This window comes from Phytophthora infestans, genomic scaffold (assembly GCF_000142945.1).
Source record: "Phytophthora infestans T30-4 supercont1.26 genomic scaffold, whole genome shotgun sequence".
Classification (NCBI taxonomy): domain Eukaryota; phylum Oomycota; class Peronosporomycetes; order Peronosporales; family Peronosporaceae; genus Phytophthora; species Phytophthora infestans.
The window spans coordinates 1,436,988-1,559,909 of record NW_003303733.1 but is presented as its reverse complement, the minus strand read 5'-3'; the positions used below and the strand labels follow the sequence as shown (position 1 = coordinate 1,559,909).

The window sequence follows — 122,922 nt, the reverse complement described above, 5'->3', positions numbered from 1 at the left end:
TCCCAGGGGTAATAGGGATGATGGATGCCACATGGATCTCGGAACTTTCGTCGCGGCAGAAGCAGATCCAAGAAAGTATGCAAGGATGATGTTGGAATGATCTGGAGAGCTTCGGATCCACGGCGAGTGGTACAATTACAGTGAGGTGGATCCCAAGCGACCCTGGGATCCGGATGAGTGTACTCATAATTAGGGTGACCATAATGATTACGTCATGGATCCGGTGGATCTGAAGATAACACAGCTGGGATGATGGGTCAAGGGAAGAAGGGACATGCAGCCGAGCCTGGTAAAGGATTTAGCAGATGAAAGACATAGAAGGTAGAAATCCAGGCAGGTATAGGCTTAAATATCAATACAGAACTCAATTTGCACAGTATCACGCAAGTGCCTTCCTGCCCTCAAGAACCGGAGCTACATTGGCCGTACGAGCTCGGAGCAGGTTGGGAATTGCCAAATTAGTGTTGGTAGTGATAACTGGATAATACATTGGCCAGATCCTACAACCTAGTGAGCTTTTCCTTTACTTGTGCAGATCCGACAGGTTAACCGAATTTACTACTTGGTCGGTTACACCCTAGAGGCTCTCAACTTTCAAGATCCCGTCACAGGAGGCGGCAAGTACGACGCAAAGGAACTACAAAGGCAAGGGAACACACCTGTAAGGCAACCCTACGGCCAGATCCACGATCTAGGCCCCGGATCCATAAGCTCGAATATTCGCTTAGGATTCGGAACAATCCACGGACGCAGAGTGAAGATTTTCCACTGCTGCTCCACCCCATCCCCACGTCTCGCCAAGACACTCAAGCTTCACCACTTGAACTCTTCGGAAGTTACCGAGAGAGCAAGATCCCGCCCTACCGACGGGCACACAAGGTGAGGAAAGTTCAGCAGAACACGGATAATCGGGGGGCCCCCTCCGTTAGTCGGTGTCTGGGCGCAGTTGGTAAGTTGGATCTGGCAATCTCGCAGATTTTGCTGATCCCGCTACACCACAACAAGCTGAAAGATACACCCGATTCATCCTCGCACAGCGACTTTACTCAATGCTCAGCAACACACAAAGCAACACACGGCGCTGAAGCAAAAAAGGAGTCTCTTGAAGCAGCACAAGTTGAGCAAGAGTCTCAAGTTTGGGAGCAGGAGAACCAGTCCCGCTGGAGAAAAAACCTCGACACTTCTCGCCTGTCAAAATGCGTGATTTACGTAAAAATGCGGCGTCGTGAGCGTGCGAATGTTGTCGTTCTGTCTTCTGAAGAAAAATACTGCTACGCCAAAGCTGTATTTGACCCTGTGCTGGATTATCTATCTCAACTATCTAGCCCAAAATTCTGCATGGCACTACAGTCATGGCGGGATATAGTACGCAGGGGTATGCGAGAAAGGGACACCACGTCATCGCAGAAAATGGCGGATTCCGATTCAGAGTCGGGCGACGACAGCGACGATTCAGAGAGTGAAAGTGCATCTGAAAGTGCATCTGAAATTACACCCGCCGATCTAATGGAGTCAATGAAGTTGATTCGACAGCTTGAAGAAGAAAAGAACGGAGAGTTTTCTTTTGCACCTGCGGCTGTACACACACCATCGTCTAGAGTTACAGCAGAATGTATGCTGAATCACAATGAAAGACCTAATTCGGGTCTTACAACGACGGCGCAGACACTGACACAGGCTTGGCGGCAAACAATGGAGTCGCCTCCAGCCAAATGTGAGCCATCTAAAACTGAGGAGCTCCGAACAAAGCGAGGGGTCCATACAAGAGACGCCAAGCTCTCAAAGCAAAAGGCGCGGGAGCCAGACCAGATAGACGTGCTAAGGTTTCCCCAATCTAAGCCTCGACACAACGAGAGAAAAAAAAAGCAAGTTCGCTTGGCGGCATCCTCGAAGCCACAGAAACTGGCAGCCATTGAACTTCCCGACAAGCGCGTGTTATGTCTATCTCGACTACTGGAGCGGGCTCCAAATACTAAGGACAGATATCACGTTAGCGAGCTGATGGCAAACTATCCAGTCATCATGGACGACGACTTCATGGGAGCGCGTTCTGCGCGCTGTCAGCGTTCGTATGTATGCGCCGATGACTACGACTACAACTTCGTCATTCCTAAGCACCTAGTGAATAAGCTGGACGCAGTGGTCGAAGCGGAGAAGATGAAACGAAAGAAATCCAGCTATTTCGGTAACGATTCGGAAGCCGATCACCCCGAAGGTACCACGAACGAGATCATCGCGTTCTTTCCTGGAGGCACTCCAAAGATCACCAGGTTTGTTGTCTGTACTGCTGTGTTGCTCATTGTGTTGCTTACTATGTTGCTTATAATGTTGCTTGTATTGGATACATGATGCAAATTAAAATGTGAACTAGTGGCGCTGTCTACCGCATTAAGGCGTTCTACGAGATCCGTCGGAAGTGCGAAGCTTGGCTGGCAGATATGGATTGGGTTCTCTCGACAAAGTGGTATAAAACCCTGTCAACCCCAGAACTGTTTGATGAAGAGACGGACACGGACGGGATGCTACCTAGTGAGTCTGGTGAAAAACACAAAGAATTTGCAGAAGATGTCGCGAGAATTCTTGGCAAAAGCATGCCTTGGGTCCATGTTTCGGTTGTCGGGTGGCGATGCCACTGTCAAGGTGGACCATTTGGTCGGCATGTTGGCAAGAGACCGGATGCTGAGTGATATTATTATCGACTTCAGCCTCCGCTGTATCTGCAACTCAGTTGGTGAATGTTTTGCTATTGACCCCTACGCTCCGACGATGGGTTGCCCAATAACTCCAGTAGGGCGCATTTCGATGTACCATTACGCTGTTATGCCCGTTCACTTGAACAGCAACCACTGGGGAATAATCATGGTGCGCATGAACTACCGTCAAGATCCACCCACCTTCACCCCCTACTGCTATGAGCCTTTGTGCAACGGCTCGTATCGAGCGGCGATGGAAGATACTTACGAAGTGACTGTGGCACCGTTTCTGCGAAACTGGCATAATTCCTCTATGCGGCTCACCGAGTCACCGCTAGAATCAAGCGCAGTATGGCTTGACGCTCCAAAACAACCAGACGGAACGTCGTGTGGTGTGTTGTGCATTGCTCAGGCGTATGCGATGCTGAGAGATGGCTTCAGCTTTTCCAGAACTGCTGTCACACGCGATGATGTTGCTGCCATGAGACTCAGAATACTTTGGATGATTCTTTCGCAGCCTGAAGTGACAACTCGATCCAACAAGCTCGATCGAATAGTGAATGCTACGGATAAAGCTCTGCTTGCAACACTAATGGAATAGAATAAAGCTGTTTGGTTTTGCATCACAACGAATAGATTAACGTGCTTCACTTTTAACACTGACTCACTAGTGCCTATCAAGCATTATATTGCAGCACTCCTCCAGCATCAAACTGTATGACATCACGTAGCCTCTGTTCAAAGCGACGGCCCCAACTGCAACTGCTAGGCGTGTTGCATCACCTTTCTCTTCGGCGAGCATTGAGGCGAGCTCATCCCGAGCTTGTATTAGCTTCTCCGAGTGTTGAGTCAGCATCTGCAACTTCTCTTCCATGCGTTGAATTTGCCGGAGTTTAGAGCGTAATAGCTCTTTGCACAACCTTGAATTGTGAGCTCGAGAGTAGCTATGGCGTGTGGCAGGAGGGGATGGAGGCGCTAGGGGCGTTAGATCTTCACTAGCGGTGCTGGTACGAGCGCCTGCATCTGTGTTGTCTTGATTCATTTATCTCTCAAGTCTCTTCGCAGAATGTGCCTTCTCCTATCACAAATTTTGTCAAAGTGGAATCGTAAGTTTCGAGGTTTCTGAAATATATCACGAATAGATTACGATCGACTTGCTTCTTGTGGCACTCATTGTGGTGCTATAAGCCCATTGCAAGAGCTGTCGTGACGTTGTACTTGTGTTGTAGGAACGCCATTCGACCGCAACAGTCACTAACTTTGTGCATACCGGTATCGTCTCACAATTCAAGTTATCGCGTCACGTAGACGAGGATTGAACGATGGACGACTGTTGCAGTGCCTGTTGGAGCGCGGTCTGCGCTGGATGCTGTATCACATGCTTCGAAGCGACGTGCCACCCGGTGTGCAGCGCCTGCTCGAGGTGTTGCTGTGGAGACCGAGGCTTCTCGTGGTGCACAAAAGAAGACACAGCGTACAGACGGCAGAGCTCCAGCTCGTGTGGTCGAGCCGACTCCCCTCCAGAGATCGTAGCGGTACCTGTCAAGATGCGGCCGGCGACGCCTGGCGTAGCCGACAGCTCCGATCCAGAACGGCACGTGTAGGAAAAATAATAATTCAACTACACCAGATTCATTGTTCTTGTATGGCATTGGAGTCTTTACATCTAAAGTTTCTTGTCCTCTTAGCCGTTAGCTTCACAAGTTGAGGCGGTTGGCTGGAAAGAGATACGCTCACGCTGCCACGCTGTCCAGCTGTCCGTACTCGCCGATGGAGTTGGACACCTCCTACAACCACACCATACAGCCCACGTCAATAGCCTGCAGCACCAAATACGAACTAGCCCATATAACCCTTACCAGGAGCGTCGGCCACCGCCCGGTCTTCAATTTGGAGAAGATCAAGTCGTCTACAGCCACGCAGTCAGCAGACGGCCAGAACGCCAGCACATACATAATCTAACCCTCCGTCACGTACCGTTAAAGTAGATCTCGAACGCCCCTGATGACGTCAAACTACTAGCGGCAGAACCCATGAGCACCACGACGAAAAAGGCAGCGATGCGGTTGTCCCTCGCCCAACGCAGCATCGTCATTTCCACACCTAGAGCAGGCAATATCTGGCACTCCATGTTAGAATCCCCAAGATAACACAACCTCCACAGCTTCCAAGCACACTCACGTATTCCCCAAACAGCAGCAGAATCATCGCTGTCGCTTGCGCGTAGCCCAAGAACTGAGCCAGCATCTACAGTAGAGTGCATCAAGACGTCAGTACTCGGCGGCGTCGTGTCCTCCTAACAGCAACAATGCCACCAACCATCTTGTATGGGTCCACCTCGTAGTTGGCGCCATACACTCTGTCCACCAAATGCGGGAAAGTGTCCTCCAGGTACGTCTTGATCTGGTTGAAGTTCTGCTGGTAGCCGCACGCCGTGCAGTACAAAATGCGAACCTGGTCGTCCGCGATGCTGCGCTGTAGGTTTCTCTCTTTAGCGGCAGCCGCTGCCTCTGCTTTTGCGGCAACATCGAACACCGAATCAGCGAGGGCATCATGTGATGCCGTAAGCGGACCCAGCACCGCCAGACTCAGAGCCACCACTAGCAGAATTCGCAGCCCGAACGTCATCGTCCTCAAAACCGCAGTGTGAGTGTTCGAAGCATCGGTTATTAACAGTAATTTTCGAAAATTTACTGGCTAAAAGAAAAAACGGAAGATTACATTGTGGACAGATTTGTAGTTGAATTGACCAGATTGGCTATTAAATAAGAGTGCACTTCAAGCGGCTCACTTTTCATTTAATGTGTGACTGTGAGTGCGGAGACGAGGGCGTGTCACCCACGCGGCGCGAGAGCGCGTACGACATGATCCGCGTAGACGCCGCTGTAGATGTCGTGCTACAGCAAACTCAGCCGCTCGAAGCGGCGACAGTCCAAGCGCACGAGGCGGACGGATTCGTGCTGGCAGAGCCGGTGCTCAGCGTCGTAAGTTGGCGGCAGCTATCAGCACAGTATATTGCAATTCCGACACTAACAGATTACTGATGCTGTAGGAGCCGCTGCCGCCGTTCCGGGCGAGCATCATGGACGGTTACGCGGTCGTCGCGGTGGACGGAGTGGGCACAGTACGTTGGGGGGGAGGGGGGGGGTCGTTTGTTGCTCGGCAACTAGCAGAGCTAACCTTATTTTTATCGTATGCAGTTCCCTGTAGTGGAGCGCATTGCAGCGGGGGACATGCCGTCAAAAGCATTGAAACCCGGTCAGGTGTCGTACATCACAACGGGATCTCCCGTTCCGGACGGGGCCGACGCGGTAGTGAAGATCGAGGACACGAGCAGTGTCGAGGGCAGTGTGAGACATGAGCGAGAAGTAGCAGTCAACATCCTGAAGGCGGTGAACGCAGGGCAGAATATCCGTCCCATCGGATCCGACATCAGTCCAGGGGAAGTGCTGGTGGACGCACACGAAGTGGTGTCGGCTGCTGAGATTGGGCTCTTGGCGACGGTAAGCTCAGAAAGCTCATCAGCTTATTAAACGATAGTATTAACGGTGGATGGTTAATACAGGCGGGTATCACAGAGGTGGTGGCGCATCGCAAACCCGTGGCTGGTGTTCTCTCGACAGGTAGTGAACTCGTTGAGGCTTTCGAGGGGACGACTACGCCCGGGAAGATTCGAGACAGCAACCGTCCAATGCTGTTAGCGTTGCTTAGTGGATGGGGGGCGAAGACTCTTAATCTGGGCGTGTGTAGTGATAAGAAACAAGCGTTGAAGGATACGATACTGAAGGCACTCGAGGAGGTTGACGTGCTGATCACAAGTGGTGGCGTTAGTATGGGGGAACATGATCTCATCAAGCCTCTGCTGGAAGAAATGGGTACCGTTCATTTCGGGAGACTGCTCATGAAGCCCGGGAAGCCAACTACATTTGCTACACTGGACATTCACGGCAAGAAGAAACTGGTATTTGCTCTTCCGGGAAATCCCGTGAGTTCTTTTACGACGTGCCATCTGCTGGTTCACCCGGCGTTGAAACGACTTCGTGGACTTCCAGGTCCAAGATGCCATCAGACAAAGGTCTACGCTTCACTCACGCACCCAATCAAGTTGGATGTAGAACGGCCTGAATTCCATCGCGCTAACGTGGTATGGGACGCCAAGCAGCACAAATTCCTAGCCACCAGTACTGGTCGGCAAATCAGCTCCCGCTTGCTCAGGTACAGCCAGACTAGCCTTGCCACTCGTTGATCGATGTCACTACTGCACTTAACTAATTGCACTTGGCTCAATTCGTTTAGCTGTCGAAACGCGAACGCTCTGCTTCGCTTACCAACGGGGACTGAAGTGCGGGATGGCGACGCTGTTGTGGCCCTCATTCTGGACTGCACATTTGGAAATACCACGGGTGGCGTCACTGCAACGCCAGTTCTTAGCCACAGTACTGCATCTTCAACCCACGCACCTGGCACCATGGCCAAGCTTAATGCCGTCAAGAAGATTTTTCGCGCTGGACTGCTAACGGTACGGACTCGTGCACTCACTATTTGTTAGTACCACTGATAAGCTAAAGCGTCAGTTTGTTTTTGTGTGTGTGTGTGCAGATTAGCGACCGTGTATCTGCCGGCACCTCAACGGACATGAGTGGGCCAGCGATGGTTGATGTGCTTCAACGAGTTGACAAGGTGCAAATGGATGTGGTGGCCATCAAGGTTGTGCCTGATGAGGAGGACCAGATTCAAGCGGTGGTGAAGGATTGGGCAGATTCGGACGCCGTGGATCTAATTCTCACGTCAGGCGGTACAGGATTTAGTCCCCGCGACGTCACCCCGGAGGCAATCAAGGCTGTGTTGGACAAGGAGATCCCCGGGTTCCCCATCGCGATGCTCGAAAGCTCACTCAAGATCACGGCCAAGGCTGTGCTGTCGCGGCCTGTGGCGGGAATTCGAAAGAACACGCTCATCGTAACTCTACCGGGGAAACCGAAAGCAGTCGTAGAAAACTTTTCTGCGATCGCTGAAGTCTTACCACATGCGCTGCACCTTGTCCGCGACGTACCACACGAGCACCATCGTTCAAACCCGAGCTCTCTCTACACGTGATATCAAGTGGATTGGCAATGCAGTAAGTTCGAAGCACTCCAAGTTCAAAAGGATTGTTTATCCAGTGAAGATTTTTTTTACTTTTAGTAGTCAGTTTTAGCGGAATTGCGGCTGAAGTCACCACTTTTTTGTTTAACAACTCAAGAAAAGTTGCTGAGGATGGCTGGTTTTTTTTCATCGATCTCCAAACACTGTGTCTCCATTACATTGAGTAGGAATGGACAATTCGGTACTGGTGCAGTTCGTAAGAGTTACCCTCGGGGCATGAGAGATTTACGTGCGGTGCTTCTTGTGCTGGTGGAGTCGAAGCGCCTTCGTCAAAGTCAATAAGGAACCATTCGTCTTGGTACTTCAACACGTTACGCCATCGCAGATCCCGATGCATCAAACCGATCTTGTGCTAAGCAATCAACGCCATTGAGGGTGTTACATGTACGCAATGCTGTCAATTCTAACACTGGGGGGGGGACAATACAAAACTCCGGGAAGCCATCGGATGGATCAACGTAGCCGTGGCTGAAACAAAGCCAACACATTCATCAACAAAAAATCAACAAGGCAATCAACAGCAAAAGTCGACCATTGACCACACTCAACTAAAATCGCTTGATCTCTTTAGCTTGCCGTGCACTTTGATAGCTGCTAAACAAACGCGGTGGTCGACAACACAGATTATCAAACGGGACTTCCATCCACCCTCTTCTCACGAAACACGCACTTGCTTTCCAAAAATTAAGACGACATACCCAGCTCAAGTATTGCTGCGACCAACAACATCTTCCAAGCTATTACGATTGGTTTTGTCTTAAAGACAAAGTTTTCGGTGGAGACGATTGGGTGATATAGTGGACTACAGTATTGGGTTTTATTTTTTACACTAAAGCTTCAGGTTTAGCACGCCCCGTTTTACAATCCTCCGTGCACCGCGCTAATCACCCCCGACAGCGAATAGCTGTCAGTGACTAAGTGGCGTCCGGCTCAGCGTTGAAGATCCTCTGGATTACCTGTAAAATACAGTACCCAAAAGGGAAAACGTCAGAACGTGTATCATCCTGAAACGTTTTGTCAGTATGTGTGAAACGTGTGTCAATAAGTGTATGGGCTGCCATCGGTATTGACAGTATGTGACAGTCTCAAAACAAACGCCAACAGGTGTATGAAAGTGAGGTTTGTGTGTCAAAATGTGTAGTTGGCAACCGTTTGGACGTGTACACACACTTTCAGCCGTGTTATAAAGTGTCGGTGTATGCCAATGCATTTCACGCTAAAGCTGTCTTTATACCGATAGAATCAGACATCACTCAGAGTTCCGAATGGCTACCTGCAGTTTTCACAAAGAAACCGGGACGCCCCAAGACGAAGCGCATAAGAAGTGTTGAAGAGGACGGGAATAGATCTTCACAGAGTTGCTCAAGTTGCCATCGGAAAGGCCACAACAAGCGTTCATGCACGCAATCGGATGGCACATATCACATTCAAAAAGAGTGTCCCTCAGTCGCTATAGAGCAACAAAGAAGTCAATTTCGTGTTTTTTTGTTTTGTTTGAACATTTAGAAGGTCACTCAACTCCGGGTTTTTTTATTAGTGTCCCTCATTCGCGATCGAGCAATAATGAAGTCACTTTCATGTTTTTTGTTTTGTTTGTGCATTTAGAAAGTTACTCAATTCCGGGTTTTTGCGTTATAGTAACCCTTAAGAAAAATCGTCACTGCTAACGATAGAGTCGCCACAGCATCCATCCGCACCACACTGGCATTTAAACCATAATTCATCGCCATAATCAACAGTGACCTCGCTTCCAGCTCGAATATCCTCCATCGTAACGACAACCACCGTGACGAAGCGGCGGTTTTGAACCTCGTAAAAACGGCAATTTGCCGCACAGGAATGATTCATGAACCGCGTAATGTTTCCCTTGAATTTCGCCTCGATCCACAAGTTCTCCTTGCGCGACGACCGCGCGGCCAAACCGATGGTGTAGCTGCTGGTTCTTTTCTTGTCCTTACGGTAGTCGTGTGTTGTCAACACACCAGCGTACTCAGCAACAATACTTCCACTTTCAATATCCTCAGACGTGAAAACAGAGTATCCAATATTTCCACGCGCTAGGTGCAGGCCACTCACAGTTCTCAGTCGATTGCCACAGTCAGATCCGTTGAGGCAGTTATTCCGAGCACAAAATATGCTACCCAGTGCATTTGGGCAACCATCCGGTCGGCAAATTGTGTCGCAGCCACACCAATCCATCGGCCCTAAATCGGGTACCAAAATGTTGTTTGGGTTCTCGGTATTGGTTATCTCCACTACATCAGAAGGCCATGGAACTACGTTATTATCTTTATGTAGGAGCAAAATGTTCGCTTTCTCATTTTCGCCCGTCTCAGAAGCTCCGTGAGAACGTTCGCTAGACCTGCTGTCGTTTTCGTCGCTGGACTCGTCCAAATAAATTATATCTGGTATGACAGTCCAGTACACATTGTCGATTTCATCGTGCCATCCGGTGTCAACGTCGTTGCATTCAGTCTTGTCATGGCTGCTTTCGTCACCACTCTCCATTAAACTGATAATCTCACGAGGCGAAATAGGCGGAGCGCAATACTCTTCGCGATATTCATTTGGCTGATGTGCTGTATTAGAGCCGCAATCACTAGCTTCATCACTCACTCTCTCTGTATCTTCATTGTCGCTAGTATCATACAAAACAATCACTTCCGGAAGGTTAGCAATATCTTTGCCAACAGAGCCTACTTCACCATGCTCTGGGGGTAAAATACCCTCTCCTGCCTCCTTGGTTAAATCGACCAGGTCCGTAATAAAAGAAAGTGCTTCGACGTCACGCCGGCTCTCCGCCCCAGTCTTCCCTACACGCGAAATACACGGGCCTCTGTAGCATGGCCCCCTCCAGAAGGAGGCAAACTCGCCTAGCGGCGCCGTTTTCATCACTCCACAGCGGTAAGCCCGCTTAGAATCTCGGACTGGGGCTTGCCTCTTCATGTACCGCTGTTTCCTGCTCTTCGCCTTGAAATACCCGACTTTAGATGAATGCGCAACGCGTGAGATGCGCTCTTGCTCTGCGTACAACGGCGCAGTTCTCTTCGACAGCGCCGCAGCTCGCGCCATCTCGGCGTCCCTCACTTGCTGGAATGTGATTGTCTCGTAAATGGGCCGAGTCTTCTGTGCTGAACAATGGGTTTCGCCCTATTTATCCCCAAAACTTGTGACAGTACGTGTGCTCGGTTCAAACCTGCCGGTGACCATCACTCTGACTGGTTCTGTAACCGCTTTTGACAAACGTTTGCCCAATTGATACACGTTCTGACGTTTTTTTACCCAAAAGCCGCAAGCATCCCATAAACGTTTGACTCTGTAAGAAATACATGTACCCAAAAGTGCCGCAAGCATCATAAACGTATGCCTCAAAGACTTGCACCCAGAACCAAAATTTATTCCACCTAACGGATGCACCCGATTAAAACCCCTCCCCCGAATACTTCGCCCTGGGGGGGGTATTAAACCCGTCACAAAAAATATAGGCCCACCCAAATAAAGCGACGCACTATGCCAAATGCGCTTCTGTCCAGTCGTTCGTGTCTTCCTCCTTCTCCCACTGATATGCTTATCATTTTTAAATGAAAGCAACGCAGCAAGCAGTGAGCATTGGGCGTAAGCAGGATGTGACCCCGTCACATCCTGTAAAGTGACCCGTCACAACCATGCAGGCTGAACAGAGAAAATGCTTAAGGGTATTCACTACCAAATGAACGTTAGTCCTCGTGTTACAGGCCTCAGTGGGAACGGTTTGCTCAAGCCCTGAACAAACGAAACCTGCGTCCTTTCGAACCAAACCAAAATTACGAGCAAAACTGGTTTGTCGTGGTTACGTTTCGTTTAAGAGCTTTAAACCAAGATTACGTTTTCTTCAAACCACCACTTAGTTTGAGCCAAGAAGGGATGATCGCATAGTGTGCGGCTTTTACAGGGGGCTATTGAGATCGGCTTGTACACGCTCGGAGCGGCACGTACTGTTAATGGAGCTGGTTAAAAATGACGGCCGTTGTCGTATATGGCGAAGGAGAAGGAGAGGGTGTGTCGAAGAGGACAAACGATGTTATTCGCGGCCAGCATGACCTTATCCAGGACCACGGCTTCTAACCAAGCCACTTTTACGGATCGCATCAGATTGTGCTTAAAGAGGACGTCGTACTCAGCAGACCAAACTTTATAGCAGAATTCGGAAGGGTGTTTCCGGACTCACAAGTAAGAAACGAGGAAAAATTGCAAGAGATCGTCAGATACACTCATGACCATGTGTTTCAACACTACCGCGGACACAGAGAATCGTCTCGGTTGCCACATCCGTGACTATCTGGATGATGTTCACACGCATTATTAGGCAACCGTGAAAGACCAAACCGAGTTGCTCGCTACTGAAATCGACAGGCGCTTTTGTGGCCTCAACCAAGAGATTCCTGGCTATTCGCAAACTTCTGCTGCTGCTGCGGCTAAGTCTTTTGCTAATGAGCTAGAGGATAAAGTCAACGGTGCGTTAACAACGATGGAGCAGCAATTAATTTGCACAACACAACACACACGAGGACGTGCGAGGTAAAATTTATGGTAACACTTCATAGGGAAAACCTATATTTAAAAAGGTTCAATATGATTTTGAAGCTGCAGTTACCCTTCAGTCTGATTGGATTGAGAAGCGTTTCAATGCAAAGCTTGATACTGCTAAACAAGTAGCGGACAACGAGCGACAATCAAACCTACGCACCCTGGTGGACTTATGGAAAAACAGGACAAAACCATTAGCTCTCAAACAGCTTATTTCGCGGGGGCCAATGCTGATAATATGAAGCTGAAGAAAAGGACAGCGCAATAATGTCTTTCCAGGTGCAGACACAGCTTAAGATGGATGAAAACTTTAGAAGTACTCGACAGACTTAAAACGCGCTCAAGAAGCAAGCCACAATCAACTCTCAGCTGCTACCACATCGAATACTTCCTCACTAAAAACCCATTTTCAATCCCGTATTCACGCACCACAAGCAGCTACAACGGTCCAAATTTATCGACTTGAACAAGACATTCAAGACCTCAAGGAAGTGGACGAAGAAATTATGAGTAGACTAAGCACGAGAATTTTACAGGAGAAGCTTCCCACAAAACTTCAACAAGACCCCATTGCACTGCAGCACACTGTGCACTCATCGAACGTTTCACGTGTCCTCGATCGTGCTGATCCTCCAATTGCCTCCACAACTATGACCTCAGAGATTTCTGCGCATATGATGGAGATATCGAAACCACGTTGCATCGGGGAATTCATGATCAACGAGTCCAAACTTTCTCAACCAAGCAAATATCTTGACAAATCAAGAGGAGAGATCAACGGGGTTGGCGACCTTTGAACAGCTTAACAGCAGCATCGCACAGCTTCTCGCGAATGTCAACCCAATCACAATAATCCAAATGAAGTTTTCACAAAGCCACCATATATCAAGTTAACACCTGCGCGTCGCCAAACACGAGCTTGAACACGTGTCAAGAAATTAAATACACAGAGGGGAGAGCATTAATTGTAGAGGGTTGATTCATGATCTAGAAGCCGCCACTAAACTTATCGAACAGCGCGTTCGGCAACGAGTGCGCGAGTTGCGTCACATCGGCGAGAAGTTAATGCATCCAAGCATCAAGTGATATTGAGTTCCAGGAGAACCAATCCGAATAAATCAATAGTTTCATATCTGCCATTGTCTCGTTGTCTCTTGTTTTACTTCAACGATTTTGATGACGGGGTCGAGATTTCAGCTAGATCAGAAAAGAAAGTGAACATCAAATCAATGTATTGTAAAAAAAGCTGACCGTTCAGTCACTATCAAATATGCATGATGCTATCTCGCGTTCACACTCAGCAGAGAATGGCGTGTCGATCTGTTGCGTTTTGAGGGCAACTAGTACATTTACTGGAACGGATTCTTTCACCTCTGTGTCTGAACGTTTCTTACAGCTAGCCACATCGACAATTCTGCGGTTCCTGTTGAGGAAAAAACACATGTCAATACTGTGTTTGGTGATACTCGTTCGATGAGTTGTAGCTAGCATCCCAGTGATTCCAAAGTCTCTTTCAATCTGAGCTGCCTATGCTGGGATCGCAAAAAGTGCACGTGCTGCAATTGGTTAAATGCGGTAGTTGCTCTCGTCATGCTGTCGCTTCCAGTATGCGAGAATGGACTCAAGTTCAACAGCGAAAAAAATCGAAGTCTGACTGGGTCTGTTAGTCACCTTTCAAGCTCTTCATTAACCCGAACTTCGTGCACGTCGTGCAACACGACGTGCACGACCTCCTCTTCTGTGAATTCCATAAGGTCTTCCGAAAACACGGTCTGCAGCTGCAGACTTGGTAATTGCAGCATTGCTACCATCGAAGCATCTAGCTGTGACTGAGATTGGGTCATAATTTGGTAGGTAGCGGAAGTACTTGTCGAAATCTTAATCATCAGCGACCGTAAACGTCTCATTACAGCTTCTTTCACAGAGGCCACATTACGTGCTACACTTTGTTCATCAAGTCGAAGATGAGGTTGTTCGGGATCAATAATAAGCTGCTCGTTGCAAAGTTTGACGATCTTGGACAGATTCTGTCTTGAATTTTGGACGAAGGATGTAGTAGCACTTGCATCTCTGGTTGTAGGACGTCTGTCAAAAACGCGATTGGTCTGTGTATCAAACGAAAACGTTCTTGTGGAACGCCATTGCTAGCAATACACGGGTTGGTTTCGTTAGACGAGTGAGGTGGTACACTTGGAATTACAACGGCGGGTCGAAAGGCGCTTGAATTCTGTCTTTGACAGGCTTCGTCTCGTCCAAAAATTGTTGTTTTGAGTCGAAACACTGACAGAAGCACTTCAACTTAATTTGTGTCTTCCTTTTGGCTCTTGGTACTGAGACTAGCAATAGACTTGGGTAATACATACAACTGTAGGAGGGCTTCTTTGTCATCAACAATAGGCAACCGCTTCGGTACTGCTTTTCGATCACGAATAGCTTTGTCGGTGCGCTCCTGATCCCAGTCTTCGAGTTGGACCCATTTACACAGCAAACGCTTGATCACCTTTCCAATCCCAAAAAACGGTGGTCTTTGTGTTCTACAAGCTGTCGCGAAGCACCGTTGTTTGCCATATCGATAAGCTATGCGAAAAGACTTCCCATATTCGCATTAGAGCGAATGGCAAATGTGGTACGTGCAATACGGGAAAGCAAATCCGTTCCCTCAAGTTGTTTTTGGTTTTTGGCGTTGCGGGACAATACCAAATGCCATTTGGCTGCGGTATTCGTGACATGAGGCATGCACCACTCCCATTTTATCATCCACTTGACGTCTGGACCGCCATCGCTGGTGGAACCATACAGATCTTTAACCGCCAGTTGAAGATCCTTCAGAAGCTCGAGAATCCACCGCTTGAAAGGTTCACGATTCTCTCACTCCTCTCACCATACATAGGTTCGTAATGGCGGGTTTCCAGTAGAATTGACTGAAATTTTCACTTGCTGTCAACAAAGTACAGTCGAAGACCAAGATATATGGTAGATTTCTGGGGTTTTAATGACAATACATCGCAAACCACTGTGAACTTCGATACACCAACGACCCTGCTGCGGTCGATGTAATCACACGCGGATGTTCTGGCGCTGGAATACAGCTCGGCAATCGGCTTCGTAACAGTATGGTTGCTGATAGTGACACGAAACGCGTCCCCGAGCGTGAGATCCGCAAGAAGCTCTGATTCCTCGTACTCTTCGATTCAAAACGGGAGGTTGTTGTTTACGACACGCATAGTCTCGAGGGGTAAATTAATGCGTCTACTGTTATCTCCGGTCACAATAACACTTCGAAGTTGCTCCGCACGGCCTCTTTTTCTTTCGTTCTCGACTGTCACTTTCGTAGCAGTGAGCAAATGTTCTTCACTCAAATGCTTTGTAGCCTTTGAAGCGCTGCCATACAGCTGGATAATTCTGTTCTGAAGGCGACATTCATGACTCCCTAGGCAGATCCAGCCAGCGTACTCCTTACCATCCAGTTGAGCTGAAACACGAACACCCCAGTCAAGAATAATGAAGCCCCCCCTACTCCCCTGCGCTTTGGAACCACAGTAAAGCCGTCGAGGGACGTAGTCGCGAATAGCTTGAGTCACATATGTAGGCACTGAAATAGTAGCACCGGAGCTCATATTATTGTTGACATTGGTCCAGCTGCACGCTCACCTCCACACGCCTCAGCAGCGTTTTAGTGGGTTGTCAGACCTGCTGCTGGTGGAATTGCTGGGAGTGACAAGGAAATTTCTGGAATGATCGATACCACATAACTCTTACCCGTCACGGCTTTGAGGAAAATAGCTAGGTATCTTGAAAGAGTGCGGCTTTTTCAGGGAGGGTGCGATCTTCTGACGCATTCACTTGTAGCATAAAATTTTCAAATCTGTAGCCGTGCGTAACTCCAAACAGCCTCTATGGTTTGAAAATCGGAGATATGTTACCTCAAACCAGTGCAGCCAGTAATTTTGGTTTGGAATTTATTTATATTACGAACAAACCAATTTCTCGCACGTTTCGTGGTTTAGTTTGTCCAAGGTGTGCAAATCTTTGCTACTTGGAAGAGTAGATGTATTAATAAGACTGAAGCTCTAACACAGATTATAGGTCACATGTAGTGGAGCTATGTAGTTATACCCTGACTGGCTTCTAGAGCACCTGGTACCGTGTACCAGGTGTCCACAAGAATGACGGGTCACTCTTTATGTAACCGGAGGGTACACTGAATTGTACCCCGCTACATCCTCTCCCACTTAGCTGAGAATCACCTGATTCTTTAATCACAACTGATTATCTAATAAGAAGGGAGAAAATGAAAAACACAAATGCGAATTTCACACTGAGCAGTCACAAGACTGTCGAGGCTCTCAGTCACACTCACAGTGACTTGTGCTCTCAAAGCACGCTGGGCTTTGCATCCCTATCCTCATAGCTGTGTTGACCGCAAATCCTCCACTCAGAGCTGCCTTAGCTCCTGCGCTAGCCTGTGTGCTTGCTTTGGCACAGGATGCAATAACATCCGAACGTGAGGCATTCACCCACAGCTTGCACCAAAGGACACGAAAGACCTGGCGAACGCGTCCGGAGCATGGTGTCTCCCGCGAGGGACGACAACGACAAGGGCAACACCTTCCCCAGCACAGGAGGGGGCTCTCAGCTCACCTCAGGCCATGCATTTGGCCCCAGCAAGGATCCATAATTGCGGGGGGGGGGGAGATTTGCTGCCACGCTTCTCTTCGCGTCTTGGTCGTCATAACAACGGCGCGTAGGTGTCCTTCATCGACACCATGTACCGTCGGGTACTAACCTTTGATGCGACACGCTCACCACAAGGCTGCCATGTTTGGCGGCAACAGCTTCAGCTGTGCTGTTGCCTGAGCTGATCCATGACCAGTGCTCAAACCATGCACGACGCATGTGCAAGCACAGTGTACAGGTCCACGGGCCCGTACACCAGGTACGCTGGCGTACGACACGTACCACATCTACCATAAGTGCTCCATGACTTCATATGTGTCATGCACGACGAGTTCACTTTGCAGAGCTCCCGGCAGGCTGCTTGACAGCAGCCAGTGCCGATGCACGGTACGTGCATTGACTCACAGCGTATACGCCCAGAGCAGCATCGGGTCGTGGTATGTCGCATATCCTTTGCACCCATACCAGTGTCTGTCATAGACACAATGTACCTTGATGGTACTCGACCGTGGTGGGGCATATTGCCGCTATACCACTAGCGTGGTGGTGCCTGATACCAAGGGGGTAAACGTCATATCCCTGGAATCGACCGATGCTAAGTGCAGCGTGACGACCTCATATTCGACCTGTCGAGTGCTATCGAAACCCGTCCAGGAGCGCTCAAAACGCTTGCGATTGGCTTCAACACAGAGGAGCACACCTATCCGCGCACTGACGGATTACCGCAGTTTCTAGCTGCGATTGGCTCGACACTGAAGGATTTAACACTCCATGGGCCTCGGCAGGAAATTGACGAGAACTTGATTGTTCGGAACTGCACAAACCCTCATACGCTGTCGCTATGCGGTGGGATTGTAGACGTCCAACTGAACTTGAGCGACTACCGCTACAAGAACTTACCAATTCCCGAGATCAAATGCCACTGGTACGATGTTTGAGCTCTGGCCGCAGACTTTAGTAACGCTTCCAACCCTCTCACCAAGGTTGTTCGGCGACTACGATTGCGTCTAAATGATCGATGCAAGCACTGGAAACGCGTTGCGGGTGGCTATGACTTCAATCGGTTGCCAGAGGATATGAAGGCGATGGCTCGTATGCTGACAGTGAACCGGCACCTCGCGTACCTTGATGTCCTGATGCTAACAGGTCATCGCAAGCACGGGAATCTGTTGAAGAAACATCATCTCAAGCCTATCGATCGTCCAGCGAAACTTGATCGAGGTGTCAAGCTGGCGTTTCTAAGTGCCATCTCGGCTAGAATGATGCCAGCTGAAGCTGCTACGAGCAAGAGAGCGCGTCAGACACCAGGAATCGAATCTGTGGCCGGGGGTCTGGACCAACGGGTGATATCCCAGACCTTTTCATTTGCGGGGCCCCCATTGCTTCGTCGAGTGTATCTCCGCATAACCAAATACTACTGTGAACCGTACGACGACTTTTATGGCGACTACGACGAAGAAGACGATGGCGATGGAGAGGAAAAAGATGGCGCTTAGGATGCATCCAAGTTGGAGCCTTGTACTTCGAAGTACATGTAGTTATAGATTTAGTTACTTTTTTTAATGAAGTCTGTACTTTTTTAAAAATTACTAAGGTCAATTATTTCCTAACGAATTATTTTGGCACAAGTATGTGCTTTGCAGATGGAATGTCCATCCGTTTTATAGCCTAGATCGAGCACGGTCGGAGGATAAAACCACGCGTAAAAATGAGATGGGAAGAGGCAGGCATCGATTTGTTTTATCTGTGATCGAGTTACCATTTCAAAACGGCAAAAAGGGTCGATTTACTGGATATTGATGTGGATTTGATGGTTGATCGATGCCGAGCGGTCGATTTGACTGTTGTAGCTCCATTTATCAGCCAGTCGAGCTTGATCAATTTGCTCTTTTTATAGACCTCGATGTAATAAAACGACCTCTATTTATTATAAATTGAGCATCAGGCTAAGTGAAAAGGACAAAAGCATTGAAATGCACAATACGCTTAGCGCTGTTAATTGACAGGGGCGGTGCTGCGTATAAAACACCTTAAGGTGGTAAATCTCTACAGCTAGAAGTCCAACAAGAGGTAACTGCTGCTAAAATCCCGTCTAGCATTGTCCGCTGGCTTCAGACGAAGCCAACAAATTGCAGACTTCGAATAATAGTATACTACTGAGTCTGTAGCACCTCATTCGTTCATATTACGAACTTAATGATGGAAGAGTAAGTACATACTGCGGAGTAGTCACTCCTATATACAGCTTACGCTAAGCGTCAGAGCATGTTAAATACAATTTGACGCTTTATTTCAGACAATCAGAAACAATAGTGTGCTTTTTAATGCTTTACTCTTTTTCACTTATCATCAATAATTAATAAAACGAGGTCGTTTTGTAAATCGAGGTCCATAAAAGGCATACCGATCGGCCAATAAATCGAGCTAAGAGCCTTGTCCAAATAGAAAATCGATTTGTTGTTTCTTACGTTTTTTTCTCTGAAGTAGCCCTAGGAAAATCGAGATGCCGAGAATACCTCTTTTCAATGAAATAGGTGTGGCGCCTATTTCTTTTGGGCAGCGACGGTTTAATTGAGAAAGGATGCTGAGAAGGAGGAAGTTGCTGCGGGCATGTATGGCGTCTACGACGACGATCTGCGGTCGGAAACACCACAGTGTCGCTAATACAAGGACCAACAAGTATAGTGCCAGCAGTCGGCATGTGATAGCAGGATTCGTCGTAGCTGTAAATTACAGCTAGCCTGTAATGCTAGATCGACGCTGCACTTTAGCGTCGATCTTCACAAGCACTACACTGCAGCGAAATTTTCAGCAAACACACATGCTCGCAAGAAGATGCTAACAATCATCTGTAATCATCCAATGCAAGTCCTGCATTGTCTACATCAAGTGTCACCGCTATAGATACATGAATTCTGAAAGATGAAGCCGAAAGCGCAGCTGAGGAGAGTGTCGGCGATTTTCGACTTGGACACCTTCCACGCTTTTAAATGCAATTTGTGAATTACTATGATAGATTTACCAAGATACGAGCGCAGCACTGACAACACGCGACAAAGTATTCAAATTACAACACTTCAGAACATTGCAAATACTCTGGACAGGGCTCCTGGTAATGGCACTAATCGCATGTCATTTTTTTTAAACGTCCAAACATTATGCATTAGGCAAACACAAGAAGGTATCCGTATATTATGGCCATTAATGCAATTAATGGGCGCATTGTAGGTTCTAATCGATGCACTTGTGAACTGTTTCAGCATCCCAGTAGCTCTCGTTGACCCTAAGAAACAAAATCATTGCCAATGAAATGGGTAGCAAGGAGTGCCTATCAATACCATAGGTCGCCCGAGCCACGCTGAGCACTTGTTCTGCAAGATTGGATGTCGAAGGTATGGTATGGATAAGTCTGTACGAGCACTCCACGGACGCCAGGCGGGCCTTCTTCAGCACGGACTCAGCAAAACTCTCTTTCTGCGAACCTTGCGGGATAACTTCGCTCACAGGCTCTTGGAGGAAAGGTTGGACAGCCTTCATCTCTTGACGGCTCATGAAAAGCTGCTTGTAACGCTGGATTCTGACACAAGTCGACTCGAAATCTTGGCTACTCACGATAGATCCGCTTCCACCTACGCAATTATCCTAGTTAGTAGAAATACTTGGTGGACAATTTAAAGCAAAGCGTACCCATGTATCGCTTCAAGGCAGGCATTTCTTTGAGTAATGCGTCGAACAAGACGCGAACCTCCCATATCATCACATCGTCAGACTGCAGCCTCATAGCCACCGACTGGCAACGCTCCAGCGTTGCCAGCAGCACCTTCAGCTATTTGTTTTCGGCAGCTGAGGGGACAAATTCAGCCAGGCTCTCATCTTCACGGTCGACGAATTCGAGTAGCTCGAAATAGCGGTGCAACGTTTTAAAGGTAGACTCCCATCTGGTGTCTTGGCGGAGTACTGGGCGAAAGGTTTGTCTTGAATCAATGACAAAACCATTTTTTTAATAATAAATAAAAAATGTTTTGAAAACGGTTTACCGTAGCTTGGCCGATTGATTCAGAGTACGAAGCATGACCATCAGTTTTGGATGTTGGCTAGCACACTTTCCGATCTTGCTGTCACAAGTGACACCACAAGGTTCAGCCGGTGATTTGCACATCCGATCAGCGGCACGTCCAGTAAATAGGTAAGGCGTTTATTCAGAGGGAAATTGTAACTAACCAGAAAAAACACCTGCTTAGTGCTCTTACAAAAGACGCCTTGTATGAGGACCACGGCTTCCCGGTGTGCTTCAGCATTGTGCTGTAAATCACGGCTTATCGCCGTCCTCTAGCGGCTCCAGGACGGATGTCATGGCAAGTAGCGGCTAAAAGGGTACTCCGTCAACATCGTAGCACGCAAAGACGGCTAAAAAATGCTCAGAATCGTGCGTCCATCCGTCGAATATGATGCCAAAGAACTTTGGCATCTCCGCCGCTATGTTCCCTTCAACGGCAATGGTCACTTTGAGCATGTCACTCGTTAGCGTTTCAGAGCAAATGTCTGATAGATTTGTGTATCTACATACAAAAAATACAGCAGCGTACCAAAATTTGGCACCAACTTGCAATATATTTCAGTTGCATTGATTAACTTACCGACTTGTCCTCTTTTGCTCGCAGAAAGCGAATGGCAGGTTGCCGAAAATGGTCCACTCAAGCCATCCAAATCGGTTTTGCGCTTCTTGCTGATCCACGGCAAGAGTGACTCCGTCCTTCCTGGCCCAGCTGCCAGTATTTTTACCTCAAAGTTGGGGCTCTTTAGTCGTATGTGCTGATTCAGGAATGTTGTGCATCTTCCACTTGGTCATTTGTCGAGTGTATCACACACTTTGCACTTGAAGTAGTCAGTTGCCTTCCCATTGCTGTCCAGACACGGCGAAAAGTAGAAAAAAGCAATTTGCTTGAGCGAAAAGTGAGGTCCGGGGGGGGGCTGTAAGGGCGACGTCTGCTTTGGCTGGCAAATTCGAAACTGGGACTTCGGATTGAAGGCAAAACGGCTGGTCGAGGGAAGAAGGAGACTTGTAGCTATTCGTGTGCCGATTTGGTAATTGCAACCCTTATTTTTACGCATTAATATTGCTTTTGTAAAACGTTTTGCCATACATTATGCATGTCGAAATCACAGTAGCTCCATACATAATGGCCTAATTAATGTACATTAATGTATGTCATTATTTATTATTCGGGAGCCCTGTCTCTGGGTCAGCAGCATGGAATGCTTCTAAAAAAATGGTACATTATTTCGCAGATGCTCTTCTAGTTCGCGGAAAGAACTAAGCGTGCTGTAGAATCGCGCTCGCAAAACACCGAGCGGAGTAGGCGTGAATACGACAGTAATAAGTAGCCTTTTAATCTATAAGTCATGTAGGCGTAGAAGGTTTCAGTCTATCGGTGAAGCACGGATTATTTAGCCGAGATAAATTAAATGCTAAACAAGTTTTTTTATGCCAAGGCAAAAAGTATATACTACAATTATTTTCGGAATTATATGGACGGGTAGATGAAATATTTATATAACTGCATAACGAAATCTAAGCGGGGGGTCTTACAAACAGCAAGAAAAAAAATACAAGAAGGATTGAGTTTTACTAGATATTGCTTTTTATAATGATATTGAGCAATTAAACTATGTAATCGTTACATGTATTATTTTGCTTTGCAGATGGAAGTTCGCTCCGTTTTATGGCTTAGATTGAGCATGATCGGGGCGTAAAACCATGCATTAAAATGAGATGGGAAAAGGTGGAATTACTTATATGCGCTCGAATTGCGTTTTCAAACACGCAAAAGGATCGACTTGCTGGAGATCGATGTGATTTGCTTGGAATTTCATCTCGTGCGCTCGATTTAGTCTGTCTTAGAGCGCTGCCCAAATACACTGCGTTTACCGAGGAAAGTGATGTGCGCAGGGTCTGCTGTGTCTACCACTTCCTTCGAATCCTTGCGCGCAACGTGCATGATTTCACCATCGAACGCCACTTGAAACTTGCCCCTCTTGATAATCTGCAGCATTTATAGCAAGTTATTTTTCATCTTCGGCGCGTAAGCGCGTTGTTGATCTCGATTTCGCGCTCATCGCCGTTGGGCAGAACCGCGCGCTCGATGATAGTTCCCACACCCTTGATAGCAACGCTAGTGCCATCAGCAACTTTCATCTCGCCTTCATCTCGTTCGTCCAGCTTGACGAACTTAATCTTGTCATTGCAGATATGGTGCGTCGCACCGTTGTCGGCTGCCCACAGTCCGAATATACTCTTGCCCGTCGAAACTCCACCAATGAAAAAGCAAAGGCCACGCGATCGTAGCCGTAGTCGTAGCTGTCGTTTCAGCACTGGACATTGTTGGCCCGGCGTTCACGACTGTTGCCGCCGCGTTGACCTCCTCAATTCTTATCCTTCTGCTTGGTCCAGCACTTCTTAATCGCGTGCCTGAAAATTCACAATAAGTACACTGGTGAGACTCCCTCTCGGTACTGAACGCCTTCACCGCAGAAGTTTTCTCGCCCTGTCACTTGATATGTTCATTCGTGAGCACCTTCACAGCGTCTTGCGTCTTCAGCTCAGCAGTACGCATCTCCAAGTATAGCACGATGTTCTCGTAACTCTTGGGGAGACTGTGCCACAAGCAGATCGCCACGTCCTCGTCCTCCATCTTGGTGCCGATGCTACTCAGCTTGGCGCTGATGATGAGAACTTCATTGCAATGATGCAACACATTCATGACTTCAGACCTCTCCATGCTGAAGAGCTGTCGCTTCAGATAGATACGACCAGCCCTCTTCGACCCACCGTACAACGCGCCCACGCGGTCCACGCTTCCTCGCAGTTGTCGACCACGTGATGGTAGTCCGCGTCCATGTGGAGAAGCATCAAATCAAATGCGATGCTGCTCAACTTGACATACTCGTCCTTCGCACGAGGGTCCGAGAAGCTTGGCGTCTTCTCTTGATTTACGACATGCCATACCGACTTGGTTAGGAACACACTACACATGTAGCGGCCCCACGTCGCGTAGTTATCGCCGTTGAACTTGTCGATAGAGACTTTGATTGAAACGTCTTGCGCAGAGGGCATGGTACTTGGGCTCATAACCTGATAGGGGTCACGAAGCTTGGGCAACGTTAAGCTTGGACGGAGCGAAGGAATAAGTCACCACTCGGGGAGAAGACCGAAGCGAATACGCTTGAGAGAAATAAGGAAGATTCTGAAGTGTTTGATTTATCGGAGCTTACACTGTCCCCACTACATAAGTCATCCAATGATGTTTTTCATCCAATCACCAACACTCTGCATTCAGTCATCCTACTCGTCTAATCATCAATAGCGTAATCAACCTACCATAATCATCGCGGGATCGTGTTGGACCGGTTTGGGCTACCGGTTCATGGGTACTGACCGTCTGAAATCGGTACCCCTCGATAGATATACCACCCGACAATGATAAAGCGCTTTTACGCTGTGCTGAAATACACCATCGGAAAGTATTGTCCATTTGGATTCGAATAACCGAATGCAAGCATTATACCCATCGATAATCATGTTCTGGGTACTATCTATAAGAATAATATAGAGGTGCAATTGGGGATACTGCACACGTCGATGTTAATTTTTGTGTCATGCCTGAGCAGGTCGCAGCGGATACGATTTGGACCATCTTCCAGATGTGACACTCGGCATATTCAAGGGTGGGATTGGGCTTGGGAAACGCAAAATCGCCATTTCTGTGTCCGGGAGTGTATTTGGATTTTACCGGCTTTAGAGTCGACAATGTAATCAATGGTCTCATCGTCGAATCCATGGGGCTATTTCGTCTCTGACATCTCACCAAATTACAAATAATAGTACCGTATGGAGGAAGGACCGGTCATCGTATTGCTGCCCACCAACGTGCAGAGCAATGTCAATAACCTCACAGCTACAGCCCTGTCTTCAGCGCTAAGACTATAAACCATACACTCTCCGTTCGTTGAGTTTATCTGTGCTCCACAGAGGATATGGGTTGTGTATGTTCATCACGTGTACGTCTGCTGGAATGCCTCACACAAATTGGGCGAGTTACACCATTTGAATTTATACCACGTGACCAGGGTGGTGACCCAGTGTTTTATTTTCAAAATGTTTGAGATGCGTTTTGCAGTGGTTTGAGCGATACGGTACCAGCTTCGACCGCTTAAAGAGTCCGCAGCGATGTTTATCATAATCATTGTAGAATAAATGGTCGATTGGATATCCACATTGCTATTATCGATAGCTTCTACGCAAGATACAGTACTCTGCTAAGGTATCTGGCTTCGTAGAGCGCCATATTTGCGTCCATGGCCGTCGTACGCTGGACTCACGGTCGTTGGCTGGACTCACTGAGGTTGTCGGCACCAGGATCACAATATTCTAGCGCACATCGCCTTCAGAATTGCTGCTGGGTCCTATTTATCGTGTTTAGTTACTAATAGGTACAATGGCTGTGCAGTGGCCGTTTATGTTTTTTTTTTGCACAAGCTGCTTATGCTGCCATTTTAAGATAATATAGAAGCTAAATCTTTTTTGGTGGTCCAGTTAGTTTCCATCGCGGCTCAAACAGTAAGAAATTAGAAGTTTCCCTATCTTCCTTCGGCATATTTCTAAACAAAAATCCCATAAAAAGCATTTTTAATTAAGCAAACTCGACGGAAAAAAATAGCATGAAAGCAGCTAACAAATAGAATCGTTTTCCAAAGATCAGTAAGGATACTGTACCTAAAACAAATTTATTTCGTGTTTTAAGCAAAAACAGAAAGACGCTGAAGGTAATAATCAAAGCGTTTTTTTAGAAAGTCTTTTTTGTGTGGCTAACACTTTAAATGTTTTAAACATTACAAAACAATGAGCATTTCTAATGTCAAAAAGGATTTTGCAAAGTTGAAGAAAACGCTTGATTTTGACAAAATCAGTATTCTTGCACGAAATTCGAATCCATTTATAGGATCCATTGCGAACATTCAATCAACCCCTTGTAAAAGATATGGCGGACGCGGATTGGCAAGTGCTCAAGTTTCAGCCGTGGAACAGTGCGCCAGACGTGTCCTTCTGGCAGACGCTCACGTTGCTCAAGCTCGACAAGTTCCAGCTGGATGACCAGGCACAAGTAAGCGCGCGACAACGGATGCAAGAATTCTCCAGGTATCTTTAATTTTATTTGTTCTTTTGTAGGGCATTATTGGCTACTTCACGCCTGGGAGATCGGTGAATGTCCCCGCGCGCTTCACTATCGACGAGAGTGCGTTTCCCAGCGCGCAAGGGGGGGCGGAGAACAGGTAACGTCGATGGTTTTTGGCGATGATCTGGATTCTCATGTCATAAATGTGCTGACAGGGACATGGATCGTGCTCGGTACGAGTGGCAAGCCCCCGGTCAACTATACAACACAAATACCCTAGAGGTTGGTGCTCTTATAAAGAAACATAATAAGTCTCTTACAATTAATACTTTATGTGTTGCAGGCTTTCAAGAAGCTGGACAAATCCAAGCTGCTCCGAGATGCCGGAGACAGGATCTTAGATCTGATACTTGGGAACGAGGACACCTCAATCGACCACCTGAACAGCTTTGTGCTTATCACTTTTGCCGACCTGAAGAAACACTCGTTCCTCTACTGGTTCGGCTTCCCGGCGTTGTCTCCTCCAGCCCCATTCCAGTACCGAGTTCCTCCTGCGTCGGTATCCTCCATATTGTCGTCCAAAGAGCAGGTTCAGGCACTGCGAGGTCTGCTTAAGTTGCGTCAAGTGAACAGCGAGACTGGCGCAGTGGAGAGCAACTTTGCGGCATTTTTCGTGGTCGAGCGTCTATCGCAAGACACAACCAGCGACCAGATCGTGCGAGTGTTGGATGTCAAGACGTGGAAAGCAGCCGATCACACCGCAGCTGACGTGGTGGAGACGCTCTTCGGCTTCGTTGACCCTTGTCCCTTGCAGACGAACCCAGGGTGGCCTCTGCGTAACTTTCTGGCGCTGCTGACAGCGCTACCGAGTGAGAAAGTGGATTGCTCCCAGCCAGTGAGGATCATTTCGTTCCGAGAGCATGTGCATCAGTTCACTGAGGTGCCTGAAGACTTTGAGTGGAAGAGTTCCGTCATCTTTGAGGTCAAAAGCGACCAGCCGTTCATGGCAGACGGTCGATCTCGACAGGACGTGCGTGTTATGGGCTGGGAAGCGAACGATCGAGGCAAAATGGGGCCACGAGTGATGGAACTTGGAGGCATTTTGGACCCTATTCGACTCGCAGAGACGTCGGTGGATTTGAATCTCAAGCTGATGAGATGGCGCCAGCTGCCGACTCTGGACTTGGAGCTGCTAGCTCAGACCAAGTGCTTGCTGCTGGGCGCTGGGACGCTCGGCTGTTATACTGCGCGCAGTCTTCTCTCGTGGGGCTTCCGGAACATCACATTTGTCGACAACTCCACGGTGAGTCACTCGAATCCTGTTCGTCAGCCGCTTTTTGAGTTTCAAGACGTCGGAAAACCCAAAGGCGAGTGCGCCGCCAACGCTTTGAAGCGCATTTTCCCACTAGTGAACTCCCAGGCAGTGAACTTGACAATTCCGATGGCTGGGCATGCACTGAGCAGCCCCCAGTTGATGGAGGAAGCTACCAAGGGTTTGGAGACACTGGCGCAGCTGATCGAGTCGCACGACGTCATCTTCCTCGGCACAGATTCCCGCGAGAGTCGTTGGCTCCCGACTGTCATTGCTGCGTCCAAGAAGAAGCTGCTTTTGAATGCTGCTCTAGGCTTCGACAGCTACCTGGTGATGCGTCATGGCGTTCACGCTGAGGACAGCACAAGTAAGCCATCGCTGGGCTGTTATTTCTGTAATGACATTGTGAGTCCTCGCGACTCACTGAAGGACCGAACACTGGACCAAATGTGTACAGTCACTCGCCCAGGTCTGGCTCCCATTGCAGCAGCGACGGCTGTGGAGCTTCTCGTCGCTGTCTTGCACTCTCCTCAAGGTAAACACGTCGGTGCGGAGAAACCAAGTGACGGCTCTGTCCCCATGGGCTACATCCCGCACCAGCTGCGTGGGTTCCTGAATGCGTTCCAGAATATGGTGATTACAGGCGAGGCATTCGACAAGTGCATCGCGTGCAGTCGGAAGGTTTTAGCTGCTTACTCTGCTGATGCTTTGGGTCTGTTGGAGATGGCGTGCAACTCGAGTGCGTACTTGGAGGAACTCACAGGCTTAAACCAGTTGACAAAGGAGGCGGACGCACTCGTGATTGATCTGGAAGACAGCGACGAAGACGGAGAGATGATCTAGGACGTGTATTTTAGTGGACGCTTCCTTGTGTGGTAGTCATACTCCACTTTCTAGCAGAGTGTCGAGGAACTCGGTAGACGAACGATGGAGTCGAGTTGTCCATGTCGAGATGTGCGAGCTCATGTAGTCGAAAGGCAGCTTCGTGAGAGAATTCGTGTCGAGTCAGTAGTGCAGTGTACCTACCTGAGTCTGGGTCTTCATCGCTTGGATTCTTGGTGTGAGTTGTGCCGAGGATGGCCCCCGCGTCAGCTCCGACGGGCGAAGGAAGACTCAGATACGTGTCTGCAATTGAATCCCAGCTCAGCATCTGTGGCCCTTGCTCTCGGTTGGGTTTGTGGACACGTCCATCTCTCGCGGCTAGTAGGTCGAACGTCTTGAATCCATCGCTAGCAGCTCGAGCTCGAGCGTGTTTCTCTCTTTGTGGTTTCTTGCGTTGTTTCTTTAGTCGCTTCTTCATCCGTCGCTCGAATATGTTTCCTATGGTCTCTGCAGACGGTGGACTTTTCTTGCGTCGTAACCAACGAGGAATCAAGAAGGAGAAAACACTAACGTTGTCGTTTGACATGGTCCTTGCGGCTTGAGCTTGTGACGACCAAAACGCAAATGGACACGAATAAGACGCCAGCACAGACGCATCTCCCGGTACGGCACATGTACCATGTGCACGAAGATGTGTAGATGGCCAGTCCAAACTCGCCACACTGAGTTGAGACTCTGAACTTCCGACTGCCTAAGTCACTCTGGCTAAGTGTGCTGGATGAGTTTTTTGTTTTTGTTTTTTTTTTATCTGTTTCGCACTCGTTGCACAGGTGTGATTGGCGCCACTTCGAGCGGCGATTGAAGCTTCTCCTTGATGCTGATGAGCTCGATACTGAACACAAGGGCAGCATTAGGCGGAATTCGAGGTGGTCGGCCTTTCACACCATAGGCCAGCGCAGGAGCAAGGGTAACTCGAGCAGTCTCTCCGACACTCATGCGTTGCAAGGCCAAGTCAAAGCCCTGGATTGTATGCCCGGCACCCACACAGAACTCGAGTGCACTGCCACATCGGACGCGAGTAGACTCAAAGATTTCCCCCGTATTTTCGAAGCTAGCGACGTAGTGAACTCGAGCGAATTGTCCTGCGAGTGGGAAGTTTTGACTGTCACCTTCGAACTCCACTTCGATCGCTAGGCCGTCGATTTGGGCATGACGAGCTCGCTCGATAGCAGCGAGCTGAGCCTGGTGCTTGGCGTACAGCTCTTGATCTTTAGCTAGTTGGTGCTGTCGCTCTTCTTCTTGACGTCGTCGACGCTCGCGCTTCGCTTGAAGTCGCTTTTGCTCTGCCACGAGGTCCGAGTTGAGCCATTCGTAGAGTTTCTGGCGTGAAGCCTGCACCACCTCGTCCAGTCCGTTGAGAAGTCCCTGAGCGATGCCCATATCCAGTAAAGTAGCAAAGGCAGACTTGGGGCCGCCACTACCATCGCCCTTTGTCATATTTGCCACGATCTGTAGGAACTCGTTGAAGCCAATTGAGCCGCTTCCGTCGCCGTCAACCTCACGCAGCATGGCTGGCAAGTCAAACTCCTCAGCGTGACGTCCCAGCTTCTTGACTAGTTGCTGCAGTTCGTGCTCATCGATGGCTCCACTTCCGTCCAAGTCTAAGATCATAAACTGCTGCTTAAGTTTAGCCAATTCCTTGGGCCCGAAGAGCAACGCCATTGTCAATGACGCAGAGTACTGATTCTTGTCCTGTTGCTTGCGAAGCAAGTGGAGAAACTCGTCGAGCTCCACCTTTCCATTGCCATCCGTGTCGACCCCTTTGATGAGTTCACGTACGTTGTTCAACGTAAGCTGTTCACCGAGATTAGTGAATAGTTTGTGGAGCTTCGTAGCGTTGATTGACCCACTCGAGTCCGTGTCGTAGTGTGCGAATTGCTCCCGAGCCAGAGCCAACTCTTGCGTCGAGTAACCTAAATATTTCTGCTCACTTTGGCCTTGTTCTTTGTCCGGATCAACCGCTAGCAAACTGTTCTGCTCTTCTGTCGGCTCAGCTGCAGATGCGTCGTCCTCTTTCCCATCGTACACTGCCGTCAACTCGATGTCGTCCTCGCCTCGAAGTACACGAGGTTTCTCCCACGTCGTCTCGCCTGTGCGTTTGTCCAAATAATAACACAGTCCCGACTCGGCGTCGTAGAACTTCTCAAACACAGATGCCAGCATCTGACGCAGCCTCAACCTCGCCCTCCGACAACGAAACATCCGCTGTAAACACGCCGCAGCCTCCTGTTCCCGCTTCTCCGCATCGCCTTCCCTACTCTCTACTACAAGAACCTCCCTCGCTTCGTCCATAACTGGCACGTCTCTTCGTGTTATCGAAGCTCCTCACTACATGTACACATGTAACAACAACGGCCATGGAATATCTGTCGTGTATTATTCCTCGTCTCTTAAGAGTTTACAGCTCGTTCCCTAGCAGCCAGCCTCCTTCCCTTCCCTGCTAAAAAAAATCTATCGAGCCTGCTGTGGGGACGGCTGGAATCCCCTGAAAGTGCAGTCTCCTTTGTCAATTTTTGCGCATGTTCCTTCCGCCGCGCCACGGTGCGTGACGCTTTTTCCCTAAAACTAAAGCGCAAAAAGCGTCACGCAATAATTATTTCTACATGAACGCGTCTTCGTCAAAGTCCGAGTCGTCGTCGTCGAACTCGTCATAGTCCATCTCCATGAAGTCCACCTTCCATCGGAGAATGCCGCCAATGCCACCGAAGCCCTGGCAGAATTGCGAGCCTTCCTGCGAACGCGCCGTCACGAACTCGAGCGTCGTACCGTACTGCTTGTAGTTGTTGGCGAACCATTCCACCAGCGGCACACGGTCCACCGTCTCGAGCTTAGCACCAGTCTCCGAGTCGATGAAGTTCGAGTCCACGGACTCCTCCGACGGCGACAGAATCTTGAACGACTCGGCGCCCGTCGACTCGTTCCGCAGCACGTAGCGATGATGCGGCAGATCTTCCCACAGGATGAGCGTCTCCACGGCGCCCAAGTCCAGCGCCTTCATCGTGTCGCTCACACCGAAGCAGTACTTGCCAGAGTCCTGGGCGATCTCCTCCATGTAGCTCACAATGAGCTTCTTTTCCTGCACGAATTTAACGTTAGCGAGTGTCTCCGCAGCCAGTTCAATCGCCTGATTGAAGCCGTTCTCGCCACCGTAGGAAACGTCCACGACCTTGACCACAACCGCAGCCAGACGCTTGTCGAACAGGTCCGAGCCGTTAAGTTCGTTCTTGAAGTCAGCCGAACCCGCCAGCACTAAGTTCGAAATGTTGGGCTGGTCGTTCGTGATGAACATCTGCGTGGCCGTCTCCGCCACTTTACGCACGTAGTTGTGGCGTTTCTCCAAACGCAGACGTGCGAAACGCAGCGCGGACTGACCACCACGTCCGTGCTTCTTGGGCAGATCCACCGAGAACTTGTGCAGGATCTCGCGGTTGCTGCCAGACACCGCGCCGTAGAGAGCGCCGTTACCGTCCATGATGATGAAGCCGAAGCGGTCCTGGTCCTGCATCAGCTCGCCCAGAGCCTCCGTGTGGAACTTGTTGTCGCACATGTAAAGCGACGTGTTGATGGGGCGGAAAGGCTCAAAGTCGATGTTGACGCGCTTCTCCTTGCCCTCGTCCGTGATGATGGTACCGCAGTAGATGATGAGGCCGTTGGGGGGACACTTGTTGTACAGCTTCAGACGCTGCTGCGTCGACGTGATGGCGCCCAGCACCGACAGGCGGTTTACTCGAGACTTAATGTTGGAGGCTGTACCCATTTCATCCGACAGCATCTTCGCTACGAGCGGGATCTGCTGCTTGGGCGGGATAATCAGCGAGATCATACTCGTGCCGTTGCCGCGTGCGGCTTGAAGAGACTTGATCAGCTTCTTCACCTTGAAGAGCTCCACCTGATCGTCGGCAGCGTTGGGGGCAGACATGTCGGCGTGAATAAGGGGGAGTTAAAGGACAAGGGGGGAGAGGGACCACGCGAAGAGAGTCGGGGACTTGCTGCGTCTCGGCGCTTGTTGGTTCTGACGCTGGCCAGTGCGGGGGGGAAACGTTTACGTCGCTGTCCAATCAGCAAGACCAGATAATTTACAAATATAGACATGGAGCAGGATTTGCAACCGGTAATGGACCGATATTTGACTTGATTTTGTCCAGTGAAAGAGCATAGCTAATTTAATTACAGAAATAGCTGCAACTTTTGCACTCGAACTTGGATACATTAAATGTATTTTATGATGGATACGTCGCTGTCTTTCAAACATCACGTTGTCGCAGTTGAAATTTCGGCGTAAGATCCTCGAGTGAAGTTTGGCATTTTGCCATTTTTAAGCATGGAGCTCACATCGTTCGCGAAACCTCGTAGTGTGCACGACCAACCAGACTTCGTCCATGTCGTTTCGATCGAAAAGGCTCAAGAGTTGATATCCAGCGTTAAGCAAACGCCGGACCCGACCCAACTGCTGCAGTTGGTGGAACAGGCTCATGAATGGCATATTCAGCTGTTCCACTTCGCTGCAGCTATCGGGGACCGTGAGTTCTACGGAGTGATGATGGCTTTCCTTCCACTGGGGGCTTTTATGAAAGAACTCCTTCTTCCAAACCAAAACGGAATGACTGCGATCCAGTGTGCCAAGACGATGAACCCATTATTGGCTACCGACATCGAGACATGTCTACTTTCTCGCGGTGTTATCGTGACCCAAAGCTCACGAGGTTACGTCGTTGCATCTGCGATCTCATCAAGTGTAGGGGCTCCGTATTTAAAGAGAGTCGATGTTCGACCGAATCGCTTCGTTGCGTGTTCAAGCACTGCGTCGACCGTTGGACTCACGCTGCGCGCAAACGGCATTCACTACGCTGCAGCGAGGGCAGTGTACGTGCAGCAAGTGCGTTCTCAGGCTCTGGACGAGTTGGCATTCTACGGTGACAAACTGCTGGCCTTCGCGGCATCTGGCACTGTCGGATGCGATGAATGCCGGAGCGTCACCACTCGGTCTGTCGCGTGGAGTGGATCCAAAATTGCTGATCTCGCTAAGGAAGCAACCTTCCGTGCAAAGTTCGACATCTTTGCCCCATGTAAGAACGCAAGCCAGCAATTAGTACCGGGGACGTCGGTGCTGTTGGACTTCGCGGTAGGCTTGCTGCACTGTACCGGTACTATGAGCTCTTACATACTGTGGTCTGACCAGTCGTTTTGTGGGCTACGTGCAACAGAATTTATCTCCTCCACCATCAGAAGAAGAGCGCTTAATGATACTACGCCTTAATCCTTCGCAGGGTAAACCTGAACCAAAAATCGCCATCAGTTATTTTGGTGTGCGCGTGCCCGATGCAGGTTATTATGACGACGATTTTCTAAGGGGATTTCGTCGTGGATGGTAGGTATTCAATACGTTTGGTAGGCAGACAATGGAGCTATATTCTTAAAATCTTTCTTCACTTTCAACGTAGGTACAACGATTCTCTGTACTTCCGATGCGTGGGAGATCGTCCTGATCGCTTTCTTTCTGGGGGTGACGCAAGCAAGGCGAAAAGGTTCAATATTCGTGAGAATCACGACTTCGGCTATGACGACATGAGGGTTATGATCGAGCTGCCCGACGAAGGAATTGTTTTCTGCCGGGGTGTCGGTGACAATCCTAATAATCCAGAGATGGCGTGCGTGTTGTTTGACAGTGCTGGCAACGTTCGCGATCGATATGGCTATTTGGGAAAGCTGGGTCGATGGAGTGATATCGTGCAGTAAGTGGCGAGAACAGGCAGCTAACACAAAACAACATGAATGCTTTTCAGTTTACGTAAGCTACTAATAATCGGGGGGGGGGGGTATTTTATCGATTTAACATGGCTATATTTATGCCTAGTTTTTGTAAGGGAGGGGTGAGCGAGAACCTTCGTACAAAGAATTAATACTCAGGTTAAAAACACTACGAAGTCCATTTTTAAGTGAATTGACTTTTGTAAAAATCCTTATTTCGGAGAACTAAAACGGTTCTACTATTTGGTCGATGATACGCAATAATGAAATCAAGTCAAAGGGTTAGTCTTATTTGAAGCCCACATTGCCAAAGTAGACCCCCGTGAGGTTACAGTGTGGCTTCCAAACGCATTGCGAGCATAAAGAAAACATTTTTTTTTGAGGGGGGGCAGAAAGAAGTGGATCAGCTTCCCGGTGCCGAAACAGCGAATGTCGCTCTGCTCGGCGGACCCGATCTCCATGGGAACTGGTCCGATGGGGTTGGCTCGGTCAGGATTCGACACATAATTTCCCGGTCACACTGAGACCGGCGTACGCGCCTGGCGATGGCTGTATACTTTCCGAAGAGCCACTTGAATCATCTCTTTGAGGGTGCTTGACTGTAACCTGAATCAATCGCCACTGCCCCAGAGGCTAAGGTCCCGTGGTATGCGCCACCGGCATACCTCTCATGAAGACTTAGTTCTCCCCCCCCCCACCACCACCACGAAGAGACTCCGCAGAATGGACTTTCCCCAAGCCCGTTCTCAAGGGTCGCTGGCAGAAGCCATGATCCCGGGGACAGGGGAACGCCGGAAACCAGTAGGGGTGGGGCGCCTTATTGGGGAAGAACTAAGTCTTCGTGAAGGTGCGCAGGTGGTGCATACCGCAAGGGCTTAGCCTCTGAGAGTCTTCGCACTCTCGAATCGGCGAAGAGCATTGGCAGGTTGTTCATAGCACACGGAAGTGTACGGGGATACGATCACCCCTTTAGAAGCTTGATCGATTCGGGGGCGGCGAAGCATTTCGCACGCAGCCAGACGGCTGCTCGTGATAGCAACAAGTTGTCCGATGCTTTAGGAGAAAGCAAGGGCAACGGGACGGTGTCAGTGCATCTGGCCGACGGGAAGGTCGTCACTGTCCCTAATGTCCAAGTGGATCTGGCCGTCAAGGTTGAAGACTTTGACAGCCCAGAAAAGTTTAATGTTCTTGACATGGATCTCTTCGATTTGATCCTGGGCATGTCCTGGCTCGAGAAGCACGAACCCTGGATCGACTGGCGAGCAAGAGTATCGGTGCCAGCCGCCCTGCGAAGTCCGACAGAGCATTGGTGAGTCATGTTCCCACCTCTGTCAGGACCCGGGGCGCCCGCAAGGGCTGCCAGGGTACCGAAGCATCCAGCAGACTATTGGGAGTCATCGACGTACATGAAGACTCCGAGGATGCTTCGATGTTGGCAGTGCTAGGAGGCGCTGGCCAAGTGGGTAGCTTAGGTCCACAAGCGGGTAACATAATTCCGCAGACAGCTGCAGCTGTCACGAACGCTGGTAATAGCGTGGTCAAGGTGGTTAACAGAGTTCCACACACGGCCGCTCAGACCCTAACTGAAGAGGGAGGCGTCGGAAACGCTTCCTGTGTGGGTAACACAGTGCCACACGCGGTCGCCCAGACCTTAACTGAAGAGGAAGACGTCGTATACGCTTCCGGTGTGGGTAGCACAGAACCACACGAGGCCACGAGTGCCTTGGATGTCGGTGCTTCGACATCCCCAGACGTGGGTAACAAAGTTCCACGTCGCAATCGTCGTCGACGATGTCGCTTCAAGTGACTCGAAGTCCAGGGCCCGGGCTCCTCCGACGCGGCCGGTGGAAGTGTGTTATCACATCTTCGATAGTAGGACCAGTTTACCCGTCATATCATCTGGTGTCCACTTAAAAACGTTGCCAGAAGTTGCAGAGATACCGAACCTCGAGGAAATGATGGCCGAGTCTTTCCTGGCCAACCTTAAGTCTGAGGAGATTGCCGAGATTGTGCTTATAGGACCAGAGGCCACTCGGAAAGAGCTGAGCTCCTCCTCTGTCTTGGACGAGGATGTCCTAGAAGAGATGAGCAAGCAGCGTCAAACACGCTTAGGCTCTGAAATCATTAAAACCCCTTAGATCCAGTGTATCAGAGTATGCAACCGTGGTGAATAAGCATCCACCGACCCAGCTCCCATTGCAAACTAGAACTGTAAGCGGTAAACGAAGCAATTTGGCGGGCAATTGTAACGGGTACGTAGCCCTAAGTGTACCCCTAGTTACATGAAGTGTGACACGTCATACTTCGGGATATTTGATACACGATACCAGGGTCGTCCGAGGCCAACCATTGGCTGATGACATTACTTTTCTAAGACTTATAGTTTGTATATTTAACTCAAACTTTATCTACCTATAAATATACTAAGTTTACTGCCTACCTTAATTTGGTCACTTCGCTTCCTTTAGACAAAGGGGACTGTGAGCTGCCGTTCACTGAGAGTTTGTAAATTCTCGGAAGTCAACTTCCTCTAGCGCAAGGTGCTGTGTGACCCCGTCACACTTGGTAGCACTTGCAGTCAATTCACGCCAACGCGGGTAGCCTACCTGAATCTCTCTGAAGCTCGTTGCCATGGATAGGAACGACTTCCCCCATCTGAACGACGGACAGTTTGAGCCGGTTTGGCTTCGGGTGTGGCGGATTTGTTTTCGCCGCCGGAGCCTGCAGGCTCTCTCGCACGTGTGCGATGAGCCCCTGGTCGTAAGCGTCAAACACATTGACACGCTCGAGCTGCTCGGCCGGTGTTGACGCCACCAGGATCTGCAGGGCCTCCATCCCGAAGATGCCAGCCATCTTCCAATACAGCTGAAGGTTAAGCCGTACGAAGGGAAGGAAGGTGAGAACCTTCACTTATGGGTCCGAGAGGTAGATCTCGCGATGGACGCGGCTCTGATCTCAACCGAGCAACTTCGTGTTGCTTTTGCACTCTCCAACCTTAGTGGTCGTGGTTAGAGATGGGTGTACAGAGGCAGCATCCCCTCGATGTTTCACATCCTGGGCTTAGCTGTGTGAACAGCTCCGAGCCGCGTTCCTCCCGGCGAACTACGAGTACTGCCAGCGCTCGCGCTTCCTCTCGTACAAACAATGGAGGCGTGAGCTGCACGAGTACGTCCAAGAGATACGGGAGACCACGGCGTTTCTAGTGGGAAACCCACGTCAAGATGACTGTGTTCATGGACGGCCTTCGAGTGGGCCCAGCGAGCCCTCAGCTGTTCCGTGTGCAGTCAAGCACCCTTGAAGAGGTGATTCAAGTGGCTCTTCCGGGAAGAATACAGCCATCGTCATGCACGTACGCCGGCCTCAGCATGGACTGGGAATTCTTTGTCGAATCCCGGTCGAGCAAACCCCAACGCACCAGTTCCCATGGAGCGCGGGTCCGCCGAGCTGCGAAACATCCGCTGCTTCGGCTGCGGGAAGCTGGGCTACTTCAAGCGCGACTGCCTCGCGGAGAGACTCCGCAGAATGGACTTTCCCCAAGCCCGTTCTCAAGGGTCGCTGGCAGAAACCATGATCCCGGGGACAGGGGAACGCCGGAAGCCAGTAGGGGTGGGGCGCCTTATTGGGGAAGAACTAAGTCTTCGTGAAGGTGCGCGGGTGGCGCGTACCACGAAGACTTAGCTTCTGAGAGTCTTCGCACTCTCGAATCGGCGAAGAGCCGCGGCGGGTTGCTCATAGTACACGGAAGTGTACGGGGATACGATCACACCTTTAGAAGCTTGATCGATTCGGGGGCGGAGAAGCATTTCGCACGCCGCCAGACGGCTGCTCGTAATAGCAACAAGTTGTCCGATGCTTTAGGAGAAAGCTAGGTCACCGGGACGGTGTCAGTGCGACTGGCCGACGGGAAGATCGTTACTGTCCCCAATGTCCAAGTGGATCTGGCCGTGAAGTTTAAAGACCTTTACAGCCCAGAATAGCTAGCTGTTCTTGACATGGATTGGACTCCTCTACTACCGGGTGGAGCCCAATGAGCCTCCACGGATGGTCGTACCCAACGACGAGAATCGGAAGCTCGACATTCTCGCAGAGGCGCACGACGCGCCCTCCAACAGCCACTTGGGCCGCGAGAAGACCTTCCTGTCGGTCTCTCAGGCCTTCTGGTGGACCCATGGGTCGCCCAATACGTGAAGACATGTGAAACATGTCAGCGGGTCAAACCCGCAGGGCACTCTTCGGCTCCACTACAGAGCCTGCCCGTTCCAGCTGACAGTTGGAAGTCGATGAGTCTTGACTTCATCTTTGGGCTTCCCGCCGATGGACACGGCAACACCGGAATTTTGGTGTCCGTGTGTCGGCTGAGCAAGATAATACATCTCGCTCCAGTACCCGTTACCGTCACAGGCGAACAAACCGCGAGGTTGCTCGTCGATGGCGTGTTCCGCTACCACGGTCTCCGGAGACGATTGTCTCGGACCGAGACCCGCGGTTCACGGCTGCGTTTTATTAAACGCTGTTTCCTTTACTGGTAACTCGTCTGCAGATGTCCACTGTGGACCATCCACAGACAGACGGCCAGACAGAGCGCGTCAATCGAGTGCTCGAGGACATGTGTGTGCGGAAGCACCACGTACGTGGTCGACGCAGCTTCCAGGTGCTGCGTTTACGCTCAACAACGCGGTGCACGCGTCCACGGGGTTCACGCCGCTCTACTTTAACGGATTTCGGCACCCCAGAGTGTCTCTCACTCTTCGAAGAGACACTGACCCCTCTAGTCTAAGTGGGGGAGAGGCTCGTAAAGTTCTTTTCTCCCAGGTCTCGGAGGAGAGATCGGTTTCGCTGCGGAAACAAGTGAAATCGTTTGGGGATACCAAGCTGAGCGTTGTCAGCAGGGTCCGCGATGCCATGACAGCGACCCAGGATAGACAAAATGAGTACTCAGACAAACATGGAAGCGAAAACTTAAGTGTATTTAAAATGGGTGATTTAGTGCTATTAGATACGAGGAACCTACCGCTTAACACTGTCAGCGCTGTCGGCAGCAACAAGCTGAAGCACCGCTTCATCGGACCATTTGCAAGCCTGGCTATACATGGTGCGTCGTACACCATCGACCTGCCTAAGTCAATGACGACGCACCCGACGCTCTATGTTGGACGTCTTAAGCGGTACTTTGATCCGCAGGGGGTTGATGACTCGCAGACCCACCTTGGCCCAGCTCCTCGAAGCGAGGGCCGGCCACAGACGTCGACGAGAGCGTCGGAGCAGGCACCCAAGCCTCGGTCTGAACAGCAAGGCTGCGGGCAAGGCCGTACGCAGCAGGGGCCCCGTACGAACGGACCCCGGAGCCATACGCCGAGTACGTCGAGTACGCCGGGTACGCACCATACGCGTACGGCTGGGAGTGCGCCGAATGCGGCTCCGGACGTGGCAGCAGAGCCTCGATCCGTCGGATCATGCGGAAGGCCTCGTCTAGATCGGATGAAGAGGCCCGCCGGTCCACCCGCAGATGCAGGCTGGCGACCTCACGCTACAGCAGGTCCAGGCGCCCCGCAAGACGAGCGAGCTCGCCCTGATTACCGGCCTGAGCGGCAGCATCCCCGCCAGTCCCGAGGCCAAGTACAATCTCAAGCACGAGGACACGTTGACGGAGGCGGGGTCCTCTGTCGGACCCGCAGGAGCAGCACTTGGACGAGAGTGGCGTTCGGGGGACGCCGAGTACTCGTACTCGTACGTGGGCACCTCCGCCTCTGCTTGACCGGAATGGGGAGGTCCACTACCACATGGAGCGGATTCTTCAGGAGCAACGGCGTCCCGGTAAGCGACAGTCCCTCGTGAATGGGAGGGGTTATGTCCACTCCGAGAACTCGTGGGGGGGCTATTAAACGGCTCCTGATTGACTGCTCGAAGCTGTCGCAATCTGGGAACAGAAGCGGCGGCAGCTTCATAAGTAGTCCGGGGCTTCTTGTCCGAACGGGGTACGGACGTTGACGACACTCCGTATCCGCGCTCATCGCGAGCGCTAGAAGCCGCACGCTTCAGAATGTCCCTTGGTAGCATGCACTTGCTGACCATGTGGGCAAACCGAGCACAAAGATCACGCTGGTCCAGGATGCGGGACAGCAGCTGATCTTCATGGAGTTCCCGTAACTCCGAGGGTGAGTACTTGGGAGACTCCACCCAAGCCCAGAACATGTCCTCACAAGAACACCAGGTGGGACAGATCTCGGGCAGAACCCAGGGAGAGCCCTAAAGAGGATAGAGACCACTCCGGTTCTCGGGCTTCTTGCGACAAGTCGTAAAGTCCTTAAAAGGGACACGGTGTGACGCGAGAAGCCCACATCCAAGTTGTCGACAAACAGCTGCTCCTTCTGAACAAGAGGCGTTCGTAAATGCCCCTAGATGTGTGGCCACCCACAAGGCCACGAGGAGCGACGAGAAGCTCCAGGAAGAGGTTAGCCCCAGAGCTCTCCTCAGGAGGCCAATACCCTCTTGAGTTGATGGCAGCTCCCTAGCTGACGGGTGTCACCACCGAACCCCCACGTGCACGCTGGGCAGCTTGGAAGTCCTCCTGCTGCTGGTCGGGGTCATTAGTGATCTCCCGGGTCTCAGGGATAGCCTCTTCCCCCTCCTCCTTCTCGTCCTCTTCATCCGAGAAATCGAAGAGGTCCCGATGGGAGTACCCAGTCTCCTTCTCCTCGCGGAGTGGAGACTTCGAAGCAGTACGTTTCTTAGAAGGCTTGGCGCCTTCGGCTTTAGCGGTCTTGACACGCGCAAGACCCTCGGCAAGCGAGAGACGTTTGCGAGGTTTCTCCTCCTCATCGTTGCCAGCTTTGGGAGTGCTCTTAGCCTTAGCGACAGGACTCTCAGAGTGCACAGACGTTCGAGGCCTGTGACCACCGTGATCACTAGCGAGCGACTGCACGCTGTCGTCTTTGTTCTCGCTGGGCACTGGACTGTGCCCTCCCGCAGAGCTCACAGAAGCATCGTGAGTGCTCCCGGACTCGGCCTCGTCATCACTGCCCGAGTCGATCTTATGCTCAGCGAACCGAGGGCTCGGACGGCTGTCTGGGGAGACCGAGGGCGATGGACTGCGGCGCTTGCTCGCACGCTTGCCCACAGCCGCTTCACCAGCTGAGCCGATCGCATCGGAGGCCACCTTGCTAGCCTCCTGAAGTGCCGAGCCTTTGCCGCGAGGCTTAGTGCTCTTGGCTTGCGCCTTTCCGACAGCAGCCTTGGAGCGTGTCTTCGTACCGCTCTTCGCAGTGCCACGCGGCATGACAACGGTGGATGTGGAGACCAAGAAGACGAGCACACAGACTGCTTCTCGAGGCTCTAACTGTGAAGGGAGCCTCCGCCGCGCTCGCGCCACTTCCCGAGAAGCTGTCGCTTACCGGGACTCCGTTGCTCCCGAAGAATCCGCTCCATGTGGTAGTGGACCTCCCCATTCCGGTCAAGCAGAGGCGGAGGTGCCCACATACGAGTACGAGTACTCGGCGTCCCCCGAACGCCACTCTCGTCCAAGTGCTGCTCCTGCGGGTCCGACAGAGGACCCCGCCTCCGTCAACGTGTCCTCGTGCTTGAGATTGTACTTGGCCTCGGGACTGGCGGGGATGATGCCGCTCAGGCCGGGAATCAGGGCGAGCTCGCTCGTCTTGCGGGGCGCCTGGACCTGCTGTAGCGTGAGGTCGCCAGCCTGCATCTGCGGGCGGACCGGCGTGCCTCTTCATCCGATCTAGACGAGGCCTTCCGCATGATCCGACGGATCGAGGCTCTGCTGCCACGTCCGGAGCCGCATTCGGCGCACTCCCAGCCGTACGCGTATGGTGCGTACCCGGCGTACTCGACGTACTCGGCGTATGGCTCCGGGGTCCGTTCGTACGGGGCCCCTGCTGCGTACGGCCTTGACCGCAGCCTTGCTGTTCAGACCGAGGCTTGGGTGCCTGCTCCGACGCTCTCGTCGACGTCTGTGGCCGGCCCTCGCTGCGAGGAGCTGGGCCAAGGTGGGTCTGCGAGTCAGCAACCCCCTGCGGATCAAAGTACCGCTTAAGACGTCCAACATAGAGCGTCGGGTGCGTCGTCATTGACTTAGGCAGATCGGTGGTGTAGGACGCACCATGTATGGCCAGGACCGCAAATGGTCCGATGAAGCGGTGCTTCAGCTTGTCGCTGCCGACAGCGCTGACAGTGTCAAGCGGTAGGCTCCTCGTATCTAATAGCACTAAATCACCCATTTTAAATACACTTAAGTTTTCGCTTCCATGTTTGTCTGAGTACTCATTTTGTCTATCCTGGGTCGCTGTCATGGCATCGCGGACCCTGCTGACAACGCTCAGCTTGGTATCCCCAAACGATTTCACTTGTTTCCGCAGCGAAACTGATCTCTCCTCCGAGACCTGGGAGAAAAGAACTTTCCGAGCCTCTCCCCCACTTAGACTAGAGGCGTCAGTGTCTCTTCGAAGAGTGAGAGACACTCTGGGGTGCCGAAATCCGTTAAAGTAGAACGGCGTGAACCCCGTGGACGCGTGCACCGCGTTGCTGAGCGTAAACGCAGCACCTGGAAGCTGCGTCGACCACGTACGTGGTGCTTCCGCACACACACTACGCAGAGTGTCCATGAGCATATCGATTGACGCGCTCTGTCTGGCCGTCTGTCTGTGGATGGTCCACAGTGGACATCTGCAGACGAGTTCCCAGTAAAGGAAACAGCGTTTAATAAAACGCAGCCGTGAACCGCGGGTCTCGGTCCGAGACAATCGTCTCCGGGAGATTGTGGTAGCGGAGCACGCCATCGACGAGCAACCTCGCGGTTTGTTCGCCTGTGACGGTAACGGGAACTGAAGCGAGATGTATTATCTTGCTCAGCCGACACACGGACACCAAAATTCCGGTGTTGCCGTGTCCATCGGCGGGAAGCCCAAAGATGAAGTCAAGACTCATCGACTTCCAACTGTCAGCTGGAACGGGCAGGCTCTGTAGTGGAGCCGAAGAGTGCCCTGCGGGTTTGACCCGCTGACATGTTTCACATGTCTTCACGTATTGGGCGACCCATGGGTCCACCAGAAGGCCTGAGAGACCGACAGGAAGGTCTTCTCGCGGCCCAAGTGGCTGTTGGAGGGCGCGTCGTGCGCCTCTGCGAGAATGTCGAGCTTCCGATTCTCGTCGTTGGGTACGACCATCCGTGGAGGCTCATTGGGCTCCACCCGGTAGTAGAGGAGTCCAATCCATGTCAAGAACAGTTAGCTATTCTGGGCTGTAAAGGTCTTTAAACTTCACGGCCAGATCCACTTGGACATTGGGGACAGTAACGATCTTCCCGTCGGCCAGTCGCACTGACACCGTCCCGGTGACCTAGCTTTCTCCTAAAGCATCGGACAACTTGTTGCTATTACGAGCAGCCGTCTGGCGGCGTGCGAAATGCTTCGCCGCCCCCGAATCGATCAAGCTTCTAAAGGTGTGATCGTATCCCCGTACACCTCCGTGTACTATGAGCAACCCGCCGCGGCTCTTCGCCGATTCGAGAGTGCGAAGACTCTCAGAAGCTAAGTCTTCGTGGTACGCGCCACCCGCGCACCTTCACGAAGACTTAGTTCCTCCCCAATAGGGCGCCCCACCCCTACTGGTTTCCCGCGTTCCCCTGTCCTCGGGATCATGGCTTCTGCCAGCGACCCTTGAGAACGGGCTTGGGGAAAGTCCATTCTGCGGAGTCTCTCCGCGAGGCAGTCGCGCTTGAAGTAGCTCAGCTTCCCGCAGCCGAAGCAGCGGATGTCGCGCAGCTCGGCGGACCCGCGCTCCATGGGAACTGGTCCGTTAGGGTTTGCTCGACCGGGATTCGACAAAGAATTCCCAGGCCATGCTGATGCCGGCGTACGCGCCTGGTGGTGGCTGTATTCTTCCTGAAGGGCCACTTGAATCGCCTCTGCAAGGGAGCTTGCCTGCACCCGGAATAGCTGAGTGCTCGCTGGGCCCACTCGAAGGCCGTCCATGAACACAGTCATCTTGATGTGGGTTTCCCACTAGAAACGCCGTGATCTCCCGTATCTCCTGGACGTACTCGTGCAGCTCACGCCTCCATTATTTGCACGAGAGGAAGCGCGAGCGCTGGCGGTACTCGTAGTCCGCCGGGAGGAACGCGACTCGGAGCTGTTTGCACAGCTAAGCCCAAGATGTGAAACATCCAGGGGAAGTTACCTCTGTACACCCAACCCTCAGCACGACCGCTAAGGTTGGAGAGTGCAAAAGCAACACGAAGCTACTCGGTCGAGATCAGAGTTGCGTCCATCGCGAGCTCTACCTCTCGGACCCAGAAGTGAAGGTTTTCACCTTCCTTCCCTTCGTACGGCTTAACCTTCAGCCGTATTGGCTTCGACTGTTCACAAGGGACTGAGCTGTCGCACGCGGGAAGCCGTTGCGACGGGCTACAGCACGCCAATCATGTGCGATGAGCCCCTGCTCGTGGGCGTCAAACGCACTGACGCGCTCGAGCTGCTCGGCCGGTGTTGACACCACCAGGCTATGCAGGGCCTCCATCCCGAAGATGCATGCCATCTTCCGAACCGACTCGAACTGTGAGTCGTTCATATAAGAGAAGTCGTTCCTATCTATGGCAACGAACTTCGGAGAGGTTTAATGTAGTCTACCCGCGGTGGCGTGGGCTGACTACAAGTGCTACCAGGTGTGACGGGGTCACACAGCACCTTGCGCTAGAGGAAGGTGGCCTTCGAGAGTATACAAACTCTCAGTGAACGGCAGCTCACAGGTCCCCTTTTTACCGAAAGGGAGCGAAGTGACTAATTTAAGGTAGATTGTAAACTGAATATATTTAAAGCTCGAGTTAAATACAAACTATAAGTCACCTATAGAAAAACAATGTCATCAGCCAATGGCTGGCTTTGGACGACCTTGGTACCTGGTACCAAATATCCCGAGGTATGACGTGTCATACTTCTGAAATGTGACGTGTCACACTTCATGTAAATAGGGGTACACGTAGGGCTACGTACCTCGTTACATTTGTAACTGAGGTACTGTAGTTTGTAAATATAGCGCAAGCGTAGCCTTTACTTAGTTTACAACCTACCTTATATGGTCACTTCGGCAAAGGGGACCTGTGAACTGCCGTTCACTTAGAGTTTGTAAACTCTCGGAAGCCAATGTGTGACCCCGTCACAGCAATCATTTCGAGCGCAAGCGCGAAGTCATTTCCAACGATGCATGTGCATGCACCATGTTAAACGTGTGGAATCCTTGTACACGCAAGCAATGAGTTCTTTTGTTCTTGAAGTTACATTACCAAAAGTTGGAGGCAAAAGCGCAGGTACAAGTAATACTTGTAAAATACCTGCGCTTTGCACAGAATCGGCTCCAGCTATGATTATATTCCAATTTTGATGCGAACGCGGGGCTGTATTTGCAGTTGGATCTCTCGAAATGACCTTCAATCAAAATTAAACAAGTAGATCTTTGCGCTTCACAAGTTGTGCCAAAATGTGGCATTTTTCGCCAACTTCAACACTGCCACTATAGAGCTCCCTCATTCTCAGTTCCATCGGCTGGAGTTCAGCTCCCCCTTGCTGGCGAGTGAAAATGCTGGCAAAGCGTGTGTTGCGTCTGGCCGCGGAGCGTCCACTCACGCTTCGGTCGCAGCGGATTGCGCCCTTTATCGGTCGCGCTATTGGCGAGGCCTTGGCTCAGCATGTGTCCGCACGGGGCATCACGACCCCCAGTCTACCCAATTTCTCGTCCTCGGCAGTCGCTGAACACGTCGCGAACTTACCAGACCCGACCGAGGCCTTTGACTCGATCGTGCACAAGTCTCCGCACGAGGACATCGAGATCCCGGATCACACCATCTGGGAGGTGGCAGCACGTCAAGCTCGCGTCAACGGGGACAAACCCGCCTTCGTATGTGGACTTACCCATAAAGCAGTGACGTACCGAGAGCTTTTTACGGGAGCTCGTCGTCTCGCCGCGTCATTCGCACAGGAAGGAATCCGTAAGGGAGACGTCGTGGTGCTGCACTCGTTCAACTGCATCGAGTACCCCATGGTCGTGCTCGGTGAGCAACCGAAACCTGAAAATTTCTGGAGTATTCGAGTAGACTTTGCTTAACTATTGAAACTCTTGTTGTACAGCTCTGACGGGGATGGGAGCGGTATGCTCACCGGCATCGCCCTTGTTCGTGCCTAATGAACTGGCGTATCAACTTACGCAGTCCAAGGCGAGCTACCTGGTTACACACAAGCAACTGAAGAACGTGGCAGTGGAAGGTGCATCCATGGCAGGATTGACGAATACAGTCACGTTTACGATGGGGACAACGGAGGAAACGGAGACGCACGACCTCAAGAGCGTCAAGTATGGACTGATAGCTTTGTCTGGGGTCTGTCGAGTCCATTTCTTACCACTAGATTGTTCTTCTGTAGTGACATGGCAGCTCAGACTGAGCACGATTTCTTTTACGAGCGCATCGACCCAAACTTAAAGCTCATGTTGCCCTTCTCGAGTGGGACAACTGGCAACCCGAAGGGAGTGGGGCTTAGTGCCAAGAACTTGCTGGCAAATGCGCTGCAAGTCAGTCACGTGGAGCCCCACGGAGAGAACTTTCTGGGTCTCGTGCCGTTCTTCCACATTTATGGCATGATGTTGGTCCATCTCAGTATCCTGCAAAGCAAGAGCATCGTCATCTTGCCGCGTTTCATGCCGGACACGTTCCTCGCCGCATTGGCCACGTACAAGGTGAGCTCTAACCCCAACATTATTCTGCATGATTTAGCCTTGACCACTAATTTCTTTTTTGTGTGTTGTACAGATCCGCACAGCTCACATCGCTCCACCTGCAGTGTTGTTTCTAGCGCACCATCCATTAGTGGAGGAATTTGACCTCTCGTCGACAGAGTTCGTCGTTTCCGGTGGTGCGCCGATCGGCAAGCAAGTTGAGAGTCTGGTACACAAGCGTCTGGAACTCAATGTCAAGCAACTCTACGGCATGACAGAGCTATCTCCTGCTGTCAATTACGGCGAGGACCACACGCGTAAGCCGGTACGAGGCACCAAACGTTTATGGCTATGCAGGAATCAACTATGGAGCTAACTCGTCGATCTGGTTGTGGCTAGCAGGGGAGTGCCGGTCGACTGGTGCCGAATACCGAGCTCCGTGTCCGCTGTATGAACACAGATCGAGACTTGCCACCGAATCGAGAGGGAGAATTAATGTACCGCGGACCACAGGTCATGCTGGGATACGAGAACAACCACGAGGCCAATAAGAATATCTTCACTGAGGACGGATTTCTTCGAACAGGAGACATTGGCTACATCGATAACGATGGCTTCGTGTTTGTCATCGACCGCGCCAAAGAGCTTATCAAGTACAAGGGCCACCAAGTGGCTCCTGGTGAGTTGGAGGACGTGCTGAACCATCATCCGGCCATTGCGGACTGTTGCTGTGTGCGCGGACAGAATGCACAGGGCGAGGAGATCCCCAAGGCCTTCGTGGTGCTGCAAAACCCGGACAGCCCGAGCCGTCCGACGCCGCAAGATATCATGGACTACGTGGCTGAGCACGTGGCTCCCTTCAAAAAGGTGCGTGAGGTGCAGTTCATCGACGTGATCCCGAAGAATGCGTCGGGCAAGATGCTGCGTCGTCAGCTCCAAGAGCGCGAGAACCGTCTCCATAACGCCTAGCTGTTGCAAAAAGGAGGCGTTGCCAAGCTCTCAGAAGCCCCGCGTACTCCATATTGTGTCGATGTAAATGCAAATAAAGCCTATGAACTGCAAGAAGAAGAAAAAACGTTCTCTTCGAACCAATGATGGATGATTATCGGTACAAGTTCGTATGGTACAGGTAGTCGCTTGCCAAGTCTCGTGAATGGAAGTCCAGTCCTTTATCAAAATTTCCGCTTGCTTGGCCCTACAGCAATGTTGTTGTCGTTGCGACATCGTTGCGCACGTCCGGCTGTTTGTTCTTGGTTTTCCTGTGTCTAGCGTCACGTGTCACTTAATAGCGACCGTGGTGACGCGGAGGACCTTTCTGGACGACGACGGGCTGCACGTAGACGACGCGCTGGGGCGGTGGTGGCTGGCGGCGGTAGTCGTCGCGACGGTCGTTGCCGCCTCCACAACAGCAGCACGCAGTGAGCGAGCCGCATAGGCAGCAACACATATCGTCACCGTCGCACGGACAGCAAATGGGGATGCACATGGCAAGTTCGTGTGGATGAAAGTTTTTGGAGTTGTTGCTATTTGGTGGCAAACTGAGGAATGATGAGCTCTGGCGGCGGCGACTTTCGGAGCCGCTACAGCTGTTCACAGGTGTGTGGATACTTGCCGCCGATGTCCAACGCTTGATGAATCTGCGAAGCGCGCACACTTGATTTTAGTAAGAAATATCGAGTGTTTCTTGCCCACGATGAGCAAAGAGTAGACAATTCCACATGTGTTATCGTAAGTGCACCACACAAAGCTGCAGCCAACCAGGCTGTGTTGAAGTGCTTGTTTCCCTTAAGATGTCTTTTTACTCAAATTTGCGCCCAACCCGGTAACATGATGCACCCGCAAGTATTGCCAGTATACGAACTCTGAGTGGAGAGCTCTTAAGACCATGCAAACTGCCATCTTGCCAAACCTTTCCTTTCCTTATTAGGAAGTGGCAAACTGGCGGCAAACAGCTACATAGAGCAGCGCGAGGCATTTGCCTTCCTCGTGCCAAAGGCAATGATCAAGCGACGACGCAAGTGGCGGCAGCAGGAGCGCGACAAGGCCATGAAGAATGTCTTCGAGGCGCAGATGCACATGAGAATGCGACGGCAAAGTCTGAAGCAGGCGGAGATCAGGGAAACACAAGAGGTGGAGGTGGACTGCGTGACGCTGGACCTGGGCAGCGCCAGATCCAGAGATAGTTGCCCAGTTCACGACCAGCAAGCGGTGTGTAAAGCAAACGATGTGAGGCAGGCGCAGTGGGTGCCGCATTCAATCGAGGAAGAGCTGTCGAGTCCGTCATCTTCACAAGAGAGTAGAAAGGTTGCTCCGCCTGCAGGGATGGATAGCGCTAGGCCGGACGACGATCTGGTGCTGAAAGTTCGGCAACCGCTGACCCAAGACGCCAGCTTCCGGTTGGAAAAACTCGGAGGATTGAATATGGCTCTGGCAGTCCCGGTGTTCGTCTATCGCGTCTTTCTAGCTGACCGACAGCAGTACAGTGGAGACGCAACAGAAGGAAGTGCAGGTGTTTATCGAGTTCCGAGACTGCTGCACAATTCAAGAATGAAGCTCCCGTCCCGACCAGCGCACTGCTACGTATAGGCTACGCATTGAGTAAAGATTCTGTCGGATTAGGTCTATTAGAGCACACAAATAACCTGTGAGCTCAGCGATATTCAGCATCAAACGGGGTCCTTTGTGCTCCTTCTATGGCTTGTGTGTTTTTGCGCTTAGTAGTAGCCGCGGTGGGGTGGCGGCCCTCCCTGCACAATGACTGGTTCCACGTACACAACGCGCTCGGGCGGAGGGGGAGGAGGGTTCCGATCGCGACCACCTCCGCCACAGCAGCAGCAGGCCGCCAGGGCTCCACAAAGACAGCAGTCCAAATCTCCACAGCAGTCACAGCCGGGGCCACCACAATCGCAGCACGGACCACAGCAAAAGCATCCGTCGTCGGGTCCATCTTCGCAACAGCAGGGGATGCACATCGTACTTCGGTTTGTTTAGCGCTTCGAGCTCAGATTGGGGAATGAAAGACCCAGCAGATCAGGTCGTACAGTTGGGCGGGAGACGTGGGTACAGACGGCGTATGGATTTTCAGTTTAAGACTCCAATCACAACCATCTGTGACGTGTGCCACTGCCAGTTGAAGGTGAGCCGGGAACCCGCTCAGGTTTTTGTTGGAAATTGCTGGCCCCGGTGTTCATTGCATGCAACGGCGATACTGTAGAGGTTAATTGTCCGGGTGGGGTTCATTTCAACACGTACCACGGCTGAAAGACGAGTTCTTGTGGGGCACAGTAGTGAGCAAGCAAAATTGCACAACAATGGCCGCCATATCCAAAAATCAAGGCTTTGATGTCTATAAACTGGTACTGCTGCACAGACGTTCGTGTTCTAGGCTTGTGATATTATTTTACAACGCTGGCGGAGCTCGTTTCACGGGCCGTGAATCACGGCTATTCCCGGGTCTCCCATTGCTCGAACGCCGCTCTAGTCACACTCGGTCGTAGTAGCCGCCGTGATGGGGAGGGTGGCCGTGGTGCGGGGGGCCGTGCTGGACTACAACGGGATTTACGTAGACGACGCGGTCGGGCGGAGGAGCGTGACGGAGGTGGTCATTTCGGCGGCGATCGTCCCCTCCACAGCAGCAGCAGATCGCGGTGAGCGAGCCGCAGAGGCAACAGGCGAAGTCGTCGTCGCAGGGGATACAGATGGGGATGCACATACTGTGGCTTGGTCGGTCTTAGCTTCGCTTCGAACCTACAGGAATGGCGCGGTCTGAACTTCTGGCTCGAAGTCTTTAAGGGAACCATTTGTAACGGGTAAACAAAAATATCGACTGGATAATTTTAATCAAAACCTGTATAATGAAATTGTACATACAAAGCGATCGTATCGAATTTGCAAAAATCGAAATGATGACGGAATAACCTTTGATGCTCATGCGACATGTCTGATTTATTCAGATTTGTGAAATACATAATCGATGAAATGCTGGCACCGCGTTGTTTTTTTGACAGCAAACTGTTCGCTAGGGCAGAAAGCAATGCTTAAGCTTAAAGTAAAGTGTACGAAATTACCAAGTATGGCTTTACTAAAGTTTACGCCGAACTGGCGTCGCTTACGTAGCTCTTCGTAGAAGGGCCGACTTCTCCTATTTGAGGAAGTAGCACTTGAAATCCCCGTTCCTATACCGTCAGCTGAAGCTCGGCGGCGAGAGCGCGACTTGGACCACTTTTATCTTTGCAATCGTGGAGCCGTCCCGGCACAACACTCCGAGCACCCACCGACGCAGCTGGAGCATTCACAGTCTCTGCAGTCGCAGCCACGACAGTTGTGGTTGCTCACACATTATATTGTCCGGGTGCTGCACAAATGGAAACTGGTCGTCGCTGACCCCGCCTGCTTCCCAACGATGGCGTTCATTAAAAACGATCCACGGCTCGCGTTCGAGCCACCACAGGACGGGACGGCTCAACGGTCCGCTTTCCTGTCCCTGATCAGGGACGCTTGTCCATGCTCGAGTATATTCAACGAGCACGCCACCTCGTGTCGTGCATCACAACTTACCCCGTTGACATGGCGACTCGGGTCCACATCTTCGGCTCCGGGATGAACGCTGGATACCAGCGTTTCTACTTGAGGAGGAAGACCCCGAGTACTCTCGGAGAAGCCTTCGCGATTGCTTTACGCAAATACTACAGCGTCACGGCCTCGCAAGCATTCGACGTCTCCAGGCCTCTAGTATCTGAGCCTGGATCAGAATTGATGGAAGTGGACGCGATCCAGTACTATCGCGACCGTCCTGCTCCGGTGTCGTCGACTCCACCTCAACCTTCTGCACGCACACCGCGTCCGTTGCGTTGCTTCCGCTGCAAGAAGCCTGGACATCGTGCGGTAGTGTGCCGCGCGCTGGCGCCGGTTGTGGCGAACGTCACCTCTCAGGACGACGTCGCTGTTGCTTCTGCGAAAAACGGCGACGACCAGTACGTGCGGGGCGCCCTACTGGATCTGGAAGGGGGGATTGTTCTCTGGTGGCGGAACCTCCTCCTGGCCCTCCTGTGCTCCGTGCACATCTATCGGCCACCACCTCCGGCAGTGACCTGCGACTGATCGTGGTCGGTCTTCACGTTGAGGGAGCCCAGCGTCCCAATAGTGCTCTGCTGGATTCAGGCGCGACGAACAACTTTGTTCGCGCCGAGTGTTTGTCAGCATATTTTGGATAGATAGGAACTTGGTATGTGAGTCGAACCCGGAGAAATGAGAAGTGAGTAGAATTGAGAGGTACGCAAAAGCTGTTGAGCGGCCGCTTCCTGTGTGCAGCCCTCGAGCTTCCTGTCCAATGTCTGACCTCCATGAAGCTGAACTACGCGTTGCACTAGACTGATGACGCAGATACCGTAGTACGTCAAGATGACGCGTATCCAGTTGCACTGCATGTGCCGCACTGTGCCTACAGAGTAGCACGCCCCAACACTCCCACTCGGCTCATGGCAAGCCGCGTGATGAACGTGCTGAACTTGGCTTGAGCCAGGGGCTTTGTAAACAAGTCTGCCATCATGTCCTCCGTTGCACAATAGCGTATCTGAATGATCCCGCGCTGTACTTGCTCACGCACCCAGTGGTAGCGCAGATCAATGTGACGCGAGCGCTGCGAGACACCTTTTCCTTCTGCAACATGTCGAGCCATTGATTGTCCTCGTGGACAATTATCGTGACAACATCGAACCCTAGCTCGAGCAGCAACTGTATGAGCCCAATACACTCCTTGATATCGTACGCCAGAGCCATGTACGCGGATTGAGTAGTCGACAGAGTGACCATTGGCTGTTTCTTTGATCCCCACGCAATGCAGCACCCATTCAAAAACACACCGAAGCCAGAGGACGATTTCCGTTCCTTCTCGCATGCGAAGGCAGCATCGCAGTACACTTCGCGCTGCAGCCCTTTTTCAGATTGTGTTCGAGGAGCACTTTGGTGAGAACAAGGCTGCTCCTTGTTGTGGTGCCTCGCACCAGGTAAGATTGAGAATGAGAAGATTATCTAGCTAGCTACTCGTCGGCTAGCTCTGCATGCATAGGTGTTACTGTTGGCTTCTTGATATGGGATTGTGGAAGCGGTTCCTGTCGTACATGATCTTGTGTAGTTACTTGCGCCACTTGTGCAGATCGCAGGTGGCACAAGGTGCGATCTCCAACAATCCTCCTCGACAGGAACAGTTTGTTTCTCAGCACTGTGGTTGTTCTAGCTTGACCAACTTAAGCATACCTGTGTTGCGTCCGTGTAATGTTGCAGCGAGTGGTTTGGTTAGAATGTCAGCCATCATTTCAGTCGTGGGACAGTAAGTCACTACAACATCTTTCTTGCGGATTGCATCGCGTATGAAGTGAAACTTGATGTTGATGTGTTTCATGCGGGATGTAGTCACTTCGTTTTCCATGTTCTTGATGGCTCTCTGATTGTCAGTGTGCAGTATGACGTTATCAGTCTTTGTTTGCAGGCCGACCTCGCCGAGTAATTGCCGTACCCATAAACAGTCCTGTACTGCAGTTGCTCCAGCGATATACTCGGCTTCGGCCGTCGAGAATGCTACGGTGGATTGTTTCTTGCTATACCAGGAGATTGGCATATCATTGATTGTCAGCAGGCCTCCTGAGGTGGACTTGGCCTCCTTATCCCCTGCCCAGTCTGCGTCGCTGAATATGGCAACAGCTAGGTTCCGTTGTGGAGATTGCGGTCGAAGGAAGGCGAGTCTTAAGTCTCGAGACCCTCGAAGATTTCGAAGAACGCGCTTTACAGCTGTCCATTGGGTGGAGGTTGGCGACGCAAAAAAGCGTGCTAGATAATATACGAGCATGGTAATGTCTTGACGGGTGCATGTGCTCAACCAACGTAGCGATCCAATCGTCTCCCGCATGATTCCGGTGTCAAAAAAGGGTTTGCTGTCTGCATCATGCAAGCTTCGAGTCGATTCCATTGGTGTTGCTACGGGGCGACTGTTCTCCATGCCAAGTTTTGCTAATAAGTTGTTGATATTTGAGCTTTGGTGGAGGTATATGCCGGCATCGGTTTGTTCGATGTGAATGCCGAGACATTTCTTGGCTTCACCCAGGTCTTTGATTTGGAATTGGTCGTTAAGCCTTCGCATTGTCCAGACTGCATCACTGTCGTGTTGTCCAACAACAACGACGTCGTCAACGTATAGGCCCAGCACTGTCAGTTTGCCGTCAATTCTCTGGAAGTACAGGCATGGGTCGAGCTTGCTCCGCTGATATCCCAGCTCCTGGAGGTAATTGTGTATCTCGTCGTTTCAAAGTTTGCCGCTCTGTTTTAAGCCGTAAAGACTCTTTAGCAGCAGTATGGACTTGCCTTTAGGAAGCGTTAGGCCTTCTGGTGGTCGCATGTATATCGGTCGATCCAGTGCGGCACGAATGGAGGCGTTCGGAACGTCTCCTTGTCTGATAGTCGCGTGCCACAGCGCTGCTAAAGCCACGATCATTCGTAGGCTAGCAATTTTCAGGACTGAAGCAAACGTTTCGGCGGAGTCAACACCATACTTTTGGTTGAAGCCACGTGCAACAAGTCTAGCTTTAAAGCGCTCCAGCTCGCCCATGTTGTCAAACTTCAGCTTGAACACCCACTTTGCGGTAATCAAGTTTCCATCTCGAGGGGTGTCGACAATCTCCCAGGTTGCATCAGCAGCAATCAATCGAAGCTCCTCCTGCATCGCTTTCTCCCATTCATGCCAGTGTTGGCTGTTCATAGCCTTCACTGTTGTCGGTTCTTTGATTTTGTCACTTTCGAGTATGGTGGAAAATGGACTCCTTCTTGCAAAGAAACTGTCAGCAGTGCTGTCACTGGGGTTGAAAATTCGTTGAGGTACGACTCAGGTAAGGTAAACTCGTCGTTTGGCAGCGGTCGTGCGCCTCGGTTCAGTCCAAAACCCCGCTGGATTGCACGAGTACTGAGCTGGTGGACGTCTGCTGGGGTGCTATCTTGGTGTTCATCGTCGTTGCTACTTCCAGTTGGTTCTTCGTTTTCAATTTCAGTGGCGACTTCATTTTGTTCCGCGTCGACAGCGTCCATCTTCCGCCCCACAGCTCGCGCATCCAGGCGATCAATGTTTTTAATGTTGGTGGTGGACACAATACGCTGGGTTCGCGGGATGTAGACTTTGTATGCTTTCGTTTGGGAGTCGATGTCAATCACGATGGTTTTCTCAGCACGCTTCTTCGCGGACTTCTTTGCAGAGTGAGCAACATGTTTCGTGCACTTGGTTCCAAATCTTAGTATATGCCAGACGGTCGGTACTTTGCCAGACAGAGCTTCGATGGGCGACGCATGGTCTGCGTTTGCTCGCGTCGGTAGGTAGTTGCGAATGTAGCTAACGTACAGCACAGCATCACCCCAGAACCTCTGTGGAAGTGCAGAAGCCCATAGTATTGCTCGTCCGGAGTCCATTACTGTTCTGTGAAATCGTTCAGCCTTACCGTTAGACGAAGACATACCAGGCTCTGTCGTCTGGTGGCGAATGCCACGGTTAAAAAAAAACGATTAAGACGATCACTCAGGAATCCACTTCCTCCATCAGAACGGATGACCTTCACTATGGTCTCGTACTGGCGTTCGAACCCGCTAATGAAGTCTTCGAGGTGGCGTTCTGCTTCACTTTCCTTGTGAAGCAAGTAAACTCGGTTGTAGTTTGTTGCGAGGTCAACGATTGTCAAAATACGCTTGTGACCAAGCCGGTCAGGTGTCATATCGACTTTCAAGTCCACAGACAGCGTGGCACCAGGTTCGTCGGTTGGAGCAGAGGTGAAAGTGTCTTGTTGGTTCTTCGCCCGCCGAGCTTGTTTAGCTTCTGCGCAGCTCATACAGAAATCGACCTTCCTGTTGGTTGCTACGATGCCCTCAGCAAGTTCCTTGTCGATCATACGGACAAGGTCTTGATAATTTACATGACCAAGCCGCTCGTGCCATTGTCGAAGTGTAGACGTTTTCATGGCAGCAAACGATGCTATTCCTTCTTCGATGCCAACCGACCACAGCCCATTCACTGGTGATTTCCCAACTTCAGCGATTAATTTGCCAGTTTCGCTCTTGATTCGACATTGCCGCTTGCTGAACTTGCACGTGTAGTCTCGTTGTGTGAGCTGAGCGACGGAGATCAGGTTGTGTTCAATTCCTTTTGAGTAGTACACGTTCTTCAGTAGGACGGTATGCTTCTTTCCGCCTGCCGTCATGTCGATCGCTGCACTCCCCTTTTCAGTGGCGACTTCAATGTTTCCGTTCGCAACTCGAACAGATATAGTGGCAGGCTCGATCGCGAAAAGCTGGCTGCGATCGTTACACAGGTGGTGCGTTGCCGCAGAGTCGACTGTTCAAACGCTAGTTGGTGCACCAGTACGCGACTCAGAGTCACAAGCTGCGACCCACACACGTGCTTCCTCATCAGAGTTGCTTGATGCCCCGTCGTCATTCTCCTCAGCGGCGGTAGCGTTTGGACTGCCGATGATCGCTAACGCTTTCGCTCGTTTCACCAGTGGACATGTGAAGATTTTGTGTTCAAGTTCATTACAGACATGGCAGCGTTTCTTGTCTCGGTTTCCAATAGACGCAAAAGCTTGGCCACTGCTCGATTGTTGCGGTCTCCCATCAGGCCCGTCGTCGTGGGCTCGATGGTTGTGCCAGTGTCGCTCTTCATTGCTCCGATTGCTCCGACTTTGGCCGCGTCCTGCATATGAATGTCCGTTGTGGTTCACGTTCGGGTGATTTCTACGATCGTCACGCTTGCTGCCGTAGCGCCGACCATCACCCCTTAGTTTGTATAGCAGACGCTTCATTCGGTCTGTTTCCACGACATAATCTGCAGCGTCGTCCGGTACCAATGACAAAAGAGTAGCGGCGAGCTCAGGAGAAGAGTGATTTCCGAATACTTCCATGACCATCTTAGTTTGACCGCCTTCCATTAGGCTTTCGATGAAGTTCAGGTACTCAAGGTAATCGTGCCATGAGTCACCTTCTCGCTTGTTGCATCGCGTCTTGGTGCTGAGCTCAAGATGACTTAACTTGCATCCAAATTCGGCGCGCATCGCGCGTTTCACCTCCGTATACGGCATATCGACACCATCATGGCGTCGTTGCCACTCCGAGCTCTTCTTATGGTAGTACCTGGACGCGTCTCCTTCGAGAAAGTTGACAATCACAGATGCCTTCAGCTCGTCGGTCCACGTTGAACCATACACGAGACCCTCAGTCCTGATTGCGTGTTCGAACTCGTGGATGAAATTCTCGAAGCCGGCGCCAAGGCCTGGGTAAACCTCGTTTCCCTTGAAATTCAGCAGCGGACGTCCTTAATCTTGGGTTTCTTCGGCGATGGTGGAGCTGTCTCCATGCTGGTGTCCGACATCGATGGAGCTCGCGTTGCCAGTTGCCTCTTCATTGCTGCAAGTTCGCTTTGCAGTTGCAGAATTAGCTGGAGTTGGTCGTGCTGCTCTACGGTCGCTTGGTTTAACGGTTCAAAGTGTAGGTCGTCCGGGATACCCAACGTGTTCCTGCGTGGGTCCTCGTGTGCGTCTTCAAAGACGTCTGCACCTCGTGCGTTTGCGCCTCCCCCTTGATCGTCGACGTCGCCTCGCGGATTTTCGAAGTTGTCACTGGTCGCAGTAGGTCGGCCAGTTGAGCTCATAACCTGTTCGAGGAGCACTTTGGTGAGAACAAGGTTGCTCCTTGTTGTGGTGCCTCGCACCAGGTAAGATTGAGAATGAGAAGATTATCTAGCTAGCTACTCGTCGGCTAGTTCTGCATGCATAGGTGTTACTGTTGGCTTCTTGATATGAAATTGTGGAAGCGATTTCTGTCGTACATGATCTTGTGTAGTTACTTGCGGATCGTAGGTGGCACAAGGTGCGATCTCCAACAGATTGACGGTATACCAGCTCCATGTCCGCCGCCCGCTTGAGATAACCCAGCACACGACCAATTGCAGCTTGCACCGTGCGTGTTGGCTGCTCCGTTTCTTGAGCGATGAGACGAAGTGCTGTGGCAAGATCAGGACGACTCACTATCGATGCATATATTAGCGATCCCACAACAGGCCGAAATGATTCACCAGTTATCTCCATATCATCGATCACTTGATGTTGGAAGTCGACGTTCATCGGGCTGCGAGGCTGCATTTGACCATAGCTGTTGATTACCATGCCGGCATACGTCAGCTGTGCAATTGTCAGTATGTCGCCGTTCTTGCTCCATGGCATCTCCATACCAACGAAGCTGCTAGAGGCATCACACTTGTTGATCGCGAATCGACAAGCAATATTAACTTGAAAGTCAGTCAGTTCTGTCGTCACACCACCGAAGATGAGCATGTCTTCTACATATAGGAGAGCGACCACAATACTGTTAGCGCTACGCTTAACAAGAGCGCAGGTGTCGGATTGGCACTGCACGAAACCACACTCGCACAAGAACTTGGTCACGGTCTCGTACCAAGCTTGCGACACCTGCTTAAACCCGTATAGAGATTTCGTAATCTCCATACATTGCCGTCACCATTTTCAATCGGGGGGCTTACAAAGATCTCTTCTGACAGGCTACTGTTCAAGAATGCCGTTTGCACATCAAGTTGAAGATGATCCCAGCCGAGTTGAACAGCCAAAGTCAGAATGGCTCGGATTGAGTCATGACGAACGACGGGGCTGAAGGTCTCTGTATAGTCCGCTCCATACTGCTGCGTGAATACTAACCGGGCTTTGTACTTGTCCAAGGATCCGTTTGCGAGGGTCTTACGACGAAATACCCACTTGGTTTGCACAGGACGTGCGTTCACTGGAGAAAACATTTCTTCGTAGGTGCCATTGCGTCTCAACTGTCCAGCTCTGCGTTGATAGCTTGGCGCCACCGCTCCGCATCCGGACACGACATGGCTTCATGCAGCGTGAGTGGGTCTAGGAGGTCACTCACAAATGCCATTTCCTCCGCGTTGTGCGACTCCTCAAATTCGAGTCTGCGAATCTGCGAACACTTTTATTCTTGATACGAGTGCTTCGGCAAACAGCTTGCTTCTTCATGCGGGGGTCAACGATGTGCTGCCTCTGTTCTTCTCCGGCGGCCGATTGTCACGTTCGGCAGGTTCCATTTCCACGTCTTCTTGTACTGTATCCAGCCCAACCGGCACAATCTCACTGGTTGGCTCAGGCTGTGTCGCTGCTGGTGGCTCTCCCTCTAGTGTCACTAACTTGTTTTTAGGGACTTGATACTCGAAGGAGACTGCCGTAAGTGATATGACGACCTGTCCGAGACCGCCTCGTCCACTCGGCACCCAGAAGCGATACCCACCGCTTTTCTCGTAACCAATAAAGACTCCTTTCGCCGTCTTGGCATCCAGCTTCTGCCGATGCGATTTGGGAAGCAGCACTTCAGCATCACAGCCAAATACTCGCAGCTTGCTCAGCACTGGCACACGTCCCGTCAGTGCGTCGATAGGTGTCACCCCAACTAGTACCTTAGTCGGGCAGCGATTTCGAATGTACGCTGCGGCAAAAACCGCGTCGCTCCAGAAGCGCTTTTCGATCCTAGCTACCTGAAGCATGGATCGCGTTATTTTAATGACAACACGGTGTCTCCGCTCAACTTTGCTGTTCTGCTGCGGGGTATATGGGGGGCTGAACTCTTGCACAACCAGGTTCTCGCTGCAGAACTCGGCTATTTTCTCACCAACGTACTCAGCAGCGTTGTCGCTCTTCACTACAGACACTTTTGCCTTCGGGACCGCTACCTTCAAGCTTGCAATGCACTCACGGAGTGCTCGCAGCTGCGTAGCTGAGCTTTTGTCTTTGACTGAAAAACCCGCAGCTAAGTGACTGGGCTCGATCAGCATACTTACCAAGCCGGTATAACCATCACGCGAAGTCGTTTCCATTGGCCCCACATAGTCGATTGCGATCAGGACTTGTCCGCGCTTAAGTTTTCGCGGTTTCTTCGATAAGAAAGGTAGAGTGGCTAATTTCCCAGCTGCGCAAGCCTCACAGTGACGCAGTTGCTTGTCACGCGTTGTCACACCATCGTCTTTCAGCACTTTCATCAAGTCTCGAACGTTCAAATGTCCAAGGCTGGCGCGCCAGAGGGATAAGTCGTTCAGCTGATCGCCAGACACGTATCCCGCTTCAGCATCACGGATAGTACTGGGCACCTCCACAACATACAGACCACTGCTTCGTCAAGTTGCTACCAGCTTGGCCTTGCCGCTCGTAAACACGCATTGCTCATGATCAAACGTGGCCGTAAGCCCTGCAGCTCCGACCTTGCTAAGACTGACGAGATTGCGTTGCAGCCCAGGCACAAACAGTACGTGATCCCAAGTGCACATTCCGCCAGTAGCCATTGGCAAGTGCGCTTTCCCTCGATGCGTCGCGTTAAGCTTCATCCCATTAGTCGTCGTAACGACAACGTTTGTAACTCAGACCAGACAGTAGTACACGCGCGCTCGTCATGTGACTGGATGCGCCAGAGTCGATTATCCAGTCGGCTCCCACTGAGTTCGAGACAGAGCTCACGTGAAAGACGAAACCACTCTCTGCGCCACCACTGCTTGCCTTGGCTGTTGTTCCCACCACCAGATGCACCGATGAGTCGCTTCTTGGGCTTGCATTCGCTCTTGAAGTGACCACGCTTCCCACACTTGAAGTATTTACCCTTCTTCACACCTGACTTCCCGTGCGTGGCCGCCGTAAGGGCACTACCGCCACGCACTGCTCGGGCACCACTCCGCTTCCCACACTTGAAGCATTTACTCTTCTTCACACCTGACTTCCCGTGCGTGGCCGCCGTAAAGGAACTACCGCCACGCACTGCTGGGGCACCACTCCGCTTTCCACGTTGTGTTTGAGTCGCACGGCGCCTTGCCTCGGCGGCCGCTTTAATCAGAAGCTCATCGAGCGTAGTGCATGTCTCCAGCGAGCTTATGTAGCCATTCCAGTCGGGCCCAAGGCTTTGTAGAAAATTTCTCTTCTTCTCAGAATCACTGAGGGATACCTTATATCACTCCAATTCTGCCAGCATCAAGCGGGTTTGCCTGATGTGCTCCAGCATGTCACCACCGACATCGATGTATAGAGCCACATACTCTTGCTTAAGTGATCCGACTGCCGTGTCGCACACATGGCGATACGTCTTCTGCAGTGCTTTCAGCATGGCCTGCGGATGCGGTAAGTCCGCAACCAACGCGGCTTGATCCTTAGTCAGCGCCGACAAAATGATGGTCATGGCGAGTTTCTGCTGCAACCGCAGCTGATGTAGCGGTCGCTCCCTCTGCTGTAACAGACGATCAGCTTGGCCGGTCTCCTCATTCTCGAGTTGCAGCGATGTTGGTGCCGGCTTCAACACAGCACCCCACACATCCTTCACTTTCAGATACAGCTGGAGCTGCCGCGCCCAGTATCCCGTTCCGTCAAACTTGCGGAGCTTGGTCGTGAAGGCGGTCGTGGTGTTGGCGCTGGCGCTCATAACCTTTTGGATAGATGGGAACTTGGTATGTGAGTCGAACCCGGAGAAATGAGAAGTGAGTAGAATTGAGAGTTATGCAAAAGCCGTTGAGCGGCCGCTTCCTGTAGGCAGCCCTCGAGCTTCCTGTCCAATGTCAGACCTCCGTGAGGCTGAACTACGAGTTGCACTAGACTGATGACGCAGATATCGTAGTACGTCAAGATGACGCGTATACAGCTGCACTGCATGTGCCGCACTGTGCCTACAGAGTAGCACGCTCCGACAGTATTACCGGCGGACACGCTTGTTAGTGAAGGTCTCGGCGATATGATCGTCAAGTACGCAGACGGCAGGCCGCGGCGACTACCGCGGCGCTCGGTCACCTTCTCCTACGAATTCGATGGTTTTCAGGGATCCGATGACTTCCTGATGATTGAGCTAAGCGGTTCCTTTGACTGCGTGCTCGGGATCCCGTGGCTTGCTCGTCACCAGCCTCACATTAACTGGCTAGCTCGATCTGTCCGTCCACGTGACATCGACGTGAACGCTGTGTTGGCATCCCTGAGCGGGACGCTCAACCACTGGCCGCATGTTGCAGTCATGAACCCCGACTCCATGGCTACTGCTACTTCTGAAGTGCGCGATGGCCGTTCGTGTGCAGTTTGTGAGCGCGCAACATGTGCCGGTCCTGAGGTGGAGTCTCAGAGCATATCTGACATGGTCGAGCATGCGTTCCCGTGTCGCAGTGGGCAACCGCTGACGTCGAACGACGACATAGCGGTTGAGCAAGGCCTCCTTTACGCGGTTGAACATGGGTTCCCGCGGGTGGTTGAGCGGAAACTACCACAACAAGCAGACGAGGCTGAGCATGGCCTCCCACGCGTGGTCGAACAGAGGTTCCCGCGGGTTGTCGAGCGGGAACTCCCACAACAAGAAGACGTGGTTGAGCATGGCCTCTCACGCGCGGTCGAACAGAGGTTCCCGCGGGTGGTCGAGCGGGAGCTCCCTGGCGAAGAAAATATGGTAGAGCGTGAACTCCCACTTGCGGTCGAACGTGTGCCCCCGCGTATGGTAGAGCGCGAGCTCCCTGAAGAAGGCGAAGACGCGCTTACCTCGAGCACTCAGTGCCCCACACCTACTGACGCGATCGAGCGCGGCATCTCGTTGTCAGCTGGTGGTGGCGATACTCGCCCTGTTCGACGTCGCGGTCGTCGGAATCCGCGACGTTTTCGCACAGCCTCGATGGACTCAGTCCCGTCTGGGTCCGAGCCCATCTCGGTCCTGATGAAGGACGACACACTCGGGGTTTCCCCAGTACACGATGCCGAGGTCGCCCGGCCCCCGTGCGACGCGACTGAGATCACACGATTGCCTGGTCTCTCGTGGAAGCACTTCCTCCACGACCTGAACCACGGTGAGATTGAGCAAGTTTGCATGATTGTGACGGACAGCTCCGCCACCATCGCGGCAGTCGAAACTGAATTGGCAGAATCGGCGTCCGACGATCGGGTGCGCCCACATCAAGCAGAGCTGAAGACGACCCGGCAGGCGCGATACGCCGCTCAATCATTGCCGGCACTGGAGGCCGTCGGCAATCCAGTCGGCTATCTTGTTCGTGAGTTCATTGACATCTTCTCCGACAAGGTCCCAGCTGTACTCCCTTCCGATCGTGGTGTGCGGCACGAGATCGATCTTTCGCCCGGAGCGAAGTATTGTGTGACGCGACAGTGGCCGCTTCCCCGTGACCAAGTTGAAGCGATCGACGCCTTCTTTTAGAATCACCGGCAAGCCGGCCATGTCCGTGAGAGTATGTCGCCGCACTCCAGCCCGACCTTCTGTGTGAAGAAAGCAACCGGCGGATGGCACATTGTTCACGCCTTCAACAAGCTCAACGACGCCACCATACCGGCACAGACTCCAATCCCTCGGAAAGACATGGTGCTGGACTCCATGGCAGGTAGAACCACGTACAGCGCCATTGGCTTGATGGATGGCTTCTATCAGATCTTGATGCGTGAAGGGGATGTGCCACTGACAGCCGTCAGCACGCCCAGCGGCATGCTCTGGGAATGGCTGGTCATGCCGCAGGGGCTGAAGAATGCCTCTGCCACTTTCAATCGCATGGTATCGAATTTGCTGCGACCTTTCCGAGTCTTCGCGCCTAGCTACTTTAATGACATCTTCATCCACAGTTGTGCCGACGGCGGCAAGACGGACGTTGAAGTACAATTGGGGCACCTCTGTCAGGTGTTCGTCGTGATGCGAGAAAACAAACTGTACGCCAACTTGAAGAAGTGCATCTTCTGCGCTCTCGAAATTCCCGTTCTCGGGAGCTACGTCAGTAAAGATGGCGTCCCTGCTGACCCAGTAAAGGTTGAGGCGATCTGCGTTTGGCCGACGCCACAAGACTAGAATCAACTTCGCCAGTGGCTGGGGCTTGCGAGCTATTTTCACCACTACTCGAAGAACTTTGCTGCGACGATTCGACAATTATCGCAGCTCCTAAAGGCAGACGTCATGTGGTCGTGGTGCTCCGAACACCAGGCTGCGTTCGACACGGTGACCCAGAGCTTTTCCACCGCGCCCGTCCTGATGCTACCTGACCAATCGAAGCCATATTACGTTGTCTGCGACGCGAGCGACTTTGCGATCGGCTACGCCCTGATGCAGTTCGACGACGACGGCCACGAGCGGGTCGTGAGCTACCAATCGCGCCAGCTGAAGCCGGCGGAACGCAACTACCCTGTTCGTGACAAGAAATTGTTGGCCATGCGCTACGCCTTGATCAAGTTCCGTGTCTACCTCCTCGGTGAGCAGACCTTTGCACTCTACACGGATCACGCGTCGCTACGGACAGCGATGAAGACTCCTCACTTGTCCCAGCGCATGGCGCGATGGCTCTCGCTGTTCTCCGAGTACAATGTTGCTGTTCACTACAGGCCTGGTAAAACCAACATCCTCGCCGACGCTCTGTCACGCCGGCCAGACTACGTGCAGTCGGATCGCCACGCAGTTGGCGACGAGGATGACGACGGGTGTACAGTGTGCACAACTGAGGAGCAGATCGCACTCGCAGTTACCGCTACCAGCCCTCTCCGCGACTTGATCGCATCCGCGTACGAGTCGGACGCTGCGTGTGTCGAAATTATCAAGTACTTAAAGGACCCGTCCACCGCGGCACGGCGTCAGTTATCCCCACGCGGCCGAGCCCGTATCGACCGCTATGCACTCGAAGGGAATCTTCTAACATTTTGTGTTGACCGCTCGGACCCTCCACGCATCGTCGCCCCGCTGGACGATGACCTCCGCGCTCGCCTGATTCACGAGATCCAGGATACTCCCAATGGCGGTCACCTCGGTCGCGAGAAGACGTTCGCGTCGTTGTCTCGCGACTACTACTGGCCGCACATGTACAAGTGGGTGCGGAAGTGGGTCCTCTCCTGTGAGACGTGTCAACGGGTGAGGCATTCAGCGGCGAAGCAGGCGCCACTTCATCCTCTTCTGGTCGCAGATGCACTGTGGTCCTCGGTGAGCATGGAATTTATTTTTGGCATGCCTCGGGATGGCCAAGGCCATACTGGTATTCTCGTCTTGGTCGATCGGTTTAGCAAGATGGTTCACCTCGCTCCTGTACCTACTTCCATCACCGCTCAGCGACCGGCGGCGATCTTCGTTGATACCGTCTATCGGCACCATGGTCTTACATCCTCGATCGTATCTGACCGAGATCCTCGCTTCACTGTCTCTTTCTGAAGAGAACTATTTCAATCAGTGGGGACGCGGCTGTTGATGTCCACCGCGTCACGCCAGGAAACTGACGGCCAAACGGAGCGCGCCAACCGCGTTGTCGAGAACGTGCTGCAGAGTTTTGCGACGTCTTTTAAGTCGTGGAGCTCATTCCTTCCCATGGTCGAGTTTGCGATCAACAATGCTGAGCACGCGTCGACGGGTCTCATACCGTTTTATATCAACTTCGGACGACATCCTCGCGTTCCAGCGCTCCTTGATGTTGAGTACTCTTCTGCTTCTAGTGCCGCTGACCAAGCCGCCTTGGTGTCTACTACCCGCGGTGGAGTGGCTCCGAGCTCTATCAGCGCCCGACACGAGGGCGCTGCCTCTGACGCGATCGCGCTCTTAAACGGCGTTGCCACGCGACGCGGCGCCGCTGAAGCCGCGTCTGGGACGCGCACACGCGCCGCTACAAGGGCGGCGGGACCGGTATCACAAAGTATCGCCGACTGGACTTCAAGGACACTGATCTCTCCGGCGCAGCGCCGTCGGGGTGTCGAGTATCGCGATGTCCCGGACACGGCAGCCCTCGCCGCGCTTCCTCCGGCTAAGTTCGCCCCTCTTCCGCATCGCAGCCTCGATACACTGCGGCTGTTCGTGCCTTCCTTCATCAGCGCGAGTGTGAGACTCGCTACGTTCGGGGCTCCGTCGCAGCGGGGGTTGACCGTCAAATGGAATACGCAGACCGGCGTGGGCACCGGACCATGGAAACGTTCGCTGTTGACGACCGTGTGTTGTTGTCTACAAAGAGGATTCACCAGTCCGCTGTGACTAATTTGGTTGCGAACAAGCTCGCCCCGAGACTTATTGGACCATCACAGTAACGAATGTATTAGGGGATGCTTACACGCTCCTACTTCCTACCGCACTACGCCTCCATCCTACCTTCTACGTCGGACGACTCCGACGTTATCACCCACCCGCCATCCCTAGCGCCTATAGTAACCCCGCACCTCCGTCTCCCACCGATCATGAAGCTCCCGCTTAAGATGCGGAGGCTCCCCCAGCTCCCGGCGCAACTCCGCCATCTCGCGTTCCAGACGGCTCAGCCGCTCCACCGCGCGCTGCCGGCTCCGAGCGGTTCCAGCGTGATGGTCCAGCACCCCTCGTTGATAGTGCTGGCCACGTCCGTCATATCGTGGAGGCGATCTTGGGGCACGACAATCACCGTGCCACTCCCAACCGTACGCGTACGGGTCGTGGGTCTCACACCCGCGCTCGCGCCGTTCCCATTCCTCCGCACCGCCAGTACCTCGTGCGTTGGCTTGGCCCAATGCCCGATAGCTGGGAGCCTTGAGTGGTGCTTCTCAAGGATATTCCGGACTGCGTGGCGGCGTACGAGGCAACCGCTCCAACGGCGGCAGGTCTTCCGGGTGGCGCGACCGCCTGCCACGCCTAACATCGCTCAGGGCCCTACAGTATTGCCCAACAAGCTCTCGCTCCGCCTCAGAGACTGGATACGCTGCGACTTCCTGCTCCCACGCACCCTGACTGGGTCTCGGGCGACCATTCTCCGTACACCAGGTGCACCCACTGGCGTAATGCACATAACAGCAGTCGCGGTCGGCATCATACGCCACGTTGTAAATCTGCCTTGTCAGTGCGCTCACCGAGCGCTCTTCATGGTCCGCTTCGCGTCTTTCGAGGGAGGGGATGAATCTGACGGCGCCTTATATGTTCCAGCTGTTCACGAAAGACGTCCACGCGTTGTCCAGCGAATTCGGTGTCACATTTCGTGTCACCGCGACTGGCTTGCTACGCGTCCGTCGGTGTCTGTGAACAAGCTCCGCATCTCATCGTCGCTCAGCGGCTCGCGCAAGCCGCTGTAGTCGTACACGGCCCATCTTCCCAGCTCCTCCGTGTACGTGTCGAAGTCCCCTGCTGCTGGTACGGGTCTGTCCCTCGCGCCCGCTTACCCACCAGCGTCTGCCATTGATCCAGAAATCCAGTCCTGTTGTTCTCCAGCTCAACTTGCTGAGTGACCGCAACCGTAGCGGCCACGTGCGTATTTTCGAATCTTAGTAGGGGGTGGTGTGACGGGGCTCTGTAACACGGTTGGTATCGTGGGTGCACGAGCTACCGAGGAAAGAAAACGCGGCACAGGCAAAAATGGTGGAAAGCGAAAAGGGCACAGGACCCAAATCACTGGGCCGTACACCTCCATTGGATTAGTGTACCCGAATGACTCACCTCATCTCGAAGAGGATCTTCGAAAGCGATACCGGCAGTGGCTGAAGGAGCAACAAGCGAGGGAATCACGCCGTGGCCAATCAGATCCCAAGACTATCGTTGGCTGTGACGGCCTTGATGCCGTTACGCCCATCAATCAGAGCTTAATTTACCTGCTTCCTTTCACTACAGTGTTTGCTTCGTAACGGGTTGCCTTTAGCCCGCTACACTCTTTGTTTGTTATGGAAGTCGCAAAGTGAACACACTCAGGTACGCCCATGATTAATCGAATTGCCACCACGCCTGCTGTTGACGTCCAAGGCCATGGTTGGATTTTCGTGGCTCCGGAGTCTAACGTCCACCTAGGCCCTATTACAGAATTTTTCGAGTGCAGTACAGTCAAGGTGAGCAATTTGTCACAGCGTCAAACAAAATTATTACTAAACATTTAACGTTTTGTTATAATCAAATGAAAAAATGATTTTACTTTATCATTAATAATACTATTTTTAATTTACATGGCTCTTCTTAAAAATTCGATGTATTCGTCTGCTTCGTCTAGACTTCAATCAGACCGGCATGAATCATCGAGGTCTTCATACCTTTGCACTTCACAGTGCTTGCGATGCTTCGATAGCCAACTCGATCCAGTTTCGCTGTTACGCCTTGCCTACGGGGCGTGCGTAGGGATATTCTTGGTGGGGCGTCGATGGACTCGGATAGTATGCATTCACGACCACCGGCTGCACGTACACGCGTTTCGCCGGATACATGTAGTATTTACGTCGGTATCGGTCTTCTTCAGCACAGGTGAGGCAGCCCGACGCGCAGGCTGCGCCTGCTAGACAGCTTCATAGTTCGTCGTCAGTGGAATCGGGAAGCACATTCGCCGCTGTGCTCGTGCTGCTGTTGTTTCGTTGTCCTTAAGTTGTTTGCATTAGACTGCAAATTCATAAGTGATCTAGCGGCTTGCAAAGATGGCAAAAGGTGTCGGGACTGGCAGTGCCAGTCCCGATAATAACAATGCAATAATATTATCTTAGCCCTTAGAAATAAGATATTGTTCTTCTGAAATCAACAGCATAAGTAAATAATTGCAGCCAAAATAAGCCTTCCATATAAAAAGGTTTTTAAGTAAAAAACACGGTAAAGTTAACGAAAACCAAAATGGGAAAGACCATGTGAAAATAAGTTATGGAAAGTGATATCTGGCATCTTAAAAAAAAAAATTGTATAGTATTGTTTCGAAAATCCAATACAATGATAAATTCGGAACACCTGACTGGCACCTTACATTTCTCTTTTATCTGTGACGTGTGCTGACTTGAGATTTGTAGACAGCTTCAGGCGAAGCTCAAACGTTCCTGTTTGAAGGAAATGAACTGAGAGCGAATTTGTTCTCGATTTAGGTGGCGCCGTCTAACTTACTTTTTGTAAGCAAAAAAAAACGTAGTGACACTCCGGCATGGCGATGTACATGTATTACTGGCCCAGTAATACTGGGGCCGATTGGTACATACAATGTACATTACCGTAAAAGTGTAGTAGTACATTCATTGTACATTACATGAAGTCTAAGTCCGAGGGTGCTCTCATGTTGCTGGTCGTGACAGATGCCTAATGCAGCCACTGAATCATTATAATGTCCGGATTCCTGTCCGACTACTGTGGCGGTTAGTATTAAATACAAGTACCGGTACAAGTAGTCAGCAGTCGCACAGCTACGTTTGGTCATTGACTGCACGGATTATTAATAATCCCCTACGAGTTTCTCTTCGCGGTTTATATATCCTGACAGTCAAGTACGTGTTTCCAATAGAAATTCTACAAGCAAATGCGGAGGATGCGGGCATAATTGCGACCGCGCTGAGCCCGTCAACAATTTCTGCCAGCGCGACACCGTGCGCATGTCTGATCTCTTCAACCCGATCGACTTAAAAAGTTATCTACAGAGGATCTTCTGCGGTGGCCAAAACTCGGACACGTAGGGTGCAATGCCGTCAGGCCCAGGGGTTTTCCAATCTCCGCGCGACGGCACACACCCGGCGCAAGCATAGCGTTAGCATCGGGAAGGTCGCGTATCTAGATTGCGTGGTGGCGTGTCCCGACGACGCCGACGCGAGGTGCAATTCGTCACCTTGTACCAATCGGCAGCGTTGTTTTTGTCACGCGTTAGTGCAATCGACGCGCTGTCGATGAGCTCGATGCCCGCAAACGCAACGCGAAGGAATCGATTGCAGCCATCTGCTTGGCGTGTTGCTACAGTACAAGCCTCGGATTGCTCCTGCATTACTTCATTCAATGCGCGTTGGTGTCATCCAATGCTGCCTGAGCGGGCCCAGCCCTACAACGAGCGACGATGCTGCTGGCCGGGATGTGGAGAGTCCCCACTGGGGACGCCTCGCTTGCCGGAACCGCGGCAAATAGAGCGTTAGTAAGGCAGTTGCCGTGCCCCAACGATTCCTCAGCGCTACAGCCCGCAGCAGATGCACGTAGCCATCGCATTGCGAGGATCGCTTCAATGAAAGCAAGCTTGCGCCAACGGATCCAGCTGCTTTCAAAGACGCCGCGGCGGTGCCAGACGCCTTAGATCTCTTGGTCTCCGCTGCCCTTTGAGTCAAAGTTTGACACGGGGTGCCACATCGTTTTCGAGTGCGAGTGCCATCTCTAGCGCGATTGGCAAATGCCAAGTCAGTCGAGATTGCTTACCGGTACATGTACATGTGTGTCAGCAGTGTTGACAGCTTCAACGGGAACGCAAAAGTCACGAAACTTTTTTGCGAGTTTTGGACGGCAATGGAAAGTCGGTGGCGATCGAGTGCGAGCCGCGCAAGACGCAAACACACCGCAACGAAGTGAACCGGATGCAGGCTGCAACACTTCGACAAAGGGCTCATTCTTGACGTGATGCCGTGCGCACGGTGGCGAAAAAGGCAACTTGCGGCGTGAAAAAGGCAACTTTTGACGCGATATAAGCAAGCCCTACCCACGGTGAATCGATTTTAGCCAATGAGAGGTCGGAAATTCCTCGAAAGGTTATAGAGCGCCTCAAGCCCGCAAGTGAGCTGGGCAGACAATCATTGCCGGTAACGCCTACCAGTGCAGTGCTGCACATGTAAGAGAAATAGTGCTAAACATTATGCTGCTGGTGCTAGCACATGGGCCAAAGTCCCTGCTGTCTTGGTCTGGCAAACAAATTTAAGAAAAAAGGCTCTGTGAAAAACCGTTTCGACGCCAGGCCCTAGCCCTGACCGTAATTCGGCGCCAGCTGGTCGTGCGGACTGTAGTTTTTCTTGTGACCGGATGGGGGAACGCCATAGTGAAATCAAGTGCCAGGTTCCCCAAATCGAGAAAGCACGACCCCGCCTCCACTTCCTCCCTCGCCTCAAACCGCACTCGCTGCGCGCGAAGACTCCTTGCCGCTGTGAAAAGCCTCGCAGGGTCCGTGGGACTGCGCTTTGTGGCTTTGCCGTTTTGATCGGACGACGCCCTACACAACGGAAAGGGGGCGAGAAGCAGCAGACGGAGAGAAGGGCCGCTCGAGGCTTCCATCGAGTAGGACGTGATCGCTGCCACTTAGAGATTAACCATGCCGCAGGTAAGTCGGGCACTACCCGGTGGTTTCCCATCTTTTTATTCAATTCGTGTTGGTGGGAGGGGAACTTTTCTCACTGACAGGGGGTGGCAAAAAACGTTATCTCGCAGAGTCTGGTGTTCGCGGAGCAAGTGCCCACGTACGTGTTCCAAAACGTGAACTTCCAAGCCACCGTCAAGCTGGTGGACAGTCACAAGACCAAAGTCACTGGGTACGTCGGCAACTCCGAGATTCTTAACCGACCGCTTTTTTTTGCATTTCCCGTTCTTGCCAGTGTCTAAACGGCAACGATTTCTTTTTGACAATGCTGCAGTGTCCGCAAACCTCTGCAAGTGTCTTTGCGCTTCCATGACACTTACGATCTTGTGGAGGACCAAGATGCCGTGCTGCGAGTGACAGCAGAGGCCCACATCGACCCTAACACGGGACTGGCACTGCTCTCGATGAGTCTTCACACTCTCACGGCGACTTGCGATGGACGCAACTTCTGTCTAGAAGTGCGCAGCGGCGATGCAGACATCGAGTCGGTCTTCTCATCGCCTGTAAATGTCGTCAAGGAGAAACTACAAGTGGTGACGCAACCACCCGACGTCTGGTTCAAAGACGAGGGAGGTCGGGAGAAGTGCATGACAGTAGCTCTGAACCTGGTACCAGCTCCTGGAGCTTATCTGGAAGACCGAGTGGTGCCACTGGACGTGAAGCTACTGTACGAGTCGGGCAACACGGTGCTAAACCAGAGCATCCTGAGACTGTTCCCGGACATGAGACCCAATATGACCCACGGCCGCGCTACCGTTTCCTTCCGAATTGACGACGTGTCAAAGAACCACCAGGGACAATCGTTCATGTTGGAGATTGGACCAGAGCAGCAGGACGGCAGCTCCATGTTCCAGGACATCGCGCCCACACGTACGTCGGTCATTGCCATTCGATCCAAGCGTAACAAGCGGAAACTCAATGCGCAAGCGGCGGCGGCAGCGGCTGTTGCAGCCTCAGGAGCTTACGGTATGCGTGCTTCCCCTCGAAGTGTTGCAGGCACCCCTCGCACGCCTTACATGAACATGGGCGGAACGCAGAGCTCGCCTCAATCAGTGGGCCCCAACGGGATGATGATCGAACCGCATCCGCAACGCGCTCGCAAGTACTTGGCAACTAGCAACGCCATGGGATACAACGGCATGATGCAACAGCCGCAACAGCCGATGGGTTCCATGTCCTGGAGCAGCCACTTAATGCAGCCTACTGCCAGTTCTGCATCCCCCCCCATGCAGGCCCAAACGCCTCAGAGCCAACAAGCCCCAGCCCAGACTCCAGGTTCTGGAGCGGCAAACAGTCCTGGAGCGGTGGAGTGGGCTCTTGGGGGCTTTGAGATCCACCCAGACGGCTCCATGAACACAGCTCGACCGATCTATCGCTGTCCTCAGTGTCGGCGTCTGAACGATGTGGACATGCTGGCAGCTGGCCCCGCTGTCTCTCACAGTCCGCAGTGCGTCTTCTCGCCCAGCGGTGGCAATGGCAACATGATGTACCGTTCTCAAATGGAAGGAACGCCCATGAATCAACAGCAAATGCAGCAACAGCGTGGGTATGCACCATACCAGCAGATGGCCCAGCAGAGTATGGGTATGAGTGCACCTCCGACCTCCACTACGACCAACAGCTACGGCAGCAGCGCGATGGTCGATTCTTCGTCACTGAACGTGCAGCAGAACACGGTAAACATCACGTCAAAGCCCGAAGACGTATCACCAAAGACACTCGCCACTTATGCAGCTTCGTCCACACAGCGACCGTCCATGACGATTTTTCCTTACATGAACAAGGTAACAACCGAAGCAGGATTGCCAGCAAGCAACGGACAGGAGCAGCCATCCAGTGGCAACTTGTTCGAGAGCAATGCTTTTCACAACCAGATGGAGATGATTGGCAACGGAACAGAGAAATTGTTCATGAACAAGAACACCGCGGTGGAAGACGATCCCGCGCTGGACCCGCAACAGCAACAACCTCAGAATTATCAGCAGGATGCAGGCGCAAACTTTGGCGGTGTCATCGGGACGTCTCTCTTCAATGAGATGACTAGCATGGGCATCAACCTGGACCAGAGCGAACCTCAGCTGCTAGGCGAGTTTGGAGGGATCCAAGGTAACAACACCCAGACTCCCAATGATGAAGATCAAGTGTTCTACATCCTGGCGCAGATGTACACGGATGCGCAGGAGCGGAAACTCGGTCTGCCTGCCTTTGATCAGTTCCAACGCATGGTACGTCGAGTGTGGCGATGCTGCAAGTAGAAAATGTTTTTTGATGCTAATGATATTGCTGTTGCTATTGTTTGATTTCAGCTTGGATTCTACAGCGAAGCTCAAGATGACGTTCAGACTCAGGTGGTTTTCCATCCACTGCGAGATGTCTGTTTGTCGAACGAGGAGCGAGAGAAGATCACGACTCAGTTTGTGGATGAGCTCGGACGAGACTCACAGGCGGTGCATTCCCTCCCCAAGTATCAGCACAACCTCATCATGTTGCGCGAGGACGCTCTGATGTTCTACTGGAGCCAGTCGCTCGTATGAGTTAGATGGCGCTGGGATAAAGGGAGAATAGAGCCTCGGCATACCAGATCGCAGGCAACCGTTGTGTTGTAAGGCCAGATACAAAGTCCTGTAGCAGTCGGTAGTAAACGCGCTGGTCGTGTATTAGTGCGTGAGATGCATGTAAGTTACGTGGGTAATCGTTAATTCAGTCAGAAGTCGTGCAAGTTCAAGTTCTATCCATAGTATCCACATCAAGCATTGACAATTAAATCTATTGGTGTTGCCACTTACGCAGTTTCAGTTCCTCGCACTTCCAACCGATAAATCACAACGCGACCGTAGAAGTCGGTGCTGCGTTGGAAATTGAGTGCAATCGCCTCCACCTGTTGCAGTTTGCAAGGAAACTCTTGCAAGTCGTTCGAGTCTTCCGGGTCCACATCCGCATCCACTTCTTCCCATTGCACACTGCCTCCCGCCTTTTTCACGTGCACCTGAACGTCCTGACCCACGAAACCTCCTTGGAACATGATGCGCAACGTGGAAATGTCCACGACGCGGTTGAAAAGTAACTGTACTTGTTGCGGACTGCCCTGCGCTGAGTTCCAGCAAGTTGACAGGTCCGTCGAAAGCAAATTGTGGGCACCATATAGTTTCTTGTTGCGGTCTAATGTAGACGACGCGCGGCACGTGGTGCGGGCGTCGTCACTCAAGGAGTCCATTGCAAAACCGTTTGCTTTTTTTTGCTTCTTTTGCTTGTCAAAAGTGCAAAACCTATCGAATGTCACTTGAAACCCTGTGTAATAGACTATTTTGCGTGGTCAACACCATTCATTCGGTCCAGACGTTCTCGAATCCTGCCGCGTCAGTAACGAAGCTTCTGCAAAAGAGATCACTTCACGTTAGACAAGATCATGTCGGAGACTAAAGCTCTGTGGGCGCCAGTGAAGTGGGCGCAGCGCAAGGATGCGCTATACGTGACCGTGGACCTTCCGGATGTCAAGGACGAGAAGGTCACGCTTAGCAGCAAGAACCTCACCTTCAAGTGCGTCGAGATCTCTCATTTTTGCTGTGTGGCAAATAATTGCTTCCGTTGTGTTCTAACCCGTTGTGACACTATTTTCCACTTGTTATATTTTATTCATCAGGGGCGAAAGTAACGGGCAGTTGTACGAGGTGACGCTGGACTTCTTCAAGGAGGTGGACGTGGAGTCCAAGGACAGTATCTGGGCCAAGACGGACCGTAACTTACACTTCCACATTGTCAAGAAGAACCAGGACGAGGAGTTCTGGCCGCGTCTGCTAGCTGATAAGCACCTGGAGAAGACTAACGTCAAGGTGGACTGGAGCAAGTTCGTGGACGAGGATGAGGACGAAGAGCAGGGCGGCTTCGACATGAGCGCACTGAATGGCGGCGGTGGCTTTGACATCAACCAGATGATGGCGGCGCAGAACGCGGCTGGTATGATGGACGACGGCAGCGACAGCGATGACGAAGACATGCCCGACCTCGACCCCAACGACAAGTAGAGAGGAAGGAGATACTTCGAAGTAGTTCAAGGGGAGGATTTGAAATTTCCCCCTTCTTGCGTAAGTGGTAAAGATGCCGTCCTCTTGCTACTAACTCGCTTGTGTTGTATTTTTTCGCCTTGTGTGGGGTAACATTGTCAATTCTTACTGTAAAATAGTACTACGTAGTAGTATATATCGTTAGCAGAACAAAATTCTTTCTGCTAGCACACTAAATGTTAAAAGGATTGGAGGGAAACAGCAATAAGCACTCGTAAAGTGACGGGATAGTTGCCTCGCTTACGCAGCCAAGCAGAACACGCCTTTGTCAGCTGGGTGTTTCCGAAAGCGGACGTTGGAGAAAAGGATCTTGCGCACTGAGGATTTCCAAACGGGGGACTTGCGTTGATCACTGCAAATTACCACAGTTGCAAAGCCAGGGGTTAGACCCACGTGTTCGTCATCGACGCGATGCATTAGACATACTTGTACCTTTCCAGCTTCCAGTTGAGTTGGCTCTGGTACTCGGTCTCCACGAAGTCACAGATCTCCTTGAAAGAACCCTAGAGCGAGAGCAGCAAATGGTCGAGCGTCAGTCAGCGCGACCATTGAAATGGCTACATGATCGTTTCCATGTCAAGTTTGCCACGTACTTTTCCATTAGGCAAAACAGTCAGCGCATGCGAAATCATATCACCGTACGTGACGCTGGCGACGGGTTTTCGATATTCTGAACCAGAAACAGCCAAAAAATGAGCAACTACGGTTAACTAGAGTTTATCATTGTAGCACTTACGATTCTCTGGGATATCTGCGGAGTCATTCTCCTGACAAGCTGGACAGTACCATGTCTCGGGTGGGTTTTCGAGCGGATCAAGGTCCACACAGCCCATGTGGTACCAGTTCGACCGATCAAGGCACCGTTTGTTGTCGCATGCAATCATGTTACCGAAGCTGGCGCCCTTGCAAATGCAGTACAGTCGTCCTTTTCGTTTCTTTTTCTTCTGCACAACTCCCGCGTCCCCACTATCTGCCCTTCCACGACCATTTCCACCACGAGATTTCTTGTCGTCGTCTGCTGACCGCCGCATTTTGACTTCAAGCGGACGCATCTCATCACGAAGCCCCTGCTCGTCGAAGTCGTACAGATGATCCACATCATCTTCGGCCAACACGGCTTCATCATCTTCAGTGCTGTGGTATTTCCCCTGTCGCCTCTGATTTTCTTTATCATCGTCGTCGTCATAGTTCTGCTTTTTGCGCTTCAATCGGTGAAAAGGTCGTGCTCGTAGCAACTCTGCTGCCTCCACAGTGTCGTTTGACCCCGTAAGCTGCAAATTGACACAGAATAACAATTGCATGAGCTTCAATTGTCTGCATTTGCAGAACGATTTTGCCACGTACATAAGAGACGAATGATGTAATGCTGGAGCTTTCGTCCGCCTGCTTGCATTCCTCGTTGAAGTGTCTGCAAATTAATGTACAAGAGGGCAAAAAGACGCACGCTTACAATTGGAACAACGGCAACTTGGGGCTACTGCGCACTTCAAAGGCAACGCACCTAGCAACAGCAACTGCTAGCTGCTCCTTCGAGCTACCTGGCGTCTCCGGGATGCCATGAAATACCATGTATCGCCGCAATGCGTTGGGCTTTCAGCAATCCGACGCGTAGCACGCAGTTATACCATTGCAAAAGTTGCAACAACATCGTTAGAGTCTACTTCGTGCCATTGTAGCACTGTTTTCCGTCGCAAAGAGAGTTGAGGGCTGCGCAACTTCAATTTGCTTCTGCGTACCCGCAATTGAGTGAAGTCCACCGCTATATTCACAGGATAATGACTGCGCTCACCAGGCAATACGCACGGAGACGGAAGTCTCGAATTACTGCTGCTTGTATGCGCGGCATGCGTTGGCAGCGGATCCGCCATGATGTTTCTCGTCTTCGAGGCGAAGTTGATTCTTTTTTGTTTCCAACCTGAGTTTCAGCCAATCCCAGACCTTTTTCGCATTTCGCATGCAGTCCCTCCTCAGTTTCTTGCACATCAAACGCTGCGAGTCAACAGCAACACCGTCAGCAAGTTTAACTAACTAGCTACATGTATTAATAGCCTTACCTCGGTTGCGTCCCGCGTGTAGGAACAAGCAGTTGGCGATACTAAAGATGATCACGTTAGCCAGTTCCGCTGCAGATTGACAAGACCGCCCAACTGCGGCGTCCAATGAGTGCACTACGTTGCAGCAAAAAAAACGGTGGTGGCAACAATTGTGAAGCGACTTGCAGTTCATACCTAACGAGTCTCCAATTCAAACATACCCTAGTTGCATTCCTCCTCCAATTACCTTAAGATGCGAGACGTGTGCGTACGTGTCGTAAGTGTAGCTCCTTAAAACTCGAAGCTTTCCATAGGGCCGGCAGGCGGCGCTGCCGGCTTCTTGACAGGCGCCCGTCGCACTACTTCAATCTCGCGTGGCGCCACTTCCACCTCACGAGGAGCCTCACGAACATTCACTACCCGCGTCTGTTGCTCCTGCTTGAGAGCAGCTTCACGTCGTCGTTGGTGTTCTTGCTGCTGCTTCTGGATCATCTCTCGCTTCACGTCACCAACAAGGGACGAGCGCGGCGCAGTAGCTGGAGCCTGACCCGCTGACAAACGCTCCCCATTCGACGCGCCACTGTCCACCGGAGCCATTGGCGAACTTTCCGGCTCGTGGTCGCTGTCGTCCGAGTCGTCGTCCACGCTAAAGTGCGAGTTCATCTGTTGCGTCATACGAAATGCGAGGTCTTCCTGCTCCTGCTCCTGCTCCTGCTGCATCTGCAGTTTGACCGCCTTCTCACGCTCTGCACGCTGACGTGCATGTTCCTCACGCTTCTGACGGCGCTGTAGTTCAAGCAAATCCTCGCCTTGCTGGGGTTTGAGCTTCTCTTGCATTGCCAATTCATCTGCCAATTGTTTGTTGCGAATTATTTCTTGCTCCTCTTCGTGTTGAATACGCGCAGCTTCCTCCGCCTCACGCGCACGCTGCAACTCCATTGCCTGCCGCATCTCGATCTCCTGTTGCATCTGCGACTCGCGCTCCTTTTGTGCCTGTTTCTCGTGCTCTTCCTGAAGTTGCAACTTTTCCACAGCCGCCAGGGCAGCAGCCTGAGCCGCCTCGTCTTGCTCTAGTTGCTGCTGAGCTGCCAATTGTCTGCGCATCTCGGCGTCCTGTTCGGCCTCACGTTGCTCTTCCAGCTGCTGCATTTTCATACTTTCCGCTTGTGCAGCGAGCAGTTCCTTTTCTTCCACCGTCGCTCGCATTTCCGCGCCCGTGCTGTGGCGCTGGTTGACTCCGCGTCGGGGCACCGAGAAGTTCTGAAAGTCCCGGATGTTCGGGTTGCTATTGACATTGCTTCCAGCCACGCTGCTGTTGGAGGAAGGCGCTGGCATAGACGCACGCTGCATAGGCGGCTGGCCCGAGTTGATGCGGAAGGCCATGACAAGCTTGTCCACCCAGTCATTCATCTCCATCTCCGTCCCTGCGGCCACAAGCAGGCGGCGTTCGGGTGCGTTGATGGCAATACGCCAAATCGTAGAGGCCGAGCTGCCGGTTTTCATGCTGTCGGCAGGCATAACCTCTAGCACACCCTCGTCACAGCCCTGCAGACTCAGCTCGCCCTTGAGCTCACCGTCCTCGAACGTGAAATACTGCAGACGCGATGGTGTCAGCACGAAGTAGCGCGGCTTCCAGTTCTTGCGACCAAACGGGCCCGTACCGGAGCCCTTCTTGAACAGCACGCCCGTGCGCAGGATCTGTCCGTCGCTCATGGCGTCGAGGTCTCTGTGAGCGATGGAGTCGATATCCGATTCTGAAGCAAAGAGAAGAAAGAGTGGGTAAAATTTCGCTAAGTGCGAGTTCGGTATACTGCTTCGTGACGAATGGAATTGGCGAATTTGCAAAAGCGACAAATTGTATTTGCCAGATGGATCAGTAGGTTTGCGAGTTTTTGCTTGCTTGGTGGCTGTGCGTACCCAATTGACACCACAAGAGTGGACAGCACTTGCCACTGCTCGTAGTAATGAACACGAAAGAGATATTATAAACATAGAGGCGGAATTTTTAGTTGTTGGATTTTGCCGCCTGGTCCAACAATGGACATGATGTACCTTTCTGGTTGCTTAAGTTTCAGAAGTTTACCCGACGCCATTATTGAATCTGTAGCATTTTGCGTCGTCTTGTGCGACGCTCGATGCCTCCGGTGTCTACAGTCTCTCGCTACGGCTATTCGAACGAAGAAAATCCAACGCCTTTGTCCCCACGCAGAAGAAGACCTGCACGCGGTTGCCTTTATTGCTAGCGATCTTACCCTCGCATTTGATTTGCTCGACAAACACTTGTTTTTGAATTTGTTAATTGGTTTTGCTCTACGTAGCTGCATAGATCTTGAATACCAGTAGTGCTTCGGGCTCTATCGCCACTCAGTCATTCGTTTCATGGCACCACACTTGTTGCAGACAGGTGCGTGTTTGGAGTTCATGTTACCGCAACCGGCCTTGCTACACTCCCACTTGTCCGACGTCGAGATCGCCGTCGCAGACACGGGGACTGGGAGACCTCGAGCATGCACCGTACCCACAGGCTGCTTAACCGCTTCCTGCCTCTGGAGCTGCTCGAAGAAACTCCTTGCGTCAACCGATGCCGTGTCCGTCGGCTGTACCGGTATGACCTTTTCATCATCTTTATTTTCCTCCGCCGTAGCAGTTTCTTCTAGTTCCTTCTCCTGGTTTTCCCTGTGTTTGTTCTTGTTGTGGCGCTTCTTTTTCTCTTTCTTCGCTCTTTTTAAGTGTTTCCTGTGCTTCTTGTGATGTCTCTCTTCGCTCCCAGAGCGAGATGACGCGAAGGTGGGGCTGCGACTCCGAGAGCGGCTTCTCCTGCGTCCGTCGACGGGGCTTCGGCTTCTCTTACTGCGTCTACTCAGGCGTCGGCCATGGCTGCGGCTGCGACTCGGCGATCGATGACGGCGCCTTGGTCGGTCGCGCGGCACGCTGCGGCTTCGACTTCGGCTCATCGACAAACTCAAATGTTTGTCGAAAATTGTACCGTTACTGTCCTTCCAAAACTGCCCCCAACCATGAAAATCCACAGGTTTTGCCCATCAACGTGTGCGTGAATAACCGGTCGCTGTCCACATGAACTTAGGGAATGACAACGCGATGCTCGTATGAACATTCAACGCTTCGGTTTGCATGTATAAAGTGTCGGTTGTCTATTGCTTCAATAGTAAGTTAAAGTCTATCACTTACAGCCACTTCCAGTCAGGGCTCTCACGCGTGAGGCCGTCTACATAGTCGTCAAACGACACGCCCGCAGCCTTACTCAGTTTGCTGAGCTTACGGATCTGCTGTTTGCTGAGCGGACGGAGCGTCTTGGGGTTCGTCAGCTTCGTGCGCTTCATGGACCCGTTGATGTTGCTTCCCACCTTCTTTTCCTCCTCGGGCTCTTCCTCGACCACCTTACGGCCACCACCAGCACGGTACTCCTTCTCCTGCGCTTCACCAATGATAGTCAAGCGACCAGACTCCACCAGCCACTTCTCCGTGCACAGCGAGTTGTAGAACTCTTCACTGTGGGAAATCATGATCACACCGCCAGCATATTGACGAATTCCGTCGGCCAGGGCACCCAGCGCAGCGCGATCCAAGTAATTCGTCGGCTCGTCGAGCACCAGCAAGTGCGGGCGGTTCCACATGGCAGCAGCGATAACGAGCTTCACCTTCTGACCTCCCGACAGTCCACGGATCTTGCCGTGGGTACCGAACTCGGCCGGCAGCGCGAAGTCGTCCAGGTGACGCTGGATCTCCTTGGTCGTAAGCGGACGCAGGTCCAGTCCACCGGCCAGCGAGGCTTGGCGGATGTCCTCGGCCTCAGCAAGAGCACCCAGACCCATTTCCTGCAGCTGTTCCAGAGTGTAGCGCTTGTTGTGACGCTCAGTCATGCCCACAAGCTTACACTCGTACTCGAGCGTGCCACGCTTGCCCTTGGTACGCGACACGATCTTCTCCACTTGGCCTTGTTTCTTCCCCACGAGGTTCTTTTCCTCCTCTGTCTGCTTCAGATTGACGTGGTCGCCAAGCTCGCGGTCGATGCCATTCTCGCCACCGAAACGCCACTGGAAGTACTCGACTGGACTGCTCTCGAGATGTTTCTCGACGTGATGGAACGAGTGCTGCGCCACGTACGCCACACGCACTGCGTGGTGCTTCCAGAAGGTGCCAGTGTCGGGCGACGTCTCCTGCACAATCATCTTGATCAACGTCGATTTACCAGCTCCATTGACACCGATCACGGCGACACGCGAGGCCAGACAGAGCTTCACAGACACATCGTTCAACTGGGGAATGGAGGCTCCAGGGTACGTGTACGTAGCGTTCTCCAGAGTCAAGATACGACGCGTCATCGAGTTGATTCCCTCCAGACGACCAGGCTCCGGCAGGTTAAAGATCATGTCCGACGACTTGAGTTCGTAGTAGTGCTTGGCTTCTGGGTGGATGTCCACGAACTTGGACAGCGTCATCGGGTACAGCACCAGCTTCTTCGACTCGTAGTGGAAGATGTCCGTGCACACGTTGTCCAGGAAGCCAGTGTCGTGGGAAACCAGCAACACCGTCATCGTCTCCAGAGAGTTGAGGTAGTCCACCAGCCACTGCACAGCGTGTACGTCCAGGTGATTCGTGGGCTCATCCAGCAGCAGAACATCGGCGTTGTACAGCATCGCGCGGGCCAGTGCGAGTTTCATGCGCCAACCACCGGAAAGCGCATCAATGTCGCCGTCCAGCATCTTCTGCGTGAATCCAATGTCCGTCAGAGTCTTCTCGACAGCCTCACGAGTCTGGTGGGCCAGCTCTGGGGCCTTGCACATAGATTCAAGCAGGCTTCCTTGGCTCTCCACAATGTCCTCGTGTTGCACGTACACCGAGCGCAGAGTCTCCGGCAGACCTTCAATGGCACCCGAAGCCAGGTTGCGCATCAGTGTCGTCTTACCCACGCCATTCTTACCGATGAGACCGTAGCGATGACCGCGAGTCAGACGCAGACGCGCGTTACGCAGCAGAATCTTACCACCGTAAGCCAGCGAGAAGTCCAGATCACACACGTCGTTCGGGTCCGTCGACTTCTCGCGCTCCTCGCCCAGACCGCCGCCAGCAGCACGCAGCGCGTCGCAAACATGCTCAGCATCCGAGTCGTGCATGTGTGGCTGCAAGTAGGGCATCACCACGGAGCGCCACTCCGACCCGCGATTTTGAGTGGCGAGTTCTGTGCACACGTCAGTGACGTATTGCAGCGAAAAGTCGTTAAGACCAGGGTGCGTCGAACGGTCGAGTGTCTCCGTGAACGCAGTGAGAATGTCAGCCTCCAGCTTCTTACGGATCTCAATGAGATCTTCCTCCATTGCCTCACCATCGCCGGCAGCGTGGACAAGATGAGAGCGAGCTTCCTTGGCGGCTTCCACGACCTCCTCGTCGATCAAACGGTCGATTGCTGTATCAAGCTGAGGCAGCAGCAAGGGCACGAACTGCATCACGTCTGACGGACGCACCACGAGACGACACATGCTGTCGATAATCTTCGAGGCTTTACGCTTGAGCGAGGAGCTGTTGATACTTGTGTCACGCAGAGCCTTGTGCAGCAGTGGGGCGATCAGAGAGAGCGTGGGGGCATCCACATTAGCAACGAAAGTGGTCGCGAGAAGACTGTCGATAGCCTTCATGGTCTCTTCCGGACGAGCAATGACGCCCACAAGGGTGGGGACAAGCGGCACGACATCGTCGTTGCTGATCTTGGAGCACACAGCGATCAGAGCGTCGATGGAGGCGGCCTGAACCTGTTTCTTCGTGTCCCACACGTACTCGGTAACGATGGGCATGATCTCCGGCAGCCAGCCAGAAACCTCCTCACTAGCAGTCTCACTCAGCTCCTTCAGCAGGTTCAGAGCTGCGACCTTGCTCTGCCAGTAACGCAGCTCTAAAGCCTTGTAAATCTGCTTGAGAACTGTGTGAATGGCCAGTGGATTCACCTTCTGCGCGAGTGTATTGGCCAGCGTAGCAGCGACGTTCTTAACGACGTGTTCAGAGTCAGCGTGGCGCTGCATGATAACAGTCAGTTGCTCCACCACCACAGGCTCCATTACGGTTGACAATTCCTCGCTCTTGCACAGAGCGACAAACGACAGCAGAGCACCCTCGCGTGCTGAAGTGGGTTTAGCCACAAGGAATTTCTTCAGCTCGTCCAGAACGTGGATGCCGGCGGGACTGGCAACTCCCACGACCTCCAGGGCCACCACAATGTCAACGGCAGCGGCGTGGCGCTCGCCCTTGGAGGAGAACGCGGCGACCAGACGCGACAGGATGTCGTTAAGCTGCGTCTTTACAGCCTCGACGTCCTCGAGCGCCTTGAGAGCCTCACGCTGCTCCTCGGACGCGAGCTGGCGGAACTCGTCGCTGTCGTCTGCCGAAGATGCTGAAGTCTCAGACGGAGGCGGCGACGGCTTCTTGTGTACGGGTGGCACGGCCACGTTGAGACCCGAGCCTCTGGGCGCTACGAACTGCAGGGACGACGGCGCCTGGTTCTGCTGTTCCAGCACGGACGGCTTGCTCTGCGACATCGCGGCCACCAGCATAGCGTCGGCCGCGGCCTTGCGTGCGCGTTGTCCCTTGCCCATGGTGATATCTGCAAAATTTATGGGTGTGAGGATTGCGAGAGTTCGGTGGTGGAGACGGCCAATGCTGGAATGAAGTCACAGCAGCCAGCCAAATCTAAAGTTTGCCGCCTGTTTTGTAACGGTCGCTGCCGACGTCACTGTTAAAGACAAAAAAGACAAAAGTTGGTATCCTTTTTACTACATGTCACACACGAAGAGATAAGAATACACTGCTATTAATAAGCTACTGTCGACAAAGACTTTTCCTGGAATTTTGTTGTGCACGTTTTGTCAATTGACAAAGTTTGATATCGTCCTCTGGTTTTTAACAAAGCGCCACCAACCAATCAGCGGCGATCGCGCCATCGAAGAGCTGACTTGATTTATCTAAGGAGGAACTTCTTTCTTTCCTTTTCAGTGAGCTGCATCGGCTATTCTTTAATAGCCTAATAGTGCGAACTAAAGGAGTCACTGCGACAAGCGGGGAGCCACGACCAACCACCGGAGCCTGCAAGGAAACGGCGTTGAAATCCTAGCTTTGGAAATTCCAGACATCTTGATCACAATAACTCTTTAAATAGGAAGTTGATCCTCTCTCTCTTTTCAGTGAGGTACATTAGTGTAACGGGGTGCGTAGCCCCAAGTGTACCCCTAGTGAGACACGTCATACTTCGGGATTTCTGGTACATGGTACCATGGTCGTCCGAGGGCCAACCATTGGCTGATGACACTAGCCGAGTGCCGCCGCTACGCGGCGGGTAAGAATGAATGTCGCTCCTTGAGTTTTGCCTCCGTTCCGCTCGCCACGGACTCGCTTCACTACTCGCACGGTAGGCTGGCAGATTGTGGCTCAGGCGGGCCCAAAGGCCCGCAGGGTTGCAGAAGGTGCCGATTTGGGCCGCCTCGCTGCGCTCGAAAGGTTTTAGGCCAATCGGGGCCACCTTCGCTGCGCTCGGCAGCCAGTAGAAATATTTAAATTATATTATCCAATGATTTGTCCGGAAAAGCGTGACCGGCACGACAATTTAGTGTGACGGACAGACAGGTTGCTGCAGTAGATGTTTAAAACTAGCCGTTCGCCGCCGCTACGCGGCGGAGTGGCATGGTTTGTTGGAGATGAGGTGGCCGCAAATATAGTGCTTCTTGGTGTCGCGTGCTTTGTGGGCGTCGTTCAACCTAGTACGTCGTTGTTTCGTGTAGTCAACCACTTAACTATCCGTAATCTCATGTGGCTTTGGACAATATCGTGGTTTGGTACGTTTCCGTTACTCCGTACTACAGGTTGAATGTCGTGTTCTTCAATGGGCTGTGCTCTTCCGTGTTCTACTTGGTTTCGTGGCTCTCTGTTCACCCGTGGTCCACGCTGTTTGTGGATATGCGCTCTCTTTTGAGCTTATGCACTTTAGTACAGCCTCTTTCGTGGCTCCTAGCTATTCTCTGTTCTCAAACGTTTACGCGGGCTGTACCGCTTTCGTGATACATAGGCATTCGTGGCCGTTGGCCTCCCATCACCGGTACTCTAACCAAAGGGTGCTATTCCGTGCTTTGGTGCCTCCATGCAGTCGTGTGGCTCCGTCGCCCGTGCATCGTGATCTCCTGATGAAGTGTCATCGACCGCGGTATCACGCTATCGTGCAATCACGGTGTCGTAATGCTGTCTATGGTATTGTGCTACGCAGTGTATCTACGTTGTCCGTGTTATCGTGTTCTACTATGGCATCGTGCTCCACAGTGTTCAGTCGTGGTCTCCCCAAGCGCCCACCTCCCCGTTTATTTCGTGGCTGGAGACGCCGTCCGTGCAATCTAGTTCTAATGTAGTACTGTCCTCCGTGGCTCGGTAAGCTCAGGTTAAACACTGGTATCGTTCTCCGCGGCGCTGTGATTTTCCGTGTATAGCTCCGCGACTGCGTTCTCCCATGGCTTAGTGGCACAGTCCATGCTATCGTGCTAACTTGTAGTGTCGCGGTTGGTCTTTCGTCAATGCAATCGCTAGTTACCGTAGTATCGTGCTGTGATACTCGGTGAGCTCCGGCTCTAACCTTATATCGTGTCCCAATACCCGGTGATATCCCGCTTATGGTCTCCCGCGGGCTCATGTTTGGTCTGCTGACTGTGCTCCGTGTTCAACCGTGGTGCTATGGGAGAATTTCTGTCCGTGCACTATTACCGTTACGTGTTCTACCGTGGCTTCGAGCGTGCGTGCTCTTTCGTAACCCGTGCTTTTCAGCATGCTGGGGTGTCTATGGATTTAGTTCCCTTCTGTGGCCCGTACGCTCCCGTCATATTCTTGTCGTTCTGTCATTTTCATGGCTGTGTGCTCTTCCGTCTTTCACGCTACTCAACAACTTCGAGGTTTGCATCGGCTAAGTCTTCAGCCATCGTCCGTTGCCTTCCGTGCTTCGTGTTGCTCTTCTAACCCATCGTCTACATAGTGTGGGTTGATGTTCCTTCGTGCTTCGTGCTCTTGCTTAGTCACGTGCCTCCGCGTTAACTTAAACAAATAGCTGTTCCCATTTTGTTTGATGTACGCTACATATATTGTTGGAAAGTTCGCACAATATCTGAAGGTCGCACACTACGCGCGCGAAGATGACACTTTTTCCCGGAGGCAGTGTGGGGTGCAGGGCACGATAATTTTCTTTAAGTATTCACATTTTTTTAAATAGTAATAGAATTGTGATTTATTATCGAACGCTGATATAATAACTATGTGTACTACTACTACAAATAGCTGCAAGGAAAAATATGAAATGTCTTGATAATAGTACTACTCAAAACATATTGTAAGTTTGATTTTTAGAAAAGTACTATGAAGCCTAAATTATCATTCTATATCCAATAGCTACTAAAGTTTCTATTGAGGCATAAATATAAGTCAGCAGGACCTACAAAAATTTTCAACCGCTCCTACGACGATATTGTATGTGTGTGCACGTCGGCGCCTCCTATTAATGCTAATTAACGCGTGCACAGGCAGCGCCCTTTGCGTGGCCTTGCGAGCCGCAGCTGAAAATGAGAGCAAAATGAAATTTGAGCGGTGCATTTAAGTACGATGTGTAGACCATATACAGTGTGTACACCACATAATGCGATTTTAGCCAATTGGAGCCGCCTTCGCTGCGCTCGGCAGCCAGTAGAACGCCCGCATTTGCGTTACATTTTAGAACCCTACCCTCGGACGGACAGACGGACACCATACTCCACTAGGGGGGTAAGATTGTTTTTCGACAAGTGAGTTTGTAAATTTAACTCAAGCTTAGCCTACCTTTAGATATATTGTGACGGGGTCACACAGCCTTGCGCTAGAGGAAGTTATCTTCCGAGAGTATACAAACTCTCAGTGAGCGGCAGTTCACAGGTCCCCTTTTTAATTAAAGAGAGCGAAGTGACCTAAATAAGGTAGATTGTTGTGACGGGGTCACACAGCACCTTGCGCTAGAGGAAGTTATCTTTCGAGAGTATACAAACTCTCAGTGAACGGCAGTTCACAGGTCCCCTCTTTAATTAAAGAGAGCGAAGTGACCTAAATAAGGTAGATTGTAAACTGAGTATATTTATAGGTAGGTTAAGTTTGAGGTTAATACAAACTATCAGTTACCTATAGAAATGCAATGTCATTTAACCAATGGTTGGTTTTGAATGACCTTGGTACCTTGTACCAAATATCCCGGAGTATGACATGTCATACTCCTGAAGTATGAAGTGTCACACTTCATGTAACCAGGGTACACTTAGTGCTACGTACCCCGTTACATCCTCCCCCACTTAGGTTCGGTTTACCGACCAATCAGAATGAAGAGATGTTCGTCACAAACTCTCATTCTCAAAGTCGAAAACCATCGACTCGGCCGCGCGAGCGCGGCGGAGGCTCACTTTACAGTTAGAGCCTCGAGCAGCAACCTGTGCGCTCTTCGTCAAGGTCTCCACTTCGACCGTTAACATGCCTCGTGGCACTGCTAAGAGCGGTGCTAAGACACGCTCCAAGGCTGCAGCCGGTAAGGCGCAGGCCAAGAGCACTAAGCCTCACGGCAAAGGCTCTGCACTTAAGGAGGCTACTCAGGTGGCCTCCGAGGCGATCGGATCCTCGGGTGACGCGGCTGCGGACAAGCGCGCAAGCAGGCGCCGCAGTCCGTCGCCCTCGTCTTCAGACAAACGTCCGAACCCTCGGTTCGTAGAACGTGAGTTCAACTCGGGCAGTGAGGACGATGCCGAGTCCGAGAGCACTCATGATGCTCCTGCGGGCTCTGTGGGAGGGCACAGCCCAGTGCCCAGTGAGCACAAAGAAGACAGCGTGCAGTCGTCCGCTAGTGATCACGGTGATCACAGTCCCAGGACCTCTGTGCGCTCTGAGAGTCCGGCCGTTAAGGCTAAGGGCACTCCCAAAGCCGGTGGCGATGAGGAAGATAATCCTCGCAAACGTCTCTCGCTTGCCGAGGGTCTTGCGCGCGCTAAGGCCTCTAAAGCCGAAGGCGCCAAGCCCTCAAAGAAGCGTACCGCCTCTAAGTCTCCACTCCGCGAGGAGAAGGAGACTCGACGCTCCTATCAGAGTCTCTTCGGCTCCTCGGATGAAGAGGAGGAGAAGGAGGAAGAAGAGGAAGAGGAGGGTGCCATTGTTGAGCCCCGGGAGGTCTCGAATGACCTCGACCAGCAGCAGGAGAAGTTCCAAGCTGCCCAGCGTGTGCGTGGGGGTTCGGTGGCGGCACCCGTCAGCCAGGGAGCTGCCATCAACTCAAGAGGGTATTGGCCTCCCGAGGAGAGCTCTGGGGCTGACCTCTTCTTAGAGCTTCTCGTCGCTCCTCGTGGCCTTGTGGGCGGCCACACTTCTAGGGGCATCTATGAACGAGCCCTTGTTCAGAAGGAACAGTTGTTCGTCGACAACGTGGAGGCTGCTCGGTGTGTGCTTCTCGCGCCACACCGCATTCCCCTTAAGGACTTCACGACTTGTCGTAAGAAGCCCGAGACCCGGGGTGGTCTCTATCCTGTTTGGGGATACCCCTGGGTTATGCCCGAGAACTGTCCCACATGGAGTTCTTGTGAGGACATGTTCTGGGCGTGGGTGGAGACTCTCAAGTACTCGCCCACGGAGTTATGGGAACTCCATGAAGATCAGCAGCTGTCCCACATCCTGGACCAGCGTGATCTTCGTGTGAGGTTTGCCCACTTGATCAGCAAGCGTATGCTGCCAAGGGACATCCTGAAGCGCGCGGCTTCTAGCGCTCACGATGAGCGCGGGTACGGTATGTATTCATCATCCGTACCCCGTTCGGGCAAGAAGCCCCGGACTACTTATGAAGCTGCCGCCGCTTCTGTTCCCATATTGCGACAGCGTTCGGGCAGTCAATCAGGAGCCGTTCAATCGGCTCCCACGAGTTCTCGGAGTGGGCATAACCCCTCCACTTCACGAGGAGCTGTCGCTTCCCGCGACACCGTTGCTCCTGAAGGATCCGCTCCACGTGGAAGTGGACTTCTCCATTCCGGTCAAGCAGGGGCGGAGGTGCCCTCGTACGAGTACGAGTACTCGGCGCCTCCCGAGAGCCACTCTCGTTCGAGTGCTCCGACTGCGGGTCCGACACGGGACCCTGAGGTTGACCGCCTCCGTCAACGTCTCCTCGTGCTTGAGATTGCACTTGGCCTTGGGACTGGCGGTAATGCTGCCGCCCAGGCCGGGAATCAGGGCGAGCTCGCTCGTCTTGCGGGTCGCCTGGACCTGGTGGAGCGAGAGGTCGCGAGCCTGCACCTGCGGGTGGACCGCCGGGCCTCTTCGTCCGATCTGGACGAGGCCTTTCGCATGATCCGACGGATCGAGGCTTTGTTGCCACGTCCGGAGCCGCCTGCGGCACACTCCCAGACGTACGCGTATGGTGCGTACCCGGCGTACTCAGCGTACTCGGCGTATGGCGCCGGGGTCCGTTCGTATGGAGCCCCTCCGGCGTACGGTCTTGACCGCAGCCTTGCCGTCCCGACCGAGGCTTGGGTGCCTGCTCCGACGCCCTCGTCGACGACTGTGACCGGCCCTCGCTTCGAGGAGCTGGGTCAAGGGGGGTCTGCGAGTCAGCAACCCCCTGCGGGTCAAAGTACCGCTTAAGACGTCCGACATAGAACGTCGGGTGCGTCGTCATTGACTTTGGAAGGTCGATGGTGTACGACGCACCATGTCTGGCCAGGACTGCAAAAGGTCCGATGAAGCGGTGCTTCAGCTTGTTGCTGCCGACAGAGCTAACAGTGTCTAGAGGTAGGTTCCTCGTGTCTAGTAACACTAAGTCACCAATCTCAAATATACTTAAGTTTCCTCTTCCTTGTTTGTCCGAGTACTCCTTTTGTTTATCTTGGGCCGCTGCCATGGCATCGCGGACCCTGCTGACAATGTTCAGCTTGGTATCCATAAAGGATTCCACCTGTTTCCGCAGCGAAACTGGCCTCACATCCGAGACCTGGGAGGAAAGGGCTTTCCGAGCCTCTCCCCCACTTAGAATAGAGGAGTCAGTGTTTCCTCGAAGAGTGAGAGGCACTCTGGGGTGGCGGAAGCCGTTCAAGTAGAACGGCGTGAACCCCGTGGACGCGTGCACCGCGTTGTTGAGCGCAAACTCAACAACTGGAAGCTGCGTCGACCACGTACGTGGCGCTGCCGCGCACACACTGCGCAGAGTGTCCTTGAGCACTCGATTGACGCGCTCTGTTTGGCCGTCTGTCTGCGGATGATCCGCAGTGGACATCTGCAGACGAGTTCCCAGTAAAGGGAACAGCGTTTTCCAAAACGCAGCAGTGAACCGCGGGTCTCGGTCCGAGACAATCGTCTCCGGGAGACCGTGATAGCGGAACACGCCATCGACGAACAACCTTGCGGTTTGTTCGCCCGTCACAGTGACGGGAACTGGAGCAAGATGTACCATCTTGCTCAGCCGACACACGAACACCAAAATTCCGGTGTTGCCGTGTCCGTCGGCGGGAAGCCCAAAGATGAAGTCAAGACTCATCGACTTCCAACAATCAGCCGGTACGGGCAGGCTCTGTAGTGGAGCCGAAGAGTGCCCTGCGGGTTTAACCCGCTGACATGTTTCACATGTCTTGACGTACCGGGCGACCCACTTGTACATGTGGGTCCACCAGAAGGACTGAGAGACCGACAGAAAGGTCTTCTCGCGGCCCAAGTGGCCGCTGGAGGGCGCGTCATGCGCCTCCGCGAGGATGTCGAACTTCAGATCCTCGTCGTTGGGTACGACCACCCGTGGAGGATCAGTGGGCTCCACCCGATAATAGAGGAGGCCCTCCTTCAACTCATATCGGTGGAGCCGTGAGCGCTGTCGCGACGAGAGCCAGTCGGACTTCGCGCTCGTTCCGGCCTTAAGGAACTTGACGATAGGCGCGACAGCCTCATCGTCCCGATACGCCATGCGTATCCGATCATATAGATCCGTTGTCACCCGCGTGATGTGGGCCAACTCATAGTCGGGACGCCTAGAGAGGGCGTCCGCAAGCACGTTGAGCTTGCCCGGCTTGTACTCGACGCGGAAGTTATATTCCGCGAAGAAGGACAGCCACCTCGCCATCCGTTGGGAGAGGTGAGGCGAGTTAGTCGCCGTCCTCAAGGACGCGTGGTCTGTGTAGATCACAAAGGGCGTAGAGCCCAGAAGGTGAACACGGAACTTCACAAGGGCATATTTCATTGCTTGTCATGGACAGGGTAGTTCCGCTCGGCGGCTTTGAGCTGCCTGGACTGGAATGAGATGACTCGTTCCTGTCCAGCCGTGTCGTCCTGCAGCAATGCACACCCGATGGAGGCATCGCAGACGACGCTAAACGGCTTCGTCTCGTCTGGCAGAGCCAGGACAGGGGCCTCTTGGAGACTGGCCTTGATGCTGTCAAAAGCATCCTGGTGCTCTTGCTCCCAGCGCCAGTCGACGTCCTTCTGAAGGAGGCTCGACAAGGGCTTAGCGAAGCCCGCGTACCCAGCGCTGTACTTGTGAAGGTAGTTGGCCAAACCCAACCACTTTCGAAGATCCTTCTGGGATCGGGGCGTCGGCCATGCTGCTATGGCCTTGACCTTGTCTGGGTCAGCCCGAACGCCCACGTTGCTTACGAAGCAACCGAGAACTTTGATCTCTGGTGACGCGAAAACGCACTTGTCGATGTTGGCGTAGAGCTTGTTCGCTCGCATCACGTCCAACACTCGACGGAGGTGTCCTAGATGCACCTCCATGGCCGTCTTGCCTCCCTCGGCACGGCTATGGACGAAAATGTCGTCGAAGTACGTCTGTACGAAGGTACGCAAAGGGCGGAACAATTGCGTCACCAGGCGATTGAACGTCGCCGGGGCGTTAGACAAGCCCTGCGGCATGACGAGCCACTCCCAAAGCATGCCGCTTGGAGTGCTTACCGCGGTGAGCGGGATGTCACTCTCTCGCATCAGGATTTGGTAGTATCCGTCTACCAAATCCAGCGCACTGTACAGTACGCTCCCGGCCATGTTGTTCAACAACACATCCTTTCGTGGGATCGGTGTTTGGGCCGGCACCGTTGCGTTGTTCAGCTTGTTATAAGCGTGAACCAGACGCCACTTTCCGTTCGGCTTACGAACGCAGAAAGTCGGCGTCGAGTGCGGGGATTTCGACTCCCGCACCATGCCTGCCTTCGCTTTCGCGGCGAAGAAGGCATCAATGACCTCGCACTGTTCGCGCGGGAGAGGCCATTGCCTCGTGACACAATACTTTGTGCCGGGCACGAGATCAATCTCGTGCTGTACGCCTCGATCCGGTGGGAGTTGGGTCGGTGGGTGTTTATTCACCACGTCCGCATACTCCGTCACCAAAGGATACACCGGATCCTTGGGGTTCTTGAGAATCTCAGAACCCAAGCGCGCCTGACGCTGCTTGTTCATGTCTTCCAGGACGTTCTCGTCCAAGACAGAAGAGGAGTTCAGCTCCTCCTGAGTGGTCTCAGGTCTCATGAGTACCATCTCAGCGATCTCTCCAGCCTTGAGGTTGGCCAGGAAAGACTCAGCCGTCATTTCCTCGAGGTTCAGTATCTCTGCAACCTCTGGCAACGGTTCCAAGTGGACACCAGATGCCTTGACGGGTAAACCCGTCTCGCTATCGAAGATGTGATAACACTCTTCCACCGGCCTTGTCGGAGGAGCCCGGGCACTGGACTCCGAGTCGCTTGAAGCGACGTCGATCGGAACGAAGTTCGGATCCGACTTGAGGCGGCGGCGGCGTCTTTGCCGACGGCTTCTGTGACGGGGAGCTTTGCTGCCCACGTCTAGGGATGTCGTCGCTACGACATCCGAGGCACTCGTGGCCTCGTGTGGTACTGTTGTACCCACACAGGAAGCGTGTTCAACGCCTTCCTCTTCAGTTAAGGTCTGGGCGACCGCGTGTGGCACTGTGTTACCCACACAGGAAGCGTGTTCAACGCCTTCCTCTTCAGTTAAGGTCTGGGCGACCGCGTGTGGCACTGTGTTACTCACACAGGAAGCGTATCCGACGTCTTCCTCTTCAGTTATGGTCTGGGCGACCGTGAGTGGAACTCTGTTACCCACTCTGAACACGCTGTTCTCAGTGTTCATGACAGCTGCAGCTGTCTGCGGAACTAAGTTACCCGCCTGTGGACCTAAGTTACCCACTTGGCCGGCGCCTCTTCTGGGCGCGGCCACCATCAAAACATCCTCGGAGTCGTCATATACGTCGACGACTCTCAAGCATCTGCCGGATGCTTTGGTACCCTGGCAGCCCTCGCGGGCGCCCCGGGTCCCGACAGAGGTGGGAACATGACTCACCAATGCTCTGTCGGACTGCGCAGGGCGGCTGGCACCGATTGCCTTGCCTCGCCAGTCGATCCAGGGCTCGTGCTTCTCAAGCCAGGGCATGCCCAGGATCATATCATATGGATCCATATCGAGAGCAGTGAACTGTTCGAGGCTGTCAAAGTCTTCAAACTTGACAGCCAGATCCACTTGGACGTTGGGGACAGTGACGACCTTCCCGTCGGCCAGTCGCACTGACACCGTCCCGTTGCCCTTGCTTTCTCGCAAAGCTTCGGACAACTTGTTGCTGTTACGAGCAACCGTCTGGCGGCGTGCGAAATTCTTCGACGCCCCAGAGTCAATCAAGATTCTAAAGGGGTGATCGTACCCCCGTACACATTCGTGTACTACGAGCAACCCGCCGCTGCTCTTCGCCGATTCGAGAGTGCGAAGACTCTCAGGGACTAAGTCCCCGTGGTACGCGCCACCCGCGCACCCATCACGAAGACTTAGTTCTTCCCCAGTAGGGCGCCCCGCCCCTACTGGTTCCCTGCGTTCCCCTGTCCCCGGGATCCTGGCTTCTGCCAGCGACCCTTGAGGACGGGCTTGGGGAAGGACCGTCTGCGGAGTCTTTCCGCGGGACAGTCGCGCTTGAAGTGGCCCATCTTCCCGCAGCCGAAGCAGCGGATGTCATGCTGTTCGGCGGACCCGAGCTCCATGGGAACTGGTCCGTTGGGGCTTGTTCGACCGGGAGCCGACAAGGAACTCCCAGGCCACGCTGAGGCCGGCGTACGCGCCTGGCGATGGCTGTATTCTTCTTGAAGAGCCACTTGAATCGCCTCTTCAAGGGTGCTTGCCTGCACCCGGAACAGCTGAGTGCGTGCGGGGCCCACTCGAAGGCCGTCCATGAACACAGTCATCTTGATGTGTTCATTGAGTGGGTTTCCCACTAGGGACGCCGTGAGCTCCCGTATCTCTTGCACATACTCGTGCAGTTCGCGTCTTCCTTGTTTACACGCGAGGAAGCGCGAACGCTGGCGGTACTCGTAGTTCGCCGGGAGGAACGCGGCTCGGAGCTGTTCGCACAGCTGAGCCCAGGATGTGAAACATCCAGGGGATGCTGCCTTCCGAGTGTACACCCAACTCTTAGCACGACCGCTAAGGTTGGAGAGTGCAAAAGCAACACGCAGTTGCTCGGTCGAGATCAGAGCCGCGTCCATCGCGAGCTCTATTTCTCGGACCCAGAAGTGAAGGTTCTCGCCTTCCTTCCCTTCATACGGCTTTACCTTCAGCCGTATTGGCTTCGGGTGAGGCGGGTTTGCTTCCGCCGCCGGAGCCTGCAGGTTCTCCCGTACATGCGCGATGAGGCCCTGCTCGTACGCGTCGAATGCATTGACGCGCTCGAGCTGCTCAGCCGGTGTTGATACCACCAGGCTCTGCAGGGCCTCCAATTCGAAGATGCCTGCCATCTTCCGAGCCGACTCGAACTGAGAGTCGTTCATATGGGAGAAGTCGTTCCTATCCATGGCAACGAACTTCGGAGGTTCAGGTAGTCTACCCGCGATGGCGTGGATTGACTACAAGTGCTACCAAGTGTGACGGGGTCACACAGCACCTTGCGCTAGAGGAAGTTATCTTTCGAGAGTATACAAACTCTCAGTGAACGGCAGTTCACAGGTCCCCTCTTTAATTAAAGAGAGCGAAGTGACCTAAATAAGGTAGATTGTAAACTGAGTATATTTATAGGTAGGTTAAGTTTGAGGTTAATACAAACTATCAGTTACCTATAGAAATGCAATGTCATTTAACCAATGGTTGGTTTTGAATGACCTTGGTACCTTGTACCAAATATCCCGGAGTATGACATGTCATACTCCTGAAGTATGAAGTGTCACACTTCATGTAACCAGGGTACACTTAGTGCTACGTACCCCGTTACAATTGTAAACTGAGTATATTTATAGGTAGATTAAGTTTGGGTTTAGTACAAACTATAAGGTTGGCTTTGAACGACCTTGGTACCTTGTACCAAATATCCCGGTGAATGACGTGTCATCAGGGCTGTGCAGTACTGCCACTTTTTCCAAAGTACTGACGGCATAGAAGGATGCAAAGCTGAAACCTACTGCAGTACTCAGTAACTCGATTCACGGCGTCTGAACTACTTAGTAGAAGTACTGTTGTACTATCTAACTACTGCTTACGACCAACTTAATATTGTCAAGTGTGGTCCACACTCTCGCTTGTGCGGTCCACACTCTCGCTTGTGCTCCTGCTGCTCGACCAACTAGAGGGACGCTGCATGGTCAATCTTCTCGCAAACGCGGATGCTCGCATGTTCCATTCGCCGAATCTCCGCACGGTTGTGCTTCATCAGCACCTGGATCTCAGCTCGACGGTTGTCTGTGCTTGTACGTAGAGGTCCCATGACAAAGGCTCCCGTTGAGAAGACACGCTCTTGGAAGGCGTTCGAGGGGCTCCGGCCTAGCCATACACGGGCAAGAGCAGCAATTGACGGGAATGTTGCAGCCCCAGTCTCACGGTACCAATGGCAAATGTCGATGTGCTCGCATAGAGCTTGCAAGTTCCAGCAAACGTCGTTTCTGCGTCGGACTAGGAGTAACTTGGTCAAGTCTGCTTCCGTCAACTGGTCGTCCGATGCTTGTTGGAGCGCAACGGGTACCCAGTTCACACTGTGCTGGTACCACTTCGCAAGGACCTCATCGGCTCGGTCGTGAAGGCTGGCCACAGGCGTGTTGCTTGAAGATGAAGCAACCAATGGCGCGCCACACATCACTAACTCGTCGTCAACCGACGGTACCAAGTCCAGGTTCGGTGGTGTATCCACGTCGTGTGCAGGCTGTTATTCGTGTTGGAACCGTGGATTGCCCGAAAAACTTCTCGGTGTGCGTTGCGAAGCATTTGCTTGCCCTTGCTTATAACGGTATCCACATCACCTGCGTCTTCTGCGAGCCCAGCGGTATCATCGAAGCCTTCACCAGAGACAACCCCACCAACGGCGGCTTCTTGGCGTAGCTTTGAAGGATGAATGAGACTGTCGACCGTGAACTTCGTTCGGGGGTCGAGCAACAAGATAACCACCGACTCAGCCGTAAGCGTGGGCAGCCTCTTCATAACTTGCCCCTTAATCCGGTTCACACAGATCATGGCCTTGTCTGAGAGTGCGTCAATCTAAACATCGTTACGGGGAAGTGACTTCTCGTTTGTCTTTGGTGATCTCGCAGCGTCGAGATCGTAGATGTGGAATGTCTGTGGCGAGCCGGTCAAGCGCATACTTCATCAAAACGATAAGCTCTGATGAGACTTGGTTGCTGCGCTGTACGTCAGTGCGCGCGAGGTCAGCCAACGAGTGCGTGATCGCTTCAACTTTTACCAGCAGTCTCCACTCACTGAATGTGAACTTTTCGAATACGGCCGGGTCGTCGTAACTCTCACAGTGCTGGAAATATACTTTGAGCGCGGGGTAATTGAGGATAGTGCGCTGGAAAAGAGCTACGGAGGATGCTACGTGAGTGTCACAATCGACGATTGGTTTCAACTCGGGGAGACAGTAGAATTGCTGCACCTTGGCGAGACGTTCAGCCCTTTGCGGTGAGTTAAAGTAGTTGTTCAGGCTTCGAACCTTCTTGATCAAGGTGGCCCCTCCGGAAATGGTCCGCCAACCGTGCACAAGCGCCGCTCCTTTTTCGGCTTGTTTGTCGTGGGGTCCAGCAGATAGACAGTCTCATAGTTCTCCCGCATGCCCATACCGTATACAAGGCACAGATTCAAGACATGCATGGTGCAGTCCGTCGGTAGCGAGTCCTCAAATAGTTTCGAGACCTTCTTGGCGCTAGGCGCGGTATCAGACATCGTAAATTGCGCCATTGACTCGATGTCGATCCCGTAGAACTCTTTAATCCTAGAAGTGATCAGCGTCTTGATCTTGCACGAGTCATGTGAGCCGTTGTACACGGTGACCAACAGCGCGATATTGACGAACTCCCAGCTCAAGTCAATGAAACTTGCAGAAGTTCCGACTAGCCCCTTTTTACCACTTCCGGTGGTGCAGCCGTCATGCAGCACATTGAAGAAGGGCAGGTTGTACGAGGCCCTGAATTCAGCGGACAGCATGCCCCCTGTCAAGAAACAAAACCGTTCGAACGAGGCATCCATCATACCATAATAGGTCCTCTGGGCGAGAACGGTAGTGTTCCCCGAAATCAAGCGAACAAAGTTGCGGAAGTCTTCTGTTACCACCTTGTTGTACGGTAGACCGTCATTGAGCAACCACCTGGCAATGTGCACGTTAAGCTCCTTTGCCGTCGGGCCCCATAGCCTTTGCAGTGCACCTCGTTTTGCCATTGGCGCTTGGGACGACAAGTGGGCAGATGAGTCGACAATGCTCCGAGGCAAGTACCTAGGGGTCGACTCAAGTTGGTTCCGAGCTTGCTTGACTCGCTTCTGCATCTCAGCCATACCGACCGGATGCTTGCCATGTTTTGAGACCATGTGGTCCTTGGCATTGGAAGTGTGACTCCAACGCCGAAGCCCGCTCATCCACGCATCTCCGGGGTGGTTTGCCTGGCTGGTGGCGGTTGCCGCACACAGAATGCATATATGGGTGAATCGCTCAGCATCATCATCATCACCCACCGCATAGGGAGTTGCGAGTACATGTGCCACGTCCCACACGTTATCGCGTTTACCAGGTTCACGGAAGTGATGCACATCAATCGGGATCCCGTATGAGTCCCCGCCAACAGGACTGTCGGGCGGCAACGTTGCCTCCGACGACTGGCTGCTCATTAGCTCCGTCGTATCCGTAGAGTCCTGGCTAACGGCAAGTTCTTGAGATGATTCAGGCGCCAACCCCACAATCTCGAAGGTATGTCGCCGATCGTCCGCAGCAATAGTCCCCGCAGACAGATTCTTGGCTCTCCAATTCGTGACACACGACGCGCTGCAAAATCTATAACGCATCTGATCGTAAAGTGAATTCAACCATAGAATATCTATAATGTTTAAAGATTACTTACCGCACGGCGATGTTGTCCGGGTCGTATAGGCTGTTAGAGCAGAGATGATGGACCGGCCTTTGGCAAACGGAGCAAGGATCCGTTACCGCGATGTCGGGGTAGTCACATCCAACAAAAGAGCACTTCATTGGCGCGAGAGAGGCGTTGAGCGGGCTGGAAAGGAAGTCTGGGTTGCAATGAAAATCGCAAAGTGAGTGAAAGCTCGCTCAGATCGCAAGTAAATGAGACTGGCCTGCGCATCAGACCCGAACAGGACTCGCTGAACGAAGTTACTTTGCAATTGTGCTTGAAGGCTCACCAGCAGCCATTCAACTTGCAAACCCGTCGTGTTCGAGTAAAGAAAACGACGGAAACATGACACGATAGACATACCGATGCCGCATACAGCTTAGTGATCAAGCCATTCGGAAATCCAGTGTGGTGGTCAAAACGGAGCGTGTTCCTTCTTCTTCTGGATCTTGGCAGTAATTCGATAGTACTATCCGAGCTTCAATCTGAGTTACTGAGTACTGCTGTAACAGTAGTATCAAAATTGGCTGAGTTACTGAGTACTATAGTAATAGTAATAGTACTATTTTCTACTGGTGGGTCGGATTACTGCACAGCCCTGCGTGTCATACACCTGAAGAGTGAAGTGTCACACTTCATGTAACCAGGGTACACTTAGGGCTACGTACCCCGTTACATCCTCCCCCACTTAGGTTCGGTTTAGCGACCAATCAGAATGAAGAGGTGTTCGTCACAAACTCTCATTCTCAAAGTCGAAAACCATCGACTTGGCCGCGCGAGCGCGGCGGAGGCTCACTTCACAGTTAGAGCCTCGAGCAGCAACCTGTGCGCTCGTCGTCTAGGTCTCCAATTCGACCGTTACCATGCCTCGTGGCACTGCAAAGAGCGGTGCTAAGACACGCTCCAAGGCTGCTGCCGGTAAGGCGCAAGCCAAGAGCTCTAAGCCTCACGGCAAAGGCTCTGCCCTTAAGGAGGCTACTCAGGTGGCCTCCGAGGCGATCGATTCCTCGGGCGACGCGGCTGTGGACAAGCGCGCAAGCAAGCGCCGCAGTCCGTCGCCCTTTCTCAGGCATAACCCAAGGGTATCCCCAAAGAGGATAGAGACCACCCCGGGTCTCGGGCTTCTTACGACAAGTCGTGAAGTCCTTAAGGGGAATGTGGTGTGGCGCGAGAAGCACACACCGAGCAGCCTCCAAGTTGTCGACGAACAACTGTTCTTTCTGAACAAGGGCTCGTTCATAGATGCCCCTAGAAGTGTGGCCGCCCACAAGGCCACGAGGAGTGACGAGAAGCTCTAAGAAGAGGTCAGCCCCAGAGCTCTCCTCGGGAGGCCAATACCCTCTTGAGTTGATGGCAGCTCCCTGGCTGACGAATGCCGCCACCGAGCCCCCACGCACACGCTGGGCAGCTTGGAACTTCTCCTGCTGCTGGTCGAGGTCATTCGAGACCTCCCGGGGCTCAACGATAGCACCCTCCTCTTCCTCTTCTTCCTCCTTCTCCTCCTCTTCATCCGAGGAGTCGAAGATACTCTGATAGGAGCGACGAGTCTCCTTCTCCTCGCGGAGTGGATACTTAGAGGCTGTACGCTTCTTTGAGGGCTTGGCGCCTTCGGCTTTAGAGGCCTTAGCACGCGCAAGACCCTCGGCAAGCGAGAGACGTTTGCGAGGATTATCTTCCTCATCGCCACCGGCTTTAAGAGCGCCCTTAGCCTTGACAGCCGGACTCTCAGAGCGCACAGAAGTCCTGGGACTGTGATCACCTTGATCACTAGCGAGCGACTGCACGCTGGCATCTTTGTGCTCACTGGGCACTGGGCTGTGCCCTCCCACAGAGCCCGCAGGAGCATCGTGAGTGCTCTCGGACTCGGCATCGTCCTCACAGCCCGAGTTGAACTCACGTTCCACGAACCGAGGGTTCGGACGATTGTCTGAAGATGCTGTCCCACGTGGAGTTCTTGTGAGGACATGTTCTGGGCGTGGGTGGAGACTCTTAAGTACTCACCCACGGAGTTACGGGAACTCCATGAAGATCAGCTGCTGCCCGCATCCTGGACCAGCGTGATCTTCGTGTGAGGTTTGCCCACTTGATCAGCAAGCGCATGCTGCCAAGAAACATCCTGAAGCGTGTGGCTTCTAGCGCTCAAGATGAGCGCGGGTACGGAATGTATTCATCGTCCGTACCCCGTTCGGGCAAGAAGCCCCGGACTACTTATGAAGCTGCCGCCGCTTCTGTTCCCAGATTGCGACAGCCTTCGGGCAGTCAATCAGGAGCCGTTCAATCGGCTCCCACGAGTTCTCGGAGTGGGCATAACCCCTCCACTTCACGAGGAGCTGTCGCTTACCGCGACGTCGTTGCTCCTGGAGGATCCGCTCCACGTGGAAGTGGACCTCTCCATTTCGGTCAAGCAGGGGCGGAGGTACCCTCGTACGAGTACGAGTACTCGGCGCCTCTAGAGAGCCACTCTCGTCCGAATGCTCCGACTACGGGTCCGACGCAGGACCCTGAGGTTGACCGCCTCCGTCAACGTGTCCTCGTGCTTGAGATTGCACTTGGCCTTGGGACAGACGGTGATGCTGCCACCCAGACCAGGAATCGGGCGTTCACGCTCGTGTTGCGGGCCGCATGGACCTGTTGGAGCGTGAGTTCTCGAGCCTGCATCTGCGGATGGACCGGCGGGCCTCTTCGTCCGATCTTGACGAGGCCTTCCGCATGATCCGACGGATCGAGGCTTTGTTGCCACGCCCGGAGCCGCATTCGGCGCACTCCCAGTCGTACGCGTATGGTGCGTACCCGACGTACTCGACGTACTCGGCGTATGGCTCCGGGGTCCGTTCGTACGGGGCCCCTCCTGCGTACGGCCTTGACCGCAGCCTTGCTGCTCAGACCGAGGCTTGGGTGCCTGCTCCGACGCTCTCGTCGACGTCTATGGCCGGCCCTCGCTTCGAGGAGTTGGTCCAAGGTGGGTCTGCGAGTCAGCAACCCCCTGCGAATCATAGTACCGCGTAAGACGTCCAACGTAGAACGTCGGGTGCGTCGGCATTGACTTTGGAAGGTCGATGGTGTACGACGCACAATGTCTGGCCAGGAATGCAAAAGGTCCGATGAAGCAATGCTTCAGCTTGTTGCTGCCGACAGACCTGACAGTGTCAAGAGGTAGGCTTCTCGTGTCTAGCAACACTAAGTCCCCAACCTCAAATATACTTAAGTTTCCTCTTCCATGTTTGTCTGAGTACTCCTTTTGTTTATCTTGGGCCGCTGCCATGGCATCGCGGACCCTGCTGACAATGTTCAGCTTGGTATCCATAAAGGATTCCACCTGTTTCCGCAGCGAAACTGGTCTCACATCCGAGACCTGGGAGGAAAGGGCTTTCCGAGCCTCTCCCCCACTTAGAATAGAGGAGTCGGTGTCTCCTCGAAGAGTGAGAGGCACTCTGGGGTGGCGGAAGCCGTTCAAGTAGAGCGGCGTGAACCCCGTGGACGCGTGCATCGCGTAGTTGAGCGCAAACTCAACAACTGGAAGCTGCGTCGACCACGTACGTGGTGCTGCCGCGCACACACTGCGCAGAGTGTCCTCGAGCACTCGATTGACGCGCTCTGTTTGGCCGTCTGTCTGCGGATGGTCCGCAGTGGACATCTGCAGACGAGTTCCCAGTAAAGGGAACAGCGTTTTCCAAAACGCAGCGGTGAACCGCGGGTCTCGGTCCGAGACAATCGTCTCCGGGAGACCGTGATAGCGGAACACGCCATCGACGAACAACCTTGCGGTTTGTTCGCCTGTAACAGTGACGGGAACTGGAGCAAGATGTACCATCTTGCTCAACCGACACACGAACACCAAAATTCCGGTGTTGCCGTGTCCGTCGGCGGGAAGCCCAAAGATTAAGTCAAGACTCATCGACATCCAACAGCCAGCCGAAACAGGCAGGCTCTGTAGTGGAGCCGAGGAGTGCCCTGCGGGTTTGACCCCCTGACATGTTCGCATGTCTTAACGTACCGGGCGACCCACTTGTACATGTGGGTCCACCAGAAGGACTGAGAGACCGACAGAAAGGTCTTCTCGCGGCCCAAGTGGCCGCTGGAGGGCGCGTCATGCGCCTCCGCGAGGATATCGAACTTCAGATCCTCGTCGTTGGGTACGACCACCCGAGGAGGATCAGTGGGCTCCACCCGGTAATAGAGGAGGCCCTCCTTCAACTCATATCGGTGGAGCCGTGAGCGCTGTCGCGACGAGAGCCAGTCGGACTTCGCGCTCGTTCCAGCCATAAGGAACTTGACGATAGGCGCGACAGCCTCATCGTCCTGATACGCCATGCGTATCCGATCATATAGATCCATTGTCACCCGCGTGATGTGGGCAACTCATAGTCGGGACGCCGAGAGAGGGCGTCCGCAAGTACGTTGAGCTTGACCGGCTTGTATTCGACGCGGAAATTATACTCCGCGAAGAAGGACAGCCACCTCGCCATCCTTTGGGAGAGGTGAGGCGAGTTAGTCGCCGTCCTCAAGGACGCGTGGTCTGTGTAGATCACAAAGGGCCTAGAGCCCAGAAGGTAAACACGAAACTTCACAAGGGCATATTTCATTGCCAGGAGCTCCTTGTCGTGGACAGGGTAGTTCCGCTCGGCGGCTTTGAGCTGCCTGGACTGGAACGAGATGACTCGCTCATGTCCAGTCGTGTCGGCCTGTAGCAATGCACATCCGATGGCGTTATCGGAGGCATCCCAGACGACGCTAAACGGCTTCGTCTCGTCCGGCAGGGCCAGGACAGGGGCCTCTTGGAGACTGGCCTTGATGCGGTCGAAAGCATCCTGGTGCTCCTGCCCCCAGCGCCAGTCGACGTCCTTCTGAAGGAGGCTCGACAAGAGCTTAGCGAAGCCCGCGTACCCTGCGCTGTACTTGTGAAGGTAGTTGGCCAAGCCCAACCACTTTCGAAGATCCTTCTGGGATCGGGGCGTCGGCCATGCTGCTATGGCCTTGACCTTGTCTGGGTCAGCCCGAACGCCCACGTTGCTGACGAAGCAACCGAGAACTTTAATCTCTGGTGACGCGAAAACGCACTTGTCGATATTGGCGTAGAGCTTGTTCGCTCGCATTACGTCCAACACTCGACGGAGGTGTCCTAGGTGCATCTCCATGGCCGTCTTGCCTCCTTCGGCACGGCTATGGACGAATATGTCGTCGAAGTACGTCTGTACGAAAGTACGCAAAGGGCGGAACAATTGCGTCACCAGGCGATTGAGCGTCGCCGGGGCGTTAGACAAGCCCTGCGGCATGACGAGCCACTCCCAAAGCATGCCGCTTGGAGTGCCTACCGCGGTGAGCGTGATGTTGCTCTTGCGCATCAGGATCTGGTAATATCCGTCTGCCAGATCCAGCGCACTGTACAGTACGCTTCCGGCCATGTTGTTAAACAACACATCCTTTCGTGGGATTGGTGTTTGGGCCGGCACCGTTGCGTTGTTCAGCTTGTTATAAGCGTGAACCAGACGCCACTTTCCGTTCGGCTTCCGAGCGCAGAAAGTCGGTTTCGAGTGCGGGGATTTCGACTCCCGTACCTTGCCTGCCTTCGCTTTCGCGGCGAAGAAGGCATCAATGACCTCGCTCTGCTCGCGTGGAAGAGGGCATTGTTTCGTGACACGGTAATTTGTGCCGGGCACGAGATCGATCTCATGCCGTACGCCTCGATCCGGTGGGAGTTGGGTCGGTGGGTTTTGTTCACCACGTCGGCATACCCCGTCACCAAAGGATACACCGGATCCTTAGGATTCTTAAGAATCTCAGAACCCAAGCGCGCCTGACGCTGCTTGTTCAGGTCTTCCAGGACGTTCTCGTATAAGACAGAGGAGGAGCTCAAATCCTCCCGAGTAGTCTCAGGTCTCATGAGTACCATCTCAGCAATCTCTCCAGCCTTGAGGTTGGCCAGGAAAGACTCAGCCGTCATTTCCTCGAGGTGCAGTATCTCTGCAACCTCTGGCAACGGCTCCAAGTAGACACCAGATGCCTTGACGGGTAAACCGGTCTCGCCATCGAAGATGTGATAACACTCTTCCACCGGCCTTGTCGGAGGAGCCCAGGCCCTGGACTCCGAATCGCTTGAAGCGACGTCGATCGGAACGAAGTTCGGATCCGACTTGAGGCGGCGGCGGCGTCGTTGACGACGGCGACTGTGACGGGGAGCTTTGCTGCCCACGTCTAGGAATGTCGTCGCTACGACATCCGAGGCACTCGTGGCCTCGTGTGGTACTGTGGTACCCACACAGGAAGCGTGTTCGACGCCTCCGTCTTCAGTTAAGGTCCGGGCGACCGCGTGTGGCACTGTGTTACCCACACAGGAAGCGTATCCGACGTCTTCCTCTTCAGTTATGGTCTCAACGACCGTGCGTGGAACTCTGTTACCCACCTTGATCATGCTACTACCAGTGTTCGTGACAGCTGCAGCTGTCTGCGGACTATAATACCCGCTTGTGGACCTAACTTACCCACTTGGCCGGCGCCTCCTAGCGCCGCCACCATCGAAACATCCTCGGAGTCGTCATATACGTCGACGATTCATAAGCATCTGCCGGTGCTTTGGTACCCTGGCAGCCCTCGCGGGCGCCCCGGGTCCTGACAGAGGTGGGAACATGACTCACCAATGCTCTGTCGGACTGCGCAGGGCGGCTGGCACCGATTGCCTTGCCTCGCCAGTCGATCCAGGACTCGTGCTTCTCAAGCCAGGGCATGCCCAGGATCAGATCGTAGGGATCCATGTCGAGAACAGTAAACTGTTCGAGGCTGTCAAAGTCTTCAAACTTGACGGCCAGATCCACTTGGAAGCTGGGGACAGTGACGACCTTCCCGTCGGCCAGTCGCACTGACACCGTCTAGTTGCCCTTGCTTTCTCTTAAAGCATCGAACAACTTGTTGCTATTACGAGTAGCCGTCTGGCGGCGTGCGAAATTCTTCGACGCCCCAGAATCGATCAAGATTCTAAAGGGATGATCGTAGCCCCGTACACATCGGTGTACTACGAGCAACCCGCCGCTGCTCTTCGCCGATTCGAGAGTGCGAAGACTCTCAGGGGCTAAGTTCCCGTGGTACGCGCCACCCGCGCACCCCTCACGAAGACTTAGTTCTTCCCCAGTAGGGCGCCCCGCCCCTACTGGTTCCCGGCGTTCCCCTGTCCCCCGGATCCTGGCTTCTGCCAGCGACCCTTGAGGACGGGCTTGGGGAAGGACCGTCTGCGGGGTCTTTCCGCGGGACAGTCGCGCTTGAAGTGGCCCATCTTCCCGCAGCCGAAGCAGCGGATGTCACGCTGTTCGGCGGACCCGAGTTCCATGGAAACTGGTCCGTTGGGGTTTGCTCGACCGGTATTCGACAAAGAATTTCCAGGCCATGCCGAGGCCGGCGTGCGCGCCTGGCGATGGCTGTATGCTTCCTGAAGAGCCACTTGAAATGCCTTATCTCGGGTGATTGACTGCACCCGGAACAGCCGAGTGCGCGCTGGGCCCACTCGAAGGCCGTCCATGAGCACAGTCATCTTGACGTGTTCGTTGAGTGGGTTTCTTACTAGGGTCGCCGTGAGATCCCGAATCTCTCAAACGTACTCGTGTAGCTCGCGCCTTCCTTGCTGACAAGAGGGGAAGCACGAACGCTGCCGGTACTCGTAATTCGCCAGGAAGAACGCGGCTCGGAGCTGTCGCACATCTGAGCCCATAATGTGAAACATCCAGGCGATGCTGCCTTCCGCGTGCACATCCAACGCTTAGCACGACCGCTAAGGCTAGAGAGCGCAAAAGCAACACGCAGTTGCTCGGTCGAGATCAGAGCCGCGTCCATCGCGAGCTCTACTTCTCGAACCCAGAAGTGAAGGTTATCACCTTCCTTCCCTTCATACGACTTCACCTTCAGCCGTATTGGCTTCGGGTGTAACGGACTTCTTTCCGCCGCCGGATCCTGCAGGTCTTCCTGCACATGTGCGATGAGCCCTTGCTCGTAAGCGTCAAACGCATTGACACGCTCGAGCTGATCGGCCGGTGTTGACGCCACCAGGCTCTGCAGGGCCTCCATCCCAAAGGTGCCTGCCATCTTCCGAACCGACTCGAACTGAGAGTCGTTCATATGGGAGAAGTCGTTCCTATCCATGGCAACGAACTTCGGAGAGGTTCAGGTAGTCTACCCCCGGTGGCGTGGATTGACTACGAGTGCTACCAAGTGTGACGGGGTCACACAGCACCTTGCGCTAGAGGAAGTTTTTTTCCGAGAGTGTACAAACTCTCAGTGAACGGCAGTTCACAGGTCCCCTCTTTAACTAAAGAGAGCGAAGTGACCTAAATAAGGTAGATTGTAAACTGAGTATATTTATAGGTAGATTAAGTTTGGGTTTAATACAAACTATAAGTTACCTATAGAAATGCAATGTCGTTTGTCCAATGGTTGGCTTTGAACGACCTTGGTACCTTGTACCAAATATCCCGGTGAATGACGTGTCATACACCTGAAGTGTGAAGTGTCACACTTCATGTAACCAGGGTACACTTAGGGCTACGTACCCCGTTACATATATTCAGCTGACAACTTACCTTGACATGTAAAATGGTCACTTCGCTCCCTTAGGCAAAAAGGAGCCTGTGAGCTACTGTTCACTGAGCGTTTGCATACTCTCGGAAGCCAACTTCCTCTAGCGCAGGTGCTGTGTGACCACGTCACACTTGGTAGCACTTGTAGTCAATCCACGCCAACGCGGGTAGACTACCTGAACCTCTCTGAAGCTCGTCGTCATGGATAGGAACGACTTCTCCCACTTGAACGACTCACAGTTCGAGTCGGGTCGAAAGATGGCAGGCACCTTTGGGATGGAGGCCCTGCAGAGCCTGGTGGCGTCAACACCGGCCGATCAGCTCGAGCGTGTCAATGCGTTTGACGCTTACGAGCAAGGGCTCATCGCACATGTGCAGGAAGACCTGCAGGATCCGGCGGCGGAAAGAAGTCCGTTACACCCGAAGCCAATACGGCTGAAGGTGAAGTCGTATGAAGGGAAGGAAGGTGATAACCTTCACTTCTGGGTTCGAGAAGTAGAGCTCGCGATGGACGCGGCTCTGATCTCGACCGAGCAACTGCGTGTTACTTTTGCGCTCTCTAGCCTTAGCGGTCGTGCGAAGCGTTGGGTGTGCACGCGGAAGGCAGCATCGCCTGGATGTTTCACATTATGGGCTCAGATGTGCGACAGCTCCGAGCCGCGTTCTTCCTGGCGAATTACGAGTACCGGCAGCGTTCGTGCTTCCTCTCTTGTCAGCAAGGAAGGCGCGAGCTACACGAGTACGTTTGAGAGATTCGGGATCTCACGGCGACCCTAGTGGGAAACCCACTCAACGAACACGTCAAGATGACTGTGCTCATGGACGGCCTTCGAGTGGGCCCAGCGCGCACTCGGCTGTTCCGGGTGCAGTCAATCACCCGAGATAAGGCATTTCAAGTGGCTCTTCAGGAAGCATACAGCCATCGCCAGGCGCGCACGCCGGCCTCGGCATGGCCTGGAAATTCTTTGTCGAATACCGGTCGAGCAAACCCCAACGGACCAGTTTCCATGGAACTCGGGTCCGCCGAACAGCGTGACATCCGCTGCTTCGGCTGCGGGAAGATGGGCCACTTCAAGCGCGACTGTCCCGCGGAAAGACCCCGCAGACGGTCCTTCCCCAAGCCCGTCCTCAAGGGTCGCTGGCAGAAGCCAGGATCCGGGGGACAGGGGAACGCCGGGAACCAGTAGGGGCGGGGCGCCCTACTGGGGAAGAACTAAGTCTTCGTGAGGGGTGCGCGGGTGGCGCGTACCACGGGAACTTAGCCCCTGAGAGTCTTCGCACTCTCGAATCGGCGAAGAGCAGCGGCGGGTTGCTCGTAGTACACCGATGTGTACGGGGCTACGATCATCCCTTTAGAATCTTGATCGATTCTGGGGCGTCGAAGAATTTCGCACGCCGCCAGACGGCTACTCGTAATAGCAACAAGTTGTTCGATGCTTTAAGAGAAAGCAAGGGCAACGGGACGGTGTCAGTGCGACTGGCCGACGGGAAGGTCGTCACTGTCCCCAGCTTCCAAGTGGATCTGGCCGTCAAGTTTGAAGACTTTGACAGCCTCGAACAGTTTACTGTTCTCGACATGGATCCCTACGATCTGATCCTGGGCATGCCCTGGCTTGAGAAGCACGAGTCCTGGATCGACTGGCGAGGCAAGGCAATCGGTGCCAGCCGCCCTGCGCAGTCCGACAGAGCATTGGTGAGTCATGTTCCCACCTCTGTCAGGACCCGGGGTGCCCGAGTTCCGAAGCATCCAGCAGATGCTTGGGAGTCGTGGACATTTTTGATGACTCCGAGGACGCTTCGATGGTGGCGGCGCTAGGAGGCGCCGGCCAAGTGGGTAAGTTGGGTCCACAAGCGGGTATTATAGTCCGCAGACAGCTGCAGCTGTCACGAACACTGGTAGTAGCATGATCAAGGTGGGTAACAGAGTTCCACACACGGTCGCTCAGACCTTAACTGTAGAGAATGACGTCGGACACACTTCCTGTGTGGGTAACACAGTACCACACGAGGCCTCGAGTGCCCCGGATGTCGGCGCTACGACATCCCCAGACGTGGGTAACGAAGTTCCACGTCACGGTCGCCGTCGACGACGTCGCTTCAAGCCACTTGGAGGCCAGGGCCCGGGCTCCTCCGACAAGGCCGGTGGAAAAGTGTTATCACATCTTCGATGGCGAGACCGGTTTACCCGTCAAAGCATCTGGTGTCCACTTGGAGCCGTTGCCAGAGGTCGCAGAGATACGGAACCTCGAGGAAATGACGGCTGAGGCTTTCCTGGCCAACCTCAAGGCTGGAGAGATTGCTGAGATGGTACTCATGAGAGACCTGAGACTACTCGGGAGGATTTGAGCTCCTCCTCTGTCTTATACGAGAACGTCCTGGAAGACCTGAACAAGCAGCGTCAGGCGCGCTTGGGCTCTGAGATCCTTAAGAATCCTAAGGATCCGGTGTATCCTTTGGTGACGGGGTATGCCGACGTGGTGAACAAAACCCACCGACCCAACTCCCACCGGATCGAGGCGTACGGCATGAGATCGATCTCGTGCCTGGCACAAATTACCGTGTCACGAGACAATGCCCTCTTCCACGCGAGCAGAGCGAGGTCATCGATGCCTTCTTCGCTGCGAAAGCGAAGACAGGCATGGTGCGGGAGTCAAAGTCCCCGCACTCGACGCCAACTTTCTGCGTCCGGAAGCCGAACGTAAAGTGGCGTCTAGTTCATGGTTATAACAAGCTGAACAACGCGACGGTGCCGGCCCAGACACCAATCCCACGAAAGAATGTGTTGTTTAACAGCATGGCCGGAAGCGTACTGTACAGTGCGCTGGATTTGGCAGACGGATATTACCAGATCCTGATGCGCAAGAGCAACATCACGCTCACCGCGGTGAGCACTCCAAGCGGCATGCTTTGGGAGTGGATCGTCATGCCGCAGGGATTGGCTAACGCCCCGGCGACATTCAACCGCCTGGTGACGCAATTGTTCAGGCCATTGCGTGCCTTCATACAAACGTACTTCGACGACATCTTCGTCCATAGCCGTGTCGAGGGAGGCAAGACCGCCATGGAGGTACACCTAGGACACCTCCGTCGAGTGTTGGACGTGATGCAAGCGAACAAGCTCTACGCAAAATCGACAAGTGCGTCTTCGCGTCACCAGAGATTAAAGTTCTCGGTTGCTTCGTAAGCAACGTGGGTGTTCGGGCTGACCCAGACAAGATCAAGACCATAACAGCATGGCCAACGCTCCGATTCCACAAGGATCTTCGAAAGTGGTTGGGCCTGGCCAACTACCTTCACAAGTACAGCTCAGGGTACGCGGTCTTCGCTAAGACGTTGTCGGACCTCCTTCAGAAGGACGCCGACTGGCGCTGAGAGCGACAGCACCAGTATGTCTTTGACAGCATCAAGGCCAGTCTCCAAGAGGCCCCTGTCCTGGCCCTGCCGGACGAGACGAAGCCGTTTAGCGTCCTCTGCGATGCCTCCGACTATGCCATCGGTTGTGCACTTTTGCAGGCCGACACGGCTGGACATGAACGAGTCATCTCGTTCCAGTCCAGGCAGCTCAAAACCGCCGAACGGAGCTACCCTTTTCACGACAAGAAGCTCTTGGCAATGCAGTATGCCCAATGTGAAGTTTCGGTTCATCTTCTGGGCTCACGGCCCTTCGTGATCTACACAGACCACGCATCCTTGAGGGCGGCGTCAAGTTCGCCTCACCTCTCCCAACGGATGGCGAGGTGGCTGTCCTTCTTCGCGGAGTATAATTTCCGCGTTGCGTACAAGCCGGGCAAGCTCAATGTGCTTGCGGACGCCCTCTCTCGGCGTCAAGACTACGAATTAACCCACATCACACGGGTGACAACGGATCTATAGGATCGGATACGCATGGCGTATCGGGACGATGAGGCTGTCGCGCCTATCGTCAAGCTCCTTATGGCCGGAACGAGTGCGAAGTCCGACTGGCTCTCGTCGCGACAGCTCTCACGGCTCCACCGATATGAGTTGAAGGAGGGCCTCCTCTATTACCGGGTGGAGCCCACTGATCCTCCTCGGGTGGTCGTACCCAACGACGAGGATCTGAAGCTCGAACAACGCGGCGCACGCGTTCAAGGGGCTCCCGCCGTCCTACTTGAACGGCTTCCATCACCCCAGGGTGCCTCTCACTCTTCGAGGAGACACCGACTCCTCTATTCTAAGTGGGGGAGAGGCTCGGAAAGCCCTTTCCTTCCAGGTCTCGGATGTGAGACCAGTTTCGCTGTGGAAACAGGTGGAATCCTTTATGGATACCAAGCTGAACATTGTCAACAGGGTCCGCGATGCCATGGCAGCGGCCCAAGATAAACAAAAGGAGTACTCAGACAAACATGGAAGAGGAAATTTAAGTATATTTGATGTTGGGGACTTAGTGTTGCTAGACACGAGGAACCTACCTCTTGACACTGTCAGGTCTGTCGGCAGCAACAAGCTGAAGCACCGCTTCATCGGACCTTTTGCAGTCCTGGCCAGGCATGGTGCGTCGTACACTATCGACCTGTCTAAGTCAATGACGACGCACCCGACGTTCTACGTTGGACGTCTTACGCGGTACTATGATTCGCAGGGGGTTGCTGACTCGCAGACCCACCTTGGACCAACTCCTCGAAGCGAGGGCCGGCCATAGACGTCGACGAGAGCGTCGGAGCAGGCACCCAAGCCTCGGTCTGAGCAGCAAGGCTGCGGTCAAGACCGTACGCAGGAGGGGCCCCGTACGAACGGACCCCGGAGCCATACGCCGAGTACGTCGAGTACGTCGGGTACGCACCATACGCGTACGACTGGGAGTGCGCCGAATGCGGCTCCGGACGTGGCAGCAGAGCCTCGATGCGTCGGATCATGCGGAAGGCCTCGTCAAGATCGGACGAAGAGGCCCGCCGGTCCATCCGCAGATGCAGGCTCGAGAACTCACGCTCCAACAGGTCCATGCGGCCCGCAACACGAGCGTGAACGCCCTGATTCCTGGTTTGGGCGGCAGCATCACCGTCTGTCCCAAGGCTAAGTGCAATCTCAAGCACGAGGACGCGTTGACCAAGGCGGTCAACCTCAGGGCCCTGTGTCGGACCCACAAGAGAAGCACTCGGACGAGAGTAGCATTCCGGGGGCGCCGAGTACTCGTACTCGTACGAGGGCACGTCCGCCCCTGCTTGACCGGAATGGAGAAGTCCACTACCACGTGGAACGGATTCCCCAGGAGCAGCGGCGTCACGGTAAGCGACAGGTCCTCGTGAAATAGAGGGACTATGCCCACTCCGAGAGTTCGTGGGAGCCGATTAAACGGCTCCTGATTGACTTCCCGAAGGCTGTCGCAATCTGGGAACAGAAGCGGCGGCGGCTTCAGAAGTAGTCCGGGGCTTCTTGTCCGAACGGGGTACGGACATTGACGACACTCCGAACCCGCGCTCATCGTGAGCGCTACAAGCCGCGCGCTCCAGAATGTCCCTTGGCAGCAAACGCTTGCTGACCAAGTGGGAAAACCGAACACAAAGATCACGCTGGTTCAGGATGCGGGACAGCAGCTGATCTTCATGGGGTTCCCGTAACTCCGAGGGTGAGTACTTGAGATACTCCGCCCAGGCCCAGAACTTGTCCTCACCCGAATTCCAGTTGAGACAGTTCTCGGGAAGAATTCAGGGGTAGCCTCAGAGAGGGTAGAGACCACCCCGGCTCTCAGGCGTCTTACGATATATCGTTAAATCTGAAGCCTTTAGAGGGATTCGGTGCGGCACGAGAAGCACGCATCGGGCCGCCTCCAAGTTGTCGACGAACAACTGCTCCTTCTGGACCAGGGTACGTTCGTAAACGCCCTTAGAAGTGTGGCCACCAACAAGATCACGAGGAGCGACGAGAATCTCCAGGAAGCGGTCAGCCCCAGAGATCTCCTCGGGAGGCCAATAACCTCTTGAGTTGATGGCAGCTCCCTGGCTGACCGGTGCCACCACCGGACCCCCACGTGTGCGCTGGGCAGCTTGGGAGTCCTCCTGCAGCTGGTCGAGGTCGTTAGTGATCTCCCGGGGCTCAGAATAGCACCCTCCTCCTCTATCTGTTTCTCCTTCTCCTTTTCCTCCTCATCCGCGGAGCCGAAGAGGTTCCGATAGGAGTACTCGGTCTCCTTCTCCTCGCGGAGTGAAGACATCGAAGCCGTACGCTTTTTAGAGGGTTTGGCGTCTTCGGCTTTGGCGGTCTTAGCACGCCCAAGACCCTCGGTAAGCGAGAGATGTTTGCGAGGTTTCTCCTCCTCCTCGTCGCCAGCGTTGGGAGCGCTCGTATCCTTGACGGCAGGACTCTCAGAGCGCACAGACGTCCTGGGCCTGGATCACCGTGATCACTAGCGAACGACTGCACGCTGTCGTCATTGTTCTCGCTGGGCACTGAAGCGTACCCTCCCACGGAGCCCACAGGAGAATCGTGAGTGCTCTCGGCCTCGTCCTCACTGCCCGAGTTGAACTCACGTTCGGCGAGCCGATGGTTTGGACGGTTGTCAGAGAAGACCGAAGGTGACGCACGTCGGCGCTTGCTCGCACACCTGCTCACAGCCGCGTCACCAGTTGAGCCGATCGCCTCCGAGGCCACCTTAGTAGCCTCCTGGAGTGCAGAGACTTTGCTGTGAGGCTTAACGCTCTTGGCTTGCGCCTTTCCGGCAGCACCCTTGGAGCGTGTCTTCGCATCGTTTTTTGCAGTGCCACGGGGCATGATAACGGTCGATGTGGAGACCACGAAGAAGAGCGCTCAAACGCTGCTCGAGGCTTTAACTGTGAAGTGAGCCTCCGCCGCGCTCGCGCAGCCGAGTCGACGTAAGTCGACTTTGAGAATGAGAGTTTGGGACGTACACTTCCTCATTCTGATTGGTCGGTAAACCTAAGTGTGTGTGTGTGGTGGTGGTGGTGAGGGGGGGGGGGGGGTAACGGGGTGCGTAGCCCCAAATGTACCCCTAGTTACATGAAGTGTGACACGTCGTACTTCGGGATTTCTGGTACATGGTACTAGGGTCGTCCGAGGCCAACCATTGGCTGATGACATTGCTTTTCTATAGGTGACTTATAGTTTGTATATTTAACTAAAGCTTAGTCTACCTATAAATATATCCAATTTCCAGCTTACCTTAAACTGGTCACGTCGCTCCCTAAGGCAAAGGGGACCTGTGAACTGCCGTTCACTGAGAGTTTGTAAACTCTCGGAAGCCAACTTCCTCTAGCACAAGGTGCTGTGTGACCCCGTCACAATTAGGCTAACGACTACTTTTGTCGTTCTTGCCCATTTGGCCTCCTAGTGTGATGTATTGCTATGCTGCACTTGACTCCCATCACTTACACGGTGTCACCTTCGGGTTCCGAAGAATCCTCCATCAAGTTCCTGTCCACTCAGTGTAGCACATCCGCACAGCTATACTCCGACACGGTAGTACAACTTGATCCCGTGATCAGCCGGTTGTACGGGTCGAGCTGGCAGCTTCTGGACTCATTTAAGGCCGCGTTCTTTACCGCGTCCACCGCTTTGGTTTTTTTTTCGGCGGTGGCGTTTCCAGGTAAAATCCTTCAGCTTGCCTGTCAGGGGTCTGCGTTTTCAAAAGATTGGTCGTAACTGACCGGCAAGTGACGCTTTCCGATGGGTATGCTACCTTTAATGTGTAGTGGTGTCCAGTTGTGACGTGCACACGCTCTCAGACCTGTCAGTAAGCCCATGTTTTCAGCGTACGTTTTTATTGTCAACCGAGCCGCGACATGCTGGCCGACCAACATGCCTTGACCTGAGTCGCTCCTTTGCCAAGATCCACAATCGACGCCCCACTGCCCCGAGCTGCCTCGAGAACCACCATCGAAAAAGCGGAGGTAGTGTGGTGTAGTAGTTTCTTCATAATTACCGGCAGACCGAGACCTGACCGCCTTCAAGCTGCTCAAGCTAGGAGCGTTCGGCAATGTGATGCACGGTGACTTGAAGGTGCATAAGACTTGACGATGTCACTAACGAACACTCGTCGCATACCGAATATGGTCCAGATGCTACTCAATTCAGGCTGTTATTACTATTAGTAAATGGGCTGACCGGATTCGCATTCAGCGGTCAGGAATTGACCATCTACTGTACGATCCCTCGGTGGCAGCTGGGATGAGCTCGCAAAAGACTCCGCGATCCTTTGAAGGCACATTGAATCCCCACCGGTTGATGGGAAGACGTGTTGGCACCTGGGAAGGTGCATGGGGTGTTGCAGGGGTCGCTTGGCGTGCAAAAGATCCACACCGGATCATAGTTCACTTGATATTAGTATTTGTGTTTCTTACTAGGAATAGGCTCAAAAGGGCAACACAAATACAGAACAGAATTTCCACTCAAGCACACAAAGCGAGGTCTGGCTTTGAGGTAAGCGTCTGGTCAAGCTAGTGTGTTATGCCTGTCGGTGATCTCGAAGCTCTGTAGCGAGACTTCATCCGGCAAGTCCAAGAGACTGTGTGCTGTATTGGCCGACTACTATCGGGAGGTTTACGCGACGGCTTATTGTTGCCTATTGCACGACTGAGTGTGCTTGTATTGCATCCCATATATTATTCCAGCCGAGTGTTAAGCTCTCGGTGTCCTCGTAAAAGGCTTGCTCGTGCCTCGTAGTTTTCCGCTATTGGGACCACAAGGATTCAAAACACCTGCTAGATTTGCTCGTGGTAGTAGCGTGCTCTTATTGCTACTGGCTGAACTATATAAGTAGTTTGCAAGGTCCAGTTTATCCCAGTGCAAGGGCAGAATTAGGGTCTTCGGGTCCGCTTAAACGATCGCTTGATATCCCAGTAGACGTAATGCTGTGGGAGTCTAGCTACACTTGTAGCTATAGGTCACGTGGGTTTTTAAACACCACAGTAGTCCGAGTTCATTTCTGTAAGAATTGGTACTGTGATATAATGAATTGCTTGGCGACAGCGGATTGAGTAAGGAACCATCGCCAGAGTGTTTCAAGGAGCAGTCGCGGTATTTTCAACCTATTGGCATCGACGGCGACAGTTCAAGTGACGACGCGGTGTCCCGATGATGTGGGCCACATCAGTCCGAACCATCGATTGGTCGTACCAATCCGGATAGGACGCACGGTAAGGTCCGGACTGATTTTACTTGATTTTGTATGCAGAAGATAAGGGTACAATGTATTAGAAGAAAATAAGGGCTAACTGGCCCTAACAAACAGAGAGCATAATTTTCCCTGGAGCACGCATGTGCCAAGCGTCGAGGTAAGAACCTTACACTTATTGGCTCTGCAGTGTATGCCTACCAGCCAACCGCAACCTTCCTGAAGCTAGCGCTCGTTTCCGGCCAGACCAAGAGACTAGCCGAGGGTTTGTGTTTTGGTTTGCCCCCTATTTGAGAGAAGTTCGGGTATTGGATTCCCGCAATTAGAGATCTCGGTATTGATCATATACCGCAGATAGCTTATAGCCTGAGTTATTTCTCGGGCACTCCCGTATAAGAGTCGAGGCGACTAGGCAATCTTCCGTTGTTGGTGCCACGGGGTATTGGAGAGAGAGAGGATAGACGTACCTGTTACGTTTGTGTGTTAAGTCAACTAGCGTAGACAGTAAGAAAAAGGAGCGTCGGCTCAGGGTGCTGGGTCGGACTTGGTTCCTTCATACACCCCAACTTTCGCTAACCCTAGTGGAACGTGAATTGTTGTGTGCAGAGGCTCGCCACATATTTTGGTGAACCTCTAAACCACATTGGTGTCGCGATTCGGGATTGGTGTACCTATTATTATTGCTAGCTTTTCATGCAAAGTCAAGCAAATAACTCAAGTGAACTGAAGATGGCGAGAGAGTCGAAGTCAGCGGTACCAGCGACTCCAATTAAAGGTGGAGCAAGCCGGACGACGGATCGGAGCGCGGCGTTGATTGGGGAGCGCTCGGTGGATTTCGAAGACTCGGACGACGACGACGACTCGCAAGCGACGGATGAAGACTTGGGCTGCGGTGAAGACTGAGACTCGCGAGGAGGCGGTGCTGTCGGCGGGAAGCAGAGGGGCTGTGAAGCCTCTCTCGTGAAACCTGGCTGACGAACTTTCGGTCGTGGCAGGGCCGGGTGCAGCTTTCGGCGATTGGGAAGACGAGGCGATGGATAAAAACCCATCGGCGAAGGCTGGACGAGACTCGGTGACGCTTGCTGTACGTCCTTTAGTCAATGGCGACATCCCGGTGGCGAACAAGGTTCTGGCGAGGTGAGAAAATGATGACAAGTGACTGGATCCGACTGTTCAACCTCGCCAAGTACGCCAAGCGACTTGGGCTGATTTGCGCGACGAGTTAGCCTAACCGGTAAAAAAGAACTCGTTGGGCACGAAGCAAGTCGAAGACGATACGATGTCGCTGTTGTAGGCTATTGGTTTGGAGACTCGCAACTACCCGTCGAACATGACGCTGAAGGCGTGTACGCCGTCTGATGTGGGAGTGATCTCCGCAAGTGGGAGAAAAAAGCTTCGCACTGCATTTGACGTTAATGTTCTCGTATGATTGGTTGAAATATGAGCGTATGAGTAATTGTATGCAAGCTGAATGGAAGTTCTTGGCACTAAAATATAATTACATGTGAATTATTGTGCTTTATAGATGAAATGTCCTTCGTTTTATAGAGTAGATCGAGCATGGTCGAAGCATCAAACAAGGCATAAAATAAGATGAGAGAGGCAGGCATCGAGTTGTTTTATCTCTGATCGAATTACCCTTCAAAACAACAAAACAAATCTAGTTAGGGGCTATCGACGGGGATCTGCTAGTAGATCGATCGCAAGCGGATGATTTGGTAGTCGTATCTCGATTTGTCAGCCAGTCTAATTAGATAAATTTGTACTTTTTATAAACCTCATTTTAAAAACACGACATCTATTTACCATGTGCCGAGCATCAGTAAAATCATTGAAATACACAATACTTATAGTACTATGTCCAAATTGGTCCCATTTGCCACTTTCTCTAGTATACTAAATATTCAAAAACAATGATGGCACAGCAGATAAAACTCACCCCTCTTTAAAGGAATAGCGGAAACGGTCGCGTAACGGAAAACTCCATTCCAAAAAAACACGTCCTCATGCTGCGAATGAAGATCCTTGTATCAAGAAATGCCAACCACGCTTCCGTTGCAACAGCACAGCAGAAGCTATCGCGGATTTAGAGAGCTGTTTTATAATTCGATTCCAGATCAGACTAGTAGTATTGCCTTGCAATAGCGAACTGTAAGCTTGTTATATACTTCCTCCGTCCGAAAAAATAAGCAGAATAGGCGGGCAAAATAAATTTTAAGAACAGAAAACCTTTAAACGAGCAGCTGATTGCTCTTAATTGCTGGTTAGCTTACGGCAATTGTTTTGGTCGACGTTTAAGCAAATCGGCCACCTGGTCGCAAAGTTATCGTTATGCAAAGTTCGTGGTGAAGATGTGATATTTGAAAATCTTTCGCCAGGATGTCAATTTTACACGAAATGTCATAGAAACCTGTAGAGATGTAGCACGTGAGATTCTCTGTTGAGCGGTGCCGTGTAGAGTGCCTAAATATTTCTACGGTCTCGTTTGCAGCGGCCGACAACAACAACAGCATTTGTATGGGAGTACTTAGGTGGAATTCGACAGTACTATCAAATGACTTGAATTTGTAAGCATGCCGCTTTTATTTTCGGACACGGTTAAAACAGATGCCCCGCTTATATTTTCGGACAGAGGAAGTACGACTTTACCAAACACCCAACTCGTTGCTTAGTTTGCCTAACGAAAGTAAAGACCGCTTTGTTTTGACGTCAAGAAATAAGTAATGAAGCTGTTCTAGAAATAGTGTTCGAGTAGAGAACATGTGAGCTGTGCTTTAGAGATTCCCCTCACAAGGAGGGGTCCAGAAATTTGGTCGAAGCCGCATTTTGTGAGTCAATTCCACGGTAATCTTTAGTAAAAGGCGAAAGATTAATACGAATGAAATTAACTCAGCGGAATGATTTGACAACAGATATTACGCTTGCACTTATATTATCAGTGCTCCCTCACGTACAAATTTGGCATAAACTCGTAAGCACAGAACTCGACGTTTATTAAAGCACATCTGAGGGATTGCGTGGAGGATAAGAATGCAGTCGTGCTGTAGAGGGCAATGGAGCGGTAGCTGTACCGCCTGGGTCACTGAGCCGTGAACGGCGCTTGGGGTGTACCAGGGCTGCTGACGATGTGTGCGGGGGCTACTGTACCTGCAGATTTAACAGTGTTAAAGCTGTTGACGACTCACGAATTACGCAGATTTGTAGACGCTTACGTGTGTGCAATGAATTATCAGGCAGCGCCCATCGGCACAGTAGGGAGTCCTGCAGGCGGGGATGCAAGCTACATCTCCGCCGTAAGACGAGCCATAGCCTCTGTCTGAGTGAACAATGCGCTGACGACTCGCGCAGCAGCCTCGTCACTGGCTTCGGGTACGAGCACCCGGAGTGGTTGACGGATAACGCGGTGATAAAAAGGGTTCGTGGTAATCGGCTCATGCATAAAGTGTTTCAAGAAGCTCGTTACATCGCCGAGAAAGGCAATTCTGGGATTCCAGCCTTCAGTGATGAGGCCGCTACGAGCTCTGTTGAAGCCGATCTAGCGCCACTTCGCTCTCAGCTTTACTCTGCTCATTGTGCTCCGGCGGCTACCGAAGTTTCGCTCGAGAAGGAGGTCTTGCGTCGCGAAAATGCTTAGAGCGTCTGCTGCTCGGCTCGTTAGGAGCTTGAACATACCAAGAACGACGTTAAGCGTCTACGTAATCACGAGTGATCTCTGGTGGACTTTAACGCACAAATCGATGCTCTCAACGAAGCCTACCAGCACCTGGAAAATCGGTTTCGAACGGCCGAAGAGAAGTCGAAGCACAGTGCATCGATAGCCAGAAGAAGGTCTTCAAGGTCACCGTGGCTACCAGTACCAATCAAATCCGTCGCCTGCATTACTTACTTGCCAAATACGACGTTGCTGACGACTCGACAGATTATCGTCTCAAGCGACAGAGCGAAGATATTCGAGAGCAAGACTATCCTCTATCCAGTGTTAACAAGACTCTCCGTGCTCACGTCAAGCTGGAAGAGATGGACCTCGATGTTCTGGTATTGCCCTCGAAGGTTCGTCACCTCTTTGTCTGCTATTGCTAGCAGGTACCTCGGTGTGCTGACTTGTCTTTGCTTAATTCACTTGATCAGGGCTCTCGACTGGCGAGTTGAACTGGGAGTTGCTCAAAGTGAGTGGTCAAACTTGCACTATCCTTCGGTGTTTGCTTGATACTGCGGATGCGTTTTGAATATTTAGTATACTAGAGAAAGTGGCAAATGGGCCCAAGTTGGATATAGTACTAAGAAGAAGCGCACGTAAGCGTGGAATGACCACCGCAGTCGAGGATTGGTTTTGCGGCATGGATATGGGCTGCTTACCACAAGCTACACGTTTTGTTGGGGGTGCCAACGAGTCAGAGTCACTTGAAGTAGCATCATGCAGGCGCTTACGGAAAGTGGAGACTCAAATATTGTGCTCCTCTGGACTTTAACGTACGACCTACCGGGTGAGGCTCGTCGAGATGCTCGCGATCCTCCGGTGGAAGGTCGGGAACATCACCTTCACGGTAAGCCACACGAGCCAGACCAGTAGTGGCGTCCTCTGCCGAATCCGACAAACAATGATGGCACAGCAGATAAAACTCACCCCTCTCTAAAGGAATAGCGGAAACGGTCGCGTAACGAAAAACTCCATTCCAAAAAAACACGTCCTCATGCTGCGAATGAAGATCCTTGTATCAAGAAATGCCAACCACGCTTCCGTTGCAACAGCACAGCAGAAGCTATCGCGAATTTAGAGAGCTGTTTTATTTTCCGATTCCAGATCAGACTAGTAGTATTGCCTTGCAATAGCGAACTGTAAGCTTGTTATATACGACTTTACCAAACACCCAACTCGTTGCTTAGTTTGCCTAACGAAAGTAAAGACCGCTTTGTTTTGACGTCAAGAAATAAGTAATGAAGCTGTTCTAGAAATAGTGTTCGAGTAGAGAACATGTGAGCTGTGCTTTAGAGATTCCCCTCACAAGGAGGGATCCAGAAATTTGGTCGAAGCCGCATTTTGTGAGTCAATTCCACGGTAATCTTTAGTAAAAGGCGAAAGATTAATACGAATGAAATTAACTTAGCGGAATGATTTGACAACAGATATTACGCTTGCACTTATATTATCAGTGCTCCCTCACGTACAAATTTGGCATAAACTCGTAAGCACAGAACTCGACGTTTATTAAAGCACATCTGAGGGATTGCGTGGAGGATAAGAATGCAGTCGTGCTGTAGAGGGCAATGGAGCGGTAGCTGTACCGCCTGGGTCACTGAGCCGTGAACGGCGCTTGGGGTGTACCAGGGCTGCTGACGATGTGTGCGGGGGCTACTGTACCTGCAGATTTAACAGTGTTAAAGCTGTTGACGACTCACGAATTACGCAGATTTGTAGACGCTTACGTGTGTGCAATGAATTATCAGGCAGCGCCCATCGGCACAGTAGGGAGTCCTGCAGGCGGGGATGCAAGCTACATCTCCGCCGTAAGACGAGCCATAGCCTCTGTCTGAGTGAACAATGCGCTGACGACTCGCGCAGCAGCCTCGTCACTGGCTTCGGGTACGAGCACCCGGAGTGGTTGACGGATAACGCGGTGATAAGAAGGGTTCGTGGTAATCGGCTCATGCATAAAGTGTTTCAAGAAGCTCGTTACATCGCCGAGAAAGGCAATTCTGGGATTCCAGCCTTCAGTGATGAGGCCGCTACGAGCTCTGTTAAAGCCGATCTAGTGCCACTTCGCTCTCAGCTTTACTCTGCTCATTGTGCTCCGGCGGCTGCCGAAGTTTCGCTCGAGAAGGAGGTCTTGCGTCGCGAAAATGCTTAGAGCGTCTGCTGCTCGGCTCGTTAGGAGCTTGAACATACCAAGAACGACGTTAAGCGTCTACGTAATCACGAGTGATCTCTGGTGGACTTTAACGCACAAATCGATGCTCTCAACGAAGCCTACCAGCACCTGGAAAATCGGTTTCGAACGGCCGAAGAGAAGTCGAAGCACAGTGCATCGATAGCCAGAAGAAGGTCTTCAAGGTCACCGTGGCTACCAGTACCAATCAAATCCGTCGCCTGCATTACTTACTTGCCAAATACGACGTTGCTGACGACTCGACAGATTATCGTCTCAAGCGACAGAGCGAAGATATTCGAGAGCAAGACTATCCTCTATCAAGTGTTAACAAGACTCTCCGTGCTCACGTCAAGCTGGAAGAGATGGACCTCGATGTTCTGGTATTGCCCTCGAAGGTTCGTCACCTCTTTGTCTGCTATTGCTAGCAGGTACCTCGGTGTGCTGACTTGTCTTTGCTTAATTCACTTGATCAGGGCTCTCGACTGACGAGTTGAACTGGGAGTTGCTCAAAGTGAGTGGTCAAACTTGCACTATCCTTCGGTGTTTGCTTGATACTGCGGATGCGTTTTGAATATTTAGTATACTAGAGAAAGTGGCAAATGGGCCCAAGTTGGATATAGTACTAAGAAGAAGCGCACGTAAGCGTGGAATGACCACCGCAGTCGAGGATTGGTTTTGCGGCATGGATATGGGCTGCTTACCACAAGCTACACGTTTTGTTGGGGGTGCCAACGAGTCAGAGTCACTTGAAGTAGCATCATGCAGGCGCTTACGGAAAGTGGAGACTCAAATATTGTGCTCCTCTGGACTTTAACGTACGACCTACCGGGTGAGGCTCGTCGAGATGCTCGCGATCCTCCGGTGGAAGGTCGGGAACATCACCTTCACGGTAAGCCACACGAGCCAGACCAGTAGTGGCGTCCTCTGCCGAATCCGACAAACAATGATGGCACAGCAGATAAAACTCACCCCT

At 52.7% G+C, this 122,922-nt stretch overlaps 19 protein-coding genes across 19 annotated transcripts; 8 read left to right on the top strand and 11 right to left on the bottom strand.

Moving 5' to 3' along the window:
* Window positions 1–4,662: 4,662 nt before the first annotated feature.
* On the bottom strand, window positions 4,663–5,321 carry PITG_12541 (uncharacterized protein; the record flags this gene model as incomplete). The annotated part of the gene is made up of 3 exons (XM_002900375.1): window positions 4,663–4,812; window positions 4,875–4,940; window positions 4,995–5,321. 3 exons carry the CDS (start codon window positions 5,319–5,321, stop codon window positions 4,663–4,665), a joined length of 543 nt encoding a protein of 180 aa, XP_002900421.1.
* Window positions 5,322–5,775: 454 nt separating this feature from the next.
* On the top strand, window positions 5,776–7,790 carry PITG_12540 (gephyrin-like protein; the record flags this gene model as incomplete). The annotated part of the gene is made up of 6 exons (XM_002900374.1): window positions 5,776–5,817; window positions 5,894–6,196; window positions 6,259–6,908; window positions 6,990–7,053; window positions 7,189–7,212; window positions 7,293–7,790. 6 exons carry the CDS (start codon window positions 5,776–5,778, stop codon window positions 7,788–7,790), a joined length of 1,581 nt encoding a protein of 526 aa, XP_002900420.1.
* A 1,780-nt stretch (window positions 7,791–9,570) lies between these two features.
* Window positions 9,571–10,037, bottom strand: PITG_12539 (uncharacterized protein; the record flags this gene model as incomplete). Its single annotated transcript, XM_002900373.1, has 2 exons — window positions 9,571–9,581; window positions 9,674–10,037. 2 exons carry the CDS (start codon window positions 10,035–10,037, stop codon window positions 9,571–9,573), a joined length of 375 nt encoding a protein of 124 aa, XP_002900419.1.
* A 7,636-nt stretch (window positions 10,038–17,673) lies between these two features.
* On the top strand, window positions 17,674–18,577 carry PITG_12538 (uncharacterized protein; the record flags this gene model as incomplete). The annotated part of the gene is made up of 3 exons (XM_002900372.1): window positions 17,674–17,680; window positions 17,772–18,013; window positions 18,065–18,577. 3 exons carry the CDS (start codon window positions 17,674–17,676, stop codon window positions 18,575–18,577), a joined length of 762 nt encoding a protein of 253 aa, XP_002900418.1.
* A 7,542-nt stretch (window positions 18,578–26,119) lies between these two features.
* Window positions 26,120–28,409, top strand: PITG_12537 (autophagy-related protein 7; the record flags this gene model as incomplete). The annotated part of the gene is made up of 4 exons (XM_002900371.1): window positions 26,120–26,242; window positions 26,308–26,411; window positions 26,470–26,536; window positions 26,598–28,409. The coding sequence occupies 4 exons, from the start codon at window positions 26,120–26,122 to the stop codon at window positions 28,407–28,409; spliced, it is 2,106 nt and encodes a 701-aa protein (XP_002900417.1).
* A 783-nt stretch (window positions 28,410–29,192) lies between these two features.
* On the bottom strand, window positions 29,193–30,650 carry PITG_12536 (uncharacterized protein; the record flags this gene model as incomplete). The annotated part of the gene is made up of 2 exons (XM_002900370.1): window positions 29,193–30,361; window positions 30,419–30,650. The coding sequence occupies 2 exons, from the start codon at window positions 30,648–30,650 to the stop codon at window positions 29,193–29,195; spliced, it is 1,401 nt and encodes a 466-aa protein (XP_002900416.1).
* A 397-nt stretch (window positions 30,651–31,047) lies between these two features.
* On the bottom strand, window positions 31,048–32,367 carry PITG_12535 (eukaryotic peptide chain release factor subunit 1; the record flags this gene model as incomplete). The annotated part of the gene is made up of 1 exon (XM_002900369.1): window positions 31,048–32,367. One exon carries the CDS (start codon window positions 32,365–32,367, stop codon window positions 31,048–31,050), a length of 1,320 nt encoding a protein of 439 aa, XP_002900415.1.
* Window positions 32,368–45,740: 13,373 nt separating this feature from the next.
* On the top strand, window positions 45,741–47,879 carry PITG_12534 (4-coumarate-CoA ligase, putative; the record flags this gene model as incomplete). The annotated part of the gene is made up of 5 exons (XM_002900368.1): window positions 45,741–46,251; window positions 46,328–46,550; window positions 46,619–46,931; window positions 47,005–47,235; window positions 47,310–47,879. 5 exons carry the CDS (start codon window positions 45,780–45,782, stop codon window positions 47,877–47,879), a joined length of 1,809 nt encoding a protein of 602 aa, XP_002900414.1.
* A 313-nt stretch (window positions 47,880–48,192) lies between these two features.
* Window positions 48,193–48,396, bottom strand: PITG_12533 (uncharacterized protein; the record flags this gene model as incomplete). Its single annotated transcript, XM_002900367.1, has 1 exon — window positions 48,193–48,396. One exon carries the CDS (start codon window positions 48,394–48,396, stop codon window positions 48,193–48,195), a length of 204 nt encoding a protein of 67 aa, XP_002900413.1.
* Window positions 48,397–48,908: 512 nt separating this feature from the next.
* On the top strand, window positions 48,909–49,496 carry PITG_12532 (uncharacterized protein; the record flags this gene model as incomplete). Its single annotated transcript, XM_002900366.1, has 3 exons — window positions 48,909–49,092; window positions 49,142–49,154; window positions 49,247–49,496. 3 exons carry the CDS (start codon window positions 48,909–48,911, stop codon window positions 49,494–49,496), a joined length of 447 nt encoding a protein of 148 aa, XP_002900412.1.
* Window positions 49,497–50,391: 895 nt separating this feature from the next.
* On the bottom strand, window positions 50,392–50,622 carry PITG_12531 (uncharacterized protein; the record flags this gene model as incomplete). The annotated part of the gene is made up of 1 exon (XM_002900365.1): window positions 50,392–50,622. One exon carries the CDS (start codon window positions 50,620–50,622, stop codon window positions 50,392–50,394), a length of 231 nt encoding a protein of 76 aa, XP_002900411.1.
* Window positions 50,623–66,262: 15,640 nt separating this feature from the next.
* PITG_22966 (uncharacterized protein) lies at window positions 66,263–67,000 on the top strand (the record flags this gene model as incomplete). Its single annotated transcript, XM_002900364.1, has 1 exon — window positions 66,263–67,000. One exon carries the CDS (start codon window positions 66,263–66,265, stop codon window positions 66,998–67,000), a length of 738 nt encoding a protein of 245 aa, XP_002900410.1.
* Window positions 67,001–70,929: 3,929 nt separating this feature from the next.
* On the top strand, window positions 70,930–73,508 carry PITG_12530 (uncharacterized protein; the record flags this gene model as incomplete). The annotated part of the gene is made up of 4 exons (XM_002900363.1): window positions 70,930–70,938; window positions 71,046–71,146; window positions 71,249–73,199; window positions 73,281–73,508. 4 exons carry the CDS (start codon window positions 70,930–70,932, stop codon window positions 73,506–73,508), a joined length of 2,289 nt encoding a protein of 762 aa, XP_002900409.1.
* Window positions 73,509–73,756: 248 nt separating this feature from the next.
* Window positions 73,757–74,188, bottom strand: PITG_12529 (uncharacterized protein; the record flags this gene model as incomplete). Its single annotated transcript, XM_002900362.1, has 1 exon — window positions 73,757–74,188. One exon carries the CDS (start codon window positions 74,186–74,188, stop codon window positions 73,757–73,759), a length of 432 nt encoding a protein of 143 aa, XP_002900408.1.
* A 144-nt stretch (window positions 74,189–74,332) lies between these two features.
* Window positions 74,333–75,090, top strand: PITG_12528 (uncharacterized protein; the record flags this gene model as incomplete). The annotated part of the gene is made up of 2 exons (XM_002900361.1): window positions 74,333–74,511; window positions 74,615–75,090. 2 exons carry the CDS (start codon window positions 74,381–74,383, stop codon window positions 74,994–74,996), a joined length of 513 nt encoding a protein of 170 aa, XP_002900407.1.
* Window positions 75,091–75,275: 185 nt separating this feature from the next.
* On the bottom strand, window positions 75,276–76,928 carry PITG_12527 (uncharacterized protein; the record flags this gene model as incomplete). Its single annotated transcript, XM_002900360.1, has 6 exons — window positions 75,276–75,387; window positions 75,462–75,538; window positions 75,629–75,705; window positions 75,772–76,306; window positions 76,380–76,443; window positions 76,537–76,928. The coding sequence occupies 6 exons, from the start codon at window positions 76,602–76,604 to the stop codon at window positions 75,276–75,278; spliced, it is 933 nt and encodes a 310-aa protein (XP_002900406.1).
* A 324-nt stretch (window positions 76,929–77,252) lies between these two features.
* Window positions 77,253–78,830, bottom strand: PITG_12526 (uncharacterized protein; the record flags this gene model as incomplete). The annotated part of the gene is made up of 1 exon (XM_002900359.1): window positions 77,253–78,830. The coding sequence occupies one exon, from the start codon at window positions 78,779–78,781 to the stop codon at window positions 77,360–77,362; it is 1,422 nt and encodes a 473-aa protein (XP_002900405.1).
* Window positions 78,831–79,422: 592 nt separating this feature from the next.
* On the bottom strand, window positions 79,423–80,022 carry PITG_12525 (uncharacterized protein; the record flags this gene model as incomplete). The annotated part of the gene is made up of 2 exons (XM_002900358.1): window positions 79,423–79,826; window positions 79,869–80,022. The coding sequence occupies 2 exons, from the start codon at window positions 80,020–80,022 to the stop codon at window positions 79,423–79,425; spliced, it is 558 nt and encodes a 185-aa protein (XP_002900404.1).
* Window positions 80,023–80,246: 224 nt separating this feature from the next.
* PITG_12524 (elongation factor 3, putative) lies at window positions 80,247–83,724 on the bottom strand (the record flags this gene model as incomplete). Its single annotated transcript, XM_002900357.1, has 1 exon — window positions 80,247–83,724. The coding sequence occupies one exon, from the start codon at window positions 83,671–83,673 to the stop codon at window positions 80,254–80,256; it is 3,420 nt and encodes a 1,139-aa protein (XP_002900403.1).
* Window positions 83,725–122,922: the final 39,198 nt, after the last annotated feature.